The sequence below is a fragment of the Equus przewalskii genome, chromosome 16 (assembly GCF_037783145.1).
Source record: "Equus przewalskii isolate Varuska chromosome 16, EquPr2, whole genome shotgun sequence".
Taxonomy (NCBI): domain Eukaryota; kingdom Metazoa; phylum Chordata; class Mammalia; order Perissodactyla; family Equidae; genus Equus; species Equus przewalskii.
Window position 1 is genome coordinate 55,471,732 of NC_091846.1, and position 144,179 is coordinate 55,615,910.

The window sequence follows — 144,179 nt, forward strand, 5'->3', positions numbered from 1 at the left end:
TCTATATATATACATAACCAAAATTTATACCAAGAACTGACCAACTTATTTTATGGCCTCATGCCTGACATACTGGCTGCTCATTTGCATTTCTAAGCTAACTAAATTATCCTTTGCTAAATTAATTCCTGGAGCTTAATTCTATAATGTGATTTGAAAATAAGTTTATGTATTTATAGAAAGGAACACAATATACTGTAGAAATTTCAATGTCGCTTTGCAAGTGCTACACATATTTTGATCTAATTCCTTCTTCTTTTTTTCCAAAACATCTTTAAAAGACCCAAACTTTCTTGCAATCCACAATCTTAACTTAGCTGCTATTCGAGTTCCCAATTAGGTGCCATATAGACTCCCATGAGTCACAAAGCCTTAAAAGGAATGTTTTATTAGTATAGCCTCATGTATCAACTTAATTCTTTGTGTTAACTGTTTAATTCATTTCAAATTTCTGACAATAAGGAACTCATCTCATCTTCTGTTGTTACAAGAGGGCAGAGGGATGGAAGAATGAAGTAAGAAATAAAGAATTTGAATACTAAAACTACAGTATTAAAAGAGTAGAAAAAAAAATCTTTGTTGGGGCAGCCTGGTGGTGTAGTGGCTGAGTTTGTGTGCTCCACTTTGGCAGCCCAGGGTTCATGGGTTCGGATGCTGGGCTGGACCTACCTACAGCTCATCAAGCCATGCTGTGGCAGTGACCCACATAAAAAATAGACAAAGATTGCCATGGATGTTAGCTCAGGGCCAATATTCCTCACCAAAAATACATATATTTTTATTTCAATATTTCAAATAGTAGAAAAATGACAATATTTAATCATGGGGAATTACATATGATGGATTTCTTTTTCTGTTAGTATGAAACACATGGTTATCACTATTTATATCGAAATTTTTAAATCAAAATAACCACAGAATAAAACTAGGTCCAGATACTTTTGTAGGCTATGTATTAATCACAAATAAGGATCTACTTAGAGGCACTGAAAACAGAAAAGCCCATAAACAAAAGTAGTCAGGAAAGCCCAAGGGAATGTGGGTACTAGACAGAAAAGGAATTTACAACTTTAGCTCTACTTCTAATGCTCTTCCTATTTGATTTCTTTTCATGGAAACTGGTGCTTATGAAAGCCCTTAGGGTTATATATGTTATATCCGAGTCTGGGTGTATTAAAGCAATAAAATAAATGCAGAAATCTGAACTTAGGAAGAACTTTTGTAAATTCTATTTCTCGGGGTCAAAAATAACTCATATTGCCTTAATTATTGAATGCCTCTGATTTTTATATTTGATTTTATATGTGATGCTATATCAATCAGGTTTTTCCAGAGAAACAGAAATAATAGAATCTACCTATCATCTATCTATACATAGTTAAAGAGATTTATTTTAAGGAATTGGCTCACAGGGTCCTGAGGTCCAGCAAGTCTGAAATTTATAGGGCAGTCCACCAGGCTGGAAACAGGCAACAGCTGATGCTGCTGGCTTGAGGCAGAATTTCTTCTTCTCAGGGACACCACAGGTTTTGCTGTTAGAGCCTTTCAAAGGACTACCCCCATTATTGAGAGTTATCCCCTGTTCTCAGTGTTAGCTGATTGTGTACCTGTTAACAACATCCACCTTCACAGCAGTACCTAGAGTCGTGTTTGATTAAATGACTTGGCCACTATAGCCTAGACAACTTCACAGACAAAACTGTCTATCACAGAGCTTATGTCTGTATGAGTTGTAACAGCATATGTCTTATTAATAGACAAATTTTCTACGTTCTATTGCTTATGACACTTAGTAGGAAGTATTTTTAAGGTATTTAGATTGTTTATGTGGCAACACTATTGTATAAGGAGAATCTGATTAAAAAAATGGGCTGAGCTTAAAAACACCATTGAAATTTAATGTTTTTAAATATAAGTATTCTTATTACTACAGTATATGAATTAAATTTTATCACTCAGCATATATATGCATTTGTCTTATTAACTGCTCTATTTAAAATGTAATGATTTTGATAAATACAAAGCATATAATCACTTATGTTTAAATGACTTAATATCCAGCAATGGACTTATTTTCCACAAATAGTTCCAAATGAGTTTTTATTCTTTCATTACATACAATATTTAATAGATTTTTTTTATATTGGAGATTCTGAACCTTACTACCTTTAGATAACTGCCTCATATATTATTTACAACTATTGCAAATTTGTATTATGACAATTAAATCACATCAGACTGATGTATGTTGATTTCCCTGGCCTGATTTTGCCTTTAAAATACTTCTAACATACCGTTTTTCTCTATACTAGAACTACATCCAAAAACTCTATTTTATTTTTTTTTCCCAAAAATGACCTTCTGAGTTAGACAAAATGTTATTCCTATTATTATTATTATCGTTATGTCAATTTACAAATCCAATGAGCAAAAGTCTATTCAAGACCGAAGTGTTATTTTGGATGATAAAATAGGAGGTCCCTTACCTTTTCTCAGGTCACGAGCACGCTGTATCTATAACGCATAAAAGGGTTAATAGAGCTACATAATGACGATCATCTGGAGAATTTTGCATTCGCTACAATTTGCAATCGTATTTCCTTATTTCAGTTAATAAAGACAACCTGTTATTCCCAATATTGTAAAAAACATTTTGCAATTTAAATCTTTTATTATTTTGGTTGGTTAACTGTGTCCTCATCTCCCATTGTTTTCAGGTCCAGGTGCCTTCATATTTTAAATAGCCAGTTCAAAATACTATGCAACTTTTTTGTTGGCATTGTCACAGAAGGAATTTAGATTGTTATATGTGTTTTTTTTCAATTTACCTTTTCATCAGTGCCTACAGAGAGAACTAAGAGATGACCTTGGAATCTAGGCAACTAGATAGGAAACATGCAAAGAAAATCAGTTTGAAATTGCAATGACAAGGTTGTGTACTCTTAGCGATATTCTGAAACACAAAAAAGCAAGGCAGTTGTGATAAGCAATGAGGCAGAGACAGAAAGTTTTCTGCTATTAAATACCCAGAAATGGCAATGGTTTACTGAGTCTCACTTGGGCATTTGAATGAGTGAAGAGGACTTTGAAACAATATTTTTTTCCTATTTGCAAAATCGCTTCTGTAATTCATTTAAAAAATGAGCTCAAACGTAATCTAATAAAGAAGTATTTCTTTTAAATCTTAATACAGAGGGAGGGTACTAGAAATGACTTTCTACTATAATTTAAGCATTCCATAAAGACTTATTCAAGAGTTGATTGACTATTTGGATGATTGATGATTGGTAGAAAAGCCTCCATTCTTGCCCATGATAATAACAGAATTAATGCTAAATTAAAGCAAGTTTTACTTTGGTTGTTTGCCCTTGATATTTGGCCACCCCCTTCCAATTTTCAAATTTTAATTTGCATTATTATATCATGTAATATACAACGATATTATCAAAATCTGTCATCAATATCACATTTATAATACACTCAGAATTTACATGGAAATGGTATCAGAGTTTAAAAAATAGAACTTATCTACTATTTGGGCAGACAAAAAATATCTAGGCACACATAACCAATAAGAGGTGACTGGTCAGGTGGTTTGCATGAAATAAGATCAGCAATAATAACGTTTATTTGTATTTTTTATTGCCACTGCCATTGCACTAAACGAGTCTGAGCTATCCCAAGTCAAAATGGTCACCTGCAAGACAGGATGGGTTTGTAACCATAGCTGGAGGCAAACATCCACCGCATAGCTTCCCTGTAAGCTTTTCGTTCTTATGACTGCTAAAATCTCCAGCTGAATGAGGCAGGGAAATGAAATTCTTCCAAAAGTCAGGACAATTGAGCAGCTTCACTCACACCAACCGAGAATAGGTTTAGGTAAGACTTAGTCCTGGTGTGGAGGTTTCCTAAGAAGAGCTGACTTAGCTTTCCAGGTCTTCTACATTAGCCTCTTTGAATGGGTTATCACAACAAACCGGACACCAGGCAGCTTCACTGTTTTCAATTGACACGTAGTTTTGAATACTATAGTCTTCCCTAATTTCACATTTGAAAGGATATTGAAATATACTGTATTCATGCTTGTATTAAAAGTTGTTTTAATAACATGTGTGAATATGATTTTCATTCATTCTTCATATTGATAATATTAGAATTTATATACAATCTTAATAATGGTCTTGAGTACATTTCAAGCTTTTAACCATTTAACATTGATTCTTTAAGTGCAAACAATTCTCTGACAACAATTTCTATCCTGCTGTATTACTTTCTTATTGTACTTAAACAAATTACCACAATGTATCAGCTTAAAGCAATGCAGAGGTGGGGCCCCATGGCCCAGCGGTTAAATTCACCTGCTTCACTTCCGGGGCTGAGGTTCTACCTATTCAGACCCTGGGCATGGACTTAGCACCGCTCATTAGGCCACGCTGAGGCAGCGGCCCACGTAGCTCAACTAGAAATATCTAAGACTAAAACAAAGAACTGTGTACTGGGGGGCTTCAGAGAGAAAAAGAAAAAGAAAGGAAGAAGATCGGCAACAGATGTTAGCTCTGGTGCCAATCTTTAAAAAAAAAAAAAAGCAGCACACATTTATTAACTGACTTTTGTAGATGAGGAATCCAGATGGGCTTAACTGGTTTTCTGCTTAGGGTCTCAGAGGGCCAAAATTGGTGTCATCCAAGCTGCATCCCTTTCAGGTGGTTCTGGGAATAAATGAGCTGCTAAACTTACGCTGGTTGTAGACGCATTCATTTCCTGGGACTGAGGTCCATGTCCTTGCCAGTTGTCAGCTGGTAAACAATTTTTCGTTCCTAGAGGTTGCCTGTATTTATTCTCATACTTTCCATGTGTCTCCAATACCTCTGTGCCACCCCTCCCCCACCAAACAGTAGGTAGATTCCCTCTCAGGCTTTGAATCTCTCCGACTTCCCTTCTGTGGCAACTCTCTGCCTGCCTCTTCTTCTTCCAGCTGGTGACAATTCTCTGTTTTTAAGGACCGCTGTGATTAGATTGGGCCCACTTAGATAATCGAGGCTACCCTCACTGAAGTCCATGGCCTTCTATCAGCAAAGTTCTTCTTGCCATGTAAGGCAATATTCATAGGCTTTGGGGATGAGGTCATTGCCAATTTGGTGGAGGCCATTATTCTACCACAGCTGCAGATGCTCAGCAGCTGGTTTGCCTTCTTGTTGACCTTAGCATTTGTTTGTATTTGTCACATTTTCTGAAATATGAACATGTTGCTTACCATTATCTAATATAGCTATCCTAAAGTGAAGAAATATTTTGATTTTTTTCTATCTTAACTAGAATAAGTCACATGATCAATGTATTAATTGTAAGAAATCTTGAAACAGATTAAAAAACCTGCTGTCTATTTAAATAATAACATTTTAAGTTTTAAGGTAAGAAAACCAATAGACTGAATATTAAAATACAAGACATCCTCCCTTCCAGTTTTCCATTTCCAATTCCCAAGAAAAAGTTGTAGGATCTGAAATTCCTTGATGTCTTGTACTTTTTAAATCCTTAACAATACGACCTTACATTGATGCTAACTGAAATCAATGAGCATGCAACTGAATATTCTTTCTATACTTAATTAACATTCTGAATGGACATTGCATTTAAATGGTCGGTTCCTATTTCCCATTTATTCCCTTAGAGAACGTAACATTCTTAGGCCAGAAAAAGACATTGTAATTTGTACTTTTCAAAATGTTCTTTCCCCTCTGCAACTTAAACGTTATTCATAGTCCTATGTTACACAGTACAAGTACATTTGCAATGAAAAATTTCTTGACTGTTTATCACTCCAAGCATATTCTTTCAAAACATCACATTTATCAGTCCTGAAAGTGCTGGTCTGAAACAACTCTTCAAGTTTATTTTATTAAAGGTTACTATTTTCTAAAACGTATGAAGTGGAAAATGAAAATACTTTTGTCCATGTTTCAGTTTGTTTTCTACTAATTGTGCTCCACTCATCCCATTTTCAATCTCTCTAGGTAAACATACATAAACTCTCTGTAGTTTTAAAGCTTGAAATTCTCCCTTGATGATTGCTGCTTTCGTCGATGAGGTAGGAACTCAACTGACTACTGTAGTACCTTGTATCTGGTATTAACAGTAAGAAACTACTTGCCTCTAGTTTGGGATTTAATTTCTTTGCTGTCTGTCCCTGCAGTACCCAGGACGTTTCTTAAATGATGGATATCCTGTAAGGAAGGCAATGTCAAGCCTGCAGATATGCCTGAAACACTGTGGTAATTTACAGCCTGCTTTTTTGGTGCTAATGTAGGGAGCCGCATCATATTTGAGGTTAAAGAAGGTAAAAAGCTGTCATTTCAGCATCTTGACATATATTGCTAATAGAAAAAGAAGTCATTTTCAAATGGATAAAAACCATGCACAAGTTTTTGTATGTTATTATGTACAGATATAAGTGGAATTAGACTAATCATGTAACACATTTTTTTCTAGTATTTTCTAGTATTACCATTTAAATTGATAACAAAACACAGGAAAATCAAGAGCTAAGTGAGCACTGATATTTTCTATCTTTCTTATAACAACTTAATATGGAATATCTTTAAAAGCATCCAATATGCAGTAAAGTATTAATAATATCTGGAAGTTTTATATGTATGTATATATGTATGACATATGTGTGTATGTGTATACATATATACACAGACACAATGAAGACATCATATTTGGAATTGTTTTTCTAAAAGACGAACAGAAATTTTAAAAAGAATAGAAATTTATGCTAGGAAAACACATTGACAAGTTAGGGAATTATATTTCAGAATACCTTTCTTCTCTGATGACTATATACATACCTTTGTAAAGTCTGTCAAATATTATAATATCTTTCTAATGATTTTTACAGTTAAACTTTGGTGATGAATAAATGCATTCTGTTACTTGTCCAAGTATAACATCTTTTGTGTATGTTTCAAGCCAATTGCCATTTTCCCAGTGCTTAGTTAAAATTTCAGTTGCCAATAAGAAACATAAACGTGGAAAATTTATTTCAGTTGCTCAAATATTCAAACATTTCTTATTCTTTTCTGACCAGGTTAAATAATCTCTGTTGATACATTACTATCTTAAGATTTTAGTATAAGGTGGGCTCTGTAAAAACAACTGTAGTGATACTACTGAAAAAAATGTTTGAGGGCCTGGCCCGGTGGCGCAGAGGTTAAGTACACATGTTCCGCCTCAGGGTTAAGTGCCCAGGGTTCGCCAGTTCGGATCCCAGGTGTGGACATGGCACCGCTTGTCAAGCCATGCTGTGGTAGGCATCGTACATATAAGTAGAGGAAGATGGGCATGGATGTTAGCTCAGGGCCAGTCTTCCTCAGCAAAGACAGGAGGATTGGCAGCAGATGTTAGCTCAGGGCTAATCTTCCTCAAAAAAAAAAGTTTGAGATAAATAGAAATATTTGTTCATTAATTTTTCAAAAGAGTACAACCATAATTCAAATACAACTGCTGTCTAAAAATCTGCTCATTTCAGAGTCCAAGAGGCCACAAATAAAGAAAAGGGCAGGTATTTGTTTAATTAATAGTCAACTTGTTATGCAGTACGCATTTTGTATAGTGGGCCATATGGAAAAATTCACACTAACATTAGATTTTTACTTTACTTACTAATGCATAATTTCCCATAGCTTTTGATATGTAAAGGTATTTCCTCACTTTCCCACCCACCTAGAGTCTTCTCCATGAGATACTTGTGGACCTTTTCAACTAAAATCTAACTTAGTTAACTTCTCCTTTCAAAAGCCATTTAAAATTATAAGGACTACAATTTCCTGTGTTTCTAAGATAAACCCCTATGTGGATGAATACAATTACATTCCCCCAACATTCTGGGTTTGCGATACATCTAATCTCCTCAGCACCTCAGGTTTGAAAAAAATAATAGTTCTCAATGATGTAGTGGAGCAATTTAATGTGCAGAGTAACTAAATCTTGTTTACTCTTGTTCACTGCCTGCCGTTCACTGTTACTATTTTGCCTATTTATTCCTATGCTTCACTGCTTCCCAAACTGAACAGAGGCTTAAGGGAGGGGTTTTTAGGTTGCAAGACTGAGTTAACTCTCCTCTGCTAGAGTAATATCCATAAATCAGGAAAAAAAGAAAAATTGAGTTGAAGAGAAAATGTTACAGGCATGTCGGCTGCTCATCACTCTAATTGAAAATACTTCTTGCCAATAAGGAATTGAAAGCTTGGTCTCCCCACCAATTATTTTCAAAAAGGAGATTTGTGCCTAGGCCATATAATTGTCCAGTAACTTTATCAAATTTTATACAAGAAGCCTTTCTACATGAAGCCCGTATAAAAATATATATAGTCTGATACATTTATGAAGCAGGGAAAAGTCATTCTGTGCTGGTGTCCCAGATTTCTCTTTTCTAAATTCAGATTCACCAAATATTTTCTGGACCTCTACTGGTCTTCTGGGATCGTTCTAAGCATTTTCTGGAATGCCACCTCATTTAAGCTTTAAGAAAATCCTATCATGGCCATGGTATTACACAAATAATAAAGGGAAAATTACTAATGCCTCCAACAGTCTTAAGGGTTATGTGGCTTGCCTAAGATCCACAGATAATAACAGGCATATCTAGCAACCAAAATTTTCTGAAACCAAACCAATCAAAACCCAGATTTTTATCTGCAATTATACTTCTAAAATGTTAAATATACAATAATTATTCAAGTGAAACATTCATATTTGGTATAAAATATGGGCTGGGCTGTTACTTTTTAAAAATGAGCAATGCTCTACTGCCATTAAAATCCAGGATGAGTTTTGGCATGCCACTGAAATCAGAAGTAATCCCAGTAAAATACTATGATTCTACACTTAATTTCTCCCCAAATTTGACAGGAACATTAAAACTCAGATGAGCAGAAGTGACTTTAAGGGGTAAAGTGCACCAGATTTCCCAGTAACAGAAGATTGTTTCAATAATGGGATCCACGAAATCTTGGTGTGGCACTCTTTTCCTATTGCAATATGTGGAGACCACTGAAGCCAGGCTTTTTGGATTCAAGCCCCAGCGTCATCACATGCTCATGTAGGACCTTGGGAAATTTGCTTAACATTTCTGTGCCTTGGTTTTCTTATCTGTAAAACAGTGATGACAATAGTAGGATCTACTCCATAAGACCCTCATGGGGATTAAATGACTCAACAATGCCAGTGTCTGCCATGTGGTAAAGCTTCTGTAAGTGTTATCTGCTAAGTCTTACCATCCATCATTTCCTAAAGATGGACAAAACACTTTTAAGTCCACTCCCTTTTACTTCAGCAAACAGAACTAATAATACCCATTCAGTTTTCTTCACTGAAATTTCATAATGGCTCTTACCATTATTTCCAAAGGGTCCTGCTAAGAATAATGAGATTCTTACCCAAATTGATGAACTAGGACAGCACAGAAAGGAGGAATATACTATTACATGTATTAAGGATCTTTTAGGTTGGCCCAGTTGCATAGTGGTTAAGTTCATGTGCTCTGCTTCGGTGGCCCAGGGTTCAGGGTTTTGATCCCAGGCACAGACCTACACACCACTCATCAAGCCATGTTGTGGTGGCTTCCCACATACAAAGTAGAAGAAGATTGGCACAAAGTAGAGGAAGATTGGCACAGATGTTAGCTCAGCGATGATCTTCTTCAGCAAAAAAAAAAATAATAATAATAAAATAGTATCCTTTGGGCGACCAAAATTAACTTGATGTCATTAACTTTAAAAAATGAACATCATTTTTCAACTTTGCATATGATAATATTATAATGATTAGAATGAGTAAATGTTAACTGTGCTACACAGAAGAATATAGTTTTAAAGTGGACTATATTGACATATGTATTTATACATTTTTAACTTCTTGTAGTATTTTATTTTATATTTTTTGTTTTGTCAGTTTGGAGCCTGAATTAGAAACCTTAACAAATTTCTGTATCTTAACAATATCAAAGAAAGTGAAATCATCAAAGTTAATGCTCTATCAAAATGGAATTACTGATACAATTGTTAAACTGAAATACCAGTGTAATAATATTTTGCACTTATATTGTCTTTTTGCTGTCTCAGAGGTTTTATAAATTTCTCAAGTGTCTACACAGGGGTCGTGTTATCTCTCATTGCAGTGGAGTTTTCCCTTTGGTAAAACAACATTTCTGCAATAGAGCAGTGACCCCATACACAGTTAAATGGAGCAAATTGAAATTATCTTTTTTTCTTTTGAAAATGCATAGGGAGTTTAAATCCATAGGATACAGCTATGAAAGTGTTATTAGACCAGGAAAGAACAAATACTCAAGCTTCCAAACCCAATCAGAGAAAAGCAAAAGGAGATAAAAACGTAAATGACTGTATTACCAAGATCTATATGATCTCCAAAGTGACCTGGTTGAAGGAGTTAGAGTTAAGGAGCCGTCCTTTTCAAAATCTAAGTGAGACCACTGACCATCGATATTTTGTTGTTGCTAGTCACACCTGTGCAATCTATTTATTTCAGAGGCTAGTCTTCTGGCAGGCGCTGATGGCCTGCTCGGACAATTTCTGTGAGTTTTCTAAATACCACAGGGACTTGAGTTCACCAGTGATTCTCTTCTCTCTTTAGTGTGTGCTGTCAAGAGCTGCTGTCAGATTACAACGGTGGCTGTAATTAAGTTGTCAATGAATATCTGTAACTTTGGCATTTTCCTGACCTCTCAACACACGTGATGTCATAATCAGGTTTCAAATTCACTGTTTTTTATATGAAATTAGAACAGTGCTGTCTCCTGGAGTTTAATCGTGTTCTTCAGTTCTATACTCACTTCAGTTCATGATCATAACAATCGCTGAGCACCTATCACGTTTCTGGCTTTGTACTAGTGCCAACACTAATAAGACATATAATAACTGCCTTCAAGACGTTTACCGTTTTTCAGAGAAAAAAATGTTTTCCACTTGATCCTTCTTCACCTTACATTTCTAGACTTATCACAACAACAAATTTTACTCCTAGGGACAATTTTCTTTTAACGTACTTACTGTTGTTATTATTATTAAAGCCTCTCAAACAAGGGTATGGCTAAACCAGCACTCTCACACACTGCTGGTGGAATGTGAATGTAATAAGGATTCTATGCACAGCTTTTGGAAATCTTTATTGAAATTATAAATACCATTCTCTTGAGTCCAGCCATTCTACTTACATAATTTTTTTTCTCTATATATACTTCCTTATGTGAGAAATACATGATTATTCACTGTAGTATATTCTTGCAACAGAAAATGTTGGAAATACTATGAATTTCCTTAAATGACATATCAAATAAATTACAGTTTGTGTGTTTGTGTTTATATTTACAAACACACCTACAGAGTATACTATAATCTCATGAAAAGCGTGAGGATCCTTTTAAATAGACTATTGGTGAACAGTCTCCATAATATATGGCTAATTGAAAAAAGCAATAAGCAGAACAATGTATACAGCATGCTGCCATCTGTGTTTAAAAATGGGTCAGGTGGAAGTATACATGTACATATCTATTTAAATAATTATAGATACACAAGGGACACACAAGAACCTGTTACATTGTTTGACCCCTGGGAGGTGAATTGAGTGTCCAGCAGACAGGAAGGGAAGGAAGAATTCTTATTTTATATTTTCTAAGCCTTTTTTTTTAATCTTCCTTTTTTTTTTTTTTTTTTTTTAAGGATTGACACTTGGGCTAACAACTGTTGCCAATCTTTTTTTTTTTTTTTCTGTTTTATCTCCCCAAACCCCCACGTACACAGTTGTATATCCCAGCTGCATGTCCTTCTAGTTATGGGATGTGGGCCGCCGCCTCAACGCGGCCTGATGAGCAGTGCCATGTCGGCGCCCAAGATCCGAACCCTGGGCTGCCGCAGCAGAGCACACGAACTTAACCACTCGGTCACGGAGACGGCCCCTTTCTAAGGCTTTTGAAAGTTGAATTATAGGAATGTTTTACCTTAATTACAACCAAAACCAAAATGAAACACAATAAGAACTTGAAAACTGTTCATTTAACTTCTTTCTTTCTGAGTCTCTGTTAAGTTTCTCACTCGATTAATGGTTTTTTTTACCCCCAAAAGATTCCAGGGGCAAATAGAATGTTAATTTCGTTAGTCCAAAGTGCAACATTAGGATCCCAAATTGGTAGTCACTACTTCTTTATTATTTAAGATTCAACACATTTAAAATTGAAGATATTTGTTATAATTAAGTATAGATCCTCTTTGGACTTTTATATTTTTACCACCATTTTTATAAATTTTGACAATCGAATAAAATTTAAATAACACTTGGTCATGAAAACGTAAAATAAAATCAAGACCAGTTTTATTTTCTTAGAGCTGCCAAAGAATACTTAAAAGGCTGGGCTTATTTGGGATGTGAGTGGGATATTGCTTTTAAGTTGGTTATTTTATCCAAATATTTATTTAAGAAAATTTGTGGATGTTTTGATTATGGATCTGGCTAGAACTTGCATTTTGAATTCATTTTAGGAACAGCTGGAAACCTCTACATGATATTTTAAGGACAAGAATCAAATTTACAGAAATAAGAGGATTAAAATGTTCAAATGGAAAATTTTAAATAATTTAAATTAAGTAAACATAGAAATTACCATAGAGTAATATATATAAATGAAATTATTATCTACCAGTAGCAAAAATAGTTTCAGAAAGCACTACAGTGTTTTGTTTTTTTATGAACCCTGAGGCCACATTGCATCTTATGATCTTTAATAAGTCTGGATATAGCTTTTGACAGTTAGATAAATCTACTGACCTAGAGTGTTACCTTAATTTTCCAAATATAGCAATGCACTTATTAGTCATGAAAATTTTGCCCCGCCATGGTCATTTTGGTTAATAAATCTTTATGATTTAGTGTTTCTTTCTGTACCATTTTATGCCCAAGGTCACGTACTTCATGAAATGAGTGCCACAGCCCATTTGTAGCTGTGGAAAATATGGCCCTAACTATCCCAATTTGAGATACAACCTAAAAAAAAGATTAGAACTGGAACTAAAACAATTAGCTGGACAACTTTTTAAAATATGAGTGGTTAAGTACAGTTTACCTTCTTAAGTATGTAAGAGATGTGATGGTGGTGGGGGAAATGGTTCTCACATACATATGGAGAAGAGCAAAATTATAATTAAATTTAAATTGTGGGCGATATTTTGATCTAATTTAGCTACTAGTAGAAGGATAGTGATTTTAAAAAATTTTCTCTGTATTATAATTTTTATGGACCTTGTACTTAGAAAAAGAAAAACAAAATTTAATGAGAAATAGAGAAGGTAACTATTTTTTTGTTAATGTCTAATGTGTGACAGGCACTCTCTTAGCAGCTTTGCATTGTCCAAAATGTTCGATTACTTAATCCCAGGGAGTAAGGTATCTCATTCGCTCATTCATTCATTCAGCAAATATTAGTGAACACCTACTGCTATGCATCGGAGATCCAGAAACACACAAAAATGCAAATCCATGTCTCCATGCAGCATATAATCTGGTAATAAAATAATGGTACAAATAACATCAATAAATCAATGAATTGTGTGTATAGTATTTTATGCACCGAATATATCTATGAAATGTACAACAGGCTAAGCAGCCTGGTAAGAGTTGGGTATCAATTTTTAATAAGGTGGCCAGGTTTGAGCTTACCAGAAGGAATGTCCGAAGCTGCAAGGGAGAAAGGCTTGCAGCTATTTAGGAAAATAGTGTTCCATGCAGAGGGAAAGCCACACAAAAACCATATCTCATGACCTCCTTTCTGACCTATTTGAGGAATAGCAATGAAGCCAGTATGGACATAAGGAAGTGAGCAAGGAAAACTATTTGGAGATGAGATCAGAGCAGTGCATGGATTGAGGGGATCAGGCAGGGAAAGGTTGTAGGCTGTGTAGTCCATTGTAAGGACATTTCAGCTTTTACTTTGAAATAAAGTGGGGAAATATTGTAGGATTGTGAGGGATTACAGCATCTAACATTCATAGTAAGAGACTCTTTCTAGGCTAATTTTCAGACTGATGTAGGAAAAATAGCATGTCAAATTCTTCTAGGAAACTTGGTCCCTGAGATGGAGATTTGTAAGCAGGATGTCTACTGAGGAAGAGCACCAAGAACACCACCTGTGAGGAGTGAGGACAGCAGGACTAGGCGGAGGAAGCATTTCAGATGCCGTAGTTATGGGAAAGATCTCAGCTGATCCCAGGATGCTATGGAACTGGGAAATGCCCATTGAATTTGTTCAAATTGGTGTTGCAGGACACCCGCAGGGAGGAGGCATATGCTTAGGAAAGGCAGCTACCTTTGGCTGAGGGAAAATATTTCCCTCATCTACTCGTGTGTTTCCAGCAGATGTGGAAATGAATGGATTCACGCTGAAGGAGAACTCTAAGCAGTGCACGACAGCATCCACTACAGTACACAGGAAGGAACCAGAGAGGAGTTCTAGGCTATTGAAGTGATCCAGGAAAGAGATTATAATAGGTTGGACCAGTATGGTGGCAATGGTGGGAGAGAACACTGGTTTGATTCTAGATATATTTTGAAAGTAGAGTCACAAATATTGTCTGAGAGATTAAATGTGCTGTGTGTGAGAAAAAGAGTATAGTTAAGAATGACTCCAAGATTTTTAAGCTGCACAACTGTAAAGGAAAGAATATCCATTAACTGATATGGGAAACTTTAAAGTAGAAGAGGTAAGAGGGAGAAAGTTGAGTTCAATTTTATGCATGATTGGGAGATATCTATAAAATATCCAAGTGGAAACCTCTTGAAAGCTGGTCAATGATTTCCTGCAGACATCTATACTGGATATATAACTTAGGAATCATTAACATATATATAGTATTTAATTAACATCACAGGACCAGATAAGATAAACAGGAAAGTGGCATAAATAAAGGAGAGAGGGTGGATTAAACCCCAGGCAATTAAAGTTAAAAGGTCAGGAAAAAGGTGAAGAAAGAACCAGGGAGCAAAAAAGAAAATTAAGAAATCAGTGAGGTAGAAGAAATCAGCACAAAATTGTGTCCAAGAAGCTGATCGAAGAAAAGGGTTCAAAGAAGAGGAGTGATTAACAGGTGCAAATGCTTATGAAATGCTAAATAAGAAGCAGATTGAGAATTGACCATAGGCCTTCACAATGTGGATGTCAGTCATGACCTTGACAGGAGCAGTTTCACTAAGCATGAAGACGAAAATGTTACTGGAGTGAGTTGAAGAAAGATGCAAAATAATTGAAGAGAATGGATAATGGGAAATTCTTTCAAGGAGTTGCTCTAACATGGGAGGAAGGAACTAACACAGTAGCTAGTTAGATAAGTGGGGACATAAAGTTTTTTTTAAGGTGAAAGAAATTACAGCATATATTTATGCTAATGTAATTATCTAGAGAAAAAAATAGATGAGGCAGCATAGAGATAATTCTTGCTGTAGATAGGTCCTTGATTAGGCCAAAGGTAGTGGGATCTAACGTAGAATCATATGTGTGTTAGTGTGAGGCAAGGCCTTAATAATGAAGACCAACTGTCTCTAGCAGCAGGAGAGTAGACAGAGCATACGTTGTTAAAGATATTGATATGATGGATGATATGGGGGATAGATTGACATTCTCAGTGAAACAGTTAAGGTCATCCACTGAGAGAGAACGAGAGAAGAGATGATAATTAATGGCTTAGGATGATGAGAGGGTACATAAAATAGAGAAATACGTATAATTGCTGGTCAGCATTAAGGGACAGTGTGAGGTTCATTTATGAGAATTTAAAGTGAGACTAGTCAACAGTCCTGTGATTTTCTTTCTTCTTCTCCAGCCACGATCAGCAGGTGCAGCCTAGGTAAAGAACTGGATTTAGTCCAAGTCATGGCTTTGCCAAATAAATCAGCTGAAGAGCATTGAGGCAGTTAAAAAGGACTGATTACACATACTGACCAGGGAATTTAACCATGATAAGAAAGGAAAAGGGTGTATAAGTGGGTATGAGGGACGATAAAATGGTGATAGAATCAGTGGGGTTTAATGCCAGTTGGGTCAAAGGATTGTTGGAATATTTAAATGCTGCAAACTTTTCTCTCTCAATATAGCAGACTAAGGAGAGACTAATTCAGTGGAAAATGAAATAGAGATTGGAATAAATACAAGCTTGATTTATAACATAATATCTTGAGATTTCCAATCTTAATTCAACAGGTGATGATCACACATACTTAGAAGTACCTCTCTGGCATTCTAGCAGTATCTTACCACTTCCTCAGATATTACTCAAATCTCACCATTTTCTCTTCCTTGTCACCTACAGGTAAAATATTTACAAGTTGTATCTTCAGGAAAGTCGTTTTCTTGCTCTTTTTCCTCCTGTTCTTGACCTTGTTAAAATCAGAGGGAAGCCAATGGTCTTGCTCCTTCAACTCAACTCTACATTTTCATTTCAAAACTGCCATTGAAAGGACCATGTTAAAAGTTGCTGAGGGACCTTCTCATCCTTCCCAATAGAGTAAGAACATTGCCATGGATTTCCGCAGTTCAAAATCATAAAACCTGACATTATTTAAATGGTTCAGTTAAGTATTCTCATAAAATCAACATTTTATATGTACCCATATAGAAAGCAATGTCCTTAAAGAGTATTAAACAAGTAATTGGCTGATTTGAGATTTAAAATCAGATCAGGAAGTTGTTTCCACTAGACTGTGGTGAAAGTAAATAATAATAGTATTTAATAATACTTTACATTTCATTTTGTTAAACAAAACCAAACAGATATTTACTTTAAATTGTTTTCAGTTGTGGTCTAGAACAGAAATGGGCAAACTGAGAATTATTCCTACCTATATCAATTTATATATTTAAATATATTTATATAGGGGCTGGGCCTGTGACTGAGTAGTTAAGTTCTCAAGTTCCGCTGCAGTGGACCAGGTTTCACCGGTTCGGATCCTGGGCGCGGACATGGCGCCGCTCATCAGGCCATGTTGAGGAGGCATCCCACATGCCACAACTAGAAGGACCTGCAACTAAGATATACAACTGTGTACCAGGGGAATTTGGGGAGATAAAGCAGAAAAAAAAAAAGATTGGCAACAGTTGTTAGCTTAGGTGCCAATCTTTAAAAAATATATATATATATATACTTATATAATTATATTTATATATAACTTATGTATTTATATGTATAATGTATACAATTATACGTATTTAATTTTGATAAGCTTTGAATGTTTTTCCTGAAGTTTCAAAATGAAATTGATGATCTAACAATGATAAATTGTAGGATTGGAAATTTCTAGTTTTACTTGCCAGCTCCCTCTGTCCCCTAGATATTTCAGTAAGGCCTGGAAAAAAAGTAGGCCAGTTTTTCTTCTCTGTGTCTCAGCCTTTCTTTCTTTCTTTTATTTTTTTTCCCTATATGTGTTTGTGCTCATAAGTGTGCATATGTGCTCACACATCCATGTGTTTGTCTGAATGTTTGAAGCAGAAAACAACAAAGGGGACAATGTTTGAAAATTAAAGCCTGCATGTAAGCCAAACAGAATTGAAGCAACCTGTCAAAAGGATGTCAATTGTACCCAGATTTTAGCAATAGTTATGTTCTTTCCAGCTCTTAGGATTAATTCTACACTCTTGTCATATCTACCAAACAACTCAGAGAAGCAAAATGTCATTGTTTTCTCCGGAAATAAAAGGTAATCCTACGTACATTGTTTACTAATGAATTAAATCATAAATTTAATATTTTTAAAACATAACAATAGTGACAGCTTAAAAATTTTAAAGACACATGCAAATAAAAGGAAATATATGAAATATTTTAAGATGGTTGCTTGTGATGGAGGAGGTAAATGTCAGTAAGGAATGGGATATTATGAAATGATTATGTGTATATATATATGTATTTATATACATACAAAGAGGGTGAAATTAATGACTTGAATAGGACAAAAGATAATATTTAACCATGAAGAGAGGCATACAAAAATCAATCATATGCACTTAATATAAAAATAAACTTTTAAAATAGTATTCATTTGTAGCATAATAGTATCCATAATATTAAATCAAACCATATAAAATCTCTGTATTCATAGGTAAAAGCAGTCAGATATTGGCAATTACATGTTATTTAAACTTATCCTAATACTAAGACCTCATATTCACCTGGGATATCATACATAGAACGTTTTATGCCCTCCTTACCCTATGCTGTAATCGAGAATTAACCATGCCAGAGATGATTGACTTGATGTTCAGAGAAGTTAAGTTGCTCAAAGTTAGAGAGCTATTATACAGCAAGCTAGATTTTTTGAGTCCTAATCTAATTTGCTTCCTACTACAAACCATATGAAGGTGGTCATAGGCCTGTGTTTTAGCCCTCATTCCACCAGTAATTGGGAGAATTCTTACATTTAAATATCTTTATCTGTAAAAGGAAAAGGTTGGATTATATGACTTGATTTATGACTCATAAAATCTGTCAAAGATCTCCAAGTAGATTTTTGTCCTTTTTTTTTTTTGCTGAGGAAGATTCACCCTCAGCTAACATCTGTTGCCAATCTTCCTCTTTTTTATATGAACCACCACCACCATGGCATGGCCACTGACAAGTGGTGTAGGTCCACACCTGGGAACCAAACCCGCGTGGGCCACTGATGTGGAGTGCACTGAGCTTAATCACTAGGCTACTGGGTCTGGCCCTGATTTTTGTCCTTTTAATAAAGGTATCATTATTATTATTTTTGCATTTACTCTGGGAATATAAATATACTTCTTTACTCACTACATTGCTAATTAGCAAACTAGGTCACTGAGATATTGGCTAAACAATCTCTCATACTGTTTAATTCTCCAAAGATCTGTTTAGGCTGATAAGTAAGGGGGTCATCCAACAGTAAATTCTGACATAGTTGCTATTTTCTTTGTTAAGTGGTCTTGTTCAATAACCTAGAGCAATGGCATTCACACATGTTCTAGTGGTAAAGTCTCTGATTTTTCAAATGAAATTTTATGCAGAATCTAATATTGAACAGACTCATATAAGGGTGTGTTCTAGTTGAGACAGCAGAAGATGAACCCGAGGTATTGTCCCTGTATAACTAGGTATAAACTTCCCTGAAATCCTGAGGGTCTAGGAAATCCAATTTGACAATCACTGTCCAATATTTGTACATTCTTTTGATTTGCATGTATAACAACCCTAACTAAATCTTCCACTCTATTTCCTCTAAATTTCAGGATTTACCATATCATTTCCAAACTGGCTTTAGCTTTCATCATCTATAAACAATGGTTAAAAAAAGCATTAGATCATTCAACATGAATATTCTATGATGCTATGAGTTGAGTATGATTAGACAAATGCCAAACAAATATTTAGTGCATATGACAGTCATTTGGTGTATTTGATCCTCTGAAAATACGTTGTTAAATATCTGTTTGAGACAAAATATCTGTTGATTATCACTATCACTGACATTTCATACATAGACATGACAGTTTGAAATTCTTATATGATGTTTGTTACTGTTCCACGTAGTGGTCCTTTATCACAGTGAACGCTGACACCAGCATGGAAACATAAGGAAGAAATCCTCCACTTACCATTCATTATTGTAGAGTGCCCTGAGGGATGCGAAAAATTTCAGCACTGAATATAAAAAAATGTTTTCACAAGGCACAAACTGTCGTATACTCAAAGAATATAGAGATTCAAGGTTAATTATGTTTTCAATAAACTGTTTTATTTTGTTAGGAAACATTCCTCCTTATTCTGAGAGTGTTTTTCCTAGCATCTTTCAACATGTTGGATCATGTAAGTCATTCTAACTCTTCTGTATCATCTAAAGAACTAATTCAGAAATAAAATTAAATTATAAAATAAGAAACTACAAAAAGAAGTGTTTTAAAATATATTTTTCATCCAATGGAAAACCCTCTGATCCTCTTGAAGAACAACCTCTTTCTCTCATTTTGAAACTTACTTTTTCAGTAGTTGAATAATCGTATGCACCTGGCACTATTCTACCACATCCAATTTCACACACATTGTTGTGTTTCAATCAAACTTTATTAAAAAGACAGATAGCAGGCTAAATTTTGTCCACGGAACACAGTTTACTAATCCCTACTTAGAGAGAATCTTTTAAAATTGATTTTATGTCTTTCTTTCACTAATTCTATTCATTCAGAGGTGCAGAAGAGGAAAAGGGCAAAGCATAAATAAGGAAAGAGTAATGGTCAGTCTAAATAAATAATGTAATCTAAATTGTGTGTTACAGTGAGTAACAGTTCAACAGGGATCTGTGAACTGTAAGAGACTGAAGGGAATAAATTTACAGAAACGAAATTTACCTATTTCAATCTTATATACATAGAAATGAGTTGAAAAATTTATAAAGTCCATCAGTCTTTTCCTCACAATTCTCTCCATATAGCATTGCATGAGAGTAATTGCTCACTCCTCAACCAATGAAAACCTATGGGGAAAACAAAGCCAATGTCCCCTGGTAGTGCCAAGCTGCATGGCACAGCAGCATATTATATTTACTCCCTGTTCTGTATTGGCACTTGTTCTAGAATCTGACAATCACTTCATTTCCCAGGCCTGCAATTTCCTCACCTATGAAAGCAATAGACAGGTTTAGATGATATCTAAAATCCCTTCAAGTTTTAAAATTCTATTAAATAGCAACCCATTTCTCACCTGATATCATCAGAGATCACAATGGAAATTTTCTGTCCCTTTTTTGTCTTTATAATAGCAAATCTCATATTACGTTTACTGCCATTTCATCAATCTTAGGCAGGCTACTCATTTCCATTCTTATCTTTCTATTTTTTAAGCATCCTTATTGTTGTTGTTGTTACCAATGAAAAATCATAGGGATTACGAAGTCAAAAAAAAAAAAAGGATCAAGGAAGCAAAACAAGTTCTTAAATAATGCGACCTGAAAACTTTTCCTCTCGAAAAATACTCCATGGATAAAAATGACATTTCTTTTTTTTTTAGTTCTCCTCTTTGTTGAACTACTTTTTGAATCCGTGGAAGAACATCAACAAAGGAGGCAGTCCTTGAAGCAAAACAATTGACAAATAGCTCCTCTAAGCAGCTGACAAAGACACAGTTGTGCCTCTGCACAGCACTTGGAAAGTTTAATGAAGAGAAGTAAAGAGCCAAATAATTGACTTTTTAAGAAAAAGAATCCCTTGAAAATTATGAGGAAGTTGTGGCATCATATGTGGCACACATAATAGGTTAACATTATTAATCCGTTAGTGACTAAAACCAACTTCTTAATAAGCAGAAAAATTTTCAGACTTTCAAGTATAGGTAAGATCCTTCTCCAACTTCACATGGGCAAATTTTAAAGAAAGGGCGGATAAAAATAAAAAGAGGGCAAACTAAAGAATTAAATGTACATTCCTATGAGCAGTTTCCTTTATCATGTCTTCAGTTATAGAATTTCTAATTGTGAAAACTAAATATTATAGACACCCACACTAAAATTTTTTATATATTACTAACTTCTTTAAGAATGAATTAAAATTAATATTCTTGCATCTAGTTCTGTTATGACTAAAATTTAAATTTATTTATATATTTTGAGTAGAAGAAAAGAGACTATGGATCGAATAAACTCAAACAAAAACATACTAGAATTAAAACTCCAGCCTTCTGTCCTTTCAAATACTGGGATGACAGACATGACCCAAGAGGCATATGAGTAAATTGAAAATTGCTATTAGGCGTCACTGATGTTGTGGAAAGAGTGCCAAAATTGGCTGTGGAAAGCCTTGCTTCAAATTCTGGTTCTATCCCTCACCAAACACTCAAATTTGTACAAATTATTGAATCTTGTATTAGCTATAAAGTTGGACTAACCATCTGCCCCTCATACTTAACAGTTACTGTGAAATTCCAAAGAGATTGTGTATAAGTAAGATTTTAGAAAATGGTAAAATGCTAGAAAGTTGGAAGTCAAGCTCATCTGGAAGCATAGAGAAAGAGAAATAAATAAACTGAGAATCTGCAGAATTAAACTGATTGCTACTCCTGGTTCTGCCTCTAACCAGGTGACTTTGGGTGAGTCATTCCCTCTGAATCTTTGATTTCTTTGTTGGAAAACAAGGAACATGTTATTATAGATGGTTTCTATAACCTTTAGCTTGAACTTTTACTATTTACATCAGAAAACATTTTTTCAGTGTTTGATTTCTCAGTCAGCATATCTTCTCCCTGACTGAATTCACATACACCTGAATCGGCATAGCCATTCATGTTATTTATTTTTAAACCATAATCTTTGACTATTATGTTATAGGCTACTGAGCCCTAGTCGGTATCTCCAGTTCCAAATTCTTCCCAAAGATCAGAAACCTTCCCTTGCATATCCTAGAAATACATCAAATACTACATGTGAAAATGAGTAAATCACTATATCCCCCATCTCCAGAAATCAAACAAAAATAAGCTTCCTTTGTAATTCCTCCACTCAATCGGTAGCATGAAAAGCCATCTTAGTAACCTGGTTTTAAAGAAGATAAAGAAAGAGAGAGAAAGAGAATCAATCTTGACACTTCCTCTTCCATCATTCCCTAAACCAATTAATTACAAGTCCTATAAGACTTAGTTATTTAAATATTTATTTGTTCTAAACAGGCTACATTTTCTAAAAGATAGTATCAAAAACAAGCCACTTTGAAAAAACTCATAAAAATAGAAATAATAACCTAAAAAGAGAAATACACCTATAATCCCATCTCTCAAAGCTAAACATTGGTGATCCAGTCCTGATGGCCTCGTGGTTCAAGTTCAGAGCTCTCACCACTTTAGTGGCCCAGGTTCATCCTAGGTTCGAGTCCCGGCAGTGGAAGCACACCACCCATCTGTCAGTTGCCATGCTGTGGTGGCAGCTCACATAGAAGAACTAGAAGGACTTACAGCTAGGATATACAGCCGTGCACTCAGGCTTGGGGAGGAAAACAAACAAAAGAAGAATTTTTTGAAAAAAGCCAGCTAAACATTAAGTTTACAGTACATAGTTATTTTCTACACATTTGTAAATATATAAGTATTGTTATCTTATGAAACTAAAATATTATTTATAATACTTGGTAAATTTACTTCTTGTATAATTAAAAATGAAAATCTTTTTGTGACATATATATGAACATGTATTTCCTAACTCATTCTTTTCAAAAGCCACATAGTAATTCATCCTATGAATGGGCTTTTAGATTGTTTACCATTTTTATAACATTCAAAAAATTGGAGTCAAAATATACTTTTACATATTGAGAAAGCAAATATCTGATCATATATATATACACAATATATGTATATACAAAATGTGTATATACATGGCACATATTAGTCCTTTGTTTGTGAGAAGGTAAAACTTTCACTTTTTAAAACTCTGTTTCTCCATTTCATTCACTACTGTCCTAATTCAGAGACTTACAATGTCTTTTCTCTGTTACCATGACAATTTCTTAACTGTTCCTAATGCTTACAAGCGTTTAGTACTTAAATCTGTTTTCCACATCACCAGTCAAGTGTTTTATTTAAAACGGAAGTGAAAACATGGTGGTGCTCTGCTTAAGTGCATTAATGCCTTTTGGACCCCCTGAGGATACAGCCAAGCTTCACAGATTGCCTACAAACCTGCCATGATCTGTACTAGCCAATCTCATCTCTCTTGCTACTCCCTAGCTCCAAATTCAATTATAACATTACTGATTTACATTGATTTGGGGCAAAGAGCATATGTACATTTACATATGCCTACAGTGCCTTCCCTGCAGTTTCTGACTGCCTTACTTTCATCTATCCTCTAAGGCCTAGTTCAGATGTGATATTCACCAGGAGGCTTTCAGTAAACCCTCACTTTACTCATCCTTCACTTCCGAAGTCCTTTCACCACTTTACCCTCTCATTTTAGTGTTCTCAAAGGGCAGGGACTGTATGTCATGCCTAATCTCTTGCATTCTATAAAGTCTCGGTAATAATAGCCTACTGAACTTAATAGAGTTTAGACATTCAAGATTAATAAAACCTTAGGTTAACCTAGACATTGTCCATTGTCTGAAGAAAATTCTAAACTATGATTTGCCCTTGGTTCAGAATTAATATCCATGAGTGGCTCCTGTGAGCCTTCTAAGCCCCCTCTCTATGGTCTCTCTAAACTCCCAAAACAAGCCTTTTAGGCCATCAACTGTGTCCACCCTACTCTGGCCCTACAGAAGCCAGACCATGACCAAGCCCACTGGTGAAGAATCTAAGCTTTTTTTAAAAGCAAAAGACTACACATTTACCTTTGTATTTACTCGCACTTAACACAGTACTCCATGTTACTTTTGCTGAGGATGACATGCCCACAAAGGGAATGAGAGAAATAAGAATGACCACTTGAGATTAAACCTATAGGATCTTTACAAAGTAGACCAGAGCAAAGGCTTATATGATAGTAGGGCAATCTATTAAATGTATTTAATAGAGAAATAAAGCATTAGTCAATAGAAGAAAGAAAGAAATTTTAAAAATTAAAAAAGTAAAGTCTTAGCAGCAAAATTTGGCATTGCCTTTCAATACAACTGTTTAAGAAGGATCCTTAGCTATGGACTTCACATTCATGAATCATTAACCTTTTCAACCATTTTTGTTGTTCTTATCCCATGCTCACAAAATGGAGGAATCTTCAAAATAATTAATAGCCAGTATAGCTTGGGCACCAACCAATGAGTGATATACTCAATCTGAAAGAACCTAGCTATAGACAACAGCTTTGGTCACATTAGTGAATACTGGCTGGATATCACCTTTGTTACTGTATTAGTTTCCTAGGCCTGCTGTGAAAAAGTACCTCAAATTGGGTGTCTTAAAACAACAAAAATTTATTTTCTGACAGCCTGGGGACTAGAAATCTGAAATCAAGGTTTTAGCTGGGCTTGGTCCCTCTGAGCCTGGGTAGAATCCTTCTTTGCCTCTTTCTAGCTTCTGGTGGTGACAGTTAGGCCTTGCTGTGCCTTGTGTTGAAGTTGCATCACTGAATCTCTGCCTCCGTCACCCCATGATGTTATCCTTATGTGTGTCTTTCACCTCTTATATGGACAACAGTCATATTGGATTAAGGGCCCACTCTACTTCTATGTGACCTCATTTTTGCAGATGTAATTAATCTGCAAAGACCTTGTTTCCAAATAAGGGTCACATTCACAGATACTAGGGGTAAAGACTTCAACATAACTTTTGGGGGTACACAATTCAAACCATAACAGTTACCAAGCAACTATCTTCTTTCAATGTCATCTTGGGTATAACTTACTCCTTGGAATGTGTTATCACATGGAATTCCAGAATTGTTATTACTGATGGTGTATCTATGTGTTACTTTAAAAATTGGGAAATTTTCTGAGAAAATTACCAATACAGACAGATCATTCAATATATATAATCTATAGTAAATTCCTTAGACTACAAGCTTCAAAGACAGACCTTGGATCTCGGAATGTTCTCCCAGGTAATAAATGTCCTGTTGAGAGTCCTTTCAGGAGACAGGAAACCTTGTTACAATTCTATGCTATACTCATATTAGGGGTGCAAATATTTACTACGTATTTGTTGAATATAACAAATAGGAGAAGAAAGTTATCAATAAAAAAACTTTTTGCCTTAATAATTACTAGCATGCTAATAGATCAAAATGTTTGTTCCAATAAGTACAGCTTTGAGGCTTCACTCACAGCCAAAAATATGCCCTTAACTTTCTCACTAATTATAACCCCAAGTTGTCACAGAAACAGAATGAAGATCTACCCATCTTATCCACAATGTGTAAGAGTTCTTCACCTCTGTTCCATACCATAACAAAGATACTCAGTTAACAGGGACAAGGGCAGTAAAAGAAAGCAGACAATCAGTCGCCTGGAGTTCCTTTTCAAACTGTGATTCAGGTTCTTAGATCACCAACCACTCTACCTCTGTGACTCCCATGAAAGTCACAGTTCAAGGAGCCACTATTTCTGATGCTTGTTCATGGTATTCTCAGTTATGTTTGAATAAAAAAAGAAAAGTGGAGAATCATCAATCTCAAGAATGATGACTCTGTGTATTAGAGTGAAAGAATGAAATTCACCTGAGGTATCTGTCATGTCAGTATATTTCCTTTTGTGTCTGGAGTAGACAGTGATTTTTCAGAGGTGCATAGAGAAATATTAAGGTTAAGAAGAAACATATGCAAATGTATGAATAACCAAACCAAAAACCATAGAAGCACTAAGCATGCTATGGAACTCCACACATCGTGGAGTCGAAAGCTCTGGGTTTTATATGATTTGTCTCTAGGCAGGCCTTTTTTGTTTTGTGCCAGCTCTGCATTTGCTGAACCATCTTAATTCAGCCATTAAAGAGAGGCAAAACATTGTGGTAAACTTGTGAATATTTATATGCTTTTACATTTGGAAGAAGCTCCCAACACTGAACAAATACTTAAGAGATTTACAAGAAGGCTTTTTGTTCAGCAGAAAGGGGAAAGCTAGGGCCTTGCTTTATTATTGGAGGAAAGCACTGCTTTGTAAGTGGAGCTACTTGCAGCTTTGGAAAGTGATGATGCCACACGTTAGGAAAAACAATAGAAATCTTTTCTGAAAATATTAGGGGAAACAGCGTCTGGCATCCAATGTTGCTTTGTAACAAGGAATAAAATCATTGCAGGCATTATTTATAAAACAAGCTTTGTAGAGAAAATAACCTTTCCAAGGCTTAGCAGCATTAAGTAGTACAAGATAACTGCTAAAATTTATGTGAAGCATTCCAACAATACTAGTGAGAAAATCAGTGCAATAAGTAAAATACCTTGATTCCCAGATACTTATAATGTTAAAAGTGTTCTACATTCCAAATGTAAAAAGCTATACCTTGTATTAATTAACCTAAATATTCCTTGTCAGGCTTGGTATCATAGCACTGAGGGTTGCCAGAACCGTAATTGTGTGTGAGTCCTGAATTTTTGCCAGTTCTGGATGCAGTCTCATTAGCATATTCATAAGTCACAGTCTTGTGCAGGTGCCAGAATGCTGCAAAATGTTTTGTGACTATTTGTTGCAGCAATAGAGGCAAATAGTAAATTACCCTTAAAAAAATCCCATTATATACCATAAAACATAACGTGTAATGCTATAAAGTAACTGCAAAGGCTTTTTAGCAATTATTCCACACCAAATGAAGCAATACTTTTTTTTTTCTGGGCAATGTAAATAATAGGAATCAAGAGCAGAGGAAATAAAATAGAGATTTTCTTATATTAGATGAATTAGAAATAGGTTTTAGTTTTGGTAAGTGATCAGCTACCATTTTCTGGATAGAAAAATTAGAATTGCCCACTAAGATTAAAGTTTTAAGTATCGTATTTCTTAAATATCTTGTTTCCACTAAATTCTTAAAAATTAGACATACTATTTAACATTCAATCCCCCTTCAAGTGTGCATGCGTGTGCACACCTCCCCTCCCCCTATAGGTTTTGTTAATGGAGAAGATTGATTAGGAAACAGTCTTGTTCCCTTTATCCACTTCAGAAAAGATCTGGTCACATTAAAAGAAAATCATGGTACCCCAAGTGGTCTGTGAGGTTTTAGATCCATTACATGTTTCTGGACTCTAAAAGAAGAGTCTTACCAACACACGTGCACACACACATGCACACTCACACATTTTCTCTTCTATTGCATTTATGGAATCAGTGTCTTAGCTACTCTCGCTAAAACCTAAATAAGATGTTGTGTTTTTTTTAAAGAATATAGGAAATGACATCAGTTACCTTTGTTAACTCTAACATTTCAATCCCAAAATATAGTGTTACTATAATATTCCTATAATAAAAACATATAATTAACATTTGCATCTTGAACATCTGTGTATATATGTGTTGTGTCTATGTGTTTGAGATGTATATGATATGACATGATATATACATGATATGATATATATATACCTCAAATACATAGACACTACTATTCATATACACACATATATATACATATATACACGTACATATAAACCTAGATGACATCATTTTGACTTTTATACTATAAAAATCAGTTTTCCAGCTGAGGAGATTATTAAAAAATATTATATAAAACAATAGAATGGAATAAAATATATACTACAGTTATAATTGAAAACACGACTTTTAATACTTCAATTGTTTGCTGTACATTTTAATTTCTAATTGGAGTTTGTATAGATTTTTGAGATTTTTTGTATGGATTTTAAGATTTTAGAAATTAAAAGGAAAAATATCAACATTGAGATCAACATTTTTCTTATACTATATAGGCAAATTGTACCTTTCTTTGTGATCTTTTGTTTAGTTCAATTCATTTCAACAAACATCTATGAAGTACCCTCCTATGTGCAAGAGACTATTAAACACTCTAGGGATAAAAGATGAACAAAACACGGTCTCTAAAGGAGTTCACAGTTTAGTGAGGGAGATAGACAAATAGGTAGCAAATTTCAAAATAATACAGCACATGCTATGAGAGTTATGCCTGGGGAGATGCTCTCTTTAGTCTCACCTTTCCCAGTCATAAAAATGATCTTAAATTGAAATGCTATGTTAGGAAATAAAAACTTCAGACAGACAAAAATGAGCAGGGTAATTTGATCCTCCTATCTAAGTTTGAGACATCGGACTGAAGAAGAGTGCAACAGATGAGGAAACATCTTAAAATCAATGTCAATAACAGCTGTGGAATTTTTACTGGCATGGAACCAACTAGGTGTGAAAGACAGGAGAGCTTGTGAACCTCAAGGTGCATGATCTTCAGACTTGGAATTTGTTATGCTTGGATAACAAACACTAATAAAAAAGGATCCATTAACATTACTTGGAAAATTTTCAAAGTGACAGACTATTTCTCCCGTTAATCTAAGTACATGTTGCTGTCCACTGTTTGCTGCATTCTTGGAATGAAAGCAAAAAGGGAACATATTAGCAATATTCTCTGACTCTTACAGTCTCTGCCTCCCCTTCTGATCTCAGAAATAGTCATCATAAAATTTAAACCTCATACTCTTGTCAATTTCAGATTTGTGTCCAAGAGAAAAGAACTTCTTACCTTGCAACTGACCCATTTTCTTTTTAATTGGACAGATGGGTACTGGTTATGGTCTTTCTCTCTCTCTCAGACACACACACACACACACACACACAGAGTCGTACACAGCTTTGACACAATGAAAAACAAATAGTCGTCAATTGTACAATCAACATGATCTCTTCGGTCAGCCACTACATAGAACTTAAAAATCCAATCTACACAGAACTTAAAAATCCAATCTGGTATATAGATTTTGCTTGCATTCATGATCAAATTACTTGTTTTCTTGATTTCATATATGACTGGTATTAGAACTTTAGAAATAGAACTCACACAAAAGCTATAAAATATGTATTTAAACATTTTTGTCTATTTAAATAACAAGCATGTTTCTCTGAAAAAAATTCTGATGAACAGTTTTGTGATCAAAATTTAGATGAGGGGTTGGCCCCGTAGCTGAAGGGTGAAGTTCACACTCTCCACTTCAGAGGCCCAGGCGTTCGCCACTTTGGATCCTGGGCGTGGACCTATGTACCACTCATCAAGTCGTGCTTTGGTGGCCTACCACATAGAGGAACTAGAATGACCAACTAGGATTTATAGCTATGTACTGGGGCTTTGAGGAGAAAAACAAAAAAGAGGAAGGTTGGCTATAGATGTTAGCTCAAGGCCAATTCTCCTCAAAAAAAAATTTAGATGGAAAGGAAAATGCTCCATTTTTAGGACTAAGCTGATCTCCTTATATGAATATAATTTTATTTCTTGTCTCAGCGGTCACTGTAATAGACAATATCAAAATAAATCTACCAAATGGGCTATCATTTGAGTTAGAATACAGTCTGGAACGGAACAGTGAAAGTTCATTTTTGGTTTAACAGCTGTCTAAAGCACATAGATAAACTTTTTCTCAATTAGTTATGTCTTGTCTTGACCTTTTAAACAGACTCAAAATTACATAAACATATTTTAAGCTTCATTTTTTTCTATATCCTCTTCTTGCTTATGAAAATTCAATTTTTAAATGGTAATTTAACATTATCCATTCTCTCTGTGTTTTGGAGAAAATAACCTTTTAATTTTTCCTCTTAGAAAACAGAACATTAATTCAAGATCCTCCCTATTAAATATATTACCATATTCTACAGCATTTCTTTATGAGTAATATAAATGCAAAACGTGAATCTACCACATCTCATTGATTCTTTTTCTTATTTCTCTTGACCTCTATGTGTTTCAGTGTCTGCTGCCTCAAATCAAAAACTCCTAGAGCAAAACTTTTCTGCAAGAGTAAAATAAAATGAACAAAAATAGGATGTCCTATTTTTCCTACAGAGAATACACACACACACGCACATTTCTCTGATTAGAAATTTGTACTAGACAAGTACTATCCAAAATTGCCCCTAAAAAATCAGGACTAAATTACTGTAGGCAACATTTAGATCTTTTCCTGAATCGTGTCCTTCAATGATAATGTGGTCGTCTCCTTACATCTGGGTTGACTGGCTTTGGGGATGCTGGAGCTCTCGGTTTAGGATTTGGAGTAAAGGTCATGACTAAGTGATGATATTATTTGCTCTGCAGAGATCTGTATCTAAAATATCTTTCAATTAAAGTAGCTTGTATTGTTGTTTTGTTTTTATGATGGAAGTAAGTTCTATAATACAGTCACTTTAGTTTCTTTAAAAGAATGTTTGTCATTAAAACATCAGTACAAATGTCCATATAATAAATATAGACAGCCAGTAGAAATTAGATCTTAATTTAAAGCATAAAGAAATAATGGGTGTTGAAGAGAAGCAAATGATTCCCTTCTATTGTTGCCTCTTAGAATCTATTACTTCATGCATCTGTCAAACATAGATGGAGAATCTGCTTTGCTCCCATCCCAGTACTATACCCAGGAATTAAAAGATAGAACATAGTATTAAGAAGGTGGCAGATATATATTAATGCAATTATAACTAAATTATAAAAATTCAATAATAAAAATACTGAAAGGCCTTATAAAGGAGGGAACAAATTATTTATTATCTGCTTTCTATGTACCCAAATCTACACAGGTCACTTTGTAATCTGCGCATCTTTCCTTTAATCAGCAACACAACCTAATAATACTGATATTACTATTTTGGTGCTTGACGAAAGATATTGAGACTCAGAGAACTTTATAAAATTGAAATATGATTCTTGACTACCAGTGGTTGAATCTAAACTGAGTCATTCCAAAACTCATGTTTTTTTCATTATACTTGAAAGCTAAGTAGGCCTGGAATGTTCACAAAAGACTTGGCAAAAAACATGATGTGTGAGATGATGTGTAATCCAGGCCTCGAGGATAACTAGGATTTTGCCAGATGATTAAGGTGTCAAAAGACATTCCAGGCTATGGGAACAGCTTATGCAAAGAAAATAAGTGACATATTTGTGGATCAGTGAGTTCTGTGTAGTTATAGTTATGGTCTGAAGTGAATTTGTGAAGACTTGTTGTGTAAGGACTTGACAGGGCATGCCAGACGTGGTTGAGATTGTTTTGTTTTGATATAGGAATGAGAGTGGAAGGGTTTTGTTTTGTTTTGTTTTGTTTTGTTTTAAAACTTAAGAATTAATAAAGACCAAGATTAGGGAGAAGCCAGGAGTGGTATCATCAGTTAACTGTTAAAGTAGGCTGCAATTAGGGCAGCAACAGAAAAGGTGGAGTGACACAGAGATGTTAAATCATGTTTCTTTCACGACAGATGGTTGGAGAAGCACTGATCTGAAGGATTTACTCCCTTCTTGGGTGTGGGTATTGAAGGTAAGAGAAATTGAAGATGCTAAGGTTCTTACCTGCGGGGTTGAATGAATGGTGTCATCATTATTGCAATACGAATTTAAGAAGGACGTGAAGGGAAGATAAAATTATCAAATCAGTTTGAGCCATGCTTTGTGATTGCCATAGAGCACATGTAAAGTAAAAGAGAAGTGGAAGAATAGTAGACCCTGAAGAACATAAACACTTAAGCTGAGAGCAAAAGAGGAGAAACTATCAAAAGAGACTAAGATAAGGCAGGAAGAAACAAAGAAACTTCTAAGTTTCTAAGAAACTTCTTAGAAGTGAAGGATAGTTTCTCCTCCTCTGCTCTCAGCTTAAGCATGCATGTTCTCCAGGGTCTACTCTTCTTCCACTGAATGGGTATAAAATTTCAGTTATGTTCCATGGATAAGTTCTAGATATCCGCTGTGCAATACTGTGCCTATAGTTAACAACATGGTATTGTGTGTTTCAAAATTTAAGAGGGTAGATCTTATGTAAAGTATTCTTATGGCAAAACAAACAAACAAAAAAGAGACACAGGAAACTTTGGGAGGAGTTGGATACGTCTATTACCTTGTTTGTGGTGATGGTTTCAAAGGTGTTTGCATATGTCCAAACTCACCAAATTGTACAGTGCAGTTCTTTGTATATCAATTATCCTTCTATAAAGCTGCTAAAAAATATTTCCCATAAAGATGGTCAGCAATGTCACATATTAGAAGAAGTCTAAAGAATGAGAATCAAAATGGGCCACTGGATTTAGCAAAAAGTAGTAAAGCTTTCTAAAAGAATATGGAAAAGTGATAAATTTAGTGAAGGCATTTTAAAAATGAGATAAAAGCAGAACCTTCATATTATATGATGAAAGTAAATCAGGTTTGTGGAAATAAAGGTAGGTAAAGTAGACCATTATATCAAGAGGTTTGCACAGTAAAAGGAAAGAGCAAACAGCACAGTAGGTTTTGAGGGAAGGGCAGTAGATTAGAAAGATTTTCACTATTTGGTTATTTTGTTTTATGCTGAGAAAGATTTAAACAAGAGTCACCTCTTCAAATAAAAACCAGAGGTAACAGGGAAAGAAAGAAAGTGGGAGGGAGGAGAAAAGAGAGGCAAAGAGTGAGGGAGGCAGGGATGGGCACTGATGGTTTATGAGAGAAACTGAGCTAAGAATTAAACTCTCAGATAAGGCATTGTGGGATGGGATTCAGAATGCAGGTGAACAGATTGTTCTGGAAAGAAAGGAAAAGGAAGGAAATTCTTGCTTTAAGCCCAGAGGGAAGAACATAAATATTGTATTGATTCCAAAGGCAGAGAGGAAAGTAAGTTGAAGGAACTCTGACTGACGATCTATATTTTTCTTGATTATTTGAAAGACTGTCTTCAGCAGAGATAAAGTGAGCTGGAGGTAGAATAGGCATCCATGGAGAATGTAAATTAAACAGTCATTACGAAGAATGAGAGACGGAGAGGACCAGGGACAAATATGGCGTACCCTGATAAACAATCCAGGTGAAGTTACAGAGTATGAGTTCCATGGGTGTTCTCTCTTAGACACACGCCAAATAGTTTATATTTGCTAGCTCAGGGATAGTTACCTTGATCATGAAATACTGAGTTAAACATTAACCAGACTAGCACAGCTGCCGAAGGAAAAGGTCCCATCTTTCTGATACTTCCCGTTTGATTAATAATCAAAATGAATCTACAAGATGTCAGCTGTCCATCTCCATATGGTTTTCATGATATCCGTTGATGCACTTGTGAAGAATTTAGTAAGTATCAATTCCATTTTATACAGAAAAGATCTTTTACTTTTAACTCGTCTTGTACAACTGCTCACCACGACCTGCAGGCTCCTGCCTCTTTCTGACCTCATCCACTTGCACACTCCCTTACTGATCAGCTACACTGGGTTTCTTAGTTTTCCACTTTCCCCTCTTAGGGTGTTGTCTAAAATCCTGCTAGCAAACAGCTGGCCACACTAGCTCCTTCTCTTCACCTTTCAGGTTTCTGCATAGTTATCACTTTCAACAAGAGACCTTCTCTGAGCATTCTGGCTGAAATAGCACCATTCTTGCATACACGCACACCTCACCTCTATCACATTCTATCCTTTTATTCAATTTATTATCTTTCTATAACACTGTCAAATCGTGTTATATTAAATGAAATTTACTATTGTTTTTAAGTTTTTTATTGGCTTAAAAGTTAATTTCATGAAAGCAGAGAGTTTGAACATTGTCTTCATTCTAATATCTGCAGTCCCTAGAATCATGCCTCACAAATAATATGGCTCAAAAAAACATTTGAATGAATAAATAAATGGATTGAAGGAACAGCGGTTTCTTGAGAATGTGCCTCTGACCTGACTGTGAAGTCAGCTCAATCCCAAAAGTAGTAATGAAAGGAGAAGGAAGAAGAGGAATGGGAGAAGACAGAGGAGGAAGAGGAACAACCCTTGGTTATGGTTTCTGTTTCAGGCGTGTCTTTTGGAACATCTCTATGGATGTCCTGGGAATAAATATCTCAAATACAATCCCCAAAAGTTTTAGGAAGGAGACAAGTAGGTTAAAAATGGGTATGTAATTGAATGGCAGATCAATTTGCACTTTATGGACTTCAATATTTACTTTTCTTTTTGTAAATTATGGGGAAAAAGTTGAACAGAAACAAAGAAGTTATAAAATGTTTAAATGAAAGCCATCTCTAAATATGCAGTTTAAAGATCTAAACATTTTGATTTCTTATCTTCCAATAAAATCAAAGTGAATTAATGATCTGCCATATAATTTTTAGTAAATTTCTCCATCAACTCATTGGAGGAAGTGCTAGGGAAGTTCCAAAATCATCTTCATCAAACAAACTGTTATCAGCTCATTAGCACACATTCATTCTTTGTTTTTTTTTTAAAGATTGGCCCCTCACTTAACTACTGTTACCAATCTTTTTTTTTTCCCCTGCTTTTTTTCCCCCAGATCTCCCCAGTACACAGTTGTATATATATATTTTTTTAGTTGTGGGTCCTTCTAGTTGTGGCATGTGGGACACCACCTCAATGTGGCCTAATGAGCAGTGCCATGTCCACGCCCATGATCCGCACCCTGGGCCACTGAAGCAGAGCACTCGAACTTAACCACTCGGCCACAAGGGCAGCCCCACATTATTTCTTAAATACTGCTAATTTATTATCTTGAAAGTAATCTATTTAGGATTAGAATAGGTAAAGTTTGACTTAGTAAGCTAATAGAATATATAAAATCTTTCTAATTTGCCATGATAAATTTAGTGGGCTTTACTTTCTTATCCCTTTTACTGCCCTCATAAAGCAAATACTCTACATTAAAAAAAAAAGAGTGCAACATTTTTTGTCTTTTAACAAATGAGCTTTCTGCACAGAATGGCAGAAGTACAGCATACAAATTCTGGTAATTTCTTGAAATTTGGTAAAGAGCATGCAACTGTGCAGTTTTTCCTAATATGATGACTGGAATACTTTGGCCAAATTAAGATCACATTGATTTTGGCAGTATTGCAGAAGAAAATAGCCTTTGAAAAAAGCCTGTAAAGCATTTTCTATAAAAGGTAAGTATTTGGGTCAATATCAGTTTTGCATATATTGCCTATTGCAAATCATTCTCTGTGTGAAAAAGAAAAGTAAAATACATTTCTTTCTAATATTTTAAACCCAGTTTAGCTGGGACTTACTAACAGCACAATGTGAAGTATCATGTATTTCAAATTTCCTTGTACCACAAATATTTCACTTCATTTTAGTTTGGTTCCTATAAAACTCACTGTTTTTCCTAAAATAAAAATCTTCTTGCATAAATTTCATACAATGAATAAAAAATATGTATATATAAATACAAGTATAAAAATTTAAATAGATTGTGGTACTAATAGATATTGTTGGCTCAGGATAATAGACACTGTGTTTAGCCTCCAAGTTTCCTGATCCAAATCATGGGAATAATCATTGCAATGACCTAGTTGAAATCTATGAAGAATGAGGCAGGTAGATTAAACAACTAGGTTTATAATTTAACTAATGGATCGATTTGACCTTTAAAAACCTAACATATTTTATACTGTAGAAATACAGAGGAAACAGTTCTAAGGAAGAAATATTTAAAATGCTTAAAAGTAAAACCACAAATAAACATGTGTACCAATATAGAAATTTTTAAAATAAAAAATGAATGTGCATATATTCCTTTCAAAGAAGATATTCTGAGCACTGCTAATAATGTTAGCATTTGACCTAAAACTGTGGAATTGAAATAATCTCAAAGAACTTCTAGTGTATTTTCAATATAACCTAAAATGTACATACAGCTTTACGTAGACTTCTATCTCATTTCACTTGATCTTTGCAAGGACATTGTTAATTGGGACATGTTTTTAGGTGGTGAAGGAGAGTGTTCTAGAAGTCACTTGTTCAAATATGCACCTGGGTTAGAATTAGGATCTAGAACAGCTGAGTTTTTCATTCATTCTTCTATTCACATGATGATTCATTCATATATTGAACCTGAATGCCTATTATATAACAGATACACTGTGTTGAACATGATAGATTCTAAATACAATTCTTGCTCTTATGCAAATTAACACATTTCATTTTTGTAAATTACTATTGTTATGGTACACTTTAAAGAAAAGGAAGGAGCTGAATATTTATTATAAGGAAATCCAGCAGAGTGTAGGTCAGCAAAAGCTGCCCTGACACAATGACCATGTTTATCATATGCCAAGATTTTCAAGCCATCCATTTTAATTTTAGCTTCAGAAAATGATAGGGTTCTTGTTATTTTATTATTTAAAAAAATCTCTCTATAGGAGTATGTCAGGAAACTTCACCTCATTTGTATATTGGACCTTCTACCTTTGACTGAATAAACTCTCCTTCAAGTAAAAGGACTATTTGTAATATGAAGATTTCAAAATAGGGCTAAATTACAAGTCATCTGCTGAGGCTGTAATGAGGAAAGGTATTTCCAGCAGACAACAGCTCGAGCTTTTTCATTGTTTTTAAAAAGTAAGATGTCTATGAGAGTAAAGTGGAAGTTTGGAATGGAAGAGTAGGAATGGGGCCAAATTGCATATATTTCAATAATAGGTACAAGTTCAAAACGTACTAGAGAGTCCTCTGATTTTCTATACATGTGAACCAACTAAGGCTGATCTCATCAGATTCTCAAAATTGACTATTCTGGAGACGTTTTAAAATGGAGTCGGAGCTGCCTTTCCAGAGAAACTGCTGTGCTGTCTAGAACCTTGAACTGGCCAAACCTTTGGACTGGGCCCAAATGGGAATTGTTTTATAAGCAATTCTTTGAGAACTCAGCAGGAGAACGGACATCCTGATCACGAAGACTGAGGATTGAGGACTTTTTGAAGATAGAATCAATAGCCAATCAATGTTTAGCCAAGACTGGCTCTCTGCCTCCAAGTTCAGGTAAAATTCTTTGTAACACAAACTCCCTTCTTTGCCTTTAAAAGCCTCTGACTTTTACTCCCTAGTGGGACGCTATTAGAGTTTCTTCCTGCATCCGCGCATGTGCGCTCCCTGAATTGCAATTCTTTGAACCCGAATAAATGGGTTGACTCTGAAACTGGTTTCTGTTTTTGTAGATTGACAAGATCAAAATGTTTATTTACAATACAGAAAAGGACAGGACATCAAGGAGTGGCAAGTTTGGGTTCTAATCCTAGTTGTACCATTTACTAACTGAGTAATTTAATATCACTAAGGTTCAGCTTCTTATCTACCGAATGGTGATAATAACTCATAATGTTGGGAAAACTTCATGGCATAATATATGTGATTGTACTTTGTATAAAATAATATATAAAGGATTAATAGAAATATTATTGAAAGCTTGGATACAGGTTATAATAAACTTTTTCTAAAGACGTAAAATTGCAAATTTCTGAGATTTTTACATTCCTAAATTTCTCCAATGCAATTTTCTTTTTTCATCAGTGGGGCTTTAAAAATAGTTTAGTCTTCATCAAATTACAGGTAAATTTCCATCAACTTGAGAATTGCATCCTAAGAAATCTCATTTAAAGGATTACAAACTGTTAATTTTTTTCTCATCTCTTATATGTTGATGTGGACCACTGCCAAGTCATATTATATTCTAATGTTCTTAAAACATCTCAATATCCATGCACTTTCTCAAACGACACTGGTCAGATTATCCTAATGTGCAACTTCACAAGAATCATAACTTTGAACTATTCGGTACGAGAATCGCAATTGTGGTAACTATGTAAGCCCACTTTAAAACTATCAGAATTGAAGACAATTGCATTGACAGAGAATGATTCTCCACTTCCAATGTGTAAGGAAAATTCCCTTAGCAGTTACTTTTTGCTAACAAGCCATAGTGAGGATGACTGATTTCAAAGGAATGAGACTGTTACAAAAATCAAATGTATTAGCGTGATGAGCATGTGTTAATGTCTGAAAATGACTGATAAAAAAATATAAAAAGCTAAAACATATATATTAGTCTTTAGCCTATTGTATCATATATCCTACCTCAAAAAACAGGCAAAATATAATCATGTGTACATGGAAAATAAAAAGTACTTCCATATATTTATATTTCAACTGGAGGTGAAAAAAGAGCATATAAAGAGAGCAATATGAAGAATCAAATTAAGATGACATGGGTTTGAAGTAGAAGATGAGAACTTTTCATCTTCCTGCTTATGTCCTCCAAAGTGTTCTCCTATTATTTTGCTCGACAAATTGTAAGTGATTTTAGTGATGTACCTCACTTACCTCCTTTAGGTGACGACTCCATGGGCTAGCAGATTTTATTGTTTGGAAAGTAATGTTGGAACACACTTAATTTGTTCTCTCTGTAATCTGGAGTACTTGTTTCTAGTTTGTTGGTTTACCCTATGTGATACATCTGAGCAGGGACCGTGTCTTAGGGCTGGATTTGGTGAATGCTGGGTAAGCTATTATTTGTTACTATATCTTTAAGTTGAAGGAGGTATATCTGATATCATTGAATTAAATTTTTAAAAATCAAAAACCACATGCAAACAGGCAAAGAGGCTTCTCTGGATTCTAATAGCAACTACTCTTGCAGGATCTGTTGCTATATCCTTTCCATCATACAAAAACACCCTATCTCCATTCTATGTCAGATTCCTGAGTCTGCCCCAGGAATTTTCAGGCATCATAAAGCTCTGCGGAATCACTTAACATTCTGCTTTACTTTCTCCTTAAAGCACTTCCTTTGCTTATTTTGCAGTCTTTGAAGGCTTCAGCAGCTTTCCTGCCCTTATGTCACTATCCAACCCCAAGCCAGGCCCTGCCCAGGGCAGAGCCATTGCAGTAAGTATCATTTCTATGCAGGTGAAATAGTTACATTCCAGGCTCCTTTGTTCACAATTCAACTTGGACAATGAGTGCTGAATACTGCTTCTAGGAACAGATGATGAACTGTTTAAGAAACCTGACTGAATATCTATCTTGAGACTATGTTTTGTAACCATACAATTTATTGTATACTAACACTTCTCTGAAAAACATGAATCTCATTCTGTACCCGATTGAGAACACAATTATGAGATCAAATGTCTACATAATTGAATCTTAAAATAAATGTGAACTTTCCACTTCACTTTGACAATCTTGACTAGGCTGCTTACATTTTTGATATATTGAAATGCTAGACCACTTTGTTTTCAGAGAACTCAGATCTGAGAAGCTCATATTCTATTTATATGCTGGTCTTATGTTTTCTTTTCTTATGAAAAGGCAATGTTGATAGTGACTGAGCTGAAAACTAGATCTAAGACATGTTTTGCTGTCAGAGGCATGTGATTCTGAATAGGAAGACATACTGGACAGTCCAGCCCAGTTTGTAAGATCAATATGCTCATTTTTGAGTTGGCCCCAGCTAGGAAGGATCCTGGGTGGCTGTGCTGAAATTGTCCAGTTTACTAAACTAACTGGGTTCAAGGACCTGAATCCCTAGGACCAACTAACGAGGCATTCTCCTCATAGAACAAGGACTGGCGCTTAATACAAAGCAGACTAAAAATTATCTCCCTCTGGGCAATGGTAAAGTACACCTATCCCCTTTATTCGGCCTTTCAGAAAACCAAATTTTAGAAACTCTTGGGGCCGGCCCTGTGACCCAGTGGTTAAGTTCACACACTCTACTTCGGTGGCTCAGGATTTTGATCTGGTTAGGATCCTGGGTGCAGATCTAGCACTGCCTATCAAGCCATGCTGAGGTGGCATCCCACATGTCAGAGACAGAAGGATCTCCAACTAGAATACACAACTATGTACTGGGGGGCTTTGGGGAGAAGAAGACAAAAAGAAACCCTTGGACATAGCTAGCTTCCTAATATTGATCACTTTTTATGGATCCTTTCCCTTCTTAAAATTTCCTCTTTCTTTTTCATCTATTTTAGAACACATAAGCACCTCATTAAAAAGACTTTTTTCTTTTGCCTTTCGTGGGTGAGATTGGGGGTGGAGTCTTAAATTCTCTTCTCAGTTTTATCTTTGAATCTTTTTATGATCATACCATATGTAACTCATAGTTATCCAAGATTCTTTATCACTCTGCATCAACAAAATATGTATCCACCTTAGCAATATGTGACAAATTCAAATCTCTTTCTACTGCCTTAAGATTTATAAAGCTCCTTTCTTTTCAAATCTGTGTCTTAATTTTCTATTGTTTATGCTTGTCTTCCCTATTTATGTAAAGTTCTGTCACATGCAGTATTTATACTTACCACTAGCTGCTTAATATTTAGTAATCTAATGATTTTCTTTACTATAAGGCTTTCTAAAGCCATGACATGATATTAACCATATAGTGAGCATTTTGAAATACCACTCTTTCTCTTACTTCTCAATATGTCAATTTAATAGTTGCTATAGATTCCACTAGCATAGAATTTTTTTCAGTCATTGAATCAAATATCTCCGAATGTCAAGAGACAAGTGTTTCCTCTCAGGACTTGTGTGTGTTAGTTTTGCAATAAAAATGTAAGATTATGAAAACCGATTTTACAGAACGTATTGGTAGTTGGAAAAATACCCTTATTTTCAACAAGTATACTTTAATTACTTTATTTTCCTAAGGAAATAGTGAGAAATACAATTAAATATGTATCCGTTATGAAGCAGAGTTAGAAAGACCCTGAATTCTCAGTAACAATCTATAATTATACTATGAATCCAAAATATAGAGTAACTGATAAAATACATGACTGATAAAAATATTTTAAAATAATTTTATATTATCTTAAAAGGACAGTATCGTAAATACAGTGTGTCTCAACTGTATGAATATATGTGTGCGTGTAATGCAGCAAAGACCTTCAGAGAGAAGAACAGTCCAGTGTTAACAGTGGGTAGATCTAAGCAGTAAGATTGTAGAGGTTTCTGATATCACCTCCATCCGCTTACGTGCTTCCAAATTTTCTACAGGCATATATTATGATAATAAGTAGAAAACAAATCTATCTTTAGAAACAGAAAAAATTCTGTCCTTTTTTGTAAAGAATAAAAATCTCTCAGCAGGCCTTCTCATTATCTGGTCTCATGTGGGAGATAGTATTTTTTAAAATACATCTATTTGCACAAGTGAAGTAACTACACCAGAGATATAAACTCTAGTCTCCCGTATTCCAAAGTTGCTTCCTGGGAATGAATTAAACAACAAGAAAGATTCTTGAACTCTTACAGAGAGTCAGGTGCCATTTAGTGCACCATCAAAGTGTTGAATGAACCCCAGAGGCCCTAGATCAAGGCAGCAAGCGGGCCATCAACTCCACAGGAATCTATTAAGTAGCATCCCTGTGCACACTTAAACAAGCTTAGCAAACTTCTCTGACAGCAGCGATTAGGCTACATATGTGACTGAGGAGCAATTCTCCTGACTTCAATAGCAAAAATAAAGGAGGGACAAAGGAAGTTACCTTCCTTTTGTACTCAGTTGGTAAAATAAGTCTCAAAGAGCATAGTCTGGACCACTTTATTTCTCATATATTGCCTTGGTGCACACTTCATTTTTTTTTCTTTGAAGAAGATTAGCCCTGGGCTAACATCCAATGCCAACCCGGGATCCGAACTGGTGAACCCCGGGCCACTGAAGTGAACAACTTAACCACTGTGCCACCAGCCCACACACTTCATTTTTTTTAAAGGTATTGCTTCTAAAATCATAAAATCTCAGATTCTCAAGAAATTTTACAATTAGACTTCTGGGTCTCACATTTTAAATCCATGAGAACCACCTGGAGATATTGTTAAAATGAATTTCCTGGATTCCACCCTGAGAAATTCTGATTTGATGGGGGGAATCTATATTGTATATAACATCCCAGGTGTAACTGGGATTCCAGTGGTCCACGGAGCACATTTTATAGGTTTGAACAATGATTCTCATACCCGTAAAATGCTTTCACAACACAGTCAATTGATGTAATTTGCAAAGAAGGTGGAAAAGAACAATCGTTAGCAAGTTTAAGTTTGCATATACATCTTTAAATATATCTATTTTGCACCTCTAGGTGACTTCTGCAGCCTATTTCATGTCTACTTCACTCCACTTTAAGAAAATAAAATTGAGAAACAAAACAAAACAAACGAAAAATAGAATCACCCTAGTAGATTAGGCAAATGCAGCCAGCATTGACAGCTTCAATAGACCCCACATCTTTAATATGCGGAAGTATTACCTGATTTTGAAGAGAAAGGCAGGAAGCTGAATTTCTTTGTTACATGTACTAAAGCAAAGAAAATTGACCCATTAGGCACAGTGCTGAGGGCCCAAACCACTTGTAACAACCCATGAGCTGTTTTAATTTCTTTTGAACTCAAGAAAATTTGAACTTTTAAATAGAAGAAAATGTTTTAATATATATCATTAATATATTTGTCTTTAAAACACACAAACATAACATATAATTTTCAATAGTTTTTTAATGGAGAAGGGGGACCACAAAGGCACAAGTGCTTAGGACTCATGAAAGAAATAGAGCAGCTCTGGTCCAAAGCTGTCTGTTGTAACTGTCCTGATTTTTGACCTAATATAGGCTAATCCACTGACAGTTCTCTTCTCTCTCCAGCTTGTGCAGTGGAAAATGAGTGTGAAGCTAGTTATGAATTTGCATTTCTCACTAAATTATTTGTCAGATTTATCAGTAGAAAAGATATGGTTTCCTAGGAAAACACCACATCCCAAAGACGTCTTCAGGAAATGCTTGTTGACTGATTTACATCAATAAAATCTCCTAAAGAATTCGTAGCAATATGGACACCGCTTAGGAAGAGCTCACTTAGCTTGTGATATAGAAGAAAGAAAGTTATCTTTCTCCTATGTTTGATGAATTGTTTCTGTTCTTAATCTTTTTAGATCTTTCTCAGTATAGATTCTGCTCGACGAATGCCATTAAAGACAAATTTGAATAAAAATACCAACATTTTCTGAGTATCCATTTTGTTTGAGAAACTTCTTCATCCAGAAAATAAAAGAGGCAGTTGAGAAAAATTCACTTGTTTTTCCCCATAAGAAGTCCTGTATTCAGTTTTGTCTCACTCTGAACAGGCCATATCATTTTTAAAGTTTTATGTATCTTCTGGCTAATGAATTCTACTTCTTAGAATCTAGGTCAAATTACTGATTGAAAAAAACTAAAACTCTGAATTACAAAAAGATATTCACCAAGAAGAAACACTTAAGTACAAATAGTCCTAAGCAACCAGAAGTGCAATAAAAGTGATATGCCTAAATTAATAATGATGGCAGTAATCAAATGAATCACGTATTTGCATATTTATATTTTTTCCATTCCATATATTTGCGTTGTTGCCTAGAAGGAATTTGGGACAATGACAGAATAGATGTTTGTCATTCTGGGGTCCTAAGTAAATTGGTTGGGGTCTGAAGCAACTGGAATAGTCTGCTGCAGAGATTTCTTTCTTGGTTCTTTTTTATCTTCTATGAGAATTAAGACAATCCCAAAGCTAGCAATGAATATGAAAAAAGAAGTCAATATATTCACTAGATTGTTTATTATATAGTAATGATAAATTGTAATTTTGAAAATTGTATAACTATTAACAAATAATATAATTATTCTATAATTATAAACAAAATGTAACTGACAATAGGGAAAGAAAAAATATGTTAAGGATTCTGTATATAGTATGATTACAACCAGATTTTTAAAATGTAAATGACCTATATAAAGATTTTTAGAAAATAGGGAAAATACCTTTAGGTAAACATTTAGGGAACGTTTTATTCCTTTTTATTTTCACATTTTCCAAATTTACATAGTGGAATTTTTTAATGTAGGAAATAGAACCAAGGTGAAAATAGTGATGTGAGAATTAATTGAGAAAAATAAAATATAAATATACAATAAAATATATTCTATTTTTAATAATAAATAAATAATAATGTAAACTGTTTGAGTTGCTTTAAAATTTGTCAATGGGATATATAAAAGCCATAATTAATTAAAAATTAGTGTCCTGTAAGTTAAAATTGGTCATTTCCAAGGGTGCAATCCTGCCTCTTTACCTATTTTAAATTCTCTATCTTTTGCTTCTTTTACACAAGATTTATACTGCCTTGATGTTTGGTGGGTATGCCATCATTTCATACATCTGCCTACCCCCAAAAGACTCTGAATCAATCATTGTTGTTGTTGTTGTTGTCACCTGCTGTCAAGTTAGCTTCAACTCCTGGTGACCCTGTGAATGAATGATGTCCATAAAAATTATTAATGATACCAGTTCTCCTTGCTTCCCTTTGTATGCAGAGGGTATATCCCTTTGTCTGAGGTAAAGTGCTTGCCTTTTATAGAAGTCTGAGAAGTAAATGGAATAGAAAATTTCATGGCTACTTTTATGCTGAGGAAAAGTTGCGATTTCAATACATCCCATGATGGTGTCTTTTGGTCCTCAAATTCTTCACTACTCCTTCAAATACCTAAGCTTGCTCTTACTCAATAGCCTCACCACCCTGACAGACATTTAATTCATTCCTTGCCAATCCTGTTTTCCTGAAAGACTACCAACCATACATCTTTGTGCTTTCAACCAGTCAAGCTCAGCTGATTGACATCACTGTAAATGTGTGTTAAATAACTTATTTGGGGCTTCACAAGGCCTGTCCTGAACTCGCAATACCCTTGTCAATCACTCTACTAGTAGTAATCCATAATCTTATCCACCTTCTTCAAGCTCCCAGTTTTTTCCTGGCTCCCTATTCTCTGCAGACAATTTTCCATCATCAAAGTATTCAAAGATTCCAAGATAAGTTTTCCCTTTATATTTGGCTTCCTTCCTGTGCACAATGTTTATAGCCTTACCTTTCCTTTTCCTTCCTCCATCCCTTGCTTACTTCCTTCCTATCTCTGAAGAAATCCTATTTGGAAAAAATCCCTCCATTTTTAAATTTGTTCCTGTAGAATTACCAATTACCCCTGTTGTCCTCTGCCTATGGCCTTCTTGATAATTCTATAAATGTGTTTATTCTTGGCAATTCTTATTCATGCTTTTAAATCTCTCCTTTCTTCCAGTATACCCCCAAAGTCCTATGTGTGGCCTCTAATCTTTTTTTTTTGACCTGTGTGAAATAACAGTCTACTGTGTTTGTCAAATTCATTATATTTACAATTATTTCAAATTATATTCATCATGTCTCTTCACCATTCACCCCATAACCAGCTAATATTTTTAATCTTCTCTGTCTTTGTTGAGGTCTTGCCTTAGGATCAAGGCCATGGTGTCATTTCTGACTAATCTTATGTCTTCCCTATTAACATATGTAATAATTTTCCAAGTCCAGCAGATTCTACACCCACAATATCTCTCTCACATGTTCATGGGGGTTTTTTTGACCTCTTAAAACTAGCACTAATATTCTTGTGAAATATTAGCATAACCTAACTGGTATCCCTTCTTTCATTTCCTCCTGTCTGATCTATTGTATATCCTACTCAAAAAAATTAATTTTAATTGATTCAAAAGACTTCAATGACTCTCATTACTTATGAGATTTTGGGTATCTACAGTATTACTCCAACCTTGAAATTTTATAATTACATGTGACTGTTATTTTTACCATTTGATGCATTAATGCTGAGAAATTATGTATACCATCATGTGGTAGAAGCTAATAATGCAGAGGAAATAGACTAAGTTTAATTTTGTGTTTACCATATGCCAAACCAGAGCTAGCTGGTCTATATTCATTTCCAGAGTTTTTCCCCGTAAAATACCACAAGGAAGGTTTTATCCTTATTTTACAAGTGAGGACCTAGGAAAAAGTGATGTTTAGGAAGTTAAATAGGTACACAGAGATTTCAAGTCCACTCCTATTTTCATACCACCTTATACATGGCTTCTCCTTGCTCTACAACTTCCACAGAGTGACCCCAAAGGTTTATTAACGTGACTGAATCTCAATCAGAAGGGAGCTCCTAGAATGAGGATCCTGAGTTTTGTTCTCTTTAACCAACATGTCTGACAAAAGGCTTGGCACATAGAAAGTGTGGGAAAAAATATTTTTTTGAATGAATTGGATGCATGTGGATTTTTTTAAATTGACAACTTAAATCTTAAAGACAATCTTAAATCTTTAAAGACTTGGGAAAATTATGTCAATAAATAAATGAATACATTCAATAACTGTTTAAGTGCTTTTGGTCCAACTGGCACTATTCTAGACACTGGAGATATACTAACAAAGTAGAAAAAAATTCCCTCATAAAACTTAGGTCACAGCAATGGGAAATATAAAAGAATAATAAAGAAAATGTGATATATAGATATATAGATATATATACATACAATGGAATATTATTTGGCCATAAAAAGGAATGAAATCCTCCCATTTGTGACATAACAGATGGACCTTGAGGGCATTATGCTAACTGAAATAAGTCAGACAGAGAAAGATAAATCTGTAGGATCTCACTTATATGTGGAATCTAAACAAACAGAAAAACAAACAAACAAACAAAAATACAGAGAACAGATTGGTAGTTGCCAGAGATGGGAAGTGGGGGTGGGAGTGCAAAATGAATGACGGTGTTACAAACTTTCAAATATGAGATACAAAAGTTACAAACTTTCAAATACAAGATAAATAATTTTGAGGATAAAATGTACAGCATGGTGACTATTGCTAATAATACCATACCATATATTTGAAAGTTTCTAAGAGAGTTAAACTTAAAAGTTCTCATCACAAGAAAAAATCTTTTGTCTATGTATGCTGATGAATGTTGACTAAACCACTTATTGTGGTTTTCATTTCACCATCTATACATATATTAAATCATTACATTGTACACCTAAAACTAATACAATACAATGTTATATGTCAACTTTATCTCAATAAAAAGAAAAATTTTTAAAAGGCAGAAGATATAGATACATAAATTATTAATATGGTGATGATGCTATGGCATAAAACTAATTAGACAAGGGAAAGAGATAGGGTATGCGGCAGTCAGAAACTACAATTTTAAATGCAGTATGGCAAGCCTCCCTGAACAGATGTCTATTTGAACAAAGACCTTGAGGATGTGAGGGAGCCAGCCACGGAGGTATTCTACGACTGAGAATTCCCGGCAGAGGGTGAAGGAAGTGCAGACGACCTGAAGCAGAACAGGTACATACCTAACACTTCTGAGGAAGAGCAGGAAGGCCTGCATTTGGTAACAGAATAAGACATGGATTCAGCAATTAGAAATGGGGTCAGAGAAGGTCATAATACAAATCACGGAATGCCAGTGGGCCTTTCTAAGGACTTTGCCTTGCCTCTGCATAAGATGAGAAGTAATTAAAAGTTTGGAGCAGAGCTATGGTATGATCTAAATTGCATTCCAAAGGATTCCTTGGCTGCTACATGAGTATGTGGAGGTTAGGTGAACAGGAGTGGCAGACTGGAGAGGGAAGGCAGGAGTGGGAAGACCAATCAGGAGGCTACTGCAGTAATGTAAATGAGACAGGACATATGAGAGTGTTCCCAGGGTGAAAACTGTGGAACTGGGAGAAGGGAATCTAGACTTGCTTTTTCAGTAGAGCCAACAAAATTTGCTAACGTATTGGACATGGCATGTGCCAGAAAGAAAGGAATTAGGAATGATATCAAAAACTTTGGCCTGAGCAACTTGAGTTGTCAATTTCTACAGTGCTGGAGGTTGTAAAACAAGTTGGTTTGAGGGGAAGTACCATGAGGCCAGTTGTGTATATAGTATGTTGGGATGTCTACTAGATATCCAAGTGGAAATGCAATTCTGCAGATAAATGTACGAGTCCAGTGTTTGAGAAAGAGGTCTGGGCTGGAGATATAAATTTAGCAGTCATCACTGTTCAGATGGTATTCAATTTTGTGGGACCAGATAAGAACACCAAATCAGTGACTGTATACAGAAAAGAGAAGGGCAAGAAGTACGTCCTGGGGGTGCTCAAAGGTGAAGAGCTTAAGCAGACAAGGAAAAATGAACCAAGGGACTGAGAGAAAGCAGTCAGTGAGGGAGAAAGTAAACTGGAAGATAAGTGAAAAAAAGTGTTTGAAGAAGAGAAAAATGATGATCTATTTCAAATGCTATCGAGAACTCAAGTAAGATAGGACTGAGAAAAGCAAATAAAGTAAGGTAAAATTTACAACGTGATGGTCATGGTCACCAGTAACCTTAAAAAGAGCAGTTGCGGAGGAGTGGTAAAGACAAAAGCCTGATGGAGGGGTTTAAAGAGAAAATAAAGAAAGAGAAATCGAAGACAGCAAGTATCAAAACCCAGAAGATGTTCTGTTTCCGAGGGCAACAGAGAAATGTAGTAGTACAATGGTAGAGATATGGGCAAGAGAAAAAGAGAAGGGTACTATTTTTAAAAGAATATGGGAAGTGAGCCCCATGGCCTGGTGGTTAAGGTGGGCGTGCTCTGCTTCAGAGCCCGGGTTCAATTCCCGGGCATGGATCTACATCACTCGTCAACAGCCATGCTGTGGTGGTGACCCACAAATAAAGTGGAAGAAGATTGGCACAGATGTTAGCTCAAGGTGAATCTTCCTCAAGCAAAAAGAGAAAGATCGGTTGGGGCCAGTTTGATGGCATAGTGGTTGAGTTTGCATGCTCCACTTCAGAAGCCCAATGTTTGCAGTTTCAGACCCCAGGCACTGACCTACCACTGCTCTCCAAGCCACATTGTGGCAGCATCCTGCATAAAACAGAGGAAGATTGGCGCAGATGTTAGCTCAGTGACAATCTTCCTCAAGCAAAAAGAGGAAGATTAGCAGCAGATATTAGCTCAGGGTCAATCCTCCTCACACACACACACACACAAAGAGGAAGACAGACAACAGATGTGAGCTCAGGGCAAATCTTCCTCAAGGTAAACAAGAAAAAGAATATGCAAACATACAAAAACAAGTATCTCCTCATTTTCAGATATTCCATATGTGTTATATTTACATTCTTAAATAGCAACAACTAGGTCAAGATACACATAAAAAAATAATAGAAAATTATTCTAATGATAACTTTCTCTTTAGCAAACAGTCACACTAAAAACGTAGTGGACTAGTAGGACTATTACATGTTTAACTTAGAAATTTTCTTTAAGAAAATATTGATCAAGAAATATCTATTGATCGAAAAGTAAATCGTAGTCTAGATATCTATGTGGTGAATGAATAGACTGGAAAGTCATATTTAACAATATACGTTGATAATTCAAAATTAAGTAATCAGGATGTAGGAAGGTGTTATCGTGATATATAGCCCAAGTGTTATAGTTTCTCGTATTTTTATAAACTAGTGAATGGATTATAAAGAGAAGCAGTACAAAAAAAGCATGGATAGTAATTTCTAATCTATTGAGAATTTACAGTTGTTCGGATTCTTTCTTATCAATTAAAATCACAGCAATATATGGCACACTTAAAAGAAATAGTAAATTTTCAAAACAAAACTTTTAGTGGAGAAAAAAATAAAGAGAGCTTTTCCCCATTACCTCTAACAACCAGTTATCATTCCAGTAGTAAGAAGGGGAGATCTGGGGGCAAATATTTATCTTTCTAAGCACTGGTTTCGTGGATACTACATTGGGAAACTTTATGAGTTAGTAAACCTCATTGCACATATCTAACTTATTAGTATCCAGTTACTTTGACACTTTTTTACTGGAGAAAATTAAATAGAGTAAGGAAACAAAAATCTTTATATCCTATCTAAAAATTGAGTATACATCAACCACTTAATGAGATAGTGGAAAGATGACTCAATAAGAATGAAAGCTTGCAAACAATTTGATAGATTCCCTTCTACCTCTGTGCTCCATCCTCCACCCTTCATCGTGGAGGATGGCCTATCATGAAGACATTTGGAGAGGGACTAATATTATTTTCTCAGATGATCTCCTCAAGTGAGGCCTGAAGGAAAGATCCAAGCTAAAAGACTCCATTAGATATTCCCTTGGAGAATAATATGGTTATTCTTGAAATGCTGTAAAGGAAATAACTATAGTAAATCTGATTTAAAGAGGACAATTACGTTAGAATTATTCAGTTCCAAGAAGTGGCTAAGGAAATATAGTCTATAAATGTAAGAGCTTGTTACTAACAAATCACTCCTTTATTTCACAAGAGTATGACCTAGAAAGCTATAGTTTCAGTAAACTTATGAACCCGTGTATTTACTGCTATTTCTTATTTAACCTTGTGATTGAGATTGAGCATCAAAAAAAAATCTCTCCATAAGGCAATGTATGTCAAATTACTATATAGATTAAGCTAGTCAACTTATGGGAAGCATGGGATAAGAATAATGCAGTTCTATTAACTTAATGAATAAAAGAAATTCAAGAAATATTTTAAGTAACTTTGCCAGACCACACACATTCTGGGTGTTAGAAGAAATATGCATTGAATATTTATAGCCTAAAATAATGTACTGCACGTATTCTTTATGAAGTCAACTCATTTTATTTGGATTTCTGTTTGACAACTTCAAATCCTAAACTTGCAGGTTTTTTTAATTGCACAGCCATATATGTAGATTTATTTGGAACATTTCTGATGTCAAATATTATGTTATACTGTACTAATAAGAGCTAAATCATTTGTTTTGATTTTTGATTTAGAAAACATGGTCACCATGTTGCTAGATCCCTTTAGAACAGAGAAGAGAGTTAAGGTGATTATTTTAGGACCAAGTTCCTTAACCTAAAAAAAAAGAGAGAGAGATTCAGATCCGGGTAGAGAGGTCACTTCAGAGATTGAAGAAAAAAGCAGCCATTAATTTTAGTAAAGTAAGGAACAAGACAGTGTACTTCTTAGAAATTTGTATCCTTCACAATGTGAAGCAAATACAGAAACCATTCACTTTCCAAAGTCAATTCTAATATTAATAGTTTTTAAAGCACGTGTATGTGTGTTCTCTGGAGAGACATTTATCCCAGTTCATCCCAGCCTTTCCCGGTTTAAAAACACTGAAGGTCCCACATCCCTGGAAATTCCTCAGTCCAGGACAAACCGGGAATGTTGGCATGTATTGGTGATCTCAAAAGAAAACTTTTCATTTAATTAATTAGTGATTCTAAAATAAGGTACGTATTAAATTGAGAATCACTTTGTTCAAACAATAAAAAACAGGTGTACCTTGGCTATCGATACAATATATAGAGGGTCCAAAACATACGCTGAATCACGTTGGTAAAATACAGAAATGCCACATTTCGAGAAGGCTTATAAATTTAATCTTCTTATCTGGACATACTTTTTTGCTATATCCTAGTAGAACTCTAGCCTAAAATTACATAAATTTTAGCTGAAATCTCTATAATAGCTTCCTTATTTTCCTCCTTTTCTCCATTTATTCCAGAATATATTTTCACAAATTTTTACTCTATCATGCACTCTACTTATAAAAACAATAGAGTGATCACATTTTAACACCCAATCAAAGCATATGATGCTTTTCAATACTTTACTTCTTTTTATCTAGATTGCTTTCACTCCAATTATACAAAGAAAGCACTGTGACTTGGGATGTTCTCTACCGCCAAGGAAGCCCACTTCCTGACCCCCAGTTACTCTTTATTTCTTTCCACTATTACTAAAAGAATGATATTTCTATGGTCTGCAATCAGTACCTTCCCCAAATTACATTATCTGACTCATAAAAGTCTTTAAAGACCAACTCTTACATTAGGAATGCCTAGATCGTCCACAACCACCCCTCCAATACATGACACTCCAATCTTTATCCATCATGGCAAGATGACTGTTTTCTAACGAAAAGTTGCTTTTTAAATTTTCTGAGACTTTGTGATAATTTGGAGGGAATATGTAAAGAATAAAATAGTGATAGTCAAACGAAAATAATGGGAAAATTTAAATCAATAAGAAGGTAGAATTTAGGGGTACCCTGATGATGACCATAAGTCTCTCTAAGCTCAAGTTCTATCTGATGCATGTTCAAGATCAGATTTACCTAATTGATTACTCATTTGAATATCTCTATTAGTCCATAATGAATTACAAAGACTCTGAATTCTAAATAATTGAACTTTTAGGTGTATATTTTACCCAATATATGTATATGGTCTTCCCTAGCATTGATACAGAAACAGGTGTAATATCTTGCTGAAATATGAAAATTCATTTCTTATTTGTCCTCGTATTGAAACATGTAAAAATATTTTTATTTTTATACATAATATGACTTATTTTTAATGTGGAATAATTAAAATTAAATACTGGAGCTATAATATTATAAAGTACTAATCAGTTCACAAAACCATAAAACCTAAACTCACTTTATGTAAAGGAGTTCCTTTTCAAAATCAGACAAAAAATAATTTGACCTCATCCAAGTTACATTTAAAAGATTTTAAACATATCCTCACAAACACTAATACACACTAATGAGAAATAATCTCTTCCTTCTTTCAAAACATTTTGGTAACTAAGCCACAGGAAGAGATGCTTAAATATTTAAAAAGTTTAAAACAAATATATAGAATTACATAGCAGTCAATACCCAATGAAAAATCAATTATATACAGCAGTAAGATTTCTGGAATACATATATATATTCTTATTTCTTAAAAATCAAGTAACATCTACAAGAAATGCTTTAAAATAGCATTAACAATATTCTATACATAATACCTTATGTTGGAAAATGCATCATTTCTGCATAAATCCGTATGTCTGAAGTTTATATTTTTGAAATTGGCTTCAATTTCCATCATAGCTATCATTTATGAGAGATTGTTAGGTAGAGAATTGGTTTCCTAGTTGAGTGTAGCAACCAACGGTTGGACTATGAATATTGGAAGATGCTTGCAAGAACAGAACCACATATTGTGATGTATATGTACTTGTTTGGGATAGCATATTGTAAGGCATATTGATGTTTAGAATAACCATTATGGTTTCCAGTTTTTCTCCAGCAATTTCATAATTCCCTTTGGCGTACAATCACTAGGACTATTCATACATTAATCTATTTAGAAAATGACTAATAGTGTTTTTGACATTTTAAAAGATTTGTTTATTTGTATCTGTCCTAAAGGGGCAAAATCTTATAAAATATATAATCAGCAAAGTATTTTTTCCCAGACAGGGACTAATCTAATGTTTTCTAACACCAATGAGAAATTCTCTGAATGGTAGGATTCTTCTGTCACTCCCCTATCGAACATATTCTAGGAAAAGTGAAAATAGCTCAGGTTACTTTACAAAATATGAACCCTGATATATTTTCTCCGTGGTAGCCTTACCTTGAAATTCAGTCTTTGTGACCAGGACAAACTGTTGCCGCATATGTCATTTTAGTTTTTAAGTTCAATCTAAATTTATGATTAGTTGACTCATATTAAAATGTGCTAATTTAAATTTATTAGCAGATAAGTTAAACTGAAGCATCTGAATTTTCCTCTTGACAGATTTAGGGAAAATAGAAATACATATTGTAATAGTAAAAATAAGTTGTGTTATATTCACATTTACTAGCTGAAATATTTTCCATCACATGATATATGTCATTGAGACGTGTTAAAGAATGTCACTATCCTTAAAATCATTCATAGCTCCACTGAAAATTCACTTGATTCCATTTTGTTATTATAAGAGAAATAAAAAATTTAATGAGATAACTTGCAAAGGACAAATACAAATGAATCCTGAACTATGGAAAATAACCTGGAATGCTGTAAAATAATGGGGATCACCATAGATAAAGCCAATCACTGTGGATTGTAAAAAGGCAGTTACATTGTTCCATGAAAGAGCATAGAGAAATATGAAGAGAAAAACATTGGTGTTTAAAGAAGGAAAACTTGGTAGCACTCTATATCAGGAAGAAAACTCTTAAGGAATAGAGCTCTACATTCCCATCCACAACATAGATTGCCAACTTGAAACAGATATTTAACTTTGGGCTAATTTTATTTGGGAAAGTGCATGGGGAAAGTTGTCTTGCTGTCCTTTTAGTAAAATTTGTGACTCATCAACATGATCTCAAGATATTCTACACATCTGCCATTTTTTGCAAATAATATAATTATCACTGAAGAATACAAATATTAGCATTGTTTTAAAAGTTATATTTCCTAGAATACATCAAGAGAGCCTGGAATGTGTTACTTTCCATCAAATAGAGGAAAATGCAACATGCTGGACCCAGAGTAATCCTTGAGGGGAACTGGATGCTTATCTGTGTTTCCCCAAGAATGGAATGACTCTTGATTCCTCTCTCACCTACTAGCAAAATCTGTCACTCATCTTCTCCCATTCTGTTATCTTTCAGATGGAGACTATGCTGATGACTTTATGTTTGCGTGGAGATACATCTTTATACAACTTACACACAAATATGTTCCATGTAAGTTATATCTTAGGCTTTCAGCAATATTTGAGAGATGATTGAAACTCCAAAAACTCTCCAATTAATATCACTTTTAAAAAAAGTAACAATACCACCATCCCTATCATCTTCTCTAACAAAAACAACTCCAGCTCAATATAGATAAGAAAATTAGTACGTTGACTTTAAAAAATATATTTACAAATTATACAATAATATGCAATTATTGTTGCAGGAGTCTATCTATAAAGTTTATTTGATGATATATAAATAATATGACATAAATAATAGAGAAAATAAGAACAAGTTTATTTACTGGTCAGTTAAGATCCTTGAGCAAAAGACCATGGTATTATCTCTAGCTCCCAGAACAGTTTCTGTTGAATAAATACATGAATGAATAAAAAACCATAACTTGTATATGAACACTCTCTCAGAAAGCAGTTTGTGAATTCATCTTATTTAGTACAATTTGTGAATTCATCTTATTTAGTACAAAGGTGAACTTTTGCAAAGAATCAATAAAGTTTAAAAACGGTAGGGAGTTAGGTCCACTCACAAAGCTCCACAAAAGACCTTAATACAACTTACGTCTGGGTCTGTACCAGTAACTCTATAGTCACCGATCAACATGTATAGTCCTATCTATCGTTGTATCGCGTTATTATGTCTTGCTTGCTGCCAAATAAACATGACACCTGAGAATAATTGACCCACTTGAAATATGTCAATTAAGCAATTATTATTATGGAGAAATTAAATTAGAACTGTAATATTTCAGAAGCATGTTTCTGCCACTTCAGTAAGATTGGGGTTTTCTCTACACCTGACCTTTCCACCTGCCACATAATGAGAACACATTTTCCAAACGTAAACCACCAATGTTGACTTTGAGTCTAGCAGAATGTGAAACAGAGGGTGAGAAAAACGGCTGTAAACGACAGGAGCAAAAAGGAACAAAAACTATGGCCCTCTGCCAATGCAACCCTCTTCTCCTAGAATTCAAACCCCAATTCCAGTCACCCAGCCTTTTTCTCCACCTGCCAATGACAGGAATAATTGTGCCTACTATACTTTCCATTTTCAATACCAATGAAATATGGCTGAAGTCTCCTCTTTGTTCTACTGAGAATCCAAAATGTCATCTCACAACCTTATTAGCTACACATGAAACGCATACAAAGTATTTTTAGCTAAACCAATGAATTACCTTAACGGTAAATAACAATTTGGAAAACCAGAGAGTGAACATTCTCCCTGATTTGTTCTCCCAATCCTCTTATTATTTCTTCACCTACATTTCAGAGAAGCAGGCTCTGGCTATAATAAGAATTTCAAACTAGAAGCTAGGAAAGAATCAAGTATTTGGGTCGTTTACAAACAATTTCTCTATTTAAAATCTAAAGATGGAGAAGTTGGTTTAGACTGATCTCTAAGGTGTCTTCCAAATCTATAACTGTAATTTAATCCTGCAAAAAACAGAATGATTATTAGGCAAATTGCCACTTGGTATAATTGTGGTCTACAAGGAAACACAACCCATACCACAAAATGCTGAACAACTCAAAGAAAACTCCAAGCTAATTTAGGAAAATAATTGTTGATGAGAAGGAAATGAAAACAAGTTTATCTTGTTATATTTTTCAGAGCTGAAAATATTTTCTTAGAGAAATTTAAAAATCTTAAAAAGAATATAATTGTTCATAGTCTTTGCTTATTTAGATGTTAATTCTTTATAAAACGTTTGGCTGTAAAATCATGACCATGTTTTTTATATATGATTGGCTCCAAAATATCTTCAGATTATGGCCAAAACACTTGGTGGTGTTTTGTTTTTGTTTTTGTTTTTAAGGCACCTCTTGAGCTAAAATTCCTGACATCATTCATAGTTTTAGTTTTTCACACCTTCATCAAAACTAACTCATGATAGAAATAAATCCCTGCCATTGGTTGATATACAAGAAATTTTTGTTACTCTTTTAGAATAAGAAGTTTACTTCCATTCACATGCTTTGAGGGTATTGCCTGAATTCTGCTTTTATGATATTCATCTCTCTTGGAAGTATAAAAAATTAGACTGTGTTCATCTTAAAATCGATACAAGTGTTTCTTTAAATGTGCAAGCAATATCCTATGTCTCTTGAGAACTATTTTGAGAAATACTGTCAATTTACTTATTATCTTTTAGTGTTGAAACAACTTCTTCCTTAAAAATAATAAAAGAATCTTGTGTTTCCCTCTTTGTTCAGAGGATTTCCCAGTTGTGGTTGAGAGATTATGTTGATGGGTGGTGTCCTATTTGTAATGTTTCCCAAATTCTCTTCAGATTTCAGTGCATGAGGACCTTCAGAAAGATCACTATGACCTCTAGGTGAAATCGATGTGAACATCTACAACTACTCCTGCTGTAGTTGTCTTAGTGTGTCAATTGTCCTGTAGATTAAGACATAGAAGGGGACTGGAGAAGGCAATTTATTCAGTGAGCTACAATTGGGCAAGGGAGAATAGACTTCTCTCTCTATCTTTCTGTTTATAACATTTTCTTTAAAATGCTACAGTTGATTTCTGATTAAAAAAAAAAATTTGAGCCAGCCCTTACCAGCCTAGTGGTTAAAGTTCCATGTGTTCTTTTTCAGTGGCCCAGGTTTGATTCCTGGTCACGGAACCACACCACTCATCTGTTAGTAGCCATGCCATGGCCATGGCTCATATAGAAGAACTAGAAGGACTGATAACTAGAAGACACAACTATGTACTGGGCCTTTGTAGAGGAAAAAAAGAAAAGAAAAACAGAAGAAGATTGGCAACAGACGTTAGCTTAGGGCAAATCTTTCCCAGCAAAAAAAAAAAAAGAAAAAAAAAATTCATTCCTTACTGTAGAAGGTAAATTAGCTCTATTTCCATTTCATGATTACAGTATTTAAAACAGAAAATTTAGATGACCCTTTCGTAGTTAGAAGTTAAATAATTGACAGAAGCAGAGGATTCATTTTAACTCCTAGGCCTTTGTGTCAGAATCTTAACCTGATCTTTGTAATATGCATAATATGTTTCTATAAAGTAATGATATATACCCAGCTAACAACTAACAGCTTTTGACCTGTCTGGAGAGTATAATATCCAAGACTTTCACCTTTATTTCAATTCAACCAGCCACTTCTACTAACAGGGAGCATTCCAGCTTAGAAATCTAATCCATAGCATCCTCCATTTTGACTACAAACTCCATTTCTTCAGTTCTTTCAAAAGCTCATTTCTGCCAAATCTGCTCTTCAAAGTCTTAGAGATTATCATTGTCTTAATTCTTCCAATTTGTTCCTGTCTATTAGAACTACTCTTCCTCTCTTTCCTCTTGAGTTTGGACCCAGTTTTTTATTCATTGAGTAGTTCTCTACTGAGATTATCTAAAGCATTTTCATCATTATGCTCCTACCAAATAGGTCCAGCAAAGTCATATCTGGGTCAGTGTCATTTATATCCTTTCATCCAATTAGCTAAGCATCACTTAAAAACACACACACATGCACACACACATACACACACACACACACTGACACACATTCTTCTGCTAATCAGCATCATTACAATATCATTTTTTCCTGACTTAGCTGGAGCCTCTGTTCTCTCTGTGAATTCTTTCCATCTGCACTTTCCACTTTTATTCACAGCAAAGAAGTTAATTATGAACATTTTATCGGTGAAGAATACTCATCCATAAATTCCTGTCCCCAAAACTAAAGCTTATATACAGCCACATCACCCATATCCTCTTATCCTTTAAAGAGTAATCCATGCTCCTATGCCTTAAATCCCTTCTTCCTCTGATCCTGGTCAACTAGTCATCACATTCAACTTAGATACCCTCAAAGTCTTCCTCCATACTGTCTCTTTTTCTAATCCAATAAATATGATCATATTTATCCCATTCTAAACAAACAAATGATTTTCCCTTGATCTTATTTTGCCCCCAAGCTGTGTCTAATACCTTCATACCCAATTTTCCCAAAAGATTTATATTTAGAATAATCACTTACATCAACTTCCATGCCTACCATTCATTCATCAATGCACTGGCATTCGTCTTCCTTCCCAAGAAACCTCCTTTCCCTGAGTTTGGCATACTGCTAATTACAAACACAGTGGACTTCTATCTACAGCACATCTGCTGAGTTAACATTCAAACTTCCTTCAATTCTAACCCATTTACTTTCATGATGAGTCTAGTCTTTCACCTCTTTCATCAGCCCTTGAATAAGTATTTTTGCCAGTATTCTGTCCTATTATCATTGCTCTTTTCAATCTACACCTGTTTCCAGGTTATCTCGATGCTTTCTTCTATAATGATGTTTCATTTTTCATATCCTGTAAGTCCTAAATCTGTAATTCAAACCTCTCCTGTACCTTTGGTATTGATATTAAAAAGCGTGCAGTATGTCAAGGCAGAGTTATCACTTAGCATGTGCAAAATGGACTCATCTTCCCCCCTAAACCAATGATCCTTTTGGTATTTTTTTTTGTCCAAATTAGTGGCATCTTAATCCTTTGAATAAGTCAATATGGAGCCCTAGGAATAATTCCTTAATTCTCTCTCTGTCTTTTACCCAACAACCTAGTCATCAAGTCCAGACAATTTGACCACTTAAATAGTTTATGAACACATCCCTTCTCTACCTATTGAATAGCTTAATCTGCTCCTTAATAATATCCAAAGACTCCCGTAAACCAAAGACTCCCATAAACAAACTGGTAGCTTAGAGGCTATGTATGACTCAAACATTTTTGTTTTCTAATAATATTAGTACTGATCATACACAGTGATAGGCAGATAGATAGATAGACAAATGATAGATGGATGATTGATACTTAATGTTTCATAAGTAATTGAATCTAGTACAAAACGCTTCTATTCTCCCAATATCCATTCTGCATTTTCTCCACTGTAATAAAATGTTTGGTGAGCAATGGTTGCTCAGAATAAAAAATCTATTTCACAGTCCTCCTTGCATCTGAACATGTAGACAGAGCAGAATCCCGTGGCAATTTCCAGTAACTTTATCTAAAGGAGAACACTCTCCTCCCCTATTATCTTGGTCATTTTCTCTGCTGCCTGGACATGTTGAATCAGAAAAAGAGTTGTAGCCAAGGGATGTTGGAGGAGGGAGCTAGCCAGAATCTGGCCCCCAATAGTTTTGGCAGAACAAAACTGACAGTCTAGCCTAGGACTGCATTTTTCCAGACTAATCTGTGAGCAGTAAATAATTTTATTCTTGCTTAAACACTTATTTTAGGATATCCTGTTATTTTCAGCTGAACCTAAACCTCACGAATACACTAGATTTTTTGGCTACTTTTGAAAGACTGGACAAGCTGGCAATTCCATGCCACACTTCCCCATGGCAACGACTGGCTGGAGCAGAGCAGCTTTAGTGTTAAACATTCTGCATTGTCTCCCTTTCTGGACTTGTTTTTTTACTAATTAATTTTATTTGCATTTGAATATCAAAACCACTGAAACACAAGATACAATCCAATTTCTTTAACATAACATTCAAAGTCCTTGATGATTTGGTGCCTAATCATCTTGATATTCCTTTTTTTGTGTCCTTTATTCTCCCCCTAAACAAACTCCCTGTATTTCCCAATCTATACCAGTCTCTTTCTAACCTCTTTCCTTTGGTTTATGAATTAGCTGAAAATCCCCAGAAGGTTCCCCATTCCAAACAGGACATGTACTAGTGGGTGGCCTCATGTGACAGTCAGCCTTAGTTGTTCCTTCTTACAGAGGGCCTTCCCACCCCTCCAAGCTGGGTTACAAGTCCCTCATCCACACTTGCAATTCCCTAGCATATCTATTACTACATCACTTTAAAAATACATTTCTGCTAAAAAGGGACTGGCCTATTGGCATAGCGGTTGAGTTTGTGTGCTCTGCTTCGGCAGCCCAGGGTTCGCAGGTTCGGATCCTGAGTGCAGACGTAGCGCCACTCATCAAGCCACACTGTGGTGGCATCCCACGAACAAAATAGAGGAAGATTGGCACAGATGTTAGCTCAGCAACAATCTTCCTCACAAAAAAATAAATAAATTTCTGCTGAAGAATCTATGATTCAACAATATTATAAGCACAAATGCTGAAGAAGTATGTAGGATGTTATTTTTAAAATAAGGCTTAACAGAACTTCAGAGATTGTGAATCAGTAAGTTTAAGACAGGGCTCAAAAATCTGCACTTGAAACAAGCACCTCTGATGGTTTTGACACAGGTAATCCAGCAAGCACATTTTGATGGGAAATGTCTTTAGAATGTGAGCTCCTTGAGAGTCTGGGCTGTATTATTTATCATATTGTACCCAACACCTAGCACATTGCCTTTTGTTCAATAAATACTTGTTAACACAAGTGTCTTTCAGCACTTGGGAGAAGCAGCTATCCTTGCAGGTCATGAGGTCAATTTAATAAAACACAGCTTAGCTGTGAGGCGTCATCTCTGTACCTTGGCTCAGTCTGGCAAACTCTCAGTATAGAAGTTGGTTAGCATTATTTCTACTGAACAAAAATATGAGTGTTGAGTGCTTTGTCTGTCTTGAACTGTTGTACACAAAGATCTATCTAAAGCAGTAGTATAATGCCTATTTACTCAAAGGTAGTATTTATTTGCTCATAATTAGAACTAATTATCTATGAATATCTATGAATGTCAAGACAGCACTCTGTACATATTGGCCATTCAATAATTCTATTGACCAACCACGTACACTATTTTCAAACTAATACATTTCATTGTGCTTTGGGAAACCACACATAAAACTATTATGTTTCTCAGCTTAGAAATGGAACATATTCCCACTTGAGAGAGATTTAAATTGGCTAATTAAAAGGTAAATAGCTATTTCAGCACTCTTGATTTCAGTTGCCTCATCGCCCTAGACATTCTTCTCACTTGTTTGATTCACTAAAATCACATAGAAAATTATTTGTCTTAGTTTATAACCCAAAAGTTTGGGAGTATTATAGAATATTTTTTTGATTAAATCTAAATAAGTACCTAAAATTGTTTACTACAGAAGTCTTCAAGGAAATAAGATTTTAAAATAAACTCATATCTATTAACTAAAATTATTTCTATTCAGGTAGAAGGTGCTCACTTTTCTTATTCTTGATAGGTAGCTAATTTTTAAAAATCTATCAAACGTTAATATTTGTTCCTAAATAATCAGCTTGAGTTAAGAGACACACACCTACAGCTGCAGTATATACTGCCATTCTGGGGAGTAATCATTCTTCAACCACAGATCAAGATGCTATCTGGATCGGCCCTGGCATTCCTGCCTCTCTTATAGCATTTGACTTTCGTAGCCCTCTTTGTAACTTTCCTATTATTTTTGTTCATTACTTTTTGTCCATGTCCTTGCCAGACTCCGCTATACACTCCAAACCACATATGCACTTGGGTTTTCATTTTCCTTCTTAACAGACCTTGAAATTTCCTTCTTAATGCCAACAATTAGTCAAACTGAGGGATTCCATTAACTGTGCAGGTTTCATGAATAATGTCTCTGGGTGATATATTTTAACCCTGGGCACATTTTTAGAGTACCATCGTAAGTATTTTCTATTTGGCACTGTCTCTCCTTAAACAATAATTTTTTCATTCTCTAGGTTGGTTTTCAATATGAGTGATATGATAGGTAAATTAAAACTTGTTTATCTGTTCATACAAATTTAAAGAGTACAATTTTACAGTTGGCTTAAAAGAAGGATTGTAATCAATTATAAAATTACTCTTAATATGATAGAATACGTGGAGCCATATTCTGAAAAAAATCTTCTTGTCTTCAGGTTAATCGTAAACAATGGATAAACATGAGAATGCATAAGAAATATTCTTCAAGCAATTTCATAACTCAAAAATACAATACAAAACTAAATCATCCTTAATATAAGTGAAACACAACTCAGACATACATTTTACTGCATAACTAAATCAATGGAACGAATAACCTTTGCAAATGAGTTGCACTTTCGTTAACACAGAAAACTTCTAATGGTAAAGTACTTATGTCATAATATTATCTCCTGAAATAATGTCACTCATAATCATGTCTAGTCCCATAGAATCAAACAGCCAAATTTACAAAATATCTTCTTGCATCTAAATGACAGGATTCTTTCTTTTCTGCATAATCGGTAGGATGAGTCTCAAAGCTTCCTCAGTTCAGAAGGCCAAAATGACTATGCTCCCTGTCATTTTTGCCACACCCCCAGAACATACATATGGAAAGGGAGAAATCCTCTGTGCAGCTGCACTCATGCTGCACAGCTAGCATCAAAATTACATTTAATTTTATCTCAAAGTGATGTCAACCATGTTGCATCACGGGAGCGGAAAGATGCAAGTGTGTACAACACAAAGGCAATGGAGTTCCATTATTTGATTCCTATCAACTCCTTTCATCCCTACTGCACACTTTGGAGAGTTTCTCCACTTCTTGTCCAGAGGAGTAATGAGCAACTGGGGTGTATATTTCTTCCCTAAACTTTTGGGTTTTTTTTTAATTTTCCCTAAACATTCATGGTTTAGTTAGGAGCTCTCCTTCAGTAAATCAACAAATTTTTGATGCCTCTAAACATGATTAAATAATTTAGCAAGAAAAAGTAAACATTTTTATTATATCTGCTTGAATTTTTAAGAAAATTGTGACTCAAAGAGATTTTTTTTCTGTCAAAAAAAGGGAAATCTGTACAGTGATCATGAAAGATACACCAAATCTTAATTTTAGTTGCTCATGTGAATCCATTAAAATTTTTTAAGGCCACTAACAAAATAAGATAAAACAGGATTCCTTATAGAGAATCCATAGAAATTTAAGATTTCAGTACAGTGTTATAAGGTTTATGATATGGTTATTGCTCTAACATTTAGAGATACAAATCTTTATTTTATAGCCCCAAATTATGAAATAAATTTCCGAGATGCCAAACTAGTTGATTTACAAAAACAATAAATGTCAAATTGTTTTGACAAATGAAAGCTTTTTAAAATAATAAACTTTGTAATTTTTCAGAGATACTTAATAGTTGCCCATGAATGTGACTATTGTTTTACAATAAAAAAAGATTACAAGAGGGGCTGGCCCCGTGGCCGAGTGGTTAAGTTCGCGCGCTCCGCTGCAGGCGGCCCAGTGTTTCGTCAGTTCAAATACCGGGCGCGGACGTGGCACTGCTCATCAAGCCACGCTGAGGTGGCGTCCCACATGCCACAACTAGAGGTACCCACAACTAAGAATGTACAACTATGTACCGGGGTGCTTTGGGGAGAAAAAGGAAAAAATAAAATCTTTAAAAAAAAAAAAAGATTACAAGAATTATAAAATATTACCAAGAAAAGAAAATTAATGTTAAATAACTAATCCTCTTTGGCCTAAAGCAAATTGGGACAAGATATGATTGAGTTTAATGGCAACTGGGGCCAACCCTGTGGCCGAGTGGTTAAGTTCACGTGCTCTGCTCCAGCGGCCCGGGGTTTCGCTGGTTCGGATCCTGGGCGCAGACATGGCTCTGCTCATCAGGCCATGCTGAGGCAGCGTCCTACATGCCACAACTAGAAGGACCCACAACTAAAATATATACAACTATGTACTGGGGGTATTTGGGGAGAAAAAGCAGAAAAAAAAAGAAACTAACAATTCCTAGTAAGTATTTTTAATGAAAGCTTAAATTTCAAAATCATCTAGGAAACTCAAATCTTATTTGCAAACATACTTGACCCTTACTTTAGCACTGTGTGACATGCATTTGGCAAATTTAACATGGGTAAAACATTTGTACCAGTCATATTATTAACAAATAGTTTTAGTACTCTATCATAAAGCTTTGCTTTATTTATTTAACAAACTATGCAAATGCACCATTTTACTTCTCATAATTCTATTAGACTTTTACATTAGAAGAAAAAATATGCATTTCCCTAGTTTTCAAAATAGACTTACATTGAGTGTTGCTCTGTTCTATTCCACCCTCCATGAGTTAGTGTTCCAGAGGTTGTGCCTCTTTATTAGACCATTGTGTGTGTGTGTGTGTGTGTGTGTGTGTGTGCTTGACAGAAGAAATTTTTTCCTGAAAGACTCCTGAAAGATTTTTTTTTAATCTCTTTGTGGTCACATTTCTTTTCCTGAATTATAGCACAGTGGCTTATTTGCTTTTTAAATAAAGCTAATTGTATATAAATTTATTTCTAGCTCTACATATCAAATATGTTATGATTAACTTATCAAAAAGATAAAGCTCTATGTCCCCTTTGAAAGCTTTATCTCTATAATAGGCTTAGAAATGGAAATATTTATTGACAAATATCATGCCTTGTGGTTTGGAAAATATTTGATTTGGGAAGAGTGTGGATTCTGAAAATGTACTGAAAATAATGGTTTTGAGTTGCCATTCTGCAAACATACTTAAAGCATAAAGATATATATTTTTATAAATGTTCATTCAATCAACTGACATTAATCATCTATTATTCTACAAATAAGCAAAGAAGATAAAAGATACCAAGACGTAAGCCCTGCTCAGGAACAACTCACAGTGTCGATAGAATCTAAAGACTACAGATTTTCTAATGTTTAATAATACCTATTTATCACTGTGAACACAGGTATAAATTATTTTAAAAGAAAGTGAGAGGTGAATTCTTTAACACAGAAATTGCTTCCTGATTTAACAAAACAGTGGCAAGTAAGACTCAATTGACCTTTTATTTCATTAAGTTTGGTCCTAAGTGATAAGTTCAGACGGAAAATCAATCAGCATTTTAACCCAGCAAATTAGAGGAAATAAACTTGCTTATAAAGTTGGGTGAGAAAGTCACCCAGTCACAGATTTAAGGAACTGCATACAAATCTGCTGTGGACTATCAGTTTACTAATAATACTTTATTTGTTAGGCTTCAAAGTCCATGTATGAAAAAGACAACTCATTGCAGACAAGTGGGATTGGGGTAACTGAATTGTACACTGTTTTAAAATATACTCTATTCTGACCAATTAATCTTATTCTCATGAAACTGGGCTAAATGGATGAAGCTTCCAGACTCAGATTAATAGAGAAAATTTGTGTGATGGAGTGTTCTATATTTCTTGAAACGTGAGCTATTTTGAACCACCAGGTCATGAAGTAGTCATCTATCCTCTGCTTCAACAGATGGCACAATTGAAGAAAGGCCAAGCTCTTCATGGTAAATGGCACACAATTGGACTTAGAAATGCCGGAAAATGATGGGAAATAAGGCAATGGATTCTCTTTTTGCTTTAATGTTATTATTTTTCTGAATTGTTAGTTTTCTTTGAGAAGTAATTAACTCTATGTCTATCACTTTAGACTACTATGAGTTCAGTTCTCTAAGATATGTGCTTGTTCTGTTTTGCTTTTTCCCCTCCTAAATTAGGTGCATCAGGCAATTCTCTCTTCTGCCCTGCAAGTCTCCAAATAAGTGTTCTGGAAAAACAAACAAATAAACAAAAGGTGGTGTGAGTCACAGGAGGATAGTGGCTTCTGAGATCAGTAAGTGTGGGATATATATCATGCATTTCTCACTGAGATTCAGAATATTTCTTGAAATCAGTGAAATCCTATGGTAAGAACTATTACTTGCTATTTAATGAAGTATTCATCTAAATTTTAAAGTCAAGAAATCATCTTTGGAAGGCACTGATTTTTATATCTCTTGGACCTTTGGAATCATGGAATATAGTTCTATAAAAAGCAGAGTCAACACAGATTATATTGGAAGTATTTCATGGGAGGAAATCATGTTTCCTATCCTAAGCAAAAGTATTCTGATATCTTAGCCTTCTTCACTTTTGGCATTGAAAGGCAAAATGAATTGCCCTCCAAAATAATAGCATGGATTATTAGTACTCTTACAGTAGCAACAATACTATATTATAGATTAATTCACAGGTTCTGTGCCAAATAAAAAGAAATGTGATTCTTGGTATACAAGTAATACAGAGTCTTCAAAATCAAGTATAATAGTTACCCCAATTCTATAACTGATTTTGGTGGAGAAGAATTTATCTTATACTGGTAAGAGTCTGAATTGCTTTACCAATTTTATTGGTTACATTGTAAGCAGCAAAAAGGCAAAATTCTCCATTCTCATTTTCTGAGATGATGGAGAAGCAATCTCTCTGATTTCCTTATTTTTTTAAAAAAAAAGTGGATTAGCTCCACAGCATATCTTATTTATATGTAATTTGAAGCACTAAGAGACATTCTTCCTGCCAAACAATCCTACTGAAATGCTAGCATTAAAAAGGCATCTATTTGTTACAATACTGCTATTAAAATTTTTAAATACTCCACTCCTTGCAGAATATTGTTGAATTAAGCCATTTTGTCACATCCTAGTGCTATTTAGTTTGAGGGTTTTTTTTTTTCCTTTTTCTTCTGTTGGTTAGCTAAAATCAGCTACAATGTAGAGATTTAAATGAAGCTTAGGAAGTGTAATCATGGAAGGAAGAGAAGAGAAATTTTAGAGTGTCACTTACTGTCCAGTACTAGAACAAGTTAGGTAGAGGGGGTAAATTTAATTGTGTCAAATAAAAAAACCATCATGTGTTTAGTTCGAAGTGGGTATGGAAAGGAGAAATATAACAAAGATTGCATTATGTACCTGCAATCCCAGGGAAAACAACAAAACGGATGTCAGAAAAATGTCACAGAAGGGTGGGCTGGACAGATACTGATAATCTCTCATCAAATACCCAGTTCTGCAGATAAAATGCATTTGTTTTAAAGTCCCTTCAATCTGGTTTTGCATTTTGGCTCTGCCACTGAGCAGAGCACTCGCAGACAAGTTGCTTTCTAATCCTCGGATTCTTTATTTGTAAAATAGTGATTTAAAAAAATTACATAACAGAAATAATTGTTTTGAGAGTTACGTAAAGTTATTTACAAAATAGAGAGCTACTATTGATATCTAATACTTTCTAGTACGTAATGTATCAAAACCTCTTTTAATCATTGTAACCGTATTAACTCATTTAATATTTACGACCTTGCTATGAGGTAGTCATTTATATTTTACAGGTGAGAAAATCAAGGACCTAAAAGGTTAATAACTTGATCAAATTCACACAGCTAGCCTGAGCAGGGATTAGAATTGATGCAATCTGATTCTAAAGATGTGACCCTTAACCACTCCCATAATTCTTGATCAAACATGATTAGTTTATTGTCAGTCCTCTTCAATCATTATTTTATCCCTGGCTTACTTTATACACGTTTATAACTATATTCTGATAAAATTCCCAGGCATAACTTAAAATATCTATAACTAAATGGAAAAAATTTAGACAAATATCCTGTATAGTTTTGAAAATTCTACGTAATTTTCATGAGTCAAAATATTTTGAGATATTTTAATGACTATATAATAAAGATTCTATTTGACCTTTGTTAGAGGAATTTAGAGTTAATCTGGCCCAGGGATTGGTGAACTACCTCCCACAAGCCATGTCAGTCCTGTTGTTTGTTTTTATGCCACCTGTGAGCTAAGAATAGTTTTTACATTTTTCAACGATTGAAAAAAATCAAAAGAACAACATTTTGTGACAAGTAAAAATTATATAAAATTTAAATTTCAGGGTCTCAAATAGAGTTTTAAATTTTGCCAATACAAATTTTTGTAAATTTGTTTTCTCTCTTGTTTTATACATAATATCTACATAATATCCATATGCACATAGTATCTACATAACATCGTAGATTTTGCATCTTAGTCCACAGAATCTAAAATACTTACTATCTGGCCTATTACAGAAATTTTCTGAGCTCTTGATTTTAGTCCAGCAGTTTCATTTTAGGTACGAAAATTGAGATTCACTGGAATTAAGAGCCATGCCTAGGATCACAGAGCTAGTTAAAGAAGCTAATCCAGCATCAAGGCTTTCCAACTGTTGCGTCATTGCTGCGGCCCCCATAAATGATCCCAAAGACTATAACTCTATAGCACCATGAGGCTGTGTTGTGAGAAGCTAAGCAGAGCTATCAGCCAGCCTTTAACTTTCCATTTAAAAATAAGCTGAGTATTTACCACATGGCATCACACACAAATATGGAAAGAACTGAAGCCACTCAGAGCCTCATGAAAAGGGAAAACTATCCTTATGCAACACAACGTTGAATACTAATATTTGAATTGCAGCCGGACTAAAAGAAAATGAAAAGTAATCATAATCTACTTAAAAGATTAAGTTCAATTACACTTAGATTTTTTGGGATTAGAGACGGTTATTGATGGTGAGCCGAATGGTGCAAACAAATGGTTGCATGAAGAAAATATGATATATTTTTTATTGTGCTGTCTAGTCAAATGTTGGACTAAATACCAAATGTGGTGTATGCTTCTTAAAAGCTAACCAGACCCCAGAGGTGCCTACAAGCAAGGGTAAAATAAAACAGAGTCCAACCTTTGAGGAACTCCCAAGTAAGAAAAGCCTCATCCTCATTCTTGTCTTATTATTGATTACTAAAACTAATCTCCCTTTGCCAGAAATCTTTCCTCTTTGGGGAAGAAAAAGAAGTTGTCTTTTGTTATTAGTGATGAATAAGATTAATTGTTCCGCTCTCATTCAGAAATATGCTTTTTAAAGCAAAGAGCTTAAGCATTTCAATTTATAGCTTACATTGTAGCTTTATGGCACAAGCTGTTTTTATCCTTTGCCACACTTTTTTCTGTTTTCAATTGATTTTCATAAATGATTATTTTGCTGGGTTTCATACATAGTCTTCTGATTTAAGGGAAAAATGTTCAGATATTAGAGAGAGTACACATTTCATACCTTTCCTACATCCCTGGTTTCTAAAATCAAGTTTACAAGCAATTTTCAATAAATCTGCCCTGCAGGTAGAGTACACCAGTTAAATGCAACCATAGGCTTAGTTTTCAATTCTATAAAGTGGAGCTATCCATAAAAGACTGAGGATGAACTCCAAGTCTATATTTTCCTCCCTAACCTCTCTCTGAGCTCCATATTTCCATGTCCATCAGCCCACCTAGAATATGCAAATCGGTATCTCAAAGTTACCAAGTTCAAAATCCAACTCTAAAACCTACTTCCTCCTGCCTTCCCTTCTCAATAAAAGATACCACCATCATGTTGATTGATTAAAAATCACACGCACACACAACTATTTTTCTTTCCTTCACTCCCACATCTGCTCCAATACAGATCTTTCTTGGACACCAAAAATTTACCACTCATTCTCCACTTCTGTCCATCTCCACTACTACCGCTACTGCCCAAGATACCATCACGTATTTCCCAAACTCTGCAAGAGCAGCTCCTTGCCTTCCGCTATTGCCCCCAGTAATTCATTCTCACTAACGAAGCCAAAATGGCTGTTTAAACATGTCACTTGGATCACTTGCCTGCTTAAAGCTCTCTGTTATACTTGAAATAAAATCTAAATTCTTTGCTATGTCTTACAGGGCATTAACTGGCTTCGTTCTGCCTCTCCATTTTCGTCTCTACCTGTGGTTAGATACCAGAAATTCAGGCCTTCTTTCTAGTCCTTAAACATTCCATGCACATTTATAAATCAGGATGTTTTGTCATATATATAAAATATAAATGATTTATTTACCAGGATCTCTCTTGCTCCTAATTTTCAAATGATTGTCTCATCATTTTTCACTCAGTTCAAGCATCATCTCCTCAGAGAGGACTTCCATGAGCACCCTAAAAAAAGTGATCAGCCCCTTCCCCACTTTATTTCTTCATAGCTCTTCATTATTCCAGTTTATTTTAACCATTATTTTTGTTTTGTTTTCTGTAATCTCTTATAGAATGTAAATTCAGATGAGCAGAAATCTAGTCTGTTTCGTTTGGCGTTAGAATTTTTGCACAGCTGCCTGGCACATAGTAGGTGACCAATAATTACATGTTGAATCAAACAAAGTAAAATTTTTATCATCCTCGGTTGGTTTTGTTTGTTTTTCTCTTTGAACTTGGCATGATTAAGATGTATCTCCCTGACACCATTGCGAGGTTGCCTCCTTGAAAGGCCTTGAGCTGTGTGATACATACACCACTGACAATTGTATTAGTCTTAAATTTTACACTATTATAAAGGCTGTAGTCAAAATATTCCTCAATCATGTTTTAAAAAGCCAGCGTAAATATGGACTGAAATTTCTCTTCTTGAAATATATCATACTAGTTTAAGATATTATGAACTAAAAAACCCCACATTTATAAAAGAAAATAATTCTGTTTCCAGTCTATGCACTTGGTTACTCATCAAGTGAGTCAATTGGGCTTGAAGGGATGAAAATTTAATAGGCACCACATTAATCATCTATGCGAAAATGATGAAAAAAATTCTACATTATAAAAAGCTTGTGGGAGACATAGTTTTGGCTGACTATAAGTGATGTCATGTGTATGCAAATAATGTTCAAAAATGCTCTGATCTGACTCTCTTCTTAATTTGATATTGCAAATTTTAAGGTATAATAGTAACATGACATTCCATGTCACTCATTTCTTGGGGATTATTGCTGTTTCCAGTTGTTAGTTTCTTGGCTTCAAGTCTTAACGTCCATAACATTATACCCTAAGATGTAATGCCCTCCTGGAATACTCCATTTGTTATGTCTTAATGTCTAGTTATACCAAATACCATCTGTAACATGAAATCCGATAGTTGGAGAGCTGACCATTCTAGTGAAAAATACAAGTGTCATAAAATCAAAGTTTTGCTGAAGGATAAAAGCGTAACCCTTTCCGACCAATAATAATAGTAAGGTTAAACTCTCTCATTAAAGCACGTATTGAGACACTGGAAAACGTTTAGTGCTTTCATAATTTCACTCCCTTTAGATCCATCTGATAATGAGTTAAACCAAATTAGATCTATTATTTAGGAACCTTGAAAAGGTCACTAACATTAATTTCCAACTCGGCTATGACAGAGCCATACTAAACTCTTTGCTATACAAGCTACCAAAATGCAAACTGGTTCTTAATAACTCTAATTAAGTAACCTTAACTAGACACAATTGAATTAGGTTAGCTACAAAAATGATCGAACCCAAAAGAAATTAGCAAATAATTACTATATGATATAAATTCATAATATTTTGGATAGAATAATTTAGTCATGTAGGATTACTCATAATTATATAAAACAATTATTTTAATAAATAAACATGCCTAGACTAAAACATGAGGATTCTACTGTAGTGTATAGGCAATGATATTGCTTCAATTCAGTCACTATTTTATAATCCTGTTATTTTATGGAAGTGGTAAAAAGTTCTATGTACATATATCTAATATTATTCAAATCATATCACTATCATAATAATGAGCATTACTTTCTCATATGGTATTCAGTTTGGAAATGTTAAGAAGATATTGACATAAAAAAGTGTGCAATAAATATCACGGAATCTGGTAAACGCCATTATTGTTTACAGTAACACTGGCCCTTTTCCACTCATCCCCCTTTCTTGGGAGGCAGAGACTGTTTCTCTGATACTACAATGGATTGGTCATTTATCATCTACATTTGAGCCACTTCTCATTTTTCACTATGTATTGACTCTTTCTATTGTTATGCTGCAGTGGAATATGATTTCTTCCTGTATTCTTCTGCCAAGAAAAGAAATAGAGTTAGAGGCAAAGAGAATAAAGCATAGAAGTGAGTAAATGCATGGCTTTGCTCACTGCTCTCTGCTTGTTAAAACTTTGGACTTGTGCATTTGAACCAAACTACTGAGTAATTGAATATTAGGTTTTACTACATAAGAAATGGCTATGGGATTGTTAGCTTTACAGTAAAATTATAAAACTATATGTAATGTTATATTAAAGCTGCTGTAATCTACTTTATGTATATAAACACAAATCAAAGAGAAGTACCCAGAGACAACAATTCTGAAATTTTTATGATACCATAAAATGTCTTTTTCAATTTTCTAAACTTATATTTGATATCTCACATAACTAAAATTGAAAAATTATGATTCACTGAAAATAAAAACTGATTTGATTGTTTCCTTTTAGAATGGTTAGTCAAAAAACTATAGAAGTTACAAAATTTCAGACATTATTCTCATTTTACAGAAAAAGAAACAAAACTAGCAAGGTAATTAAAATACCTCTTTCAGATTCAATACTCCAATATTTTAAAATTTTGTTTTAAGATTTTCAACTATTTGCATAACAGCCAACGAAACACATATGATGACTGCATTTTTCCAAATGGCCCCAAACTTAAATTACTTTAAAAGAAACCCCCAAATTTTCTAGTGGCATTCTTTAAAAACTGCCAATGATGTCCTATTTTTCTACAATTAAAATAGAGTATATATCTTATCTTTGTAGGTTGTAAACTCCCTGAGGTTAGAACCACTTTATTTTCTTTTTCTCTTCTTTTCTTTTTCTTTTTCTTTTTCTTTTTTTTTGAGGAAGATTAGCCCTGAGCTAACTATTGCCAATCCTCCTCTTTTTGTTGAGGAAGACTGGCCCTGAGCTAACATCCTTGCCCATCTTCCTCTACTTTATACTTGGGACGCCTACCACAGCATGGCATGTGGGTCACAACATGTGGACAAGTGCTGTCATGTCCACACCCAGGATCTGAACCGGCGAACCCTGGGCCGCTGAGAAGCAGAACGTGCAAACCTAACCATTGCCCCACCGGGCTGGCCCCCAGGACTACTTTATTTTCTTTCCCCAGAGAGCTCCTATAACATTTTTCATGTAGCAAGTGCCTAATTTTAATGTTGCGAATTGAATATTTAAGTTCTAACTCATTCAAAATTCTTAAAACTATTACACAATTCTTCTCCTGTAAACTTTTGTGCAAAGTTCAAGTAGGAAATATAATTATATTTCAAGCATGTAATATAGTATATATTTAGCAAGTAAATGGAAGGAGAAGAGTAATTAATTAGACAATTGAAGTCTAAGCCATTATGCTGAAATTACCAATCAATTGAGGCCGAAAGGTTATACTGGGCTTCATCAATCTAAGATGATTTCTTCAGTTGTCTGTGTCATCATAAAATTGTAGTCCTTAAAGACTTAATCTGTTCTCTTAATTATTCTACTCTTTTTGAAACCCAATCAAAGTTTGATAGGTCACAACAGAGTCAACATTGTTTCAGGTTTCAGGATTGTTCTGCTGTAACATATGCTTTCATGGAACCATTCAGTTGCATTTCTTTAAGTTCCAAAGTCCTTAATGTCCTGTATCTCACTTTTTATAATAATACTTTTGGTGAATTTATAGATGAAAGAAATTGCCAGGGGCTTATAAGAAACATTTGATTTAGCCTTCTTTTTTTATAGTTCAGGAGCACATTGAAACAAATCATGTGTGTTAAATCTTAAGTATGCATCTACTATATCTATCAATATGATACACAATTCATCTTTTAAAAATTAAATAATAAGTTGCATTTGGAATAGACTGAAATGAGAGAGAATGAACCAAAAGTTAATACATGCTAAAATTAAATCTTTAGCACATTTTATATTTCCATTTTTCCTTCAAATAAGCTTGCCGATGAAAAACGTATTTAAAAATTAGCTAGCAAAAGAGCTGAATTAGAAACCACTCTACTTAATATTCCACCAACACATTAAAAAAACACACTTCCATGTTCACCCTTGCAAATTCATCCATTTCTCTCTATATACCAAATAGCATTTATTAGCAACCTGGGAAAAGCTAATTTAACAAACTGTCTTTGGAATCGCCAATATAATTTTAACACTTATTAAAATGCCTGACAATTCTAATTACATCTGATATAAATACTGTTAAGAAAAAGAATCCTGCTATGGTAATGTTAAGATCAACTATTCCAGCTTTCTTCCGGGTAAACATGCAAAAATGGTTAAACGATAAATTTCTATGGCAACAACTTAAATTCTAGGATATTCTTAGTTACAGCAGCAGTCCCAGAAGCTACTACTTTCTTTAAAGCAATGGAACTAAACAAGACATCTCCTTCTTTCCTCCTTTTCCATCTGGCACAACTAAAATTTCTTTTACTTCAATGAATTAAAGGATGATTTAACTGGAAACAGGATATCTCAACTAATGCACATGGCAACAACAGTTATGTGAGCATTTTATGTAAAGACAAAGTGAAAATAAGAAGCTAAGCACTGCTAAATGAGTTATATGGTGAGATTACTGTATTCTGCAAACCAAACTAAAATAAGTATATGATATATATATTGATTTACATATATGTAACTATGACAGACATACTTTATCAAAATGAATAAACAATCTGTCTAAATAATAAATGTTCTTTTACATGAAGTCATCGAATGATCCTAATATTTTTCAAATAAATATATAGATAAATTAGTTTTAATAATTTGAATTTCGATAATTCCTAAGTTCATATAGCAATGCATCTTTTCTCTTATATGTTTTCTTCTCATACACTCTTGTTGAACACACTAAAGATATCTCTTCTAAAAGGTAGGACAATTTTTTTTGGTTGCAAGACATACTGGAAATATAAAGGACCACCAATACATACTCAAAAAGATACACCTAGGTCCTTAATACATTATATAGCATTTTTATGGAGATATATATATATATATATATTTTTTTTTTTAAAAAGAGAATAGTCTTCTTTAAGATGTTATCTGGTAAATACATATGACTACTCAATTCAAACAATGAGGTTTTGGAGTATGAGAGAAATTAGGTTTAAATTCAACTCCACTATTTACCAGGTATGATCTGAGTTATTACAGACTCTCCTCAATCCTCAATTTACTCATAGGTATAGTGGAAATAGCAATGGTGTTAAATTACTCTGTGGTTGTAAGGCTTAAATTAAATAATTATGAAAATCATTTAGCACACTGCTGGCACACAAGGACCACTCAGAAACCATTGAAGCTAATATTTTAAAAATAATTTTACTCCTTCAACCTTGGCTTCTATACTGTAATTTTTAATTAGTATGAAGAAAAGTTCTTGCCTTCTATGAGAAGTTCCAGTTTCCTTACTTAGACTAATCATGTATCAACTTTAAATATTACTACCAGGCCTCACTAGGTAGCTTTCGTTAAGTGTCACTTTCCACCAGAGACGTAGAACATCTGCCAGCTTTTCTTTTCCTTCTTAAGGTCATAATATTGCTGAATATGTGACTCTTCCCCTCCCCCAACTTCTCCATCATGAATAAATCCGTTGGTTGTTTACCAGGAGCCCAGGTGTACTTTCCATAAAAAGAATTAAGGCCTTCATATGAAAAATAAATAAAAAATAAACAATTCATAATATTTGTCAGAGGATAGTAGGCTACAATTTTACCTCTATAAAATGCAGTCCACAAACAAAAGAGTCAAGAGAGAAAATGATGAATGGCCTTAGGAATAGTCATGGTTTATAATAAAGATTTTATTAAAAAAGCGTTAAAATAAATAATACATACTCCAGAACATCATTGTTCTGGGAAATTACTCTCTTTAGAATATGAGTTCTAGAAGGCAAATCTTCTTACAACTGCTCTGGGGGATTTCATTAACGGATTTACAATCCTATAACTTTGTTTTTTTGTTTTTTTAAAATCTGTGGTCTGCAGTCTTGTAACACACTTCTCAAGGGTGGATATGTGGTGGAATGCAGACCCCATCAAAATGTGTAGTTTTGTTTGCTTTTTCTCCCCTGTTGATAAAATAGGCTGCTTAGAAATCCCAGAGGAATATGATTGAGGCCAGAGTTACGTTGGCTCATAAACTTCAAACAGTTAAAAGCTCTGCTTGTTAATTACTGGGCCCCAACCAGAAATCCAAATGGTGGGAGAGAAATCCTTCTTAGGATAATGACTGATTTCCATGAAGATGAGTGCTTTAACAAATTTCAATATGCAGTTGCTGGGGCGGGGAGGGTGGGTGGGCACTAATTAGTTTTACCGTTTTCAGCAGATGTTGAATTCAAAACGCCAGCAGCATCTCAAATGCCAGTCATTAGGGCTGTCTTTCATCGAAGGGTGCTGACCAATGAAATCTCCACTCTGTTTAATGAGACCGATCTAGGCAAAGTCAATTAAATCAAATCTCTACTAACATCCTTAATACTGTATCTGCGGTGTGCGCGGCAGCAGTAGCAGCAGCAGGAGGGGGCATTTCCATGTTAATAAAAGGATTCACTGCCGCATTAGGAGAGGAAAAAAAAGGGGGGGGGGGGTGGAGGTAGTGTTGAGGGAAGACCTTACTATACCGGCAGGGGAAGGCTGGAAATGTCCGGGCGGGGAGGGAGGAGGGGGAGGGGCTCTAGGTAAAGGGTGAAAAGCTAAGTAAAACGATTAGAGAAAGAGCCTCAATGTAGATCTAGAAGGCATCCACCCCCAACCTTCCCCCTTCCACCGCAAATCCAATTTACCAGATGCAAACATGAAGCTGGAAAAATGTAAGGACCCAGAGTTGAAAACATTTTCACTTTAATACTGAAAAAATATGCCATTATAAAATCCTCGAATAGAATTAGTAAGTTTCACGTGCTTCCTCGGTTCTCTTTTCCTACTATATAAGTAAGATTTACACCAGCACAAAATTGCTACCATAGGATCGCAGCCTAAGCACTAGAGTGACATTAATTGGTCATGCTTAACTGCCTGAAAATCTTTTTTTTTAAATAATTACACTGATACTATAATAGAAATCATGGGTACTTATTTTACATTCAGATGGAAGGCATTATTGGATATGTATAGAAAAATATTCCCCATCAAAAAAAAAAAAAAACCTAAAAACTAAAACATCACCATCAAAATAAAAGAACCCAAAACAACCCGTAAAAACTTTGCTCAACAAAATACATTTTTAACTCATAAAATGGACTGATGACTAGCCATGCAAATGTCTTAAATAAAACCTTTACATTTTTTTTTCACAGTAAACGTACGCTCTGAACTGCCTACCGATCACAAATAATGGCGAAATGGCACTTTCTGATTATACTGTATTTTGTTTAGAGAAAGTTTGATACGATGGGACTTATCAGGTAAGAGAGTGGGTGCTGTGAAGTGACGCCGTCTCCAGTCGCCGGGGAGGGCAGCGTCCCTGAAGCGCGTGGATTCCATGCGAGCCATGCAGCACTTTTTGTTTTAGTCAGAAGTCAAAGTTATTTATTTACAATACATTCATGCCTTCGTGCAACTGCCCATCCCTGCGTAGCCAACAGGAAGCCATCACGCCCCCCTGCTCACGGGGCTAATCCACAGGGGAAAAAATAGATATCTATCTCTCTATATAGATGTAGGTATATGTATATATGTATAGGACCGCGGCAGCCATCCCCACCAGCCCCTCTGCCATGGGCAAGGGCACTGTCAGTTCTTTGAGCAGAGCCCCTGCTGGGCTTTTCAAAAGGGGCTCGCAGCAAAGAGCGAGCTGGCTGCGCTCTCCCAGACACAGTCCGCTCTTTGTTTCCAGAAGGGAGCTAAGGGGTCAGACCCTCTCAGTTGAGCGAGTTCAGTTATTTATTTACTTATGTCCATCAAGAGTTGGGGCACGCGGACTTGCATCCGGGCTCCTCTAACCCCTGGCATGCCGGCGGGGGTGGAGGGTGGGGGGCTTCACCTTCCCGCTCCCCTGCTCTACCCGGATTGGGGTCTTAGTCTGAGAGCGAGTGGGAGCCACAGTCATACACTCTGTGGGCCCCATCTGCGTTGTAAGGCCCATTGTGCCAGTAGGAAGAGTCACAGACTGTCTGTAGGGAATTAATTTCGGACGCCGAGGAGTTGGCATCCCTTCTCTTAGACCGCTTTCGGTTCCTCAGGATAAACACGAGCATGCCCACCACGGTGAAGGCGGAGGTGACGAACACCAGCAGCAGTCCCGGGACCAACACGGAGATGGACACCCTGCTGGTGTCTAGGTAGGAGTTGGAGTGCGTCCCGGTCTCCGCCAACCCAGTGCTGTTTTTACTGTGCGAAGTTAACGTGGGCGAGATCCTCGCGTACAGCTGGGGGCAGATCTCGTCATTGGAGAGAAGCATGAAATCTTTCCTAAAGAAGTTCACCGGCGTCTCACACTTGAGGTCGCTCATCAGCACTTCGGAACCCAGGCGTTCTGCCCACTGTTTGAAAGGCACAATAGTGCAGGAGCACTCCCAAGGGTTTCCGTGTAGGTCTATCTGGATGATGGAGGTTAACTGGTCCAGCACCCCTGCCACTGGGAGGTACATGAAGTAATTGTTGTGCAGGCTGAGCTTAGAGAGCGAGACCCCAGCGAACACGTCTACGGGTAGGGACCTCAGTAAGTTGTTGTTGAGAATGAGGATCCTCAGTTTGGGCATGGCATTGAAGGTTCCAGGAAGGATGAGCTGGATCGCATTGTACTCCACGTTCAGATACTCGAGGTTTTGCAGCCCGGCGAATTTCTCCCGGGACAGCGTGTCCAAGTAGTTACTATCCATATACAGCCACCTGAGGTCCAAAAGGTTCTTAAAAGTGTTGTTCTCTACGGTGGCGATGTTATTATTGCCCAGATCCAACAGGATGAGATTCTTGTAATCCACAAAGTGCGATTTTCTGATGCTATGGATCTTGTTATCTCGCAGGAAAAGCTCCTGCACGTTGGAGAGCTTAGGTTTCAAATCAGCCAAGCTGCTCACGTTCCGGTTGTTGCAGTTTATCTTTAAACCCGACCCTGGGATGTGGTCGCAGCTGCAGCCCCCAGGGCAGGGCAAGCCGTTGGCTGGGGGTTTGTTTCTGGCGCTGCCAGTCGCTATCGCTGCCGTGGGTCTGATTTTGATCTGCCAGTTGCCTGGGATCTTTGTACCTCCGTTTGGAGCAGACCCTGGGGTGGCATGGTCCTCTTGTCCATTTGTCTTGAAAGGAGTTGGCAGGGGACCAGGAGCGAAGGTCTCTTCTTGGGCAGGGGGCGCTGGGAGACTAGAATCCACTCTGTTTTTCAAAGGACACAAGTCCTGTTCGGTGGTTTCATTGAGGTCTTTCCCCTGCAGTCTGGTGGGGGCTTCGCAGACCACTCGGCCGATCAGGGCATTTTTGGGAATGTTTTCCAGCCATTCTTTCAGGGAGAGCAGATCACAGGTGCAGTCCCATGGGTTATCCTCTAGCAGGATCTCGGCAATGCCGGGGATTTGCTCCAAGACCTCCTCATAGGGCAGCGTTTTCAGCCTGTTTCCCCGGAGGTCGAGGTGGGTGATGGGCACATACTGGAACACGTTGGCAGGTAGGGTGCTGATGAGGTTGTCATTTAAAATGAGTACCTCCAGCTTGTTCAAGTCCTGGAAGGCCCCCGGGTCTATATCCCGTAATAAATTAAAATCAGCCTGGAGGTATTCCAGATCGTCGAGCCCCAGAAAAGTCTGCTTTCGAAAAGACTTGATCTTGTTGTTGTTAATGTGCAGTCTTTTCACCAGCTGCAGCCCCAGAAAAGCCCCAGGAACGATTTCATGCAAGCCATTGTTTTCCATGTGCAAACTAACCGCATTATAAAAGTTAGCGAACTCATTAGGGAAAAGTCGAGTGAGGGAATTGCCATGCAGAAATAGATGGTAAAACTGGGAAGTCGGGGCGGTGAAACGCTGCAGACTTGTAAAGCCCTTTTTTTCACAGTCTACGTGTAGGTCCCCTTCTATCTCATTGCAAGAACAGATCTTCTCTTTGCAAACATCCCCTGTAACGTTTCCAGCGGCAAAACAAAGAGACGTCTCCAGCAACAGAATCCAAAGCAGCATTTTTAAAGCGAGCAATTCATCCCCGATCTCATCACAAAGTAACAGCGACCATCCTGCTCGCCACAGACACAATTCAAGTTCATTTAGTGCTCCAGCGTCCGAACCCAGGGAAGGAGAAGAAAAGGGTTTGGGGGGGCGGGGGTGGATTCCTTCCTCCCTAACCCCCCCGCACTGCAACAACCCAGGCGCCAGTCAATTAATATATCTACAAACTACCCAGGCACGTAGTGCAAGGCAAGCAAAAAAAAAAAAATAAAAAAAGTAGAAAAAAAAATAATCCCGCTCCCCCTCAACCCCTTAAAAATAACCAAAAAGAAGTTAAATATATACACATAAGTTAGAAAATACACCCTTACAGAATCTCGTATAGTGGTCCTCACTAATCAGGAAGGGAACAATGCTAGTAATTAGAAGCAAGTGCATGTTAGAGAAACAAGCAGAGGGTTTGCAGCGTAGTACAGGCGCACTGCCTGTGCATGGCTGTGCGTCGGACTGACCTTGCCTCTCTGATACAAAGCAGGGTTTTCGGCTTCTGCTGTTGAGGTTGCTGATGGAGTTCTTGCCGTGGCTGCGGGTTGCCCAGAAGGCCCCCAGAGGTGCTGTCCAGTCCCCCCGGTGCTGAAATCACGCCCGCTCGAAGGACTCACGCTGCCGAGCCAATGGCGCTGGAAAATTTCCGCAATCGCTGCGTTTTGTGGCTGTCCATCCTTTTCCTTTCCTCTCCTTTGGTCCTTTTCAGCCTTTTTTCTGGGCGCCAGCTCTCGGTTACTAGCTCTTCTTTTCTTGTTCTCCTTCTCCTTCTCCTGCTCTTTCGGAATTACGTGGATGGGGGCGGAGGGTGGGGGGCGAGTTGTCTGAGGGAGGGACAGAGCGCGAGAACGGGGAGGGGAGGCTAGAAGAGAGTTGCTAAGAAGCTCTGCTCGTTCCAGCCTGGTGCACTCTGAAAGATCTGACACCCTCTGCTGATCTGCAGTAGCAAAAATCCATCTGGTGAGGGAATGCTGAAGGAAAAAAAAAAATCAATCCACGTACAGGGCAAGCGTTAAAAATGTGGGCTTTAAAGGCTGTCGATCCACATAGACGCTTATTTTAAATGGATTATTTAATTCTTTCTGCGTGCTGGAAACTTTACCCTTTCCTTTCCTGAACGACCTCACAGCCCCCACTCGCTCTAGCTTTTGGAAAGGAGTGCTTTTAAATCATTTATTTCCCAATGGCTTGAATAAAATTAGTGTCAGGGTGTCAAGCGAACAGCAATTTGAGGTAATTATACTGCACGCCATTTTCATCGGTGCTTTAAATGCATATCTTCCGTCTCTGCAGTACAGTGTTTTATGCTATTTGCTGTCTTTGAAAGCTTTTTTTGTCTTTTCGCATGGTGAAAGTGGCTATTTGGAACATATATTCACATCAAACATATTTCCTATAATATCATGATTGGGTATGAATTTTTTGCTGCAAGGTATATAATTCAGGTACATGGTTTTCTTTTTTAAACTTGGTATAGAATTTTAGTCAATTTGGTCGCTGAGTGTTAGCTTTCTCTGAAGATATTTCTTGAACGTTATTTAAGTCTGCGAGGTGAAAACACAATGCACACTTGCGTCTTTGATTCCAGACCCGAAAGCTTTCACTGAGAACCGGAAAAGGAGGGAGGGGGCAGGGAGAAATCCCAATACGATTCGTAAGTGCTCTTGAAAACCCACTGGCCGCCTGGCGCGCGCACACCACACACAGACACTCACACACACTCACAAAGTTTCCGCATCTGTTCGGACAAATTTGAAATGCATACAAGTAAATAACCAGTTGCATTTTGAAAGAGAGAGATAGAAATCTTGGGTCTCTGAGGCTCTGTGCGAACCTGATCTGCAGGTAGCGGCCAGTTCTTCGCTGGGTCACTGGTGCTGCTGTAGCACCGGTGCTCAGGCTTTTCCCAGGGAAGGAATCGCCGGGTTCCTCAAACTCAGATGGAGCTTACAAAAAACAAGTTCTACAAACGTCTGGGAGGGGAGAGAACGTGAGAATGCTGCTTCTCGGAAAAGTCAGCTGTTTGGCCGACTTTTCTTATCAGAGTCGAGACCTTTTCCATCAATATGTTCTGAAAATTGTGCGCACCATTTTAGGGGTTGGAATTTACAGGGTGTTTTTTTTTTTTTTCTTTTTTTGTTGTTGCTTGGTCCTTTCTTCAATAGAAGCAGAAATGATTCACTTGCTTCAGTTTCCCTTTTAATTAGGTCTTAAACAAGTTGGACAGCTGTTACAAGGCTGCTAATAATCTGCATAAAAGATCAAATATTCAAGGATGTGTGCATTTTGAAAAGGCTGGGGAGTGAAAAATTTGGGGAAAGGCCTAGGATTGGGGAAATTAAGGAAAATGTAGAGGAGATTTTTTTTTCCAGGTCCAGAACCTAATTCTTGGGGGCGGGGGGGGGGGGGCAGTTTTCATATGTCTATATATTATTTTCATATAATCAATGTTATGTTGTCTTCTGGTGAAATTCATTAGAGGTGGATTATGGTTCAGCTCAGTCTGGAGTGTGTGGAATGTGTGTGTGTGTGTGTGTGTGTATTAGTGTGAGAGAAAGAGACAGAGGGAAAGAGGTTGAGAAGCCTTTTTCAGACAACCTATTACACTTCTAAAACAATTCCCCCTTATTTAACTTAACCCATTACCACATATAGAAAGAGAGAAAAGAGCTTAATCAAAATGAAAACATTTCACTAAAAAAATGCTACGCAGTTGAGAGCTGCAGATGTGGAGGAGGAGTTACACCAAAGGAAAGGATATTTCTGTTTCTTTGTAACAGGACTCAGATCTGAAACTTCTTGGCCTCTGAAGCCATGCTGAGAAAGGAGGGCAGCTCATGCAGTGTCTGTGATTGATAGGGGTAGGCAAGACTCTGAAGGAGAGACAGAAAAATACTGGCTGTTTGGGAAGAAAAATATTGATGGTAATCATCTAAAATCACACTTTTAAACTTAATTGGTTACTTGTTTATTCAACTTACTGAATGAATACTTTATGTGAAGAGACCCAAAGAACATATTTAAGTTGATTTTAAATGAACAGAATTGAGGTAACAAGCAATTGATATTCAGATTTTGTCCCCCTCCCTCACCCATTAAACTCTGTATGTCTCTCTCTCCTGATTGCTTCTTTCCTCTCAAAACACCAATCACAGAAAATTTGCAGTTAGGATTTTCCTATTTAGATATGTTACATATTTTTTCCCCAATTCTACCCTGCTCAAATAGTTTATTATCTCTTCACTCTAAAAGGAGTGTGGTGGAGCGCAGATGAGCAACCCAACCTTGGAAGAAAATATTATGGTTACATGACCTCTATGAAGATGTTCACTACACAACTGCAAGCAGAGAATAGAGACACATATATAGTTCTATTAAAAAGGCACCCACATATTATGTTAAGTGAAATAAGCCAGATAGAGAAAGACAATCTGTATGACTCCACTCATGTAGAAGTTAAACATGCAGACAAAGAAAACACATTAGTGGTTACCCGGGGAAAGAGGGGTGGGAGTGGGCACAAAGAGTGAAGTGGTGCACCTACAACACTACTGACAAACAATAATGTACAACTGAAATTTCACAACTATCATAATCTCAATAAAAAGTTAAAAAATATTAACCCTAGAAATATAAGCATAAAAAAATGTACCCACATTCATGAGCTAACACAATTCTTTTTAAAGTAATTGTTTTCATAATAAATATATTTCCGAGAAATAAGGCAGTCTAGCAAAGCACTTCCATCCCTCCATAGGCTAACTCTTCAAGTATAACAGTAAATTTTTTCACGGGAAATAAAAAATATATATATGGGAATGTGTGTGATCTAAATGTCTTAAGGGAACATTTCTTAGGCATGAACTCATCTTAAAAGGGTTCTACTATATCTATTTGAGCTCAGGTGAACTATTTCAATTGCTTTGCCTCTCATAACAGATGATCTCAGGAGCCAGAGATAAAGGACACTTCAGGTGATGATGAGAATTGATAATATTTGCTCAGGGCTGTAGTTTCATTTCTGGGCTGTGGCCAGAAAGATTTCAATTATACCATTAAAGGTTTGTCTTTTCTTATTCTTCCTCATACAGGTTCATCTTTCAAGTGGCAAAAGCTAGATGTACACAACACAAAATCATTCAGATTAAGAAAAAATTATAAATTATCTGTTTTTCTTGAAAATGGCATCAGATTTCCAGATGTTTCCATATGTGCACTACATATTTAAAATGAAAAAGTAGAATTTATAAAAAACAATAATGCTACCACATAAAATTGGAGTTCTCTTGCCCAATGAGCATAAACAAGCCAATTAGTTACAGCATTAGCTTTTGGGAAAAGAGATCAGCTTTATTCTGTGAGATCTATCTGCAGGAAGACAGAGGGGCGTGAGTCTGCAGATCTTCTCCTTGATTCAGGATTTGGGGTGAAATTTAAGAGGTTAGGGAGAAAGGGCTGGTACATGGAAACACTGGCAGGAAAGCCTTTAATTGATGGGCTTCACACATTTATGGTAAGGTTCTAAACATTTATGATGAGATTCTAAACATTTACAATTGGATTCTAAACGTTTCTGGCAAGATGGGAAAGGATTTTTTTTTTTTTTTGCTGAGGAAGATTATCCCTGAGCTAACATCTGTGACAGTCTTCCTCTATTTATATGTGGGTTCACTGCCACAGCATGGCTGAGGAGCAGTGTAGGTCTGTGCCTGGGATCTGAACATGCAAACCCAGGCCTCCAAAGTGGAGCATGCTGAACTTAACCACTGGCAACGGGGTTGGCCCTGGGGAAATAATTTTAACACTGGATCTTCCTGAATGATCAACCCCTCACTTCTGATAAGAGTGTGCTTTTAAGTTCCAGTTGTGCCCCAGTCCTTTGGTGTCACAGGGAGGAGAGTCTTTAGTTCTGTAGCCGTTTCATGTCAAGATTTCTTCTTCTGCACATGCTCTGGCTATGCGACTTTGCAAATTTTCTGAAAGACAATTCTTAATCACTTTGTTGATAAGAGAAGGCATCTGTTTGAACTGGCTCTAAATGAGCCTATGGTTACATTAATTTAATATATTATTATTCTTTATTTAATCCTCACAATAATTTTTAAAAGTATTCAGTTTGGGTTTTTTTTAATAAAAGCAATACTTTTTTATTTAAGAAATATAAAACTTTATATAGAAAGTCTATCTTTAGTCTTCTGTCATCCATACTACTTTTATTCCAGAGAGAACTACTGATAACTTACTGGTGTACCGTATAGTGATTTTGATGTTATTGTCTTATTTTACAGATGTGGAAAGAGAAACTGAGGAATGTTGAGTAATTTACCAGATCGAGTAATATCAGTTGACTTTGCCGAAAATAACAAAGGAACACATTCAGGAGCTAAACTTTTTCTTGTACGTAAGTCCCTATTTGTTTTAAGTATACAATGTTCTAAATACGTTCTAAATGTTCTAATATGCTTAAGCTTAATTAAGCTGTCTCTGGGGTCAGTTTCCTTATTAGTAAATTAAGTCATTGGATTTTTGGCCTTTTCAAGCTTTTTTTTCTGAATCCAAAACTCTTTAAAAATAATTTCAGAGGGGCTGGCCCCGTGGCCGAGCGGTGAAGTTCGCGCGCTCCGCTGCAGGCGGCCCAGTGTTTCGTTGGTTCGAATCCTGGGCGCAGACATGGCACTGCTCATCAAACCACGCTGAGGCAGCGTCCCACATGCCACAACTAGATGGACACACAACGAAGAATATACAACTATGTACCGGGGGCTTTGGGGAGAAAAAGGAAAAAATAAAATCTTTAAAAAAAAAAAAATAATAATTTCAGAAAAGGCCCAGTGTCTCTTGCCTTCTTAGACTTTTCATATTTGGACTTAAGATGTTTTGTTAGTATATCTGCATATTCACTATGGCTTGAAGCCAAGAATAAATGTAGTAACTACTGTAGAACAGAATTCACTAGTTACAAGTTTAGTCTCCTACCATGGTTTCCTACCTTTCACGAGACAAAGGGGTGGTTGGAATTCTTCCTTCTGTGATAACTATTGTAAACTAAGGGACAAGAACATAAATCAATTACACCTATAAACTATTATGCTTAGAAAGTAAAATTTTCCCCATTTCTTCATTTTCGTTTTTGTAGATTTTAAGTAATGTTCTAGGAATGGAATGCTGAGATAATTACCACATCACATGACTTCTGCAGGCAAAACCATAAAATATTTTTGGAATATCTCTTTTATGGTAAATTGTTTTTCAAAATAACTACTTTTATTTATCATCAAATAAACAGCAAACTAAGTAGAACATATCAAAATACTTTTACACGTTTACTTTGTGCCCTGATGTGTCGTTTTCTCTTGTTTATATCACTTTAAATTTATATTACTTTGCATCATACTTTGGCCATCTTGGGGTAGAACTAATTTTCTCATAAAGTCTCATTTGTTTAATAAAACTCATATGAATCACTATTTTGGACTTTTTGGGGAGACATGTATCAAAAATATAAATTTCTATGTAAGAAAATCCTAATTCATTACTTTTTTAAAATTTAACATAAATGAGGCAACCAAAGGTTTGCCCGGAAAAGGTGCTACTCTTAGGTCTATACTATACTATACTATATTACACCACACCATACCATACCATACAATACTACAATACAATGAGAACATATATTTGTACAATTTTTTATTATATTAGTTGGCACTTATGTAGATACTGCTACAAACTTATTCTACTTTTTCATATGTCTTACAAGATCTTTCAGATAATCACTTATAGAAAAAGAGTTCTGTTTTTGTTTTCTACAAAGTATGTATTATATTTTTAAGATAAAGAAATTCATATTATTTGTATATATTTTGGAGAACATTGAAAACAATAGCAAAACAATTAAAATCCACAGAATCCCAACCCCCAGAAATTTTTATTGTAAACACAAACGCATATATTTTGTAATATGCTTTTTGCACTTAACATTTATTTGTAAAAAATTTCATATTGTAAAACATACACTACTGTATTATATTAGAGGCTGAATTCCGTTGTACAACATAAAATAATTCATTGAGCTAATTCCACGTTGCTGGATGTTTACTTCTCACTAAAATTTTTGCTTTCATAAATAATGCCACAAAGAACAACCTTGTGCATAAATCACTGTGAACATCATTATTTATCATCTTATTATGGATTCCTAGAAGTAGAATTGCCAGGTCAAAGTGTAAGAAAAATATGAAGATGTTTGATTCAAATTGCCAAATTGCATACTCAAAATGTTTGCCAATTTATACTCTACCAGCAGTAGATGAAATTTGCCATTTCTCTAAACCCCTGCCAACACTATTTATTATCATTTAAAATATTTTCCACTCAGCTCAGAACTTTTGAAGTGAAGTCAATGCTGACCCATTTACTTGAGCAAATTCTTTTGAATTTGAAATTATTTATTGAGTACATTGTTGTCTTCTTCATTCCTTCCTGTTCAACTTTTAAGATATATTTTAGCTTAAAATTACTTCTATGAATCCTTTCCAGACCAAACCACCTATGCATCTCACTCTCTTTCACCTTAAAATATTCAGTAGAATAATTAATAAATCATATATTTTTCTTTTTTAAAATTATTTGTTTGAAGCATTGATTCCTCACTAGAATGTAACATTCTTGAGGGCAGAGGTCAAATCCTTTTATCTTTTTATTTCTGTCACATAACAGAGTACTAGGCACATAATACGGTGTGACACGTACACTCCACCAGTGAAATAAGGCAGTATGTGAATCAGTGATAAACTGAGTGGGACAGATCAAAGAGTGAGAAAGCTCAGAGAGAAGATTAATTCACAAACTAGGGACTTGGGAAAGTGATACAGTCTATGAATTATTTAGGTAGACTTTTAGGTTTCATGTTTTCTATGCATTATGTGCACTCGACATATTTTCCCCTGTATTATCATGCATATATTTATGAAATTCTTTTCTTTTCTCCGGAAAATGAGTTCCTAACCTACATTTTGTGTATCCCATAAGAGTTAGTACAGTACCGTGCACCTGGTGAACAATCAATAAATGTGTGTGATGCTAATGGTGGGGACACACTGCAGCTTTTCCAAGAGGAAGTGGGTTGTGAAATTAACTGTTGTGAAGATAAACATTAAAATATGATGAAAATCTGAAGACTGAGTGAGATTATTGATTGGACTTTGAAAATGTGCAAAAGCAAAAATATTACTTATTATTTTGTTAGTTTTTTCAAGACTGTGGAAAATTTTAAAAGAGGCTAAATTGTGTTTATTCCTCCTTTTTCTTTTATTAAAATCTCTTCTTTTTTTTTTAAGTCTTCTCCATGTCCCCTAGTTATGTCATTATATTTTTTATATATATTACTATGTCTTCCTTGGGACTTATTTCAGCTCAAAATTTGTCTATCTTGTGAGTGTTCATATGACGTCAATATGATGTGCTATTTGAGAATGTATTATACCCATATTCTGTTCCAGCAGTTTTCAAGAAAGGAAGGTGTTCAAATCATTTATTTATTCTTGTTTACACATACATGTGCACACAAGCCACATACAAACACTCATACACTGCAAGCATTACATAATATGTCGTATAATACCTACCATATGTGAGACACCAGAATGCAAAAATGTAAGATGGACAATGCCACCACTTGTGTTTTCACTCTTGATTTTTGAATGTACAGTATTTTGATACAGAGGAAGAATTCTCCAAAGGTAGAATCACATGCACTACTGGAGGCCAAGTAAAGAGATGCCCTTAACAGAGGTGGATTTTTTTTGTGATGGCCATTAAATTGCACCCTCCACATGGTTAGTGTCTAATTGGCTGATGAAAAAGGTCAATACCGTCTCTTTTAGATTTCTGCTCAAGCGCTATGTACTAATAACTAATTATGATTTCGATATCATGAAAAATGGAAATCCTATAGAGCATTTTGAATTGCCCAAGGGAAAAGGATTAAAAATTACTTATTAAAGTAGAAAACATGCTATTTTCTAATCAGTTGGAATTGGTAGTTCTTACATTTATGGTAAATATTAGGCTGTGAAAAAGCATTATCTCACATGAGCAGTTGCCTGAAGCAGTGAAAATATCATGGGCTTTGGTATCAAATAAGGAAATCATCCTTCGCTATACATGGTGCTTATGGGGGAATCTTACTCCATTCCTAATATAGATCAATTTCCCACCTTTTAAGTCTTGTTTGGATATAAACCACATCCCTATCATAAAAGATAAAAATATTGGATACCTGTTTTCCCAGATCTTCTTGTGGCTAGGGCAGATCACATGACTTGGCTTGGCCAATTAGACTCACATGGCTGGATTTTGAAATTAGACCTACTGACGTGGGAAGAGGAATGGAAGGATGACCTCTGGCTGTGGTAGCAATGGGAGTAGTGAGGAGCATCTAGCACAGCTGTGGCAGGAGACTTCTGAACAGGGTCCAGGGCTGAGGATGGAGTTGTTGCAAGCTGTTTTGCCACATTGGCTGTGCCATCCATAGGAGAGAAGTGTTGTGGCACAATTTCAACCGATTCTGATTATGAGGCTACTTTTGTTCCTGTCCATGTACCCAACCTGGTTCTCAGGTCTTTCCAGAGATGCTGGGAACTACCCAGTTTCCTTTCTCTAAATGTCCTTTCTGCTTGAATAAATAAATAAATCTGGCTGATCTGAAATGTGAGTAAGGGGACTGACCACACATTCCATTTTCCCCAGCAGAGTCCTGGTTTACACTGGTTGTTTTAGTAGTCAATACGAGTAACATACAATCTCACTTTCAAAAGTGTCCTAATTCATAAAATAAGTTATACGGTCAACCTAAAGAAAAAATCATTTCTCCCATTAGGAATATGTAAATTAAGATGACATGAATAGTGCATTAACCAGTACATTCTAGGCAGATTTAACAGTAGGATAAAAAACCAAATTTTATGTTTACAGATTCTGATTATGCCTTTTCCTATAACATATACAGACATGAATCATTCATGCTTGCTGCTGTACAATGAACAGATCTCCTGCCCCACAGTAGGTATAAGTCGGGCAGCATTCATGTCTAGGATAAGAATTAAAGGGTATAGCATATTTAAGCTCTCTTGCTGATTATCGTTATTGCTGAAATAAGTGTATATAAGCTTCAACAAGCCGAGTATTAGAACATTAATTAATTAATATTTTAAAGAGAGATTCTAGAAATCAAGGAAGGAAAAGAGAATTAGGAAAGAAAAGATTTCGGTGTAGATTCAGTTAAGCAGCAATTTTTTACACGAAGTTGTAAGGGACTTAAGGGCCTACAAAGGCCTAACGTAATGCAAGCTCTCAGTACAATGGTCAATGACTTTTTGTTAAACAGTGTACGTCTCCAACTTGTTAAAGTCTGCACATGTAGTCTGAGGATTTATTTTTCTATTCTCCTCATCAAAATGTAAGGGGACTCAAGTCAACCTTTGTGTATGGAGCTTCTTAAATGAAGTGTTATTTTAGACTGAGTTTTAGATTTGGGAATTATGATGCACAGGATAGTTAGCAATTGAACGTCGCCCCCATCACAGGGTTCATCTCAGAAACTGACCTCACAATGGTGTTATTGAAGGAGTAATTCTCCGTGAGGCAGTGAAAGAACCAAGTGATACCTAATGCACCACAGGAACAATTTCTCAGATGAAAATTCCCACCATTCTCCAAAACTCTACCAATGTTTTTTCTAATGCTGGTTTATCAAAGAGAATTGTTCAAGATGGTAGGTAATTTGGGGCTACTTCTGAGACAAAGATGATTCAGTCTTTCAGTATATTGTAGTGAATACACAGCAGAACACAAATTCAGATTTTCTAATCATGTTTGAAAACCCACAGTGTCACTTTGAGGGTGGCATTGAGAAGTAAGGCTTTACGGCCAGTAGATCAGTTCAGTTTTCCCTTTGGTGCTATTCAGTCACATATTCAACCATTCTATCTCCAGGAGCATCCTTGGAGGTAAGCTGAAAGGGTTAGCATAGTAGGCGGCATGGCTTGCATAATTCCCTTGAGAGAATTTTGTTATCATTTCTCGTTTTACTTGTGTCCCTGCAGCTAGGCCAACTAGCTACATTCCTGTTTCTTCTTGGACAAGCACCTCCACTTATTTCTTTGAAAATATAGCATGGTACATGTGCTTATATTAAAAGTACAACGCTTATACTCAGCTCCCAATTATTTCAAACTGGAGCTCATATCTAAATCAGTGATGTATTCTTTTCCTGAAATGTTTTGCTTTGTCCGAAGCCTTTCTTCTTTCTTTCTTTTTAAAAATTGGCAGCTGAGCTAACACCTGTTGCCAATGTTCCTTCTTTTTCTTCTTCTTCTCCCCAAAGCCACCCAGTACATAGTTGTATATTTTAGATCTAGGTCCTTCTGGCTCTGCTCTGTGGGATGCCACCTCAGCACAGCTTGATGAGCTGTGCAAGGTCCGCGCCCAGGATCCAAACTGGCAAAACCCTGGGCCGCTGAAGTGGAGCGCACGAACTTAACCACTCGGCCACAGGGCTGGCCATGTTTCTCCTTTCAATAGTTACCATGAAGCTTACAGTGTGATCTCATATCCAGTAGTTAATTTACATAAGTTAATAAACAAACAAATATATGTACTTATACATATATACACACATATATATAGATGTACATGCATATGTGTGTGCGTATATGTGTTTTCTGAAATGTAGTTTTCTGTCTCAACGGTTGTTTCCCATTAGTATGATTTTTGGAAAAGGGGCTAAATCTTCTTTATTTTCAACTGTTTTTCAGTAAAATTGGGATACTAACATTTTTGAGAACATAAGGTTCTATGTACATAATAATGGACAATTTCTATTCTTTGTCTATGTCTTTATTTATATTCTCTGCCTGCCATATATTTTTTACTTACTCCTCCTCTTTCCAATATGCCACAGCTTGAAATTGTCACCCTATAAAAAAAGTGCATTGACTGGCCTAGAAAATATATCTGCATGGAATATGTCAAATGTAATGAAAACTCTTGAATAATATCTTGTAAAGAAAATTCAGTACTTTAATAGCTATGTTAAAAATAATTGTTTTAAATAGATAATAGATTTGCATTCTAAAATTCATATAGTAATTTGCTGTTTTCTTAAATGAGCTTTTTATGTAATATATTTTAATTAAAGGGGGCAAATTTAGCAAAAGTTTATTTTACAGTAACTTTCTAAAATGCCTCTGAACACAGCAACTGAGTTTTACATGTCTTCTAATTGACCTCAGAATGCTTGAATCTAGTTGAATTTAGTTTAATTGGCTAGCTTATTTGTAATGTTTATGAATTTCACTACTTCAAATTGTTTATTTGTTAGCGTACAACCTGCATAAAGCTGTCACTGAGAGATATGGCTACCATAAACTGTAAATATCGTTACTTTGATTTAAATGTTAAGTGGAAACAATAATTAAAACAAATATACAATAGAAAGTTCCTTACACTTTAATGCTTCTCACCTTTAGTACTTTGTTTGAGAAGATATACTATTGTAATATGCCCTTCCACAATTTTTTACTAATTTGAATTTGAAAATATTTTATTAATAATTCTCAAATATTCCACTCTTTCTGAAATTGAAAAGAAATATATTAATTAAACCATAAAATGCTAAAAACCTGTAATTTTGTTCATATTTTTAATCCTTTGTCTACTTCTTCTAAAGTAATCTAAAAATAAGTAGTGATGATAACATATTTGAAATTTTCATAGCTGTTATTGTTTGCAGTTCTCTTACACTGAAAGGACAACAGTAGGAAATTCTCTAGAAGATGATTATTTACTGCAGTATTATTACTATTTTATTTGCTATTTTATCAGTTCAGCTAAGTTTTTCTTTTTCTTGATCAGCTAATTCTAGGTAAACCAAGTTTATGGCTTCAAACTCTAAATGACTGAATTTATACCACTGTTTCCCAAACATTTTATTTTTTTCATAATTACTTTCTACCCCATGAGCCTTTTCAGGCTTTTGTTTTCCTAATCCTCCACCTATGAAATTTTCACAACAGAGATATACTGTCTATCATATATACCCTGTGGCCCTTTGGAGGTCCACAAACCATTGTATTATCTAATATTCTGCCACGCCAAACCAATTTTTTTCCCTTGCGGGTGATGTCATCCTCACTGAAAATGTATGATCTATTCCCACAGATTTTACCACAGGTTTAGTAACGTATTTACAATTCGTGGTATTGTTGAAGGAAGACTTGCTGAAAGAGTCACTACCAGCACATAAAATTTGCCAAGCATTAGGAGATAGCAAGTAACACCTTGTCTCTGAGGTGCTCTTGAAAAATCAAAATCAAATGTCATATCTCAATGGGATGTTTCTAAGGGAAATCAACCAGATGCAAAATCTTGTTTCCGTAAATTATAGTTCAGCTCATGGTATTTAAACATCTGCAAACACGTCAGTCAAAAGACATGTTGAAATTGCTCTCCCAAACTATGCGTGAAGAGGAGACATCAATTTCTTTTGTTTTTCATTTTAGGCATATCACAACTAGAATCAGCACACCTGATGCCTCTGGGAAATGCTTGGCTGCCGTGGGCTTCCCCTGCTGTCAGTCTCAGTTGTCCAGTGTCAGGTGTTGTGCGTTTGTCCATCCCGACCACCCTAGAGCCCCACTCCCTCCCTCACCAACGGGATGAAGAAGAGAGGAGGAAAACATTGGAAGAGTAAATAGCCTTGTTTTAAAATCTATTTTCAAATTCCAACCAAATTGAATACAAAACCATGGAGAGCAGTAAAATATAAATAGTAAAATATAAATGTAAGTAGTCATAGCTTCTATTTTGCATAGCAAAATAAAAAATGGATAATTATATTATGAATACATATATATCGCTAATATTTAGTGAATGTTCATCAAATCGATTTGCTTTCTATATTTAAAATATTTAAAGACTCAAAAATATAAATGAATTAGAGGTTTTTCTTAATATGGTATGAAGTTTCACTTTGATCCTTGCTTCTGGATCCTTGACATTCTACTCCATTTGAGGTCATGTCATTGCCTTTTCTGAAGCTATGCGGAAGTAGTACACAATTGGCATTGTCTATAACATAAATATCAGATTCTCAGATTTTGATAACAGTGGAAACATTTTGCTTCATGAAAATGAAAATACAATGACACAGTACAAAATCAAAGGCAGCTTCACCAAAATTCTAGTTATTCTCCCAGGATAATACATCTATTCAGATTTGAGTTTTCACACATTAGCTACATCTTCCCAGTGGATCTATTATTGAACAAAATAATTGTTGCAGTTCAGTGCCCAGGAAAAGTAAACATACTTCTAATGCACTTTTTAAATTTCCCATGTGTGTATATCAAATATGATAATGTGGAAGAGCTTGCTACTTTCCAAAGTGCCATGAAAATGGGAGCTACTTTGGCTGAAATTTCAACTCCCGGAAAAAAGGGATTGTGTCATGTTTATCTTCGTATTCCCAGCATCTGGCAGAGGGCCTGGCACAGTGCAGCTGCACAGAATTAAGCAATTAATTAATAGCATGTCTGGTTTCGCAAAGGATTTGTGGTAGTTTACTGGAAATATATACAGTAAAATAATAAAATATAGATCTAAATATACTTTTAGGGAGAATACAAATTGGAAAAGGCCATCAGGACCCAACCTGCAGACCATAATATCCTCAGAGCCATTTAAATTTGGTTAAACATTTTCTCCTGAGCATTACAGTGTCCAAAACAAAATGGGTAATAAGATTTTTGATAGTTTATGAGGGCATTCTTACAGGTAAGGTGTATTTCACATTTGCAAAATTCCTCATGGGATGTCAAACTCAGAATTGCTGTGATGTTTTCTCTTTCCACACTCTGCCATGATGATAGCATAAAAAAAGTGTGCCTATATGTTATTAATCACCACAGCTCATGCCCTGTCCTTTTATCCAAATATCTCTTACTTTTCAATAGTCTACTTCCATTTATAAATAGGTGCACTGGGTGTGGGATATTTCTTAATATCCTTTAGTGGGTGGCCAAATTCTGAAAGTAAATACTATATTGGAAGTTATTTACAATATGGGGAGGAAACTATGGTTTCCTCAAGAAAACCAAGTCTTTTCAGAAATATTGAATTTAAGTGTCTAAATATGTATTTAAGTATTAATTAAGTATTGAATTTAACATATTTTCAATGCAGGTTTTCATACAGAAGACACTGAGTAATGTCAATATTATGGATGACCTAAAATTCTTAGAGTGACTACAGGAATGAGCTTTTAAGGGTGTTCCTACAATATCTTTTGGTGAAACAACACCACTGTACTCAAATAATCTGACAGGGTACCGAGACTGAATAATCTACATAAAAAACTCCTTGATTGTATGGCCTAATCCGTGTTTAAATCTGTAATAGTCTGCAAAGATAAATGGACTCCATATGCTTCATAAACTCCTTCCAAGTAACATTATAGTGTGTCAGTCTGCTTTTTGTAAAAGGTTAAGAAACTTAAAAAAACGCTTGTAACTGTACAGTGAATGATGGTAAATTTGAATTATTTCAAGAACTAGGTGAAAAACACACATGCCAATGCCTTCAAAAATAATACTTTAAAGACAAAATTTATCCTTTTACTTATGTGAAGCAATGTTTTCACGTGGACCATTGTTATTTCTCATTATTCTATATGTTGAAGCATACATATGTATTGATAAATGAGGGGAGCAAGAAGAAAAAGAGAAAGGGAGATTTTCTAATATTAATCAAGTACTGAGTGCCATTATTTCTCTTTTTCTTATAGATTTCAAAATATTTGCATGTCTCAGTAAATTAAAAGGAGGATATGAATAGAAAGGAGAAGGAGCAGTTTTCAATATCAGCCAACTATTGAGCTGTGAAGTATAAAACACTATTAAAGCTAAAGATGGTAAAAAGTTATTAAAAAATGCCAAAAATAATCAAAAGAGGTGGAAAAGCAATTAGATCCCAAAGGATACTAATTAATGCTCAACTATAAAAATACAAGACTCACAATTTACTTTAGTCATCAGCTGTGCGATAATATCTGCCCAGCCCATTTCATGTCTATGCTCTGAGGACTGAGAGGGGTGGGTGCAAAGGAACACTGGAAACTGTAGGTCACTGTGTCTTAGTTATCTAGGTGACCGTGATTTTACTTGCTTTTTACTTTTCGTAAAATATTTTTAAATTAATAACTATGTGAAGTTGCTAAGTAAAACTCAGATGCATACCTAGAAGCGCCATCGGATTCTCCCAAACGGTGTCGTTCATCATAAAGAATTGATGATTGCTGAAATTATGATGAAGACATCGTGTCTATAGTTAATAGTAAGGTATTGTAAACTTGAAAATTTAAGACGGTAGATCTCACATTAAGTATTTTTATCCACCTAAAAAAGCAAAAAAAAAACCCAAAGGGATACAAAGAAGCTTTTGGAAGTGATGCATATGTTTATTACCCCATTTCTCTGTTTGTGGTGATAGTAATATGATTATATACATATGTCCAAACTCATTAAATTGTATATATTATGTATGGATTTTTATACACTAATTATAACTCAGTAAAGCCATGGGGAAAAACATATTAGAAGAATGTAAAAGCCATGGGGAAAAACATATTAGAAGAATGTAAAAGCCAAATACAAGACACATTGAAAAGCCTGGAAAATGACGGTTCTTTTTTTATGCTTACTTTCCAATAAATATAAGCATAAACTTAGTAGTAGAATTCATTTGGTATATTTCCATATCTGCTTCATGATAGTCTAGTTTATATTTTAGGCATGTCCTATCTCCTATTATAAATTGTAAACTGTTTGAATTTATGTGTGTATGTATATATATATGTATGCATATATGTGGAATGTATATATATCTTAAATACTAGTGTCAAAATAATATTGCTGGTACAGTGGTGTGGTTGGCAATAAGAAGGCTTCTTCACTAATTGTTCCCTGGAAGTTATACTTTCATATAGGTATATAACTTATTACTATTTACACATGCTACCTCACCCTAAAGACTAGCTCATTGGATAAAGACAACTGATACCATTAGAATAGGATTACAGCGAGAAACTTAAAAACAAGAGAAAAGCCTTAGAATCACAAAAGAGTATCACAAAGGAATACGTTGGCAAAGGCCATCCAAGAATGTTAAGGGGAAGATTGAGCCCTGGAAAGTGTATCCACTTACATCCTTTCATTATGATTTCATGCTCATCAAACCAGATTCTGACCACTATATATCTTCCCCAGACATTGCCTATGGGGAACAAGAATAAACAGACTAGATACTCAAGGCAAATTTTCAAATAAATAGATGAACAACAATTGCAACTTAAAATTAAGTCCTCTGAATACTTTCACTGTATGTTTTTGCTCCTCATTTGGCTGCAAATTACAAACTTCCTTATATCAGACTTATTTCATCTCATATGCTATTTTTCTTTAATGTATAACATACCATGCTTGATTTTCTTGCCTAGGCTATATATACTTTGAAATAGAGCTATGTTTTACACTCACTTATAGCAGGTTCAGAGAAATATTTATTTATTTGTTTGTTTGTTTTTTGAGGAAGATTAGCCCTGAGCTAACATCTGCTGCCAATCCTCCTCTTTTTGCTGAGGAAGACTGGCCCTGAGCTAACATCGTGCCCATCTTCCTCCACTTTATATGTGGAACACCTACCACAGCATGGCTTGCCAAGTGGTGCCATGTCTGCATCCGGGATCTGAACTGGCGAACTCTGGGCTGCCGAAGCAGAACGTGTGCACTTAACCGCTGTGCCACCGGACCAGGCCCCATTTTTTGATTTCTCATGATAAAAATAAAAACAACATCCAATCTGTAATTCTATGTGTCAAATAAGAGAGAGCATCGCTAATTCATTTTTCCTTCAATGCTTAGACTATAAAACAAATCTGTAATTTCTGAGCTTCAGCATCTAGAAGTGTGTATTTAAGTTTGAAATTATAGCATCAATTAAACATATATGGAAATCACTTTCTAAAACAAAATGTAGGAAGATACCAGGAGAGATGAGACATGTGCTCTGAGCTAATTAGTATTCTGGAATATTTTCAGTTAGAGGGGTGTTTTCCACAAAATGCTTTTACCATTGATGTAATTGGAAGCATAGAGCATCTCACTGAAAAGACTAAAAATTGTAAGATTCCATTTCATGTTTCTAGAGTCATTTCTATTTTTGTCAAAGACTCCAATAAAGCACATTTGAACTCATACAGCTTCCTTCACACCTTCATGCCCATCCCACCCCCACTTTCTTCACTACTACTGTTTCTATCCTACCAACTTGCTTTTCAGTTAAAGTACGTAACTAAAAAAAACCCACTCACATATACACTGATTTCCTAAGCAATCTTTAAGTCGATAAAATATTCCAGGATTTCTAAATAATATTTACACAGTTTTTCCTTTTTACAGTGCATGAGACAGTTATGTAAATATTTGTTAAAACAATGCAGTATTGACTCGATAAATGATATTGATTCAGCTACTTAACATGTTTATAGTCCATCAAAAACACAGTATTTCTATTTAGCTTTAATATATTGAAATTTTAAAAACATTTAAATCACTTTTCTGAGTCTACCTTCAAGTTAGTCACCAAAAAATGCTATTACATTTACCCATTTGAATATATCACAAAATACATTTTAAGGTGTCTCACACTCTAAACAAATCATTAAAGTAAAAGTAAATTTGAAAAATGTAGGCTGCATATGGACAATTGTAATTGAGTCATAACTACTAAGAGTGTGCCTTCCTCTCGGTTCTCAATTACAGACATATTTACGTCTTCTGAGGTTATGCTGCGTGATTCCTAAGATCTGCGGCGGTCTGTAATTTTGATAGATGTGTATTGGTGAAGAATGAATGAATGGATGAAGAAGTACAAGAATATAGCTACTGTGATGTACAAAACATTGATGATATAGGGATTGCTTTGATGAAAAGCATATTAGTTGTTTTCTCTTTGAACACTGCCTCTGGGACTGAAGAGCTGCACTTTGGATCTTGTAAGGACTTCTAGTTTGCATAGAACAGTATCTCCTTTTAAAACCAGCCTGAATATTTTGCTGCCCTCAGCAGGACACCACAGCATGTGCAACTCTTAATTTCATTGAGGAGAATTTTGAATATTTGCCTATAAATATTCATATCGTTCTATGCAAGTACATATAAAATCCTACTGGAAGCCTTATAACATTTCTAATATTTTTCATTCATTCATTAATTCATTAATTCATTCATTCAACTTTAAAACTAAGGGACAAGCAATATCAAATAAAGACAATAGAAAACTAGCAGAAATTACTAGCAATAAAGCATGCTGATATGGGAAATTTTAGTTTTACAGTAATTTATGACGACAATTCTAAAAATAAGCTTAGTTTGTACAGCCTATATGATAGTGTATCATGTACAATTAAATTTTAGAATATAGGATTTATTTCAGCAGCAACACAATAATAACAGATCCATAGTTTATATAAAATGGTAACTATTTAAATACAAGGAAAAACATTCCCTTGTCAGGTGAAAAAACTACTGATTTGGCCACAGAAGCATGTGTCTAATTAAAGCCAGGGAGAAAGGGTGAGGCAGCCACAGAGATCCACAGAGCATGTCACCCGCATTGTAGACTTTCAGGATGTAAAGGGAGAGACATTATTACCTACTCACTTTTCCTCAAAGACTTCCTTTTTTTTGGTCTTTCAAATTAATGATCACTGATAATTGCTTACCTTTTTACATTGCATTTTGTTTTTTATGTGAAAACGACACTGTTTTCTGAGCCACTTTTACTTAGAAAACTAGCCTTATTGTTATAGAAAGATCTATATTTGTGAGTTGTCATTAGCTGTAGAATTCTTGAAGTAAAACACTTGAGGACCTCGAGGGCATTATGCTAAGTGAGATAAGTCAGACAGAAAGAGACAAATACTGTATGATATCACTTATATGTGGAATCTAAAAAGTCCCATCTCATAGGAACAGAGAGTGGAATGGTGGTTTCCAGGCACTGGTGGGTGGGAAATTGAAGAGATGTTGGTCAAAGTATACAAACGTGGAGTTAGAAGATGAATAAGTTCTGGGGATCTGATAACGCACAGCATAGTGATTATAGTCAATAATACTGAATTAAACACTTCAAAGTCGCTAAGAGACCACATCTTAAATATTTTCACCACAAAAAAGAAATGATGATTATGTGATGTATTAGAGGTGTTAACTAATGCTACAGTGATACTCATATTGTGATATATAAATATATCACATTAACACTTTGTGTACCTTAAACTTATGCAAATATATCTCAATAAAGAAATATAAGATACAAAAAAAGAAAACACTTCAGATTTTTACGCTGATAAAGAAAGGACAATAGTTCTTATCCAATGGCTTGCTTTTACACTTTGGTAAGTACAGATTGGTGAAGTCAGAGATATTCCATGATCTCCCTGGTAGAGCTTCAGATGGTATAAAACTTACTACTGTCCAGATTTTAATGAATAATAAAACCATTTGTCCTTTGCTTGAGAGTTTGTCCTGAATATATATATATGTATATATGTTTTTATATATATATTCGAAAAACATATAAACTTTGAAACAGATTCAAGAATATTATAGTTAATAAACTGTGTCTAATGGATATTTGTGTTTATTTTATTTTTCATTTTAACATACACTTATATGTGTTTATTTTTTCTTGATTAATCATCAAGAAAAATGCCTTTTTTTTACTCTTTTCAAACAGTGTTTTTTCCTCCTTCATTCCCACATTTTTGTTTTTATCTTCTCTATTATATCTTTGTTATCTGATTTGTTAATTTCTTACTAACATGAGAGTTAAGTAGTTTCTACTTTCCTTGGGTATATTTAGTGTTCTTTCTTGACTTAAGTTAGCCATTATTGCTCACTGTTTTCATCCTTTTATTCTCTTCTAATATATATATTAAATCCATAATTTTTCTTTAATATATCCTTGTCCACTGTTTTTATATGTAGTATTTTCATTGACTTCCATTTTTATGTTATATGTAAGTCCATCTGGAGATATTTAGAAGTGCATTTTAAAATTTCCACACACACTCTTTGTATTTGATGTTGATTTCTGACCTAAATTGCATTGTGGTTCAAGCATATGATGTTTCACAATCATACTTTAAAAGTGTTACACTAGCTTTAAAGTCTAGTACCTGATCAGTTGTAATACATATTAACTTATTTATTAACATTTAACATTAATTAACAGTAACCCTTACTAACATTTAAGAACATCTTTCTTCTAAACATTTGATGTTACATACAATTGTCCAGATATTTTATTTTCTATAATTTTGTCTACTTGAATGCACAAATATTTGATGTAAGCACGTTAATGCATTATAATACGATGATGAATTTTCAAAAATTTCATTAAAATTAGATTACTTTTTGCTCATATATTTATGTTTATCAGAAGTTAATCTATTTTGTTTGATATTAATATAAATAATCCTGCTTTCTCTTGGTGAGTATTTGATTGGTATATATTTGTTGTCATCTTTTACTCTTATCTTCTCTGTTTTCTCATGTATTAGTTACGGCTTTTGGAAATGGCATAGCAGCCAATTTTTATATCTTAACTGGCAAACTTATTGTTTTCATTCATCATCATTCCTGATATATTTGAATTTATTTCTACTTAGATATTTTGCCTTTCCATTCACCCTTCTTTTCATATGCTTTTTATCTTTTATTGTCTTGTTTTGATAGGGCATTTTTCTCTAATTCTGACTTTTCCATTTGGCACGTTAGAATTTATTCAGTCTATTTTTACACTTTTAATGGTTATGCTTGAAACTTTACCACACATACTTATGTTAATGAGGTTAAAAAATCTAAACTGAAATTATTTAATTATCTTCATCTTTAACAATACAAAAGCTTTAGAATACTTTAACTTCTATCAGCCTTCACAGATTACGTGTTTCTGTAGTTCAGTTTAAGAAGATAATTTATGTTTGATTTTTTGTTTCTTTGACTTGCTCGTATGTATACAATTTCTTGCTTATATTCTTTCTTTTACTTCAGTCATTCCTCTGAGTTCATTTTCCATTAGACCTATAAAGTTAAAATGTCTTTGATCTCAAGTACTTCATTGTTTATGATAATTGTGACTCAAATGTAACTCTCATTAATTTGTATGTAAACTCTTTCTCTAGGGAAGAGCTTCGAATCCACTCTTGATCTTTCACAGTTTTTTGTCACTTACTCTTTTGAGCACTTGCCAAGCCTATGCAGCAGAGACACTTGTCTTTCAGGGAAATTTCTTTCTATTATCTTTTATTTTCTTTGCCCTCTTTATCTAGAGCTCGTATTCAGTTGTCAATTGGATCTCACAAATTGGTTTTTCCTCATTTTATCCTTTTGTTCTATTTCTTTGGTATATAGACTTTTCTAAGCTGTCAATTATTTTTTATTTAATTTCAGAAATAATATTTTTGATTTCAAGAGCTTATTTCCTATTTGCTTTTTATGTATATCTTTCTCGTACTGTGACTGTAATATTTAAGTGAAGTACAGTAATTGTAAAATTCTCTTATTTTTCTCACTCTGTTTCCTGTAGAGCAGTGGTTCTCAACTGGAGATGATTTAGTCCCCTTGGGACATTGGCAATGTGTGAAGACATTTTTGGTTATCACAACTAGGAGAGAAGTGCAGTTGACTTCTACTACGCATCTCTGCGTCATGTCCAAAATGTCAATAGTGGGTCCTGCCCCATGGCCAAGTGGTGAAAGTTCCCTATGCTCAGCTTCAGCGGCTGGGGTTCACAGGTTCGGATCCTGGGCACCTAACTACTCCACTCACCTACCACACTGTGGAGGTGTCTCACATACCAAAAATTAGAGGAAGCTTGGCATAGATGTTAGCTCAGGACTAATCTTCCTCAAGCAAAAAAAAAAAGAGGAGGATTGTCAACAGATATTAGCTCAGGGTGAATCTTTTTCAGCAAAAATAAAAGAAAGAAAGAAAAACAAAATGTCAATAGTGTCATAATTGAGAAACCTTGCTCTAGCATCATTTTTAAAATCTCAATCTTTGATTGCTTCACTGATCCTAAGATATCCTTTCTTATTTAAAAATGAGACAATAAAAAGTTGGTTTGGAACTTTATATACTTGTGTGATTTTGTCAGTGGTGGGCTTTGTCACAGGATGAATAGAATGAAAACAAGGATATATCCTTGGCATTTGATTGCTTCAGAGAAGAATTCTTTAATTCTTTGCATGAGTGCCTAGCTTTCAGAACTTTGTGAGCTGGTACAAAAGAAGAGGTGATGGAATATTATGGTTCATATAGAGATATGTAATGAATCCTCTTGTTTGGAACCATATATCAATCTCACACTATTGTATGCAGGATTCTCAAGTTTCTTCTTTCCCTAGGGTTTTCCTATGACAAGTCTTTGCCATTTCTCCTTCCATTTGTCCTTTAAGCCCCAGTTATTGCTGCCCTGTTTCATCACTTATCATTTCTTTATTTGCTTTCAGCTTTTGGAATTTTGTTAAAAACTCTTTTCTGATGATTTTACCTTACCAATCCTCTTCAATGTTGTGAGTTTATAATTTCAGGGTTTTAAAATTTCACTTTAATGGGGTTTTTGCTTGTAAGGAAAATAGACATGAAGAATGTATTGATCAGTTTCAGTGATCATTGAAGAATATTTGCTTCTTTCACTTTTAGACCTGTTGAATCATTGTAGAGTATTGAAAACAGTAAATGATTCTTCACTGGCTGTTGAGATGATCTTTAAAATATGCTTGTCAAAATATATTACTCCCCTACTCAGAACCCTTTAACAGCTTCCCATGGTATATTGGCTAAGCCTTCAAATCCTTATCACGATTTCCTCCTCAACGTGCCTGATGATCTGGCCCCTGTTTACTTAGCTCTGCAATCTCATCATGGCTGTGGTCACTCTGGAGCAGCCACGTTGACCTCTTTCCCCCAAAGAATTAAGCTCTATCCAGGTTTAGAGCCATTCCACATGCTATTCTTTTTGCCTTGAAACAATTTTCTAATTGAAGTATTACTTCCTCCGACAGTCCTTCTGTGACCGCTCACCCACTATCCCCCCACATTAATCATGTCTAGTTGTTATAATTTCTTATTTTGCCCCATATTTTTCTTTCAAAGCAATTTCTCTTTTTAAAACTATTACATAGTCACTTTTTGTGACTATTGTAGATACTTTTCCTTTCTCCAAAGTTTTAAAGTTTTATGAGGGTAACATGAGCCACATCTTTTCATTGAACACAGAATCCTCAGTACTTACGAAAGTGTCTAGCACAGAGTAGGTAGTAATTATGTATTTGTAAACAAGTTAGGAACACAAAAAAATGCTGTTTCTATTTTTGATGTTGCTAAGTACAATTGTGATGAATCCCTTTCTAATAGATAAGCTTTAGTTATCTAAAGTTGAATCACTGAAAGACTGGAAGATTCTTGTGTATCATGAAGAATGAGTAATATTTGTGAGCATATATATATGTATCTGTATGTGTGTGTGTGTATTTTATTTAATCTTGAAATGATTTTAAAAATCCTCATAGTTTTAATGCTATTCAAAACCTTGGAGCTTAGTATTAGACTATAAGGTTTCTTGATTCCTCAATCTCTCTGTCTGTCTCAGACACACACATGCAGAGTTCTGTGATCTTGTCTTTCTTCACACAATGTTAATTTTGCTACACACGGCATATTATATCCCTGGTATATACTATTATGAACAAAAATCTTAACCATTACGGTTTTGAAACACTATTATGTCATAAGTTCAATGAGTTCAGTAACTAAACCTAAATACTATTGTTTCTTTACAGAAATATTACCAGAAAAATGTTCCATATTTTACATTTGATATAAAATTTTTATCACTGAATAACAAAGCTCACGGGGAGTTCTGTGTTTGTCATATAAACCAAAAATTGCATACTATTTGAAAAGGACTGTGTGTTACTCCTTGACATAGTAAGTTTCCATTACATTTTTAAAGCCATAAATAAGCACTTTACCAAAGTCCTCATTAACTTGTATCCAGTAAATAGATGCTTTACATCTAGATGATGGAGAAATAGAAGTCCATAAAGAGCTGTGGTGATAATCACATCAGAATAGTTTCTCCAAATGTCCTTTACTTCTCTACTAAATTACTTCATTGTAATCATAAAAATGCAACAGAATATGTTAGTTTATTATTACATCAATGTTATACCCTTCTGCAATTGCTTATGCCTTTTGATTTTTCAATATATGTCTGTATTAAGAAACGAGCATAACGTTGAAAAATTAGGCCTCCTTTACCTCAAAGACAAGTAGTTTTATTCAAAATTCTTTTGCTTAAACATTTCACTGTTTTCCAAGCTTTAATCAATTCCAAAATGTTGAATTCTGTGTTTACGTATATGTGCATGTAAATAAAAAAAATTTGAGCTTAGTGGATACATGGCATTCTTACTAGCACTTCTTTACATCCATGAGGTAACTGCTATCTTAGACACTGGTCTAATTCACACAGCTGTCATTGGTGGACACTAGCTTTCAACCCAAGTTTATCTAACTGTAAAATCCACACTCTCATATTGAAGGCTATATTCATTAATAAATGATACATTTAATTGATGCTGATCACCTTGGACTCAACATCTCTTAAGTGTAAAAAGAATCATTTTCTTACATACATACTACATTAAATGTTATGTTATATTAAACACATCAAATATTGCAGAAGCCAAAATTTGAGATATGAAGACAACTAGAAATCTGCAGTTGAGATCTGTAGATACTAACACAATACAGTTCACATGCTGTTTTAAGACAAATCAAACTGAAGTAAGGCATTGAATTACTGCACAAAAATAGATTTTCCATATACTTCATGTCTTCTCTTTCTTCTGGAATATTTACTTATCTAATGTAAAGCTTCCTCTTTTATGTCAAATTTTGAATAAAAGCCTGATTTTGGGTACTGCCATCATAATAGCCTCATCTCAGAGCAATGATAGACTTTGTTGACTGTTTTACTTTCTCCTAAAGGAGTAGTTAAATTTTAAATTTCTTTTTTTGCTCAAGGCCATATACGTATAATAAATTTCTATGTATAAAACACTTGTTACAAAATTTTGGCCCAATGTTTATGTGTGTCGTGAACTGATTTAGCTACATATTTTTTGATTGATTGAATAATTGTGTTGGCATCATTTATAGTGACTCAGAAATCAATAAAAGAAAACAAGAACTCTCCCTTTTAAGTCAAAATCAAAGGATTTCCTAACACAATAATACTTTATGCTTCGCGTGCTTACAATTAAACGACTTCGTCATTATTATTTTTAGTGGATGCAAGTCAAAGAAATAAAATTGCTCAAGAGAATTTATTTTTAAGTGTTAAAATGATTTATCAGATGAAGATTGCCTATAAATAAGTTCCCTAATGCAAATCCGGAATTTTCTACTTTTTTGTATACCGAAGGCAAGTGATATACTAATGAGTTAGGACAAAAGGGCTACTCAAATATGGCATTGAATGTCTTCTGTATGATCCAAGAAAGAAGAAATTGGTTGTTCTCCTCCATTAGATTGAAATTGTATGTTATACATTGATGAATAGAAACCCTTAGGTGGCACTTCGTGATAAATTTCTATATGTTTTCATCCTTGTTTGCAAGAAAACTTGAGCACAAAAGGCTGTTAAATTGTCGGATCTGGTTGTTTCTGTACTTCCTTCCAAGTTTATTGGAATAGAAAACTGTTTAAAGGTTTACTTTTTAATCCAATTTACTGGTAATAATTATTCCACTTCAATTTATTGGAAGTGTTTTGAAGTTATTAATGCTGTGCACTCCCCTTGCAGAGCAGAACGCTGTTTTGTGAGACATCATCATTCTGCTCTTGAACAAAAAGCTCTGGCCTCCTTTCTGTTCATAATTCTGTTTTGTATTCAAGTCATGTGAATCATACGTATAACTCAGACCTTGGTAGATTTTGATGCCACCAGAGCTTTTATAGAATTTAACTTGGTTTGGTGACTATTTTGACTTGATGAAAATTGACTGTGATAGAATCTGAAGGACATGCTGGACTTTTTGATGCATGTTTCTTTCTCTCTCTCCATCATTAGCTGCCGGAGTCCAGCTCCAGGCGGTAGGGTTTCCTGAGGGATGAACGGTGTCGGCAAAGAAAGAAGTTACGGTGGAACTGGAAGTGAGGCTTCCAAGTCTGATTTACTCAAAGCATTCAAGCACTTATATAGGGTCCAGGTCACGCGTTTATGATTTCATGGAATTGTCCCAGTACATAATTTTGGCAAACAAACTGGGTACATAAGCATATTTTGTTATAATATTAGCACAATATGTTTGTGAGAAGTAAGCAACTTTTATTAAATATAGATATTGACCTTTTTTATATGTCTACTAGGTGTCTAGATGTTTAAGACTGATTGCAAAACGGGGTGTAACGTCTAGATTCAGTTCCCCATGGGTCGAATGGCCCTAAGCCCCCATCTTTATTCCTGTAATAACGAAAGCAGAAGTATTGCAAAGTGTAAGGGGACCAAAATACACATAGGCTCCCAGCTCCGTCTGATCGAAAGCCACACAGGCACAGTGCTTGGGGTTTCTCTTTTATCATTAACTATTTTATAGGGTTCCCAATCTTCATCATAATCCCAATTTCTCTGTGTCAATATATTATGATATTTCTTTGCAACTTTATCAGGGTTATGGGTTGTCTTACGAAGGGGTAGTTTTTGTAAGTCTCTGCTCCTGCGTGGGTGTCACCATTTACCTCCTGTCCTAACAGGCCTAGGATAATATCTGCCTCCTAGAAGGACCTGAGGAGGGAATGTTCTCCTTAGAGGCTGATTATCAGAAGGCTTGCTCCTTGAGGGCTGTCCAAGCTCCTTTACCGCCCTTCCGGGAGGGGGTCAGAACGTTTTTCCCTTCAGGCTGTTGTTCCCCTGAACCTGCCCTAGAAACCCAGGTTACATCAGCTTCTTTCCCCTGCTTGGAGAGATTTCCCCGAAGATATCCCATGTACAGAAAAAGAACCAGCAAGAGCAATATTGCTAAGATTAGTAGCATGAGTAGGATCAGGAGCGGCCGACCGCCATCTTCTGAGGGTCCGCCGTGTGTTCCCTCATCTCTCCCCCGGACCCGTTGCCCTTGGGTAGAGGCTTAGCTGACTGGTGGGCAGCTCCCGGCAATTAGCACCTTGTGGTACAGCTACCAACCTAATATCACAAAGGCAGTGACCATCTTTATATTTGAAACTTGCTATTTCAGGCAAAAATTAGAATCATCCTACTCTTTGAAAATTAAAATTTATTGATTGAATGACCTCAAAGATGCAAAAGTGGTCATTCCATTTACTGAAAACTGTTAATATTTTACAATATTATTAATATATGGGATGTGAAAATTTCAAAGTGCTAAAGCATCTAAGAACATTCCTTGCAACAAAATTCCATTTATAGTTCATTACAAAAGATTAATGTTTGAACACAGAATCCAAATATCAAAACTGATTTTCAAATTTTTACAAATATAATGATTTCTTTGATATTCTGTTTTAGATTTATGCATTTACTTAGTTTGAGCAAATGAAATTCGTACAAATTAGTACAAATCTAATAGGTATAAATATAAAGAAATATTTTTCAGACATAAATATTGATTTTTAATTTTACATAAAACAAATTAAATATCTATAGAGGATTACAGTGACTAAGGACAAAAATTGTGTATAGAGTTTAGAAAAACACACTTTATTTAGTAAATGATATTATTTCTTCATGTTTATATATGCATGATGTTTTATGCAAATATAGATTCACAGTTTGTGAAGTGATACAACAGTCTAAAGCAAAATACTCTTGCATAACCTGTGCAAGAACATAATAGCCTGTGCAAAATACTGCTATTGGTTTTATGTCAAATTATGCAATATCTTATGGATAAAATATATAACAGGTGTCCATGATCCTGTAATTAGAATATTAGTGATATTTGGCTAAGATCTCCCTGTCTCTTTTTCTCCTTCAAAAACACAAATATAATGAATACACCCACAAAAGTATCTTCCTGGTATTATTTATGGAAAGCAAGTCAGCAGGTATGTAAGAAAAGGAATGTGGTAGAGATTACTTAAATATTTGTTTTCTTGATGACAGCATTGCTCAGTGCAAGGAAGAATTTGGATAAAATGTTATAATAATTTAAAGATGGATAGCTCTTTCTGCAACAAGAACTCCCAAAAAAGAGAATCACATTTTTATTTTTAGACAGTAGAATAAAGGTTTTATTTCTACATAGTTTTTTTTCCTCACAATTGTATTCCTACTAAACAGATTTGTTCACTATACATTATGGAGAATACCTTTTCTGTGATTCTTGAACTACAAAATACGACTGGAAAACAATATCACTTCTTACATCATTATTCTATGACTAATTAACTAATGCCAATGTAATATTTATATTAAAATGCATTTATCCTAAAAAGCTATTCTGTATTATTGGGGTACCTGTTTATAATATATGATATATACAAGATTGAAACATATACACACAAAGAGAAATTATAAGGACAGATTAGAGATAACCTTAACTTTAAAAAATAAATATATTCAGGATTACATGTGGATTTTTGCATGACGCAAAATAATTTAAATGTGTTTTTAATGCCACAAAAATTAATGAGTCCAGAACAACAAATATCTAGTTTTAATAATTTTCTCATAAAGAAAGTTTATTTCTAATTTGTGTTTATGGCTCTATTCATTTGGATCTTATTTTATATTTTGAACACTTTAGTTTTAATTAATTTGTTTGCAATAAATTAAATTTCAAATGGCAGAGCTGACACAATAGATGAATCCTATTTCACAATTAGTTGATGCTGTTTGTAGATACCAAAGTTTTTACTAAGATAATGAAAATTGCAGCATGCAGACTAGATTGACTGTCTCTAAAAGTTATTGCAACTCACAGAAGGAAAAATGAAAGGCAAAACGATCACTTCAAAGTCTCTATGGTAACAAAACGATTGTGATAAAAAATTCAAATTTAAAACTAACAACATAATCATTGATATTATCTTCTTGGGAAATTTGATTTGGGCAATTCTTTAGCAAGTTTTAACTCCCTGCGTTAAGTCAGCCAAGAACCAGCTCTTTAATTTGTACATATATTGACTATATTTCTGTAATATATAGAAGAGAGGCATAAGCATAAGATATTATTCTCTATTTCTTCATCACCCGTTTACTTCAAATTCAGTTACATTGAGTCAACTATTTGTATGACATTCACACACCTTTTATCATTTTACCTTCACAAGAAATTGTGATGTTTATAAAACTTTTCTCATCACAGATAAGTAAATAGGGCAATAGAATAAATAAGTAACTTTGTGAAATTCACATAGCTAATAATTCCCAGTTACGTATGCTTTCATTCTTTATTTATATTTCTGTAAGAACTAGTCATAAGAGTATCTGAAATAAATTATTACCTAATAGCTGAAAGAAGTTCCTGAAAAACGCTACCTCTGGTTTTGCTAAATTGTTTCCAAGTCATGGATGGGATGAAATGATGTTTTGGGTATGATTCAACATATCTTACAGTGAGGGAAGTGGGTAGTGTATAGAAGAAACAAGATTGGCCATGGGGTGATAACCATTGAAGTTAAGCAGTAGGTAAATAGGGATTTATTATACTCTACTTCTTACTATTGTATATGCTTGACTTTTTTTCATAAGAATTTAAAAATGTACTGTAGGTACTTACTTCATCCAACAACAGCAGAGTCCACATTCTTCTCAAGCTCCTATGGAACATTTGCCAAGATAGATCACAATCTGGACCATAAAACATGCTTTAACAAATTTAAAAGAATAAAAATCATACAATAACTGCTCTTGGACCACAATGGAATCAAACTAGAAATCCATAGGAGAAGATAACTGGAAAAATTCCAAAATACATGGAGATTAAACGAGACACCTCTAAACAACACAGACATGAAAGAAGAAATTTCAAGAGAAGTTAAAAAACATTTGGAACTAAATGAAAATGAAAACTCAACTTATCAAAACTTGTGGGAGGTAGTGAAAGCAGTGCTCAGAGGGACATTTATAGCATTGAACGCCTGTATTATAAGGAAAAAAGATCTAAAATCGTAATCTAAGTTTCCGCGTTTAAGAAACTTGTAAAAGAAGAGAAAATTAACTCCAAAGTAAGCACAAGAAAAGAAATAAAATTTTGAGTAGAAATCAATGAAATAAGAAATAGGAAATCAACAAAGTCAACAAAATCAAAAAGTCATTTTTTCAAAATATCAATAAAATAAATAAGCTTCTATTTAGATAAAATAATCAAATTATTAACATCAGAAGCGAAAAAGGGGGCATTTCTGCAGATCCCATGAGCATTAAAAGGATAAAAAACGAATACTGTGAAAACACTATGCCCACACATTTGATAACCTGGGTGAAATGGACTGATTCCTTGAAAGACACAAACTGCCAAGATTCACACAAGAAGAAATAGATAATCTAAATAGGGCTATATCTATTAAAGAAATTTATTCAATAGTTAATAACCCTGCCAAAACAGAAAGCACCAGGGCCACATGGGTTCATTGGTGAATTTTACCAAATATTTAAGGAAAAAATTATACCAATTTGCAACAATTTTTCAGAAGATAGAAGTAGAAGGAATACTTCCTAACTAATTCTATGATGCCAGTATTATCCAGATGCCAAAATGAGGCAAAGACATTACAAGAAAAGTAAACTACAGACCAATATTTCTCATGAACATAGATGCAAAAGTCCTCAATAAAATATTCATAAATGGACTTCAAGAATTTATAAAAGGAATTATACAACACAAACAAGTGGGCTATATTCCAGGTATGCAAGACTGGTTCAACATTTGAAAATCAATGAATGTAGTACATCACATCAACAGGTAAAAGGAGAAAAAAATACATGATTACATCAATAGATGAAGAAAATGCATTTGATCAGATCTAACACCCGTCCATGATAAAAACTCTCCCTAAACCAGGAATACGAAGGAATTTGCTCAACTTGACAAAGAACAGTACAAAAAAAAAAAATGACAGCTAAAAGTTCTTCTTTTTTTTTTTTAAGATTTTATCTTTTCCTCTTTCTCCCCAAAGCCTCTTGGTACACAGTTGTATATTTTTAATTGTGGGACCTTCTAGTTGTGGCATATGGGATGCCACCCAAGCATGGCCCTATGAGCAGTGCCATGGCTGCACTCAGGATCCGAACTGGAGAAACACTGGGCTGCTGAAGCAGAGCAGGCGAACTTAACCACTCAGCCATGGGGCTGGCCCCTAAATGTTCTTCTTAATGGTGAGGAGGCTTGAAATTTTCCCATTATGATCAGGAACAAGGAAAAGATGTCCCCTCTTACCACTCCTTTTCAACAGCATACTAGAAGTCCCTGTTAATGTAGTAGGACAAAAAAAAAAGGAAATAAAAAATATACAGATTGGAGGGAAGATATAAAACTGTATTTGTTCATTGATGAAATGATTGTCAATGCAGAATATCTGAAAGCACCAACAAAGCAAACCTCCTGGAACTAAAAAGTGATTATAGCCAAGTGGCAAGATGCAAAGTTAATATACAAAAGTTAGTCATTTTCCTATACCAGCAATGACCAAGTGGAATTTGAAATTAAAAACACAATACTATTAATGTTAGCACCTCTCCCCCAGTGAAATACTTAGGTGTATATCTAACACTATATATATAAGATCCATAAAAGGAAAATTACAAAACTCTGATGAGAGGAATCAAACAAGAACTAAATAAATGAGAGATATTCTGTGTTCATGGAAAGAAAGACTCAATATTTTCAACATGTCAGCTCTTCCCAACTTGATCTATAGATGCAATGAAGTCCCAAACAAAATTTCAGCAAATTATTTTATAATATTGACAAATTGATTCTAAAGTTTATGTGGAGAGGCAAGAGACCCAAAATAACCAACCCAACATTAAAGGAGAAGAATAAAGTTGGAGAACTGACAATGTCAAGGCTTACTATAAAGATACAGTAATCTAGACAGTGTGGTATAGGTGAAAGAATAGACTAATAGATCAATGAAACTGAGTAGATATCTCAGAAATAGACCCATATAAATATAGTCAACTGATCTTTGACAAAGGAGCAAAGATAATCTTTTCAACAAATGGTGCTGGAACAACTATACATCCACATGAAAAAAATGGATATAGACAGAGACCTTACAGCCTTCATAAAAATTAACTCAAAATAGATCATAGACCTAAATGTAAAGTGAAAATCTGTAAAATTCCTTCAAGACAACATAGGAGAAAATCTAGATTTCCTTGGGTATGGTGATGACTTTTTAGATACAACACCAAAGATACAATCCATGAAAGAAAGAATTTAGAAACTAGACTTTATTAAAATCAAAAACTTCTACTCTATGAAAGACAACATCAAGGGAATGAGAAGACAAGTCATAGACTAGGAAAAAGTATTTGCAAGAAACACATTTGATAGAGGACTATTTTCAAAAATATGAAAAGCATTCTTAAAACTCAACAATAAAAAAGTATGAAACCAAATTAAAAAATGGACCTCAGACATTAATAGACATCTCATCAAGAAAGATATACAGATGGCAAATAAGCACATGTAAAGATGCTCCAAATCATATGTGATCAGGGAAATGCAAATTAAAACAGTGATGAGATACCACTGTACAACTATGGCAAAAATCAGGAACACTGACAACCCCAAATGCTGATGAGGATGCGGAGCAACAGGAACTTTCATTTATTGATGGTGAGAATGCAAAACGGCACAGCCACTTTGGAATACAGTTTGATGCTTTCCTACAAAACTAAACATACTGTTACCACAGGATCCAACAATCATGTTTCTTGATATTTACCCAAAGGAGTCAAAAACTTATGTTCACAGATACACCTGCACACATATGTTTAAAGTAGTTTTATTCACAACTGCTGAAATTTGGGAGCAGCTAAGGCATCCTTAGTAAATGAATGGAAAAACTGTGGTACATCCAGACAATGAAATGTTTTTCAGTGCTAAAAAAGAAATGAGCTACTGAGCCATGAAACGACATGGAGGGACCTTAACCACATATTAGTAAATGAAAGAAAGCAATCTTAAAAGGCTACATACTGTATAATTCCAATCATATGACTTTCTGGAAAGGGTAAAACTATGGAGACAGTAAAAAGATCAGTGGATATTAGGGTTTGGGGAGAGAAGATAGTTGGATAAGTGGAGCATAGAGGATTTTTACGGAAGTGAGAATATTTTGTATGATACTATCATGATGGAAATATGTCATTATGCATTTGTGCAAACCCAAACAACATACAACAGCAAGGATGAATTTTAAGGTAAACTATGGACTTTGGGTGATTATGATGTATCAATGTTGATTCATCAGTTGTAACAAATGTACCCTCTGGGGAGGGATGTTGATGATAACGGGTGAGGCCATTCACGTGTGCTGGTAGGGGAGTATTTGGGAAATCTCTGTACCTTACTCTCCATTTTGCTCTGAAGCTAGAACTGCTCTAAAAATGAAATCTTTCAAAACAATGGAAGACAACTGTGTTGTAGGAAATACCTGTGGAAAGGAATAATGTTTTAAACCTAGACTGAACACTATACAAACATAATAAATCAAAGCCAAATTTAAATAAATCTAGAGTGAAATAATAACAGTTCCCAATTTTTTTGTGCTGCTAAAATACTTTTGGGTAGAAAACTAGAAATGACAGTATCATGCTATTAGGGTCATAGATTAGTTAAATCAAAAAAAAGTGACAACATGGAAAAATATATCATCATTGAAGTTAAATTCAAATAATTAGTAAAAAAAAGAGGGAGGAAAGACATAGGTTAGAATACAAATGGTGACGTTATTTAGCAATCAACTTACTTTGTTATATTTATAAGGTATTTTTAAGAAATAATTATTGAATTAAACACTGGCCATGTTAATAAATTTGTAAAAAAATGTAAATTTGGAATTTTCCTGCTCATTTATGAGATAAACTAAATCTTGGTCTTTATCCTTTTCCGGGAATTAAAAGGATGCGTATGTTGGAAATTCCACTCCACCATTGATTAGTTATGTAATATTAGACATGTAACTTAACCTCTACATGCCTCAGGATCTTTATCATAAATGAGGATAACAATAGTATTTATTTTATATAGTTATTATAAAAGGTCATGGAGGTAATACATGTTAAGTTGTTAAGTATATATAAAACAGAGCCTAATACATACACAAAATAAATGTTAACTATGATGGTGAGAAAGATGATATAGGAATCAATCATGGTTTGTGTTTTGGTTTTTTTAATATCTTCACAATAGAAGCAATTCCCACCTAACCAGCACTGAGCATAGATATTTAATGAAGTGTCTAATGTCATCTGGCCTTATCAGAATCTCGTAGCTTTTTCCTTCATCCCACAAAGTCATATTAAAAATCTACCCAGGAGACATAAGGGCTTCTGCCCACAATCTTAACTCAGGACCATTTTGATGAAGATTCTGTAGAGTGTCCGTTATTTCAACGTCACGCTGATTTATAGGAAGAGTGAGGAGGACCAATTGGAGGTTTATAGTCATCTAGTTTGGAAATCCTGTCATCTTTTTTATAGAGAAAATTTTCATTCTACTTGTTTCTTAGTCCTCATACTTTAGTATGAAAATAACAGCAAGAAATAGCATTTAATTTTTGTATTTTGGATATGACTTTATGCCATAATCTCTAAGTATGGGAGCCTAGCTCCAGTGATGAATTCTGACTCAGTATAGGTACACTCTGAAAAATGAGATTTTCTCAGCCTCAGTCAATCTCTCAGAGGAGCTGAAGATAAATTTCATTTCATCTTTCCATAAGTTACTCTCAAGAGTGAGTGATATATAAATGTGGTTCCTACATAATGCCTCAATGGATTAATATCATATGGCTATTACAGAGACCTGGTTTCTGTTCACGGAGTATGTCTGTCACGGCATCATTCAGTAACAAGCATTACGTGTGAAAATGTCCTTTGCGTTAGCTTTGCACTGTAAGATTGTATCTCTATCTTAGAATCCAATAAAATGCAATGTTTGTCTTAATTCACTAGCTATCATCTGGGTTTCCCTATTATAAAGCAATCTAAATAGGTTTCTGTAAATGAGACTAAGTCAGTCAACCACTCGAGCAAGAACATACAGTGTTGATCTTTGGTCAATCCACAGTATTTTCAGTTATCATATGTCTTTATTTCTACAGCTATTGAAGGATTTTCTAAACACGTCTCACTTATATTAGATTTTCTCCTGGATGTTGGAGTTCTGCAAATATAATGGATTATTATAATATTGTGTGTTAGAATAATAAAATGTTGCTTACAGTAAACCATGTAACAATTATCACGGTACAACTTTGGTATAGTTAATACTTCATTAGAATTCCAATGAAAAGAACATAACTAATTTAATTTTCATATTTAACACTGTTAATATGAGAATGAGGTGAAAGTGTTCATTATGACAAGAGCCATCTTTTCATAGCTCTTTAAGTCTTAAATATCTCCATATGTCTTAAAATTTGGTTTTCATCTTTGTAAATACGATTGATTCTGATACTTTAGGCAAAGATAAACATTTCCATTGCATTTCCTTTGTTATTTCTCAATGTCATTTTTTAAATCATTGGGAATCTACTAAATGCTTTGAGTAGCCCTTCAGATCCCTACTTCAGTCATTCAACAAGCTTGTTTCTTTTAAAATAAAAATGGAAACATTGTAACTGGAAAATTAAATCACCAACACACGAGGCTTTTTTCCTTCCTATCCGTTAATATTGACGGTTTTCATCAATGCCAATTATATGTCATGAAAAATAGTACCACACTTATGTTGAGATGACTTTTCCAGTAATGTCAAATATTTACAACAGTTAAAAACATGAAAGCAATAAACTTCTGCCATTCAATTATACAAAAAAATTATACAATTTCCTTAAAGAAAAGTCTTTCTGGCTGCCATTCAGAGCCTATGCATGCTAATTTAATACCTCATTTCAATGAGATTTTTTAGCTGTTATTCGAGTTTGTAACACATTAGAAGTCTTTGTGTCTTTGTGAATGTGTTTGCATGTCTAGCTGTGAGTGTGTCAAAGGTTAGGAGATGTATTAAAACATTGTTAAAGGAAGAAGAAATTGTAAGTAGATACAGCTAGTGCAAAGGCCCTAAGGTAGGAACGTAACTGATGTCTGCAAAGAGAGTAGTAGGAAGTGAGATAAGAGGATAAGAGCAGTACAGTTAAGTGCCGCATAATGACATCTTGGTCAATGACTGATGGCATATAGGACAGTGGTCCCATAAGATTCGTACCATATAGCCTGGATGTGTAGTAAGCTATACCACCTAGGTTTCTGTATGTACACTCTATGACATTTGCACAACAATGAAATTGACTAAGGACACATTTCTCAGGACTCATTCTCCTATTTGAGCTACACATGACTGTAATGAGGAGCCAAGTCATGTCAGGCTTTGTAGGCAATTGTAAGAATCAATAGATCCTATTGGAATGTTTTGAGTTAAGAAGTCTATGATCTGACTTCAACTTTAAAAAGATCATTCTGGTTTCTGAGATAACAGGCTGCACTGGGCATGGGGAAAAGTTGAGAAATCAGATAGCAGGCGTTAGAGTAAGCCAGATGATACATGATATTTGTGTGGGCCAGAGGGGTAGTGGTAAGGATGATGTAAAGAGTTAGACACTGAAAATTTTGAAGTTAAAGCCAACTAGTGTCCATAGTAATGGTCTTGAGTCATTACATAAAAGTTAAATTATATTCAGCACATGTTATTTAAAAGACAAGAACATGTATAATCCATTTTGGAAGGATTTCTTTTAAAATAGTAAAATCTATCACCTTAAATGTTTAATCATAAAAGGTAGGTTTCTATTCCGAGAAAAATCACTTCACAGATTAGCACATTATCTGATAATCATGAGAAAAGAGGATTTCCAAATAATAAAACAACATCCCTAACAATGAGCTCCTTGGATCACAGCCACTGTGGAGGTCAATTTTATGTCTCATCTTGACTGGATTACAGTGTCTAGATATTCGGCTAAACATTATTTCTGAGTGTGGCTGTGAGGCTGTTTCTGGGTGAAATTAGCATTTGAATCAGTGGATTCAGTGAAGCAGTTTACCCTCCCAATGGGGTGGGCATCATCCAATTCACTGAGAGCCTGAATAGAACAAAAAGGTGAAGGAAGGAAGAACGTGGCCCATTCTGTCTGATTGCTTGACCTGGGACATCTATCTCCTGCCCTCATTACTTCCGGTTCTCAGGCTTTTGGACTCACACTGATTCATACCACCAGCTTTCCTGGTATCCAGCTTGCAGATGGCAATCATGGGACTTCTCAGCCTCCATAATTGCGTGAAACAGTTCCTTATAATAAATCTTTTTATATATATTTATCTTTATCCATGTACATAAATATATATATCTCCTATTGGTTCTATTTCTCTAGAGAACCTAATACAGCCACTTTCCCTGCATTAAAGTCACATTTCTTATTTTACAATTGATTCAGTAAATCCTAATAGTAGGATTCTGAAGAAACTGCACTGATGTGAAATAATCACAAGAAGAATGTCTAGAGAAAATTCTTCAAAGCTACCCTGAAGCAGGAGTACAAATTATAGACAGGGAAATTATTAGCTACAGAGTGGAAAAAGGAATATAGAATCAGATTGAAGAAAGGGAGATATAGTTGTATGCTACTGCAATAATCTATGTGACAAATAAGGGATAAATTAATTCAGTATCTCTAGTATTGATGGTAACCAAATTTTATTCGTGTACAGGATCTAATTTTTTTTTCATAGTTATTACTGAAAGCTATTTGCTACTACAAAAATAAATTATATAATGTAGATCGTTCTTTTTGTACATTCTAAAGAATAGAGTGATACATTTTATAGTATTACTATTTGAAGTTGTAATATTCACGACATAGCAGCATGAGGCAATTAGATACTCAAAAGGTCAAATTATCAAAAAATTAGTAGTAAATTATCACACTCAGTCTAACACCACATTGGGTCTTGTGGTAGAATATACAAATAAATATGAAATATTGCTTTCGATATAGAGAATTCAGAAACCTACACGCAAAGTGGTATAAAACAAAGTTACACATCAACACAATGAGAGACTCTGGTGATAAAGATTCTATCTGACAGGTAGATTCTGGGAAATCACTTATACAGTTTCAAAGATGACCTTTGTGCCAAAACTACCAAATATACATCTTCATCCAAACCTGACTTCTAAACTCTAACTCTTCATTGCCAGTTCATACTGGCATTATACCAAACTCCAATATTCTAAGATGAATTCATTAGTTTCTCTCTAAAGGTCCTCCTTTTCTATTTATTATTTCTGTTAATGAAATTCTTTACTTCCTTTTTGCACAGGTTAGAAATATTAAAGCTAATTTTACTTCATGCCTTTGTTTCTTATTTCCCATGTCTAATCACCAGCTAAATTCTGTCAGTTCTCTTACCACTACATTTTGCAATATCTTCTGCCCTTCTCTTCTAAAGTTTCTTCTTGTTAATATCTTAGCTCAGGTTTTCATCATCTGCTTTATCTGTTGCAATATCTATCCAACTAATCTCTAGGTCTCCAGATTCTAACCTTTTTAATCTGTTCTTCACAGTGCCATCTGAGTTATCTTCATGAAAACAGGTAAAATTCTGTAATTTTCCTTTTCAAAAATCTTCTGTGGTGCCTCATTATCTAAAAGCTGCAATTCAAAATCTTTAGCATAGTATTCAATGATGTCAGTTATTGAATCTAAATTACGTTTCCATTTTCATCACTTGAAACCAAATTATCTTTCCATTTTTACCTCTTTACCACTTGCATCATTTCTTTCTGAAACTCATGAGTTAATCATACCAGTCTACACACTCCCTCCCAAATATACCCTAAATCATCCAGCCCCTGTGCCTCTTTTCCCTAAAGTTATCTTGGACAGACATGGCCTCAAACTCATTTATTTTAACTAGTATACAAAGCAAAATTTGTCTTTGATTGACTTAAATCAAAAACAAGAAACAGTGGATTTCAAAACTTTTAAAACAAGTGTTTATATTGGCAATCCTAGGGATTTATGTCTATGGCCCTGCCCAATAAGGATTTGTTTAGTAAAAGTTTTTATTCAAGTAACATATACATATAGAAAAGTACACAAACAACAATCATGAGCTTTGATGCATTCGCTCTTGTAAACATGTCCATGTAAACAGGAACCAGATAAGAAGTAGAACATCGACAGGCACCAGAATCCCCCTGTCCCCTCCAAGGCTACAGTTCAGCAAAGATAATCACTAGTCTAACTTATGCCAGATATCTATGTTTTCCTCTCTCTCCTTTTTGCTTTAGATAAATGAAATTATGCAGTATTGCTTTTTTGTGGCTGTCTTAGTTTGCTCAACGTTTTATTTGTGAAACTCATCTATGTTGCTGCACGTAATTGTAGTTGTTCACTCTTGCTGCTGTAGAATTTATTCAGTCAGCAAATGAATATGTTGTAGCATAATTACCCATTCCAATATTGAGGAATGTTTGTGTTCTTTCCATATTTGGATATTTATAATAGTTCTATAAGGTTTTTATGCCTATATTGTGTGGACTTTGGGATGCGTTTCTACTTGGTCTACACTAAGGTGCAGAATTGCTGAGTCAAGAGTTTAGTATATTCATTGTTAGCAGAGTCTGCTAAACAGTTTGACGAAATGCTTTTACCAGTTTATTCCACCCCAAACAGCATATGAGAATTTGAGGTACTCCATATATGGGCCGGTACTTGACATTTTCTTTCTTATATTATGTATTCTACTGATTATGTAGTGGTATCAATTTTAGATTTTCATTTTAGGTTTTCCTTTTCTCTAATGGCTAATAAAGCTGGGCACATTTCCTAATGTTACTTGGTCGTTTGGATATCTTCTGTTGTGAAGTGCTTGTTTAAGTCTCTTCCCCATTTTCCTCTTATCTTGGATAACTTTTGCTTACTTACTTAGAAAGTTCTTCACTTATTTATTTAGAAGACTTTTTTTTTCTGAGAAAGGTTAGCCCTGAACTAACATCTGTGCCATTCTTCCTCTATTTTGTATGTAGGTCACTGGCACAACGTGGCTGATGAGTGGCTTATGGCCATGCTCAGGAACTGAACCCTCGAACCTTGGCTGCCAAAGGGGAGCATGCCCAGTTTAACCACTAGGCCATGGGGCCAGCCCCCTTACTAGTAACTTAATGGAAAAGATGTTCTTCCTATTAATGCATTAAAATTTATCAGTTTTTTTTTATTACAGACTTTGCATCACTTTTAAAACATATCTGCCTGCTCCATAATTATAACGATTTTCTTATCTTCCACCTTCTGGGAACTTTATTTTCTTACTTCACATATGTGAATCTACAACCCATATGAAGTTGTTTTTTGTCTATTGAGTGATAGATCAAAATTCATAATTTTGAAAAAATGAATAGCCAGTTGACAAAGCCTCAATGATTGAAAGTATATCTTTTATCCCCTGCACTGCAGTATTAACTTTTTCATAAATTATTTTGTTATAAATTTGTGAATATTTTTGTTTTATATTCTCTTAGAATGATGTTTAAGAATTAAAAATCAACTAAATTTTGGAAATCTTGTTATATGTATTATCATATATGTATTATCAGCTACTAGGTAAATACTTGGAATTAAGTGGTCAATATTTCTTTAGTAAACTATTTATTATGTCTAATAGATAAAATCATTCTAGTTCTTTGTTTAATATGCTTCTCTAATATCTAAACATTCATCTTGTTCCTTTTGTCATATAAATCCACTCTACATTACTTCTCTTTACTCACTGATATTAATGTCTTACTCTATTTTGCTCAACAGTCTCTTCCAACATGTGATTGCTCAATCTTGTCTGTACCTATTCTCAAGTAATTCCCCTCAACTCAAATTTAGATTTGACTCTTTCTATATATCTAGCTCTACTAATTTAAGCTCATTATTGTTTTCAAATCTGACTTAAAATGCTTTTCTCTTGGGAAGACCATTGCAGATGATTGTACCTGTAAGCTTCTTAATTGTTAGTGATAAACTGTTTCTTGTTAATGTCACTCTAACTATTATATAGAGCATAAAACACATGCAATCAATCTATTTTTAGTTTTTATCTAGAATGCTTCTCTAATATCTAACCCTTTTTCTCTTCCCCTCTGCTGTATAAATCCTACCTAACTAAACCACTTCTTTTAAAAGTTTTTTCCAGTTTTAGAGAGATGCAATTGACTTATAATATTGTGTAAGTTTAAGGTATAAAACATAGTGATTTTATTTGTGTACATATTGCAAAATGATTGCAAAAAGAAGGTTAACACATCCATCACCCATGTAGCTGTAATTTTTGTGTGTGTGTAGTGAGAACTTTAAGATCTATTTTCTTAGCAACTTTCAAATATGCAATACAATATTGTTAACTGTAGTCACTATGCTGTACATTACATGCCCAGAACTTATTCATCTGATCACTGGCAGTTTGTGTCCTTTGACTACCGTCAACCATTTCTTTCACCCCCTGCCACCTAACTCTGGCAACCACCAATCTTTTCTTTGTTTCTGTGTGCTTACTTTTTTTAATATTCCAAATAAGTAAGGTAGTAAGGTATTTACCTTTCTCTGTCTGACATATTTCACTTAGCAAAATGCCCTCAAGTTTCATCTATACCATTGCAAATGGCAGGATTTCCTTTTTTATGGCTAATATTCCATTCTCTCTCTCTTATACATATACATATACATAGTATATATTAAAATTATGTGTATATGCAATTATACATTGATGGGCACTTAGGTTGTTTCCATGTCTTGGCTATTGTAAATAATGCTGCAATGAACACAGGAGTGCAGATCTTTGAAACAGTGGTTTCATTTCCTTTGGATATACACCTAGAAGTAGACTTGCTAGATCTTAGGGTAGTTCTATTTTTAATTTTTTGAGGACATTCTATACTGTTTTGCATGGTGACTCTGCCAATTTACATTCTCACCAATAGTGTACAGGGTTCCCTTTTCTCCACATCCTCACCAGCACTTGTTCTCACTTATCTTTTTGATAATAGCCATTCTAACATGCATGAGGTGATAGCTCATTATGGTTTTGATTTGAATTTTCCTGATTATCAGTGATGTTGAAAATCTTTTCATTTATCTACTGGTCAGTTGAATATCTTCGTTGAAACAATGCCTATTCAGGTCCTTTGTTCATTTTTTAATTGAATTATTTGTTTTTTTGCTATTGAGTTGTATGAGTTTCTTATATATTTTGGATATTAACCCCTTATAAGATACATGGCTTGCAAATATTGTCTTCCATTCCATAGCTTGCCGTTTCAGTTTTCTAATTGTTTCTTTTGCTCTTCAAAAGCTTTTTAATTTGATGTAGTTCCGCTTGTTTATTTTTGCTTTCATTGCTTATGCTTTTGGTGTCATAGCCATAAAATCATTGCCAAGATCAATGTAAAGGAGCTTTTTCCCTATGTTTTTTTCTAGGAGTTTTGTGGTTTTAACTCTGACATTTAAGTCTTAAATTCATTTTGAGTTAATTTTTGTGAGCGAAAACAACCTCTTTTTATTTACCAACAGCAGGACACCACATTTTGAGCTTTTAAAAGGAAAGATCTCTTTAAAAATATTCTCTATTTACTTTGATTGCATAATTTTTAAAATTAAAGAAAATATTTACACTGTTAATATATAATGGTCTTGTAGAAAGCGTGTCATGAAAATAGTTTCACTGAGAATTTTAAAATAGATATCAATACATAAAAAATAGTCATATACATTTAGACTATTTGGCCTCCAGTTTCTACATTATATTGAACACTGTCCTTGATTTTTCTCCCTTCATTTCCCACTTTAATTTGTAGTTAATAGCAATATACATTTCAGAGAATAAATCAGATAAATTAGAATGTGGAAGATATAACTGAACCAAAAAGTTCTAATAGCAAAAATTACTCAATATGAGGTCTACCAAAATACAGATTCCCAAAGAAGACTCTAGTCTTCCAAGTGAACAAAAGAAAGGTCTTAAGTACATGAAGAAATTTTCTTCATGGATTATCCAGCTTAACACTTAAAAATAAGAAATGAAAGGGTTTTTTTGCTTCCTTAAACTTTTGCCAAGGAACATCATCCATATTATGATTCTATTTTATGGATTATAGTCACTGCTTCTTGACACCTACTGCCCACCAACAACCCTAGAATATAGTGAAAATTTAAGACATTTTTAGGCATTCCATGGGAAGAATCTGCCATTTGAAATAAAACCACGAGTCTACTTCATTTCATATCAATTTCCTCTAAATAGCTCAGTAATCACAGACTCACCCCAATGCTACTCAAATCCTTCATATTTCTAGGTGCTCTCTTTTATATACAGTCTAATTTCAAATGACAGGCTTTAGGCTTCCTTTTGAATCTAGTTTAAAGCAGCTATTGCCATTGTAATTAGTTTTAACTCTTTATTGCTTAGTGATGAAATTCACTCATAATCTTAGAACATGAAGTGATTCATTTTAGCTGAATTTTATTTACATAGAGTGTAAAAATAAAGTTATGGAAATGTAAAGTTAGTATATGAAGAGTTGTTTGTTCTAATGAAAAAAATATATCAAAAGGTATTACTTAAATTAAGAATATGAGACTTCCTTTTTGATTTCCAATAAGAGTTTGGAAGTTATAACTTCCATCTTTACAACAAGGAAACATAGGAACAAACTGAAAATCAATGACTTTTCTTAGATTTGAGAATTGAGGCTGCAAGGCTAACCACCACTTGGTGGTTCACCAGAGAGACTAGTAAATACAGAGACTCACAATCAAGATCTGCTTACTTAAAGTAGAAACTGCTGAAGTTGATACTGTTAGAAACCTTTAAATAATGATTTTGACGAATTACTGGAGGTTGAGTGTGGACTAATATAAGAGTCAGAAACTCCTGGAGGCCTTGGTCTTAAAGGGAGCCCAAGACTTCTTACTTATTACCTCTGTGAAACCCACCATGTTCTCATGGTGAGACAAGAAAAATCCACCCCTGGATCTGGTAAAAGGAGGGGAAAGTAATCATCTTGAAATATGCTCAAATCCTTCACCAGAGGGAAAAGACTTTACTAGAACCTCATCGTACCTAGAGGGAGGGCCATTTAACCAACTCAAGCCCCCTCTAGCCTTCCTGCCATACTCGATGATGAGAAAAAAAAAAAAAAAACAACAACTAAGAAACATTGTGAAGATCACAGCCACGGGACACATATCCACTAAAATACTGAGAATTATTCATAACCTTACACAATGCATCTTCTTCTCCCCCATACATATATCTTATCACCACATCAACAAGACTCCAGTCTAATAACAGTAGATTATAGCTGAATAATCTGTAAGGCATAGAATCTATTGTCTCCAACAGGACACTAGAGGACTTTGAAGCATCTGGCAACTACAGTGAAAGAAAACATTACCAACAGCCCAATTTTTGGCCAGATTAACACAAAACCTCACACTTAAGGTCTTTTACCTCAGTTCCTATTACCTGATATATCATATCTGACTTCCATCTAAAATTAGAAGCATGTTAAAAGGCAAGAGAAATATATTCTGAAGAGAAAAAGCAAGCATCAGAACCAGACTCATATATGACACAGATTTTGGAATTACCAGACGAGGAGTTTTAAATAACTGTATCAAGGCTTGAATGGCAAAATAGACAACATGCAAGAAGAGACGGGAAATGTAATTAGAGAGATGGACATTCTAAAATGGCAATCAAAAGGAAGTGGTAGAAATCAAAAACTCCAACAAAAATGAATAATACCTTTGATGGTCTCATCAGTAGACTGGACCTGGCCAGTGACAGAATCAGTGAGCTTGAAGATATGTGAATAGAAACTTACAAAACTAAAATACCAAGAAAAAAGTAATGAAAAAAAAACAGAAAATAACATTAAAAAATTGTGAGACAATTTCAAATGGTGCAGTATATTCATAATTGGAATACCAGACGAGAAGAAAAAGAGAATAGAGAAGAAGAAATATGTGAAATAACAAAGGCTGAGAGTTTTCCAAAATTAATAACAGACATCAAACCATACGCCCATAAAACTCAGAAAATGCCAAATAGTGTAAATACTAAAAAACCACACCTCGGCATACCATATCCAGACTGCAGAAAACCAAAGACAAACAGAAAATCTTGAAAGAAGTCAGACAAATTAAGAATATGATATTTTCTATGGCATGTCAGGTACAATTTTGACAAGTAAAGATAAACTAGAAGGAAATTAAAGACAAATTCCACCTCAAATATTAAATATCTCTTCCAAATTTTGGAATTTTTTTCTACTCAAATTAGGATGTTTTACAATTTGGTTTAAGAGATTCATGGATATATATTTTAGTCAGAATGCTACAATGTATTTCTAGAGTACCCCAGTAGACTTTTTAAAAATTGTGAGATTATTTGAGTGACCATGCTAGGCTATAAGAAAGATCATCAAAGTTTTAACTCACAGTCAGATGTCCAAATTCTACCATTCGGAGAGTTTTCAATGAGTCCTGGCCTCTAACTGAATCATAATAGAAAGGAGATCAGCCCTCAGCTGCAGCAGAAAGCCACTGAAGAATTGGGGTCATAGAAGATAGGGTTCACTCTGCTCTTACAAGCCATTCTCAAAGGAATTTGTATTTGTCCTTTCCAAGAGCAGTGCAGTGCAGCTTATAGGATTAGAAGCTTGTAACATAATAAAGAATATCTCAGAAGTGAAATCAACACTCAGTATTTATAGAAATCCTAGACAAACTTTGCATTATACTGCTGGAAGATTGAACACTAGTGCCAATTCTATACCTTTGCTATGCAAATTCATAAAACCAGTAGTTATGTATTTAAGCAAATCTAAAAGTACACATAATGATGTTTAAATTTGGTTAAATGTTATTAAGGATACTAGACATAAAATTAAAAATGCATTCTTTTAAAGTTAAAAAGCCTTACAGTTCAATCAATCAAGGATCTTGTACCTCTCAGGAATACTAGTAACTGATTTATCTTGTTTTGTGTTAATGAGAAAGAGAAACAATCAGAAAGAAAATCAGGACTCAATCGCCGAGAAGAGTGAAAGATATAAGTTTTCTTTCAAAGGCTTCCTGTTTGAAACTTTCCCACAAAGAAGAAAAAAAGAGCTTCAGATCTTATTTTCAAGGAATCTTAGTACATTACTTACAGTCGTTATGGATGGTAAAACTTAGAATCTCACACTTTGTCAGAGCTGAAAGCTAGTGAAGCAAAGATCTGTCATTTACTGATTTGGCCTTAAAACATACTACATTCAAGATCTAAACATAATAGCATAGTATAGATGGTTGCAAAAATGTCTTTATTATAGATAGCTAACAAAATCCTTACTTTTTTTCCTTTCAAAGTAAAACAAATGACCTTTGTTTCTTTAATACAGGGTACATGCCTTTCTCTTAAATTTTATGAGATTTCAATACAATAAGTTTTGCATTTTGAAATTTTTACAAAAGACTTACAACTGACATTAATTATGCCTTCGATTAGGGAAAACTCTTCACCTTAGCAGCAGACTCTCAAAATTTCCTCAATTCTGTTTTCTTTTCTTTGGTAGATCACATTACTCATCAGCCATATAATTATTTAGGTTTGGGCTAAAGGAGTGTGAGTAGAAGTGATGAATGACATTTCCATGCTTGACCATAAAATGCTCGACATGAGAAACCACATTGTCTTCCTTCACTTGACCTGCCAGATTCAGTGGAAGATCTGATCCTACAGGATGGTGAAACTACAACATGGAAGATGCGAGGATCTTTGAGTCATTGTTTTGTGGAGAACTCTCCAGAGAGACGTTTGATTGCATTAGACTGCTGTGTGACTGAACAATAAACATCTATTATATTATGCCCCTGAGATTTTGGGATTGCGTCATTAGTTGTCTTTAATTATACTGATAAAACCATTGTAACACATTTTCTGATCAATCAGTTAATTGATTAGCTAGTATCAGAAAAAGACGTAGCCCTCATTCTGCCATTAGCCATGTGGTCTTGCACAAGCCACATAACTCGATTTTAGTTTCACTATTAGAGAAATTGGGCTAACAAAGCTTTATGTGGCCAAAGGAGGCTGGAACAGTTTAAATTTTGAGAATCCTGTCTACTAGTTCTAAGTTCTGTGATTCTAAATTTTGTTGTTTATATTGACAAATTTTTTTAAAAGAATTGTTTTAAAATCCACTACAAGTTTAACACATTGTGAGAGTTATTGGGGAAAAATTGTGTGTTGTTTCTACTATTAAGGTACTAAACCATGAAATAAATTAATATAAAAATGAAAGAAGTAGCAAGTATTAACATGCTAAGTGTGTCCACAGGACGTTAACTTAAATGTGATTTGAAAGATGACAATGTTCCTTGTGAGTATAATAATAAGAGAAGACACAGATGTGGAAGTTTTATATGGCAGAATAGATGGGTGGAGGTGGTGGGGAGTAGAAAGGGAAACCACATTAACAAGTAAATGCAGTGAAAAAAGCACATTAAGATTTCAGGAGGCATTGTTTTCTAAAAATTTCTGCTCATTGCTTTCCTACATGGGGTGAGAGCCAAACTATAAAGATAATTTTAACAGATGAAAATCTAAAATGCATTTTGACAATTATATTATTTTAGTTCTATATCTTGTAAAATCAAATTGTCTAGCTAAACTATCTTTTCTTTCAGGGCTTGGCAGACCTTGTGCCGAATCCAGCCCACCATCTGTTTTTCTACGGCCTGCAAGCTGAGAATGCTTTTTACATTTTTAAATGACCGAAAAAATAGGAGAAAAATATTTTGTGACATGTGAAACTCATTTGGAAAAATCAAATGTCAGTATCCCTAAATGAAGTTTTATTGGAAACAACCACACTCATTTGTTTATGTATTTTTGTGGCTGCTTTCACGCTACAACAGAATTGAGTAGTTGCTATAGAGATCGTATGGCCTGCAATGGCAAAAATATTTGCTATCTGGTATTTTGCAGAACAAGTTTGACAAACCCTGCTTTATTTTCTTCCTATAACGCTGACTTTGTTAATTTGTAAAATATGATAAATAATACGAAAAGTTATCTACAATGATGCCCAGAGATAGAAAATTTTAAGAAATCAGTGTTTCCCGCTTTTTGTGCAGTCTCTTGGAAAGAACCTAATCTTTGCAATCGGTAAGACATCAGTTTGAATCTGAGATCCTGCATTTATTACCTCTTTGATTTTATACAAGTCACTTAACTTGTGTGAATTCCTTTCTCCTCTACGAAAATGTGGGTAATTCCTCACAGAGTTGTAAGGATTAAATGATATATGTACAGGATTTCATATATACATATGACATCTTCATATATATTGTTCCATATATTTTATACATGTTAATATTTTCTACTTCTTTAATTTCATATTAATTTATTTCATCATTTAGAACCTTAGTAGTAAAAACGACATACAATTTTTCCCCAATAACTCTCACAATGTGTTGAGATTGTAAGGGACTTTAAATATTATGTATTCATATGTATGTTCAGAGTATGGTCACTGTTAATATTTCTATTATTTGGCCATAAGACAATAAATATGCATTTTAATCTGAAATTCAAAACATCATTTGTGATTTTGTTTAATCTACTACTTTAATATTCAGAGGTTTATGCAACGTAGAAAAGATTTTTTTCCTTATCAGGGATTAAAATCAGAATATTGTACACAATTTTCTTAAGGATATAGTTCTATAATATATTTCCAGTAAAGTTGCCAGAAAAGGTGTTCTGTTCCTAGACAATTTCAGAGGCACTTACAAGATCTCTCTGGTCTACATCTGGCAGAATTGACTTTAGGAAATCAAGCTAAAGATCTATTCTTGCATTATTACTTGTCATTTACCATTTTATCACATGTGTGAGATTTACTTTGAATATTCTGTGTGCTTGTTTAATATGAGAGTGGAGTTTTTATTTCAGTTTTTCCCAATTACTTAATCATGTTTTAGTTGTATGAATTTTTTACCTACTCATATTATTTTATAGGAAATATATTAAATACAGTTAAATATATTGTTATACATAAATAAATATATGCAATCATTTGCATATTGAGACAGTGTATACTTAGTCAATGGATTCTCCAACTTAAACTACAATTTAAAATCATCATAGGGGCTGGCCCCATGGTCAAGTGCTTAAGTTTGCATGTTCTGCTTTGGCGGCTTGGGGTTCACCAGTTTGGATACTGGGCACAGACCTACGTGCCACTCATCAAGCCATGCTGTGGAGGCATCTCACAGGGAAGAACTGCAATGACTTACGACTAGGATATACAACTATGTACTGGGGCTTTGAGGAGGAAAAAAAAAGAAGAAGATTGGCAACAGATGTTAGCTCAGCACCAATCTTCTTCACCAAAATAAAGCATACCTTTAAAAAAATCAAATCAAATCAAATCACCATAAACTACTAAAACCAAGAATATTACAAATGGTGGTTCTGTTTCTATTCAACTACTCCTAGCATCCATCCTAAAGTTAGTCAATTTACTTATTTGCTTTAGGCATTTACCTATGATTAGTCCATATCAGGAAAATAGTTAGGGTTTGAGTATACAATGGCTGATATTACTAATTAAATTTCTACTCATATTCTTTGCTTGTTATTCATCTTACAGTATTTATTAAGGGCCTTCCAGTGGTAATGAGAAACACTTAAAGCAGAGATTGGTCAAGGAAGATAGAATGAAACCCTAAAATAAGCAGTTTTATTGAGGTTACAGAGGAAAGGTTTGAGCTGAGAGAAAGTTAAAAGATAAAATGGTAGATTTCAGTTAAGTGATTAAGTGTGGGTGATAAGTGAAAGAGTTATGTATGATCTCTAGAAGTTTGACTTGAGGATGATCTAGTAGATAGTTTGTCAGCAAACTGTTCCTAAAATTTCAATTCGAAGTCTTTTTAATGGAGCCTTCCCTGAGTTTAAGGGAAGATTAAGTTCTTCTTTCATCAATGCCACCACTGAGTTTTATATCATTTCCCATTATGTGAATTTTCTTTTTACATTTTAATTTTCATTTGTGTAGCTATTCCACAATGAGACTAATCCTCTTGAGCGCAGTGTCCCTGAAAAATATCAAAGTGACAATAATCAGTGGGGATGGAGAGATTATTCCTTAAGGAGGAGAAGCAAATGTCATATAAAGCGTTTGTCACTGAGAAGGCTGCTGGGATTTCCAGCCCTGGGCTGTCAGTGCCTATCATGGTCGTAGACATGGTCCCCGAAGAATGGTGTGGAGGAAGGTCTCCGGAGACTTTAGGTCAAGTGTTGTCAGGCTGTGTGACTGTCTCAGTCATCCATGAGAAGATTGAAGTCACCCAGGATGCTGGAATTATTCAAGGGAGGAGAGGAAAGCTGGGACTGAGTGCCTGTAGCCTGCCTCAGTGATAGTGAAACAGTGATGTGGAAGTTAGCAGAGGTCTAAAAGGACAGGGCTAATGGGTGCTCTCTCCATATCATTGTCCCCACACATTACACCCCATAAACTCCCTTCTATCTTTCTACTGCCCCTTCTGGAAATGGTGTGATTGAGCCGGCTATGTCTGTCCAAGGATGTAAAGAGTGAGCTAAGAAGCAATTTTTGCGTAAAGGTAGAAAAGCAGGAATTCCACTACCATTCCAGAGGCATCTTCTTAATTAAGCAAATTTGGCACTATTGCTTCCATTTTTAAAACCTCTATTGGCTTTCATCGCCTAAAGATAAAGCTCATGCTCACAGCACTTCCCAGTCTGATTCGGTCCCTTGTCCAGCCGTATCTTTCTGTATGCATCCTCTCTTCCTCCTCCAAGCACAGTGTGCTCTGCTTAATGAAATCTTCTCCTCATCCTCACCCTTTCTTTCATATATCCTTGTCTATGCTGCTTTCTCTCCCTGGAAATTGCTCTCTTTCCTGACCAGCATGATAAACTTCTACTCGAATTCAAAAGTTAGTTCAAATGCTTATTCCTTGCTGAATCTTTCTGTGAATATCCTCACTCAGTGTTTTTATAGATCTTGGTTTGTACCTCGACTCACCATATTTTATTTACAATAATTTGTTCACACCTGCCTCTCATTTTACTGTGGGCTCTCTGAGGGAGAGTGTCATGTTTTATTCAGCTTTGTCTCAACATCAAGCATAGAACCTGGCTTACGGTTCACATCAATAAATACTGGCTGATTGTATGAAAGAGGAAATTGTACTGTTCTTTGTAAAATGATAAAGTTTTAATGTCAGCACTCTTCATAACCAAATAGGCATTTATAAAAGTAGAGTTGTTGGACTTGTATATTCTCTTGTTTTAAGCCCTTTTGACTTTTCTAACAGCTCTTTTCTCCTGTTGATTGTTGTTGGTTCTTTATTATTTTTTTTTATCATATGCTAGCAATAGCTTTGAAGGAAGAGTGTGGTGTATAAACTGACATACACGGTTACACGTACACCTGTTAATACTCATTTAGTACTTTCATTCCTGCTCTTTTCAGAATTTCTCTATGTCTAAAACTTAAACCATTTGGATTGCAAAACTCACATTCTCTAACAAACCGGTAGGGAGAGATACACAATCCCCCTTTTCTTCACTTCATAAAGAAATTTTTTCATTCATAAATGACTAGTGTGGCTTATTTTAAGTCATTTTTGTATGAATGTGTTATTATCATATTTTGTTATTTTCTGTTACCTTGCATCTAATGTAAACATCTGGTCAGATTGTTATGTATGCAATTATTAACATTCATTGAAATATAAAGGAGATTACTGCATATCAAAGGGGTGTGCTGAATAAGGAAGTCTAAATTTAAAAATACTTTCAGTTGGCTTGTCTTATAGCATAAAAACATACTTTTCATGAATAAAATATTCTGGGGAAGTGAAAATTTTAAAAGACCATATTTTTCTCATTTTGTTTTCATTCAAAATAATTGTCTTGTACTTTTAGTGGAAGCTATAATCTACAGTGACAAAAACACATTTTCCTGTTTATATTTTAAAGCCAGAAAAAATTTATTCAAGTAGGCATCTGAAATTTTATCATCAAAATTGAGGCAATAATGAAAAATGGTTAGAAACATGACTTCTAAATTCTAACTGTACGTCTTCACATACAAAATGTATGATCTTGAACAATTTTCTTAACTTCTGAAAGTGTCTCATTTGTTTATAAAAGTGGGCTTACTTATGCTATCTTCATTACCAAGTTGTTGCTTCATAGGGGTATGCTGAAGAACATAACCTAGTACAGGTCACACAGCATTGTAAATGAATAAAATGGGACTCTTGAAATACAATAGGGAGGGGTGAGGACTGTGGCTAATCTTATTTAAATAAGATAAAGTTCAAATTTTTATTTAAAAGTTAATTTATTACCATTATTATTATTATTGTTTTCATTGTTCTATCACTAGATCTATATTAAACCAGTACTATGTGGTAAGGCATTTTATTGTATCGGTTGTGTTGTGCCATATTGTATTTTGGCTAGTTCTGATTACCAGACAGTTAAGTTAAATAAGAGCATATTGGATTCAAAATTTAAAGCAAGTTAATATTACTAATATTTTCTCATAATGCAAAACATATACAAAGAAATAAAATGATTTCAAGACCATTTTAATACAAATATTCAAATAAGTAAAATAACAAATTTACGTATGATTATGTAATGTGGATAAGAAATTCTAAAATGTAAGCTATGTCAGGTTATGCCAAGGTAAAATAAATAAGAAAGCACATGAGTGTTTTTTGCTTTGCTACCTAAACAAATTATTAATATTTAGAGAAACCTTTCACTGGTTCAAAATAAATGCATATTTAATGGTTTACCACATGCATCTGTGAAGATGAAAATGTGAATAAGCGTTATGGGGTATCTCAGAGTCACTGAAAACACAACATCAATAATGTGTGCAATCACACATATCTCACAGAATGCCAAATGTTCTTAAACTAGAGCGAATGAGAGTCAGCGAAGAAACTGTTTAGAGCTGGTTGAGAGCTGCCTCCAGTACATGTTGATAGTATTTTTACCATGGTAAAAGAGGCATTTCCCCTTCAAAAACACTGTCAGGGGCTCATAAACACGGGCATTCCTTAGGGAGTCATCATTGCCTTAAAAGACCATTGAGCCTGAAGAAAACAGTGCAGATTTTAGGACTCTAATTTACAATACTGTCATTTTGTTCATGAAATAGTTTTTTTCTCTGGTTTTATGAAGAAATAGCCTTTGATATAAACTATGAAACCAGTAAATTGGATAGAAGGTGTCGTTCCTAATTTATAACCACCTATGGTTTCTAATCTTTTAAGGAGTAATGTGGAAACATGCTGTTCAAGCAATAAGTGGAAGAGATAAAAGTTGTGGAGTGATTTGGAGTAAGAGAAATCAGGATTTGCCAGAAAAATGTAAAATAACAGTGCTGGCAGTGTTTTAGTGAGTTAAAACATAATACAAAAGTGTAAGTCAAAGAAAAGGAATAGATTTCTTTCCATCTTTTCATTTAATCTAGATAACCTTAACCAATATATATTTTTTCTGAGATTAGGAAGACAATGACACTATGTCAACATGTGCAAAATCATTATATACTAGCTATAGAAAGATACCTCTGCCAGTATTTTAATACATGGTTACATAGAAAATGCTGGTGTTAAAGATATCACAGTGATAAGTGCAGAGAGTAATTATCCATCTTTATGTAAAGATTGTTTAAAAAAATAAATTGAGGGCCCAGCCCTGTGACCGAGTGGTTAAGTTCACACGCTCTGCTTCGGCGGCCCAGGGTTTCGCCAGTTCGGATCCTGGGCGCAGACATGGCACTGTTTGTCAAGCCATGCTGAGGCAGCATCCCACATGTCACAACTAAAAATATACAACTATGTATCAGGGGGCTTTGGGGACAAGCAGGAAAAGCATAAAATCTTAAAAATATATATGGATATATAAATTGAGTACTGAGTATATATTTTCAAGAACAGAGGTTCTATAAAAGTAACTTAGCATGTTTTCACAATTTCACATATTCCATGATACTATCCCTACGAAAACGTTCTGAAGAATTATAGTCATAATGATAAATTTCCCTGTGTAAAAAATTAGTTTTTTATATTTTAAATGATTAAAATCCCTCATTTTGAGAAGTAGTTAGAAGATATGAGATAAACACATTTTAGGTATTATTATAAGCCATTCATTAAATGACTGATATACTTAATAACAATTTGTTGAGCACAATATGTTCCATAATAAAGGCATATATCAAATCCTCTGAAGGCATAGTGGAAGGTTTGGCCTCTTTTTATAGAAAGATCGCAAAATGTTGTAAAACAGAAGAGACACTTAGGAAGTGAATTCTGATTAGTGGTTTGCCGACTGAGTAAGGTAAGGGGAAAGCATCCCACCTGAAGGAAGCAGGATGTGCCAAAGTAAGAAGGTGGGAAAGAGCACAGGATGGGAGAGAAACTCTAATCACTTCCTTGTTACTCTAGTGAAAGATAAGCAGGGATCAGATTATGAGAATATGTTACACGGTGCTAATAATTGAGATTTCTGGTTGGCAATAGGAACTAGAAATGAGTCAACATTTTTGAATATAGAGTGTATGCAGAAAAAGATTATGAAGGACACAAGAAAGTCAGGATCAGAAGGCTTCGTGGGCAAAATGATACTTCAATGATATCTATCCTGTTCCTTCCCAAATGTACTTTAAAATGAAGTATGAAATATATAAACAGGAACAAAAATGTCCTAATAACAGGAAGCTAAGGATGTGTGTTCCTTGTATACCACAAATTTCAGGGAACTTAATTAACTAAGCCAACTACTATTTATACAGTAGCTGTTATGTCCTAGATACTAAAATAAAACAAATGAAGTATGTAGATGCTGCGAACACCTACTGAGGACATCAATCTATTAAGCAGTGCAGATGAATAAATAAAGAGGATGTAAGCACGTGATCTGGGAAACAGACAGCACTGTGGGGGCAATGATGTGGACAACCTGCCTGGCATATCTGTCCAAAGTCTATGAGTCAGTTTCAGTATTACTGCTGTTAAACACAATAAAAATTAACACAATAAAATGTCTTTTTCGTGTTCATTTCACATTAAAACTTGGTAGGAGTGAGGAGAATGTGTAGATTCTTCTCCCACATACTCATATATATGTGATATGAATCTTGCATCCAGAAAATAAAGAATTCTTACAAATCAGTAAGAAAAATGCAAACAACCCAATTTTGTGAAAACGGGCAAAAACGTGAACAGATCTTTCACAAAAAGAAGATATTCAAATAAGCAATAAGCAAAAAGCAAAGGAAGGGTACGTAATGCCGTTATCTATCAGGCAAATACAGATAAAAACTATATAGGTATAATACTATACGGCCATTGAAAAGCTAAAAATGAGAGCACTGAATCTGTCAAGAGTTGATAAGGATGTGGAGAAATGGGAACCCTATTACACTGTGGGTGGGGATGTAGAGTACAGAACACCTTAAAGAACTATTTGGTAATACCTACTAAACCTGAACATGCCATAGCAACAGAAACAGATGGAGATAATTTTCATATTGTTACTAATTTAACGACTTACTCTAAGTACATAACCTCATTTATTCCTTTCAATAACCTTGATGCCCTGCTTTTTCAGTAGAGGATACAAAGATTTAGAGAAGTTAAATACAGTATAGCCATTAAGAGCATATATTTAAAGTTAAATTAATATATGCTCAAAATTGGACTCTGTCACATGATAGGTTATCTTTGGACAAGTTACTTTCCTGTCTCAGCCTCAGGTACATTATCAGTAAACTGAAAATAATAGGGATACATAGGGATATCTTGGAAATTAAATAATATAATACATGCAAAACACTTTGCAGTACCTTGAAAATAAGTAATACAGTAACGACTATCATAAAATTTTAAAATATCAAGGAATAAATTTAAGAAAAATTTTGGGCCATCTGGCTTTACTTCATAATGTAAATGAAGGCTTAACTAAATGAAGATGCACGCTGGTAATGATTATCATCAGGAATTAAATTGTCTTCAGCCTATCTTCTTAACCACTTGCTATATTTACTTCTATGCACAACATAAAACATTGATAAAAATGAATTGCCAGGGTTGGCCCCATGGCCTGGTGGTTAAGTTTGGCACCCTCTGCTTGCACCTCCAGGTTCGTTTCCTGGCTTGCACCCACCCCATTCGTTGGGAGCCATGTTGTGGCAGAAACCCACATAACACAGATGTTAGTTCAGGGCAAATGTTCCTCAAACAAAAAGAGGCAGATTGGCAACAGATATTAGTTCAGAGTGAATCTTCCTCAGCAAAAAAAAAAGGAAAAAAAATAAAAAGAATTGTCTGTTATAAACTTCAATATATCGCCCCAAAATGTAGAGATGAGAGATCTCTTTTCACTCATAGCCTACAAGGTATAACAGGGATTAAGGAGTATAATTTGATTTTCATTAATTTTACTGAATCTCATCATCAGAGGTTGCCGTGGGTGGCAAGGGATCAGCTGTGATAGTAGGTCTTGGTCCCCCATGGTAATATATTTAAATTTTAGTACTTTTTTTTCATGGTACATTTCTAACATATACAAAATAAGAAAGAATAGCATAAGGATCCCCCATGGATCCATCAAACAACTTCACCAATTATCAAATCATGGCCAATAGTATATCATGTCTACAACACTTCTCACATCATGAATTATGTTTAAGTTAAAAACATCCCAGACAGCATTTACTTTCATCTATAAATATTTCTGGATATACATGTATAACAGTACTTTCTTTTTAAGTAAACATGACCAAAATACTATTTCACACTAAAATAATTAACAATAATTTCTTAATATCTTCAAATATCTAATCGGTGGTTGGGTTCTTCTTCCCCTTCCTCTTGCTTTCTCTCAGCGTGTAATTTGAACTAATAGTTCTTTCTCCTCAACTGATATCTATCGGGCAGGGTATCTCAAACGTTTTGCATTCTCTCTCCTCAGGGAGAATTTTCAGGCATTTTTTCTCTAGCTGTGTCCCCCTCCATGAAATTTTGTTACCATTGATACACTGTATAACTGTTTATGTACTGTGCTCCTTTGGAGGGCCAAACAACATTGTTATATGTGAAATATTTTTGTCCACTAAGAACAAATATTTTCCTTTTGGGAACGATATCCTGGGTATTGAAATGTATTTTACATATTCTAACTCCTGGCATATTCTTGATGAATATACTGCATCTACACTGGGAAATCATATGGCCATTGTAGACCATACTTTCTGTTTTGTAGCCATCATTTATTTTTAGTTCCCCTGAAAAATATGTATTTAATGCTCTCCCCAGTCCTTATGTTACTGTCTCTCCAATTATTTTTGTTCTAATATCTCATTTGTAGGTTGACCACTCAAGAGTCGTTCACAGGAATAACATTCCTTGAGTTCTTGCATATTCATAATAGTTGCTTTTGCATTTCAAGATCATTTTACTTCATATTTTTTTCCTTGAGTTTCTTAAGTATGATACTTCTTTGTCTTCTGGCATAAAGCACTGCTGTCGAATAGCTAAGGCAATTTGATTTTCTTTTTAAATGGCTTTATTATTGCACTTAAATAACCAATAGATATTTTTTCTTTGAAATTTAATAATTTTACTAGAATACATTCTTATGTTGGCCATTCTAGTTTATTATTAGTTTAATATTTATTAGTTTATTATTTATTGGTTTATCTGGTTTATTTTCCGAGGAATCAATGTGTCTTTCCAATATGTACTTTCTTATTTCTTTTACAGAAAAGTTTTCTTGAAGCATAATGTTTAGAATGCGTACTGCTGAATCACTTTGGTTCTCTTTTTTGGGAAGTCCTCTAGTACGTATGCTGGATTTTTGTCTGTCTTCACATCTATTCTTTCTCTCAAATTTTTCAAAATTTCTCTCTTCATTGCCTTTTGATTAGAAAAGTTGTCCTGTCCACTTCCTTTTTCTCTTAAGGCAATATCTACTATATTTATTCATTTGTGTTCCTTCCATTTTATTCTTCATTTGAGATATTTTCCTTTTTTATTTCTCATTCTTTACTGAATTTTCATCTCTTTTTTCAAAATTTAATTTTCTTCAATTATATTTTTTCTCAGGTGTTCCAAAACAGATTTATGCTGTTTTTCATATCTTTTTATTTTAAAATTATCTTAGCTCACTTTGAAATATTAGGTGATGGTTTTCTCCTCTTCTGCATATTTTTGGTGTGATTTTATTGCCCGTAGGGATGATAGTATATTTCTTATTCTCTTCCTCTTATAAGACTCTGTATACACTTTGACAGAAACCCTTTTCTGTTGCTCATGTTTGTATGATCTGGATTTTCTATACTTTTGCAAAGGACAATTGGTTAGGAAGCTTTTCTAGGTTTATGGGCCAGACTTCCTTCTCTGTTACCTTTATGATCAGTTAAATATATTTCCTTTTACTTTAAAAATCTGCATCCTCTGGGCACCTCCTCTCCTCTTTCTTTTCCCTCTATTGTATCTATCCTGCTTACTTTGGATTCAACACTCAGCAGATTCTTCTAGGAATAAAGTTTTGTTTGGAAAGATTTGCTAACAAAGCAAAGAATACATATTGCCCAGGCTACTCCAGTATCATTTTTTCCCTTTCCCTTCCCCTTTCAAGTCATGAGTATATTCTCACATTGGATTGTCAAGGTGTGGGGAGAACATTTGTTGATGAATTATTTTCTAGTTCTCTGTGCTCTGAGAAGCCCTGTTGCCTTCCTTTAATTCGTCCCATGTGACAAGGGTTCTATAGCTGTTGAGGATTTGTCCCTACTCAACAGTATTATGGAATCCATGGGGATTTCTGCTGCACAGTGGGGACGAGGAGAACTAAGGCTAGAATTTTAGGGATTCACAGGAGTGGAGCTTAGTACTCCATATTCAACAGTAGTACCAATAAAAATGACAACAACTTTATAAAGATAGAAACAGATCTGGTAATGACAATTTAGATAATCTTACGAGGATATAAAAAATATAATTAAATGAAAATACCAATTTGGGTGCTAGCATAGGATAAGGGAAAATGAATTGTGTGATGCAAAAGGGAAGCAAAGATTATCCAATATAGATATACAACTTGTTACCACAGTGGCAACTATAAATGCTGTTTTAGGTTAATTAATACTTATTTTCCTCCCTTTTTCATGCTACCTTCTATGAAGAGCCATGATGGTGGTTAATAAGACAGTATAGTTTCCAAATGGCACATAAAAGAATTGACATCATGCCACAGGAAAATGGTGACTGGCTGGAATTTGTGTTTCTCCTGTGTTTAGGGTGTGTTTCTTCTTGTAACCAAAGGACAGGATTAGATGCTAAACAGCAGAGTGGTCCACTCTGCTGGTTAGTCTCATTTACTCTCCACCTACATTCCACATTCCATTCTCTATATTTTTCAACTTGCTCTTTCTATCAGAGAGTTTGACCTCTACAGTCTACATTGCAAGAGAACACTGGTAGCCAGTTCAGCATTGCTTCCCATTTCTGTAATTACATCCCATCTGCCTCTGTTAGTTAGATGCTCCCCTGCATTCTCTACCGATGCTATCAGTCCTATACATAGTAGGAAGCCCAGTTCAAGTGTAGCGTCTCTCACTGTTAACTCCATACAACAGAATATGGCCCCACTGAGCTTCACGAAATGTTCTCTTGGTTCTTGAAGGTCATTGATAGTCAAATCCTGTAATTCTCTTTTGTGTATATTTTTTCCTCACAGAGCAGGATCTGTACTTCTCTCCGACTCTTCTGAGACTCTGGTTATCAGCCTGGAGACAATGGGAAGAGTGGGCATCTGAGTATTTTCTTCTGAGATGTCTACCTCAATTAGGTTAAAATATGTGTATCTGCAGTAAAATAAGTGTACACATTGAGATTATGCTTTATCTGATTAGACTCCAAGACCCCAAGTGTTAAATTTTTATTAATGCACAACTTATCAAAACCACTTATAAGCACATTACAGATTTTGATGAATAATTATTAAATATAATAAGTGAGATCTATTAGAAATGCCTATTTAAATGAGAGGGATGAGGCTTCTTTCCCCATTATTTAGTGTACCCATATGAACTATGACATATTAGAAGAGATACAATTTTACCAAATTATTAGAATATAATTTTATTTTTAATTCTTGGTGAAATAAAACTTGATGATGCTTATTTGTAAAAAGAAGTACATAGGAAGAGAAAATGTTTTATTTTTTCAATGTCACTAAATTCTTGGAACTTCTTTCAATTTTAACGCTGAAGATCACAAGGTGAGCAACACTTAAAAATTTTTTTAATCATTTATAACCATTAGGTCACCCTTCAATGTTTTTGAATCAAAAAATTAGAAACAACCTGATTTTCAAAAGAATTTATTACTCAGTTATTAGTATCATTCACTTTCTTAATGTGGATACCAATAATCCATAGTGCCCTTCTTTTTGGTTTTTGAGAAGTATTACAGCATGTCAACTGGGAGATAAATTTTAAGGGTGAGGCTGGAAAAGAGAATCAATATGAGTCTTTAACAGAAGGCTTAATTTCATGCAGATGACTTTTAGGAAAGAATATATTTGGAATTCAGGTTGTGGACATTGTTTCCTTTTTACATAGGAAGTATGTTATGCTCTTGGTTTTCACACACCTAGCCTGAAGAACATTGATCTATTCCTCCCTTGAATTTTCCTAAAGTTTGTGTATTGAGAAAAATAACTAGGTCTATTTTTCTCTTGAGATGCTCACATACACACACACACACACACACATACATGATATTTTTTTTCTATATTTGTTAATCATTTTCTTTCAAACTTGATTGTAAATCATTAAAAACAATATCAGGCCATGCTTCGAATGTCATTTGTGGTCATTGGACTTATTATAACCTAATGCATGCCAACTGAAGATGGACTATTAAAAGGTGATTTGGAGAGCCAGAATATCTGGATTTGCATCTGGTCCTATTACTTTCCTTCTGTCATATCTGCGATTGCTGAATAACTTCTTAGATCCTTCATCTATTCATTTCTAGAATAGGCATTATAATAGCCTTTATCTCAGGTTGTATTTGTGAAGATTAAATAATTTAATACATTAAAAGTACTTACAGTGCTATCAGCCATATGGTCGGTGCTCAATAAATGTTAACTGTTATGATTCTTCTTAATATATATATCATACGTACGTATCATCCCAAGAATATTATTTAAGTTTAATGGCAACAAAATTTTTCATTAGACTTGGAACAAGTTTTTATATCTTTTATCATTTTCAGTCCTTCTTATTTCTAACCCAAATTAAAACTAACATCTCTCGAATCTCCAAGTTTTCTTGGCTCTATGCTTTATATTCAGCTCTCCCAGTAAAAGATGGACTGTTTGGATTGTAATTCCATCTTCAAATTACTCTAATTTCTCTACACAATTTTCTGATACTTAATAATGGTGAGTATGACCTCTTTGCAATCTCTGTACTCCATATAATATCCAAATTAAGAAATAGGTCCGTGAATTTCGTTATAAATCCCAATAGATTTCTGTTTTGAGATAATTTAGAAAGGATTTTTTGTAAATGTAGAATAAATTGTTACTGAACTTTTGATCATAGTATCAGGTTGCGCTCAGGATCAGCAAGTATCCCAGATCGTATCTGCCATGAAATTTGCAAAAGACTGAAATCAAACTATTCAAAATTAAATAAGTAAATTAAGTATGCATTGTATTTGATGTTTTATAGAAATATACATTCAATTAAATCACTTAATAACAATGATATTTAAAGTAAAACTTATATAGGACTCATGTAAATGTGGAAAACTTCATGAGAGAAAAAGGATTAAAGCTAAAAGAAGTCACTTTAAGGAATCATAGCAAAAATAAATCTCCACACTCATCAAGTAGATTGCTAAAATAACATGTGATCCACTTCTCATTTCTACCAACTCATTGACATGTCATTCACTCCATCATCTTGGAAAACTTAACAAAATTTAACTTTCTATCTTCTGCCTCTTCAAAATACAGAAAAGAATTAAGGCAACCATTTAT

General features: G+C 34.7%; 1 protein-coding gene and 1 long non-coding RNA gene across 2 annotated transcripts; one reads left to right on the forward strand and one right to left on the reverse strand.

Annotated features, from left to right (window-relative positions):
- The first annotated feature begins 33,596 nt into the window (after positions 1 to 33,596).
- On the forward strand, positions 33,597 to 98,950 carry LOC139076499 (uncharacterized). The gene is made up of 7 exons (XR_011528192.1): positions 33,597 to 33,740; positions 37,162 to 37,426; positions 39,246 to 39,328; positions 54,802 to 54,876; positions 66,298 to 66,413; positions 85,931 to 86,039; positions 94,202 to 98,950. It is a non-coding gene; the product is annotated as an uncharacterized lncRNA (long non-coding RNA).
- On the reverse strand, positions 76,284 to 81,566 carry SLITRK1 (SLIT and NTRK like family member 1). Its single transcript, XM_008530210.2, has 2 exons — positions 81,110 to 81,566; positions 76,284 to 80,665 (listed from the first exon to the last, which is right to left on the reverse strand). Exon 2 carries the CDS (start codon positions 80,610 to 80,612, stop codon positions 78,522 to 78,524), a length of 2,091 nt encoding a protein of 696 aa, XP_008528432.1. The 5' UTR covers positions 80,613 to 80,665; positions 81,110 to 81,566; the 3' UTR covers positions 76,284 to 78,521.
- Positions 98,951 to 144,179: the final 45,229 nt, after the last annotated feature.

Bases quoted from the DNA above. Each gene is read 5' to 3' on its own strand.
- SLITRK1 (XM_008530210.2), bottom strand. From the start codon at position 80,612: ATGCTGCTTTGGATTCTGTTGCTGGAGACGTCTCTTTGTTTTGCCGCT.